Raw genomic sequence first — 144,179 nt, forward strand, 5'->3', positions numbered from 1 at the left:
TGAAATTCATATAGTTTTGTTCCTAAATGTACAATGCCGTGCAATTAATAATAATAAATTACGTTATTACCCAAAGCTTGTGTTATTACGCAGACTTTAGTATATAAACAACAAACGTGGAACATCTGCCACAGAAACGTTTTAAAGACGCAGATCGAGTCTGAATACATATCTAAATAAAAAGGACCCCCCCCCCCAAAGCGCAGCATGATGCGATGGTAGCTTGTCGAACTCTGTCAGCTGGGGACCAATATGGATGCTCTATTGTATTTGACACATGCAGATCGAGAATGGTGGATTGTTTAAACATTTTAGACACAAATTGAAAGTTTATTACTCCTGGCACTTAGGCGTTCGGAAATAGTCTTTCAATAAATTTGCTGAATTTCCTTAATAAACTATGGCTTTCAATAGTTATCCAATAAAATTAACCCGCGAAAAGGTTCACATATTGGCTGTCGCCACGTTTGACCCATATTGGCTGTCGCCACGTTTGACCCATATTCTTCGGAAATGGTAAATATTAGATCAAATTTATCGTTATTCCACTCAAAATCTAAATTAGCGCCACATTTTGGCGAACAAATCATTTGATCCTTTAACGAAATGAAATTACAAACCCTTGAAATTGACGTTTTTACACTGTTACTACTCAGGAACGGTAAGAGAAATCACAGATGTGATTGACAAACGCAGGCAGAAATGATCATGAGGATTGTAATGGAAAAACATCGTCGAAATAGGACCACAAATAAAATAGTTGATTTTTCGGGTGTTGTCCCACTTGGCCCCCTTTACTTTGAAATAGCCCAAGCTATGATAAGAAAATCTGTTGATACATTATTTCGGCAGAGTTTGTAAAGAAGCACAATAAAGGAATAATAATCATGAAAATCTGATAAAAAATATACAATTGTTGAATACAACACCAATGGCCCTTTTCTCTGAAACGGTAAGGAAAATGAATTTCATCTTCGGTGCAATAAACATCGCAGATTGCATTTTCTGTCATCTAACTGTTGTTTTTTCGTTGTTTTCTTTTTAATCATCACGACCTCTTTCTATTTCCAATGCATTCGTGACATTGTTGTTAACTTTGCATAACATCCCAAAACAAAAAGTTAAGGTGACGCTAATACGCTTCCGAGCTTAAATATTAATTAATATTATTGGCGAACATTGTAAATAAAAGCGATAAAACTGTCGACATACTTGAATTATACAGAGTCATTTAAGGACAAATCCTACTACTGTAAATAAATTCCTCGCAATTTTAAAGGCATTATCATTTTAACCGACGATGGGGTCTCCTCATATCTGACCATTGAAAACTGAACAAATTAAATATGTATCCATCCTCTGAAGTTAATTAAGAAAAATAATTCTCTCTATAGTCCTTCTAATAGGCATTCTTTAAATGAAATGTTTTAGGTCCCTGCATTTTCTCTGAAGGAGTTGTCACCCAAGTTTCTACATCATCATCATCACCAGCAACAGCAGCAACATCATCATCATACGCCAACTTAACATCATCATTGTAATCAATATCATCCTCATCTTCTTCCTTCTTTTCATTCATTGTTTCTGTTTTTCCATCATTATTTGCATGAAAACTCCTACGCAGACCTTTTAACTGAGTGGAGATATTGTGGAAATGTGTCTCCCCAGAAAAAGAAAAATGTGAAAATGAAAGACATTAGACAGGAAAGTCTTGATGGTTATTTAAGTTTATAAGCATGTCCTGTGATGTCTACGTTTGACTGTTGCCCATGCACTTGAAAGTAACATTTTGAAATTTAATAAATTAAAATAAATTCTAAATTTTTCGTAAATAAAACTTTCAAATCATTTTAATTTCATTATTTATAAACTGATTACGAAATGAAAACAAATACGTCTATGACAATAATTTCAAAAGAAAACAAAAGTTAAGACTATTACATACAATAATGCATTATTATTATTATTATGATAATGTAATTGGATTAAGATATTCAATTTATTTTATACTCTGAATGAAACAAAATAAATTAATTGATTGGGACCTATGTAATATAAATAACGATAAAATACCTGTTTTTTTCTCATTAGTTCTGGTTTTGGAACTTGCTACAGGGAAGGTGGAACTGGTTCAGGCCGTGCTACTGGCTCAGGTTGAGGTGTAGATTCTGTGCAGTTGATGCAGTGGATTTGCGTAGCTGAGGCCAAATTGAAGTGCAGGCAAAATTACGGCAGGGGGTCTGGGGGCCGCTTAAGTCGAAGCTCCGCGGGAGATAGTGTTTCAGAGCATCATTTATGCCTCTCCTGGATGTATTTTATCTCAAAATTTTGACATTAAATTTGCAAGCATAATGTTGGAAAATATCACTTTTTCATGCATCTAGGTTTATATTTGGAGGAATTCGGGACAAGCATGGTGCTTGATGTATGACCGATATATCTGAAAACGGATCCCATCATATGGGACCCCTAATTAAAGCTGCATACCAACTATCAGAAGACTGCTAGTGATAGTTGCTGAGAATATGTTACAAAAATTTTTGACACTGATAAATGAATAAGTCGGCTCTTTGGACAGGAAGTAAATGACCGACAGTCCCGAAAATGGATCCCACCATATGGGATAACCATGCACTGAGGCTGCATACCGAATATGAAGTGGCTTCGATTGATATACCGGTAATATAGTTGTTGAGAAATCTGTTAAGTTTTTTCCTGCCCGCCCGCCAATTTACCATGTACTATAACTCAATTACACTTCGGTAAAATAATGTTATAAATTAAACACTTTCTCAAGGATATCCTTAATTTCAGTCTGCAAATGACCAGGGATATTATCATAGAATGCAACTTGATTATGTCAATATCCTTAACCCTATATGCATAATCCTATATGTACGTTAGAGACTAGATTAATAATATTTAACATTAAACTGTTAAGGACAACATATCAGCAGTTGACTGAGGGAATATCTAACTAATAACCAAAGTCCATGAAACGACTCTTAGCCGCTACAAATTTCAACGTCAATGTCCATATCCCTATGTACATGGAGAAGAGCTAACGATGACAAACGATCTTCTACCATGGTAGATCTGAGGTATGTTTTCAAGCGTCTTAGCGCACTAAACGAACGTTCAGTGGTAGCTGTGGTTGCTGGCATGGTTATCAGAATTGATAAGATCGTGAAGGATATAATTCCTTGTTCGTAGCTTCAAGCGCCATCTTTAGTGACTTTGGTTTTTCCTGTACATCAGGCAAATCCCAGCGCCGTTTCCATCTATTCATTTCTGAACTGAATGTCTCAAAGTCCAAAGGTACATCATGTTTATATGTATCATGTAGCTTCTGGGTACATTCGACATTCAGATTAACCAAACGAGATAGAATTAGATTTTGGGCTAGAAATCGATCCCTATTTTCTACCAATCTGCCATTCAGTTCAGTGATGAAATGATCCATAAATGGGTTGTAAAGAGACCTCTGCCATTACTGACTTGGAGTGTCTGCTGGTTGGTTGGCACGATGAATTTGTCGACATGCTTTTCGTGGCATGCTTGGCTCGATTTCAAACTTCGCTACCAACCTAACAGCGGAATCGAGAAGAGAATCCCACACTTTCTGATCAAGTTTATCTGCAGATAGCAGGTCGAATACTATTTTACCCTCTCTGACGGCTTCCACCAAATCACAATTTTCATTTTGCAAAAAAAAGTGGACAAGTGTACAATGCTCTTTAATATGTGCTCTGTTGTTATTAAGCCGATAATAAAATCGAATTTCAAGATAGCAGCAACAAACGGGCCAGCCTTGGTGTCACCGTCCTGTTGAAGGTGTTCCAATGCACTTACAATAACGGGAAATGCAACTAGAAACATGTGCAAAGCATCAGCCCGACTTGTCCACCTTGTTTCACAGTGTGCGCAACTTCCTTCTTCCATCCAGTACGTCCTTAGAGGCTTCACCCTCTTCAAGTTTGTTATAAAATGCCTCCATGCGTTTTGCTGAATAGTCAAAACAGAAAGCTATTTCTTGAACTGTTCCCATAATAGTGCGGACACTGGCTTCTTTACAACTATGTACAATGGCTAGATTTAACGAATGGCTCTTACAGTGAATGTACGACGCTTCCGGATATCTCTTACGAATATGAGCTTGCACGCCTTCGTTCTTGCCGGACATGTTGGCCGCACCGTCGTATCCCCGGCCATGCATTTTCACACAATCAACTTCATACTCGTCTAATTTATCCATAAGTAAAGTTGCAAGCGCCCTGCCACGTGTACTTCTAGCGTGCACAAATCCAATGAACTCTTCCCTGATATTTAAAGCACTGTCCGTAGTTTCCAGGAAGCGGACACAAATAGAAACTTGTTCTTTGGTTGAGGTATCGGTTGCTTCGTCAGCAAGAATAGAGAAAAAATTCTCCCCCATTGCAAGCAGAAACAATTTTACTTCTAATTTGCGAAACAATTATAGTCAAGAGTTCGTTCTGGATATCAGGAGAAGTGTATTTTGCCTTTGGATTTGACGGGTTGGATAAATGAAGGGAGAGTACTTCATCTTCAGCAGCAGCATGCTTCAATATCGCCATGAAATTACTACGCTCCTCTGTGTGACCTCTAATCGTTTGAGTTGTTTCGTAGATCTTAACCAATGCAATACTATTGTACTATCAGTCCAAAATATAATTCGATCAAGTTCCAATTTCGATAACACATGTGGAGCTAATCTAACGCCTATGACGGCTCCCATGAGCTCTAACTGTAGCAACGTCAGTACATTTTTAACGGAACAACTCTAGACTTCATAATTATTAAAGAAACGTCGTTTCCTCTTCTTAGGTAGGCTGCAGCGCCATACGCTTTCTGGCTGGCATCTTTAAATATGTGTAGCGTAATCTCGCAGGCTTTCGATTCATCAGTGAAGTGTTATATTGGGAGCGCTAAATGTGATGCCCTCTGAAGGTCACTAACTAAATTGTTCAAGGTTGATTTCAAATTTTACGGTAACTTTTCGTCCCACTCGAATTCTCCTTTCCAGATTCCTGCATTAGGATCATAGCTCTTAGCTCGTTAAGGGCTCATTAATCATCGTGGATGATGACATCCTCAAAATCTCACGCTCTGTAACATTTTCGTGGATATCGATATCCACGGTATTGTTGTAGAAAAAATAAACAAACAAAAATATGTGAACCTTTTTCTGCTCATTTGTTCATGATTTTAATTCTTAAAGGTCATGGGAAATTTTGCCAAAAAAAAAAAAAACTAGCAGGCACGGAGGAAAAAACCCACCGCGGCAAGGACCTGAGTACCTGAATATTTACGGAAAGCTAAAAACATGCATTCCACTCCTCTTTACTTTCACAGGTATTGCATCTATTAATGTATAAATGCTCTACTACCCACAATTAATATTTCCATTAAGTTTCACATTTTATTTTTAGCTTCACGCTAATTACACGGGTCATTTTTGTTTGTATACGAAACAGTGCAACTCAGTCGCATCTGTATAGTGCAAGTTTACATCTCAGTTTCGTAGCAATGCTGCAAGCAGCTAAGAAGAAAGACAGGGTGGAACTTAAGTACCCTTAAACTTTGTTTGCGGTGGTGGAGGGGTTATAATTAAGTGAAATAATCTACACCACCTTTCCCATGAACTAGGGAGTCAGTAACTATTAGATGTCATTATGAATCAAAATAGCGTACTTATGTTCACTTATTATCCTTACCCTAAATCAGATCAAATAAAGACTAGTGAAATTTGGATTTTCATACAATCTTGATAACAAAGCGTCAGTTTCAACTTAATTGCAACCAAGAAGTTGTCTCTTAGCCTCCTTTAAAACACAGTATAGGCCCCAGATAAGGATTGTTCAAACGAGTGAAATCAGCCTATTTCTCAATTTATCGGGTGATAACAGGTTTCGTAATCTTTCACAAAATACGACATGAATCGACTAATTAAAAGTAGGCAGTTCATACAAATCAAGTTTTTCATGTGAAGACTTATGAAACACATTAAAATGCATTTTAACAGTTTAAAGGAACAAAAACAGATGAGTACAGCTCCTGCCAAATATATCATTATTGTTAATTGGATTTCAATTTTTTGCTGTTTGTTTTTAAAACTCTTTTGATGACAAAATAGGGTTTTAGCTCATTTAAATTGGGTAATTACTCAAATACAACCCTAACCTGGATCTCTGTTCTTATATAATGAATTGCTTTTGGAAATTGTTGATGGATTCCAAATGAGCTGGTTTTTTTTTAACCAAGTTGCCTGATCAAGAACCATGAGTAGATCTTGATGATGGGAAAGGCATGCAATAGGTCCATGTTTAGCCCTATCTCGCTTGTTGAAATGATCTATACAGAGTTGCTCTAAAATGAAAGATCACAGTTTACTTTATCTACATCTTCTGATTATTGCTCACTTATTTTTGTGAAAATGAGATTGTTTTTCATAGATTGACAATGCAAGTCAGTAATTGATTCTTTTAGTTTCTTAATCTCCTCAGTGTTTTGCAATTAGGTCATTATTGACCTTTTTTAAGAATGTGTATCTTGATGTATGATGTTAAGTGATCTGTTGCACATTCTTTGTGGAGTTATCAAATGAATCACTTACTCCCCAAATGCAACTTTCACATTCAGACACCTTTAACTGTGATTATTACCCTGCATGATTTGACATCTGATGCAGCAAGTTCAATCTAACTTTTAACTATTATCTAAATTCTATGAATGGTTCAGGAGTTGCAGTAAAAACACAGATGATAGACTAAACAAATCAAGGGACTAAAATACTTTGTAATGCACTTCTAAAAAAATATAAACAAGAAAAATGTGTGTGTGTACAATGACATGTTATTTGTTACTACGAACAAAGTGAGGTACTTGTAATTCTCACCTCAAAATTTTCTAGATTTACAGTTTTTTCATCATGAAACACGGTATGGATGAAATAAATAAATTCATTAACAATGCTTACAAAAAAATTATTATAAGTGTATTTAAAGGACAAATTTAATTTCAAGCAATAGGCCATCTAACTCAATACAAAAATCACAATCTATTAAGATTTATTCAAACAGAAATGCCAAAAAATACTCATTAATTTCTGACAATCTGATTTCACAGTCAACAATAGTTTTATCACTCAGCACTATAAAATAATTTATAAAGTCTTTAGATGTAGATTGAATTATGACTGATCTTCAGCTAGTCTCTCTGCCTTGGCAACAGCCTCTTCAATTGGACCAACCATGTAGAATGCTACTTCCGGTAAATGATCTAATTCACCTGTGATTGGAACAATACTTAGTGTTACAAACTTAACATATATTTTGACTTGGTCTTTTAAGGACAATTTACAGCAATTCTCACAATCTATTGACCATAACAACTCAGCAAGCAATTTGAAAAAAGCAGAGTATGCAAACAGTGCATATGTTCTTTCAATTTTTGTTGTGGACTTTTAAATTATCATCTGATACATGTATATATTCTTTATTATCTTAATTCCATTTGACATCAACTCAATTCAAATATTGCATAACTACCACAGCATTAAAGTTATTATGATAAAACTCGCATCATACAATTTTGAAGATTACCGACATGGGACTTTCTTCAAAATCACATTTGTTTATTTAAAGACGAAATTGCTTTACAGTATGTGATCTAATATTCTAGTTATTAAGCAAAACATAGTTTTAAATGTTTCAACTTTAAAAAATGGAGGTGTTATACCAACTAGGCACAATACTTGAATGCTACAAGAAATTGTGATAGGACAACATTGTCACTAGGTATCTCCCACAAATGGGGGTATAAAAATACCTTTCGACAAGTAAAGACAGACAGATATGGTTGATTTTTTTCTCTCCCTCTCGTCTGAAATTGTGTCCATATGTTTAATTCCAAGATAATTTTAATTTAGTGTGTCTTAAGGTGATTATTCTAGATATCCAGTAGTTTTCTGTCTACAGCACCACAAAAATTGAAAAAATTTCTGAGGTCTGAGAAAATGCTTTAACTGTTTGCAACGTCAGTTGAAAAGTTAAGAAATTTCTTAAACTTAAGCATTTTTTAAAGTTTTGTTTCACTGGACTCAGGCCATTTTCCACAATTATGAGGACTCCCATTTTATTTGTCAAAATCCAATCAATACATTTGCATCTATTCAACTTATTTAAGCCTTAAAAAAAACAAACAAACAAAAAACATGCTAACCTGACAAAATTCTCTGAAAGCCAGCAATTGATTCTTTGAGTGGTACATATTTTCCTTCTGATCCAGTAAAGACCTCAGCAACCTGGAAAGGCTGTGACAAGAATCTCTGGATTTTTCTAGCCCTAGCTACAGTAAGTTTGTCTTCTTCTGACAATTCATCCATACCCAAAATGGCAATGATATCTTGTAATGATTTGTAATTCTGAAAAAAAAAATAATAAAAAAATAATTAAAAAAAAATATGAAAATATTAAAATTTACAAATATACATCATACTTCAAAGATGACTAGGACAGACTTTGTATTAACATTTTTTTTACTTACACTAAAGGTTCATAATTTGAGTCACCCTGTTTTCAAAAGCAATCAAATAAGGAGATTTCCCCTCAAAAGTTCTATTCCACTATTAGGAACATCATACTTTCTACTTCAGTGAACCTCATAAATATACAAGCTTCAAATATCATCAACTTGATCATGTCATTTTCATCTTCATTATGCTAAAAGGAATTGTGAGTATATTTTTCATATGTATGTTGAATAAAAATAATACAAAACTTTGAGAAAATTTTACTTAAATACACCACGATTTCATGTTAAGGCACATGGACAAGTAAATACCAAAATTGATACTTTATTGGATTTTGTAGTTTTAACTTTCACTTCACAACTATCTTGCATTGTTTAATAATTGCAGGTTGAAGTCATATTTACATACATGAATAACTTAAATCACTACATACATGAAAGTGAAGTCAAGTGTGAGCTTATAAATCACAATCAAAAGAAAGAGAGACAAATCTAACATGGTTATCAAAACCACAAGTTAACTACCTGTAAGATTTTCTGTACATTACGGGCAACATCATAATGTTCCTCTCCTACAACAAATGGATCCAGAATACGCGAGTTGGAGTCAAGGGGATCTACAGCTGGGTAGATACCCAACTCGGAAATACCACGAGACAATACAGTGGTAGCGTCCAAGTGAGCAAATGTTGTAGCAGGAGCAGGATCTGTCAAGTCATCAGCAGGCACATAGATAGCCTGGAAAACAATAATATTTTAGTTTTAACAAACTAAGTATTAAACTAATTAAAGATCAAATAAATCAGGAAAAAAAATCACAACTCATCATCACAAATGTGGCCAGAAGTTAGTAAATTAAATAAAACATATGCGGTTGAAATTTTCTATTGCTAGTCCACACCCTATTCTATATCAATGGTCACTGTTGTTTTTCTTTGAATGATTTTTTTTATGTAGCTCACACCATATTTCAAGAGGGATAATCAAGTGGTGGGTTCCTGCCTCTTTCAAACCAAGAAGTCCATGACTAAACTTAACTAGATTTGCCTTCAATATAAGACAGTCAAAAATGGTTCACAACTAAAACCCAACAAAAAAAAAAAATCAAAAAAATCTAAGGTCTGACAGAGATATGCATGGATGCCTAGCTTTTTAAAGTCCCCAAATCAGGTTTTGATATGGGTCAAAAGAAAAAATTATGTAGAGTTCTTTGAGAACACAGCCAAACACGACAGAAACTATGATAACAATAAACATACCTGTACTGATGTGATGGACCCTTTTTTTGTGGTAGTAATTCTTTCCTGCATGGTACCCATGTCAGTGGCCAATGTTGGTTGATAACCTACAGCTGATGGGATACGTCCAAGCAAGGCAGATACTTCCGATCCAGCTTGGGTGAAACGGAAAATATTGTCAATAAAAAGCAACACATCCTGTCCTTCCTGGTCACGGAAATACTCAGCAACAGTCAGACCTGTAAGAGCAACACGGGCACGGGCACCTGGGGGCTCATTCATTTGTCCGTATACAAGGGATACCTGAAAAAAAAAAAAAACAACAGAAATTACATTCAGAAATATTTAAATAATAAGAAATGAATAGAATCTCAAAAACCATTGAATGACCACAACTGGAAAACCACATTTTGGAATTTGCTTAAAATTTTACTTAACCTGTATTTTATAGCACTTAACAACTGTGCAAAGTTAAACAAAAATAAACAGTGATCCTTTCTCCTTATCACCTGGAAACAGTCAGGGGACAGACACACTGACACGAAAATTTTCAGAGGGTAACACATACAGTTTGTATCAAGACAGGGATCAAAATAAGTTTTCAGGAACTGATAGTCAACTGGGCTACAAAATTTGAAAATTTAAAAATGAACTAGCACACAGGAAAAACAAAACAAAACAGGCAGTCCAGACTTTTTCCCATTAAATTATAACTAGGGCAGTCAAAGCGATACTTTCTGATACTTTTCAGCAGTAAATAACCCAAAATATGAATTACCACATTTTCTACATGACAAACTGAAAATAGTAAAGTGGTGGTAAATAAAAAATGTTACGGAAAAGGATAGAATGAAATGCGGCAGACGGGGTAAAACTGTTTCCCTGTTTCCCAAATAGTGTGCCAGTTTCAGTTGTGCAGTGAGCAATTTTATTTAATTTAATCCCTGCAAAAGAAGGGGGGTGGAAGACAGAAATTAAATCTAGGAGTAGCTTTCACTACCAAAAGTGAATAATGAAAAAAAATCTCACCTTGGATGTGTCATCTGTCAAACTGATAACCTTGGATGTGATCATTTCATGGTACAAGTCGTTACCCTCACGGGTTCTCTCACCAACACCAGCGAACACAGAGTAACCACCATGGGCTTTGGCAACGTTGTTAATCAGTTCCATAATCAATACAGTTTTACCTACACCAGCTCCACCAAACAAACCTATAAAGAAACCATTTGCTTGGTCAGAATTATGTATATGTTGTTATAAATGTTCTTCAAATAATTATTATGCTGCTGACTCGTTAACTTTTTGATAATTCAATAATGAAAGCCAGTAAATCAGTCTTCACAACTAACTTCAGGCCCCGAAATACATTTTTCAGAATTTTTTATACAGTGACTGTTGGCCTATAATACTTAATTTTACAGGCCCATCTCCAATTTGACAAGCCTTGAGCCTCACTCTACTGCTTAACCATGAAGACAGGTACATTGGGTACCACTTCATAAAACTGTTTCCAACAGTATGCATAACAGATTACATACCGAGTCCTTTCAAATTTCCACAATATATGTTCGGGTGCTTTCAAAATATATCTTTGATCAACCTTCTTAATCATTTCTTGAATAATTCTTGACATCTTTACAGGACAGAAGTATCTGCTATTCTTTATGCACTTCCATTGCTAGGTAATCCTGATACTTACAGAAGCACACAATTTTTCAGTCTTCTATGCTTACCAATTTTTCCTCCCTTAGCATAAGGAGCCAACAGATCTACAACTTTGATTCCAGTCTCCAGCACTTCTTGCGTTACACTCATTTCAACAAAGTCTGGAGCTTCAGCATGGATAGACAAGAACCTAGTAAAAAAAATTTTTTAAATACATGCAAGACCAAAACATTAAGCAAGAACATAAAATACGCTACAAATGTTTGCGACAATTTCTGGTCATATTAATACAAATGTATACCATTACAAAACGGACTATGTTTATCCATGATCTTTTTCTGGTTTCATTATTAAAATTCAAGTTCTTACTTGGTTACATTGTCTCAAGAAGAATCCTACATACAATAAGTAAACAAAACATTAGTGTTAATATTCACTCTATATTCTATTGCTCACACTACTGGGCAATTCGGCTGAAAGTCGCCATGGGGTCACCCACCTCGCCCTCAGACGACATCAAAAGTGAAATAAAGTCACACTTTCATTTTCAGATAATGCCAATAATCGGGACTGTATTCAGTCTTTTAGCAGTATTTTGGCAGGTTCTATCTTTCTTCTGATAACAATTTGCCTGTTTCAGAATAATAAATTGTAGAAATCTTTAAAACATATCAAATATTCAGTTACAAAAAGGTATTTTAATCAGCTTTATTTAAAAAAAACATTTAAGACAAGAATAATGATAATTGATGTTCTATAATTTATAATTAGTTACGAAACATGCAAATTTGCTAAGCGGTTTCTTGGGTTAAATTAATTCAATTGATAATTTGGTAGAAAACCCAAAGCATTTCAATTGATCTTTTTGTTTCTAATGGAACTGTAAAATTTCCATTTCAACTGAACATTTCTTGTGCTTGAGACAAGTTCATACAGACTGCTATATGTGTCTATCAAGTTTCAGTCTTGATTTACCGGTAATAAATTTTGAACATTATTATTGATACTCTTGATAAACTTAAATCAAGAGTGAATATTTTGAACAAGAAAGCATTATAGATTAAGTGGGACCAGGGAAAAAAAGAAAATGAAAATTCCAGAATGTCACTGCCTGAAATTTCCTAATCCAGTGCTGCTAAAAAAAAAAAAAAAAAATCAATAGGACAAAGCTTTACTCAACCTTATATTAGTTGTGCTGTTATAAATTTGGAAAGGGGTAGAGGTAGAAAAATTCAATCTCATGTACATGTATATATAATAGTCAATCAGTCAGCAGTCATTATGTCCAAATATTTAGTTTCTTACAAACAAAATTTATGTAGTTTAAAGAAAAGGTAACATTTATATCAATAACAGTAAACAAACAAACACAAATGCCTGCTTATATTGGGTGCATGTTCATGTATGTAACATCATATAACACATACAGGGATAAAAATAAGCAGTTGCTTAATAGCCAATAGCTACTAGATCTTGAGCTGGGCTATCACTTTCAGGTAAAACTTAGTTAAACATGTTGGAAATATTAAACAAAAATATGGTCTGGACTACCAGCTTATTTTCCCCAACTTTATCCCTCTACATATAATAAAAAATGTCTTAGTGAATGATGTGCTTTCATGTTCACTTCTACCAGGTGTCTCTCTGAAAGAAAAGTCACTTCTCCCTGTTCTTCTAAAGTAGCTTGACCCCTGTGTTCCTTTAATAATAAAAAATGCTTACTTGTCAGTTTTAACAGGTCCCCTCTCATCAATGGGGTCACCAACAACATTGATAATTCTTCCCAGTGTTGCTGGTCCTACTGGAATTCTGATTGGGTAACCAGTATCAATACAGCTGGTTCCTCTTACAAGACCTTCAGTACCATCCATAGCAATTGTTCTTACTGTGTTCTCTCCTACAATAAAAATTTTAGGCTTCAGAAAGCAATCCAGTGAAATAAAGAACGAAAATGTACAATCACAGATCTACAAATGTGTAGGTAAATAGCTAAGGACATACTGAACTAAATGTCTGACTTAAGAAGGAAAACTTTGCTCGTTGTTATGTCCTTGTGGAATATTTAAAAAACAAAAATAAAATGGATTTTTATATCAGATTTTGTTTAGCTAACACAACTTTTAAAAGAATTTAGTAGTACATAATTTTAATTTGAAAATGACAATTGAACAAAATACTGATTAAATCCTAAATGATAAAAAGAAATTTAAAATTCTGAAATTTTTAATAACAAAAATCCTGCCTCCTACATTGTTTTAATATTCCTCAGTAATGATCAACCTTGAAACAGGTTTTTTTGAAGGTTCAACAAGACTATTGTAAAAGTATTAAAGTTGGAATTGTACTACTTGATGCAAAAAAAAGTAACCACAAAATTTATTTTTAATACCAGAGAGCATTATCATTTTTTTAACCATGAAAATTGATACCTGCGAATAAGTTCACTTGACAGAATCCTTGAAAATTAGCAACCCCAACTTAATATTTATCATTTTTCAATGAAAGACAATTTAATTAATATTTGAAGTTAAAAATACATGAATGCACAACAAAATAAAGAGTTAACGTGTGAAACCATTAACTCCATGCCATGGAAAGGTTGTCCTGTATTGGAATCTACATATAAGATTGTAACTGATAAGATCATGATGCAACAATGGATCATTACCCACTAATTATTTTTGTTTAACTATAATTTGGATTTTGTGCATACCTAAATGCTGTGCTACTTCTAAGATCAATTTTGGTGTTCTGTTTTCTACACTCAAGGCATTAAGAATTGGAGGTAGCTCTTCATCAAACTGGACATCAACAACAGCACCAATGACGGACACCACTCGTCCTTTAGCTGTATTTGGTTGTGTTTGTTCTGCTGCATAATGACCTAAAATTATGATTAAGAAGAAATTACCTTGCTCAAATTATAATTAGTGATTTAATCCTATTTCAAAATTATTTTTATGCACGTTGTTTAGCTTCATTGTCCAACTGTTCACCAAATCGTTTATTTATAGTGAATATAAAAAGAGAAATGGTTCCCTAGCACCAAACATTGGATTTTAAAAGATTTACATGAACATGTCAGATCCTGCAACTCAATGAAACAAACAACTACCTTCTCGATATCACTCATTGCAATAACAAGATTTTTAATACTAGACTCCTTTGAAATCGCCAATCTTAAGTCAATTCTTTGAGAGAGAAAGAATCGCTGCAAATATCAAACAATATTTTTGTCAAGGTCACGAATTCTCCAGCTTTCCAAAATGGCAATAGGTCGCTCACTTGTTCATGCACAAAAAAATGGATTACGTAAGGCCTATATCCCAATCTGCATTTTCATAAATTCAACCAAAATGAAGGCAAATTTTCATTATAACCTCTACCAAAAACATCAAGGGCGAGAATCCCGGTTAGCCGGCGAATAATTTCGGCAAATTTAGAAGATTAATTCGCGATGGCATAACTAAAAACTACGATCTTACGTGTGTTGAAGTATGATGGAAGGGCTTTAGTTGCTGTCGATGGCACAGCAGGGGATGTAAGGCTATGTTTAGTAGCCTTTAACAACCCTACACATGCCCTTCTTGCTGCATGCATCATGGCGACTGTGGACTGTGCAATCACGTGACCAACAAGGCATGTTGGGATACTTACCGAATTTCCCGCGGTTTTTGAAAACTTGTTTAAAATGATTCACGTAGGGTGTATAACACAACCTATGGTAAGGGTGTATAGCCAATGAAGTTTTTACACATTTGTATGGAAGTCTATTTCTGTCATCAAGATAAATAAAGTCGCGAAAAATTATCTCGAAAAGTCGTGATAATTGGTGTATTTGGTCGACATAAATGACAATTTCATCTCGAAAAAAGTCACGATAATTTTTCGTGATAGTTAGGATAATTATGTCGACCGTTCGAGTTAATTATCACGACTTATAGAGAGTCATACCAATATGTAGCTTCGACATACATATTTCCGCAATAGATTTTTACCATTATCACGACATTAGAGCTCATTATTGTGACAAAATGGAGACAAGTTATCTCAACTTGTCGTGAACGTATTGATATCTGTCGACATAAACTATTGCAATTATCCTTACTATCTACGGAAGCGTATAGGTATCATTTTTTGTTGTTATATATTTTAATTAAACGATTTAAATATATCAACATCCTGTGATATAATTCGTCATTTTCAAGTTTTCTTGTCGTATGTTAAAATTATATTGATATATGTAAGTCAATATCTTATTGTTGATAATTTTTGTCGATATTTAAAAATCAACATTTTATATTAAACGATTGTTTTATTGACAACTTATTTTTATATCGAGGTATAATAGGTATTTTGCCATAATTTTGTTACGAAATGTCGACTTTTATAACAACAAAAAATGATGCGTTGTGTCCGTCGTCGTCGCCGGTCGTAGTCGTCGTAAAATTTTTCAAACTTCTCCGAAAACACCGGAACAATTGCAATTGCTAGAGAGACTAGTTCTCTTTCAAAATTGGTTGATGGAGAAAGAGAAGTGGAAATATTGCTCTTCAAAGGCGATGATTCACATTCGAACTAATTTGAAGAAAAAAATACGCCTGTTTATCAAACATTGAGAACGCCTTTTGCATGAAATCTTTATTTTTCACTATTTCTATAACTAAATTTTTTTTATTAATTCTAATACCGTCCCCATCTCCAGTATTCACCACCATGCTGCTACAACCATATTATCTTCTTTTTGTAGTAAATGTGTTCACTTCCTTTTAGGAACAATACAAAACATTGTATACAACTATATAAATATATGCATCATGCATGCATCATTGTATTAACATTCAATGCGAGTAATGTATTAGTAGTTAAGATGTTAGAGTTCCCGAATCCCTTTAGACTTAAATTCTAATAATACCGTTGCAGTTCCTCGACTGTCTTACCCGATGCCATCACGGGTTGTCCTATTGAGTTCCATCATGATTAAATATTTACTTACAAGGAAGTGTCACTCGGTTAACGAAAGCAATTTTTTTATAGACTAGTTGGCCGAGTGGTCTAGTGCATTGGATAACCAAACTTGCATCGCAAATTAGCAACCTCATATCGATCCTAGAATGGGGGATAGCTTAGACTTGATCGATTGTGTGTGTGTATTATACGAATAAATAGGAGTTGTGATATGATTGCCAAATGGGATCAAATGCCAAGTATCGAATAATTAAACTTCTTCCCAATCTCTTACATTGTAAGGTTATCGCTTGCTTAGTAGAGAAGCCATGAACGCGGTATTTAAGGGGATATTATATACTCCTGCAGTGTTTAGCGTTACAGGTTGAGTAGAAATTGAATTGTTCGTTATTTGGAATTCAATGGTGGATGACCATCATGATTATGTGTAACCATTGTAAGGAAAGGACCTGTAATTAAGTTGGATAAACTATGTTTAATCTTAATGTGGTCATAGTTGGTTTTGGTCATTTGGTGTTGTTTTTGTTGTTGTTTTGTTTTTAGCTGCACCAAGTTCCAGTTTCTCTTCAACAAGTTTAATTTGTTGGGTTTTTTTCTTTACCAAACGTCAGTTTTTCTTCTACAAAGCAATGGCATTCAAATATGAAAGATTGGATCAGATGAAACTGTGATTAAAACCATCAGAGAATTTTTAGGTATAAATTCCCATGATACTCTTGGTATTTAAAAAAAATGAAATGTTAAGTAGACGTTTAGGCCCTATTTGTAATTTTGATAAGAAAGCATTAGAAAAAAGGTAAGTACTAATTACCTATGCATTTCTCTGAATTTATAGTAACATTACAACATCGCAACATTTGGTTATATTAGAGTTGTCTCTCTTTGATCGACGTTAAACGGTTAAAAAGCTGTCTGGAACGCCTGGTGATCTCGCTTCGAGCACGCCATGGAGGTGTCGAGTTCGATTCTCGGCCATGTCACACAAAAACTTTCAGATGATGAATGCACAATTACTAATTGTAACAAGTGACGGTAGCCATTTCCTTGCCAAATGACATTGGTAGTCACTGCTTCTCCACCAAGCACGTGTTATATTTAAGGGATATATACACCTACAAGATAGGGAAGTGGCATAAACAAGTCAGAACAGCCTATTAGTAACTGGAGTAAAGTGACAGAGTGACGACTGGTTGACTCAGAATAATGTGTCCGAGTGGGGTGGCATGTCTATACCTGCGGGCTACTGCTTCTGAGAGCTAGCACAATAATCGGTTAAGCATGGTGTACTAGTATACAAAGCAAAGTATGTTCAATTGATCAATTGTTCTCATCATGAAATGCATGAATTATCTGCCATAGGACGTTAAACAATAATCATTCGATCAATCACAAATAAGCTAGAACACCATTCAAATTTAATTTGATCGTTTATTTCCCAACTGGGCAAAATAGGTTATTTTCCATAAACTAATTTGGTAGTGTGACATCATTAAAGTCGATCGCTCAAATAATGCCCAACTAAATAATGATAATTTTAATTTTCATGATACCCAAACCTTTTTTTGCATACCTCTCGTAGCTATGAAGAAACACCACTCAATTTGATGATGATGACACAAGCAAATACATATTAATTCTTTAAAATAATTTCAATTTCAAACGAAATGAATTAGTGTTCATTTCAAAAACCACTTTCAAATTTGCCTATTCATTAATTAAAATTTAAAAAACAAAAAACAACACAACCACTAATAACAATAACAACAACAACAACAAGAAGACGAAGAAAAAAAAAAATACAGTTGATACCCCGATCTTTTTCATTTCGTACAAAGAAAAAAGACTAACAATAATGAAAGATCGAGAGCTTTCTCGATTGAATACAAAAAAATTCCGAAATCATAATGCAAAGAAAAAACAAACAAACAAACAAGGCGAACCACAACAAAAACAGATCAGAACCAAAAAAAAAAACAGACAAACAAACAAACAAACAAAGAAAACAAATAACCATACAAACAAACAAAACAACGAACCACAATAAAAACCAATCAACAAACAAACAAAAGGATTCATAAAAACACCAATAAAACATTAAAATGTGATCGTATGGAACGCCTAAATTGTTTGATGAGATAAACATTTGTTGTCAATTTTACATTACTTGCTATGTTTTTGTAATTACATGTGTTTTTTTTTTTTTGCCTTTTACGGACCGATTTGAAGTTTACACGATCGAAAAGTTCCGGGGTCACACGTCATCATGACATTTTTGTCCACATCACGTAAAGTTGAAACTATGTCACGTAAAGAAGAAATCACAGCACGTAAAGAAAAGAAAATGCACATAAAGTATTTAGAGATCGACCTAACGTAAAGATGAAACAACCTCAAGTTTTAAGAAAACCACTGCACGTAAAAATGAATCCACATAATGTAAATATATGTTGACATAACGTAATCATAAAACGACAGAACGTAAAGACGAAATGACAGAACGTAAAGACGAAATGGCAGAACGTAAAGACAAAACGACATAACGTAAATACAAAATGACCACATGGAATTATAAAACCATAGCAAATAATATAAAATTGACAACACGTAAACACATGTGTATCTCATCAGACAGTTTAGGCGTTCCATATGATCGAGTTACTGAACAACGCGTTGACGGATGGATGCATGCGTGCATAGTGCCGGTATATAAGAATAATTAAACATTCACATTTTTACTGTCAAGCGTATATTCATGGCAAATATACTAGTATTGCTTGTTAACAAATATCAATTCTGGAAAATAATTATAGTCCCGTATTTCCATGAATTAAGGAAAACACTTTACAACAATAAACGCCAGCCAGCCCTGGAGAAAAATACCACATATATTATACATCCTTTTAGATACGGATATAAGGCTCAGAACGCTATATTTAATAAAACCAATGACTAGGCAAATCTAAATCTTTTTTTGTGGAAACCACTTCGGTCTATACTGAGTCTCCCTCTTAAATAAACCCACAATATTTATAAATGTCAATTGGTATCTCTAAACGCGGAGTACAAGTGTTTTTTTTTTTTATTTCCTGAGTTATATCATTTTATTCATATGTATGTCACAGTATAAATATTTATATATATTTTGGTATATTTTTGGTTGTTATATTTAGGTTGTTATACATTTATTTAATACCTAAATATACTGTCGTTTATTATCTTATTTACTTTTGAGTATATTTCTATACATTCCATCTTCATCTCATAAGCATAATCATTGTTATTGTAATCATCATGTGACGGTTGCCTGGACCGCTCTCCGCTAACAGGTTCCCGCTGCACGGACTTTACTTTTCTTTTATTAAATTGTCATTCTGCACTTCGACTTTCATCAGAGTTGATTGTCTTATCGACATCCTTTATTGCAGGTTAGTCAATTGTAATAATCTTTGTAAAATAATTGATATGTGAATTTAACGGCGGAATATTTCATATATTATTCATTGTTTTCATTCCATTTATAATTCGTGTCCTATATTGCAGAATTAAATATCTGACAACTGGCAATTATACTTATTTTCGCCTTGCCCAACATAATCTAATGGTGAGCATAATTTCCGGCGACATATACACGAGGTAGAACTTTTGTGTGTGCAAAAGTAAATAGGAGTTCTTTAATTTGTGTGTTACAGTTTTTCAAGACTTGTCGTTTCGGACTGCAGTAAAGAAACACGAACTTTGTTTCAGAAAAGACAAATCTAACATTAGTATTTTGCAATTTGCCAAAAGGAGCAATTAGTATGACTCTTCGCATAATAATGTAACATGACATAAATCATATTGAATTCAGACTATTGCATTGAAAATTGACAGAAAATATAAAAAGTATATAAATGTCAAAATATCAAGGCTACCTGCATGCATGAAGACACTTAAAAAAACGGTCGAACAAACTTTATTCTCTTTATAAAATTCCTTACTTTTTAAAAAAATATTTTTATGCTTATTTTTAGATATGGCATTGTTCTGGTGTCGAATATTCAATAGCTTCTGGCGGAAACATGTATAAGAACTAAGGCTAGTAGTTTCTTACACCTTAATCAACAGCATTCAACTGCCGGTACTAATCGAAAGAAATGATTTAATGAACTTTGTAAATGAAGGTTTGAAAAAGGTCATTCTCAGTATAGTTCAACATTGGAATCAGGGTAGTCCATCGTCAGTGACCACACGACAGCAGACCACGTAGCAGACAGACCGACCATAAGTAATTGGAGTTTCAACATTTTCTGAAGGGTACTGTAACAGTTGTGATCATTAATACCATTATCATAACTCGCTCCTGCACTGTCGATGTCAATTTCCTTCAACAAACATTCAAATCAGTAGCGATTCTTGATTCTGATCTTATCTTTAGAGTGCGGAAGTTTTCTTTGGAGGAAGTCGCCACAAAAATTTCATATAACAGGATGAAATTTCTGCGAAGTGACCATCAAGGAGAAAACTTAGATATGTCTCAGGAATTAATTACTTTATAGGAAATATTGATCATGTGATTCATTCATTTCTCACGTGGTTTCAGTTTATCGTCTGCTGTTAACGTCATTAATATACAGTCTGCATATTTACCACAGCGCGTGAAAATGTTACACTCAGCAAAAACATTAGTGATATATTATTTCTTAACAAGGATAAATGAATTAGGTAAGTAATATTTACTTGACATTTATTCAGGTATTGTTTTTATTTATGTTTCGTTGGAAAGAAAAAGAAGTAAACCAAAATTTTCCTCTAACATTTATTCTACTTAGATCATTTTAGTTTTAAACTCTCTTTAACCGAATTCCTTTGGTAATTTTAGAGATTTTGAGCAATTTGCCTGGATGTTAATTTGTTAACGGTACAGCTAGGTAATACATGTATCTGTCCAAGGCCAAGGTGGTTGTGGTGGTTAGGTGTTTGGGACGGTAATCTGTAAAAAAATCTAACATATTATCAAGAAATTAAATGTCCAATATATTGCAGTATTGGGCAGGTTATGTGGAACGCCTAGTCCGAGCTTATTCATTCGAACCCTAATTTTTCACCTGCCATTTTTTAAAATAATGTTATTAACTAGTAGATTGTTGTTTTTTGCCTTAGTGAAAATATTCATTTCTAAGTATTCATTTTTTTTTCAATATGAGTTTTATTTTATATAAAAATATATATATGAATATTATTTTTGATAGACCATTAATAAATAAGACATAATATAAATATTTATACTTAGGCAAGTAAAATACTAATGTATGTGCTTCCTGCTACCCTACCTACCCTTTTTACTGTTCCTACCCTGAACATATTATAGCCATTTTGGCTCAAGCACTGTTAAAGTCCTGATGGTTTATTCACTGTAAAATGTTGTAAAATAATTTCTCTACCTACCTATACAATATTTTTGCTTGCTGATAGCAGGAAACACGACTATTATTATTTTTCCCTTATCAAGAACAATATTGAATGCTCTTCGCAACTTCGTCACTTGATGTTAACTATAAAAAAGCGAAAATTACTAAAGCTTGTTTTGGCCAAATATAATGAGTATACCTTCGTTCTTCTGAATCGTAAATGATTACTGCGAAGTTGGTTGATAAAATGCTTTCTATATAACCAATTGTAATTCTAAATTCCTTCAATCAAAAGGAAACTCGCGATTACATTGAACATTATTTTATAGAAAGTAGTCATTTTACTTTTATTTAAATTATCAAAGCAGTCTAAAGCTTTAACTTTAGATGTATATTATTAGAAAAAAATGAAAACTGTCTATAAGCTAAGAAACCTTAAATATGATATAATTTATTTAAACCCATACTAAATCGAACTAAGCCTTATAGATGATTTTAAGTACCAGTTCACGTAAAATTCAGACACTGCCAGAAGTAATGTAATTCATGGTGAAGAAAAACCCACCAAACAAACGATGCTTTTTCAGTCTACATATGCTATACTTTCACATAACTATAACCATTTCTGCATTTTGATCTGCACTTTTAAGAAATCATACATTCATCTCCCAATAAAATAATCCAATTCAAACCAAATCAAGAACAATAACTCTTCAAAATGCCAATTTCATGTACAATCTATATAATTTTATCTCAAAAGCGCAACAACCAAATGAAAAACCAAGACTGGTTATGTGATCAATCACTGTTTCAGAACAAGAAATAAAACTGAATTCTGTGGGTTTTTTGACATACATGAACCCCCCCCCCCGCCCCCTGTGTCTGATATTTAGAAAGATTGATATTTTTAAAACTGTGTAAACCGAACAAACGCCGTTACCAAACAAACCCTTCAGTCTAATTGAGGCTCAGTATAAGGTTTGACTATATTTAAATTAAGAAGTTTATTATTATATTGTATAAATAACGTATGAAGTCGTCACCTGATCAATACATCTAAATGAGTAGTACTACTTCATGTCTAAACAATCATGAATCACAAATATTTCATTCACATTGTATCGATCAAAATGACTCATAGATGAGGCAAGTATGTACTGTACATTCCACGAAATCTTTATGGAGAGGCGAATGTCGTACATTTGTTTTAGCTTGTAAATAAGAATGACAGTATGATTTTGCGCACGAAACATGCAGTTTGGTCTGGAATAGTCGAGGAATGAATGAAGAATACACATATATACATGTATTTGACGTAAGATTTAACATAGGCTGGTGATTAAAACTAGCCGCAAAATTAACTCAGTACATTTTGGTCCCAGATTTGGATATAATGAGAATGTGTAACCATTGAACGAAGCACTGGGCTTACTCATCCGAGAAATACATTGTCAGTTTAACACTGTTGTCGATGATTTGCCATCTCTCGTCGATATCTAAGAAGATGTTATATGTAATTAAGAAGCAGAAGTAGCAAAGTTCATTATTTTAATTCGTATCAGATCTACGGGTTGGGGATCTTCACCGGTTTACAACTATTTTTAATAAAAATATCTCATCGTTTAGCTAATAGGCATTCTTTCGTTAAGACAAATGATTGATAATTAGCCCGATCAGGTTGTCCCTAATTGAAGCGTTGAACTGTAATGTCAAATTTGATTCCGATAGATGTATGATTTATTCCAACATATCAAGTTTCAATCTAAATCTGCTTATTCCGTCTGGAGCCCGTACAAGACAGTTTTTATCTCCAGATGGTGTCTTGCTATTGTGGTCAGCTGCCTTAGTAACATTTATCTTTATCAAGAACGATAACTCTACCATAGGAAACGATAAGGATGTGAGCATAGTTAATTGTTATCAGACATTGATACTGATCTGTCTAATTCATGAAGATTTATGACTGACTCTCACCTCACACAGACAGAGACTGTATCCTGTAATCAGTAATGACCCATAGGATATTAAGATATCAAATATTCTATTTCTATTGAAATTTTCCCAAGCACATAAGAAAACACGGTGTAGACTTTTAGAATCGAATAATGCAAAATGTTCTCACCTTTTCTTGAAGTAAAACAACACAGTTGTCTTTTTAGACCTCAAACTAAAATTTGGGGGCCAATGTACATGAAATGCAGTAGATTTATTGAGAATCATGGTACATTTTATTAACAAACATTTAGTTACGAAGCAAAATTGATAAGTATATTATTGATAAGTATGTTATTATAATTGTAATAAAAAAGACTTCCATCACAAGCCTAATTCGGAGGCATGACAGACAGACACACGTAACAAACCCAGAAGACGCAACATTAAAAGTTCTATATTATTATAAATTCTTGTTTTACTTGACGTACCAGTGTTATCATAAATATCTGCCGTTTGTTTATATACTTAAAAACTAGTTTAAGCAAACCAACACCTGCAATATACAAAAATTGATGTATGCACAAATATTAGTAAACCGAACTTATATCAAAGAATCAGTTGAACAAATTACTTGACAGTATTTTGATAAAATGTTGTATAAATGCATATATTTCATCAATATCAGATACGAGTTCACCCTTTTTAAAACCTGGTAACACCTGTAGCCTTACCCGCAACCACAGGTGTAACCTATCGCATATTCTAAAGCATATCCAAATTCCGCTATTTCTAAGTATACCATTCTTGAGAGTGTTTTGTACCAGTGGTAGAAGGACGAAAGAATTTAAACCGAGGCTAACCACATTAAAGGCGATTAAAGAAGAAAAAAAGGAACAAACAAAAACAAAAGATTAAACAACTGGAAAGAAAGAAACAATAAAAAAAAATTTTGGAGCTAAAATAATACTAAAAGCAGGCCGCGACAGAAAACAAGTAATCAAGGAACCCGGATTTAACCAATGTTTAGATCATGAATCAGATGCATCAGTACGGTAAGAGTTCTCCGCTTTCTAGGAACATATATCGAGTAGCTTAATATAAAATATAATATAATACATGTAAGGCACTTATCGTATCGAGTTTGGGTTGGAACAAATCATAGTTATATCGGGTGTTCCAAGAATGGGCCAGGAATATTTATTATCTTGAAATAACATAGTCACAAAAATTTAGCTTTGCAAGTCATTCTGCAATTAATATAAGCTTGCGGAATTCTACGTATGAAATAGGAAGCGGTTATAGGTCTTTAGAGGGGATTGTTTTTTAACGGAAATGGCATATCCTGAAAAATCGTACGTCCACATGTATAAATAGAAACCATCGTACTTAATGCTTTTCCACGTGATTTTTTTAACGTATTTGTTATTACAGTTGGCAGTATAGTTCAAAGTCTACATATACTATTTTTCAACAAAGTGCAATTTACTGCAACCAGTTGCATGTTTACCCGAATCACAGGGTCTCGCCGTCAAATATACAACCCCATATATATATCGCGATGCCTATTTGATGGTAGGAACAAGCCCCTGTGCGCGAATCAGCGCTACGAATACTATTATCACAAACCACTCGTACGTAAACGAAATCCATTTCTTCTCAAACTAAGGCCTCATTTTGTATAAGTCCTATTGAACCATATTTCGATGCTTAATACATGTATAATAAGTTAAGCAATAATACCGTGTTCCTGTGTAGTGAAATTATATTGAAAAGCACGTTTTTCATTCAAAAACACTCAGCATGTTCCCACATTTTTGGCACGAAAAAATGAAATGAAAACAAAAACCTATTACCATTTTATTATCATTGCGTCAATACTCTGAGCACATTCAACGAACGATAGTTATACAAAGCAGTATTTTACGATTGTCTGGTGATAAAGTCAGTGATAGATGTACTTATAGAAAGTTGATGATTTTTATTTCCAAATTAAAGGGTCCATATGATGCATGGTATACAGTACAAGCATATGATTCATACAAAATACACATAACTTATTGCAACACAAACTACAAGTCACGAAATTTGTAATGATTGTAAGTCCAGATTTGCTAAGGAACAAGGAATAAATCCTGGAAAAGACTGCCCAATTGGCCCGGAACCTCACGCACTCACCCAATATTTGCCTCAAAATCAATACACTAATTTGTTTCTAAAGTACAAGTGGTACCAGGGGACGATGCTCGAGACAGATTTCAATTGTTATTTTATATGAAATTGTGAAGGTTCTCTTTTTAAAGACTTTTGACATCACATGCATATTGACTTTGCACTATGTTTGTAATTGAAGTGTAGTATGCGGTTTGGTTAGTTTGCTAAAATATATGAAAAAATATAACTTGGAAAATGTGTTTATAGACACTGGTCTTTGTTTATGAATGTTTGACCTGTGTTGGAAAAATATACCTAATGATATATAATCTGACTTTACTGTTTACATTCCTTGGCCATCATTGTAAAAACGACGAATTCAGATTTATGCCGAGCTAAGACCACTTTTTAAATAGTTAGAATCCGTGTGAAAGATGTAGTCAGTGGGCATGCCCTCATACCATCTACTTGAATTGATAGTTCCTCTATAAAACGCATTGACTTGCACATTTATGCTGCTTGTTCGGTATCATCATAAAACAATTTCTAATTCTACGTTTTGAGTGTAGGCACCACGTGCATTGCATGTGCCTCTTGCGTTGGTTATTCCTCTATATAAGTGTGATCATAAACTGTCGATTTAGAAGGACAACATAAAGTGGAAGTAAAAAGTTTGTGAAATGAGAAAACCATTAAAACTACAATAAGTTCTTTTGCCCAGTTTGATATTTAGATTGTATTACGTACGGAGAATTCGAAACAAAAATGCATTACCATTCATGCCGGATTTGCATTGATTTGACGCATGTAAATTAAGAAAAATGCTTCGTGGTAAAAAAATAAGTTGTACTGATAACCTAGACTATGCATTATTGCACTTTCTTATGTTAAAAATGATTACAAATAATCTGCTAGTAAAGTTAAAACGTCGGGGGTCGAAGTCCAAATTCAAATGAAACCGATTACGTAGGAAAATTAAATTTGAGCTGAAACATTTTACGTTGTCTACATACTTGTAAAATCATCACAGAACTCCCTTTTCCTGATTGCTTTGCAGGTTCTCATTAAATCTGGTGACCTCTCAAGGGTCTGCACAAATTGATGCATTGGTTACTTCAGAAATCACAGGCAGGAGTTAGTCATAACACTTAATCGAAGGACAAGCCATCGATAGTGTCTCTTTATTCACTCTAAGTGTCTAATGTCGCCGCCAATGTGACCAGGCACAATTGTTGCATCATAGAGAAGAAAGGTTTTGATATTTTATGCAATTATAGATTTAATAGATTTATATTTTGATTGGAAAAGATGCGATTGGGTTTTAGATAGGGTTTTAGCGCCAGACACTCTTAAGACTTACCAGACCTTTTTCTTTCCATTTATTCAAGTGTGTATACATTTCATGGGTTTTCCATGGTTTAGTCTCAGGCTTCATATTTACATGAAAATATAATTGTCTTAATGATTCTAGATTGAACTATTATACATTCTGTCAACCAATTAATTTAAACAGACCATAATTTAAACTGAAAAGAGACAAACTCCTCCACAAACCTACTAACCGCTTCCGGAATCACTACGAGGCACATATCTCTCCGCTATGTAAATGTGAAAGACTTGAATACATATAATGAGATTTATAGAAAGAGGAAAAACAATTTATTTTCTAATTCGCTGTTATGTTTATATTGCCCTTTACCCAAATGAGGTACAAAATCGACTGAAATGAACGTCCCATATTACAGTAAAGAATACAATTCCTTCCAATACTACTGACCCTATTCTGTTCATTCTGTATAGTATCCACATATCAGATTGACTGTCTCGTTTTGTCGTTTTGCAGTTGTTTTGATTTCTGTCTTTATTACGGTAGATTATTCTCGGCTTTCCTCGAATTCTTTTAACCTGTAATGGTGGTCAATACCCGTTTGTGCTGCACGCGCTGAAAGCTATACAGCAGTTGTCAAAGTACTTGCAACCTGAGATCGAATGTCTTATTTAAAGGAAAAGTCGTTATCTTTTAGGTCACCTGTACTAAGGCCAAGAGAGCTATTGCCATCACGAAATTCCGTCGTCTGTCGTCGTTAGCTTATCTTTAAAAAAAAATCTTCGCCTCTGAAACTACTCAGTGTATTATTACCTTATTTAGTCACCAGCATACTTACGTAATGTATGGTATCTGTCGATTATGTAGGTCAAGCTTTAAACATGGCCATTCTTGCTATTTTCAGCTTAAAGAGCTCTAAATAGGCCAAAGTTTCAAACTACTTGGTCTCCTCGTCAGAGTTATTGCCCTTGAAAAGCGAAAAATGATGTTTTTTTGCAGTTTTCGGTCAGTATCTTGAAAACTATAATAGATAAAAAAAACTTTCTTTGGTGAAATTACGTTTATATTAAGACCTAAAAAAAATTCCTATAGGTCAAAATTGGGGAATGACTGCTAGTTAGTGTAATTGTCCTTGAAAGGCCAAAAATGTGGTTTTTGCAGTTTTCGGTCAATATCTTGAAAAGTATAATAGATAAGAAAAAAACTTTCAATTGACGAAATGATCCTTATGATAAGGCCTACAAACGTCTTCATGGATCAAAGTTGTCAGACGACTTCTTGTTGGAGTGTTTGCCCTTGAAGATCAAATATTGAACCAGGTGAGTGATTCGAGGTCCTCGGAGCCTTTAGTTTACATCCCCTTCTAATATTTAAACAATAACTTAGATAATTTATTTCTAGCGATAACTAAGCAAATTCAACTATGCTAATTTAAGTACAGCAAGTGTCGGTGTCATGACTGCCAATTATTACTAATAGGTTAACAGTTTTGCTTTTAGACATCAAAAACATTGAAGGTATTTTTTCACACTGGATAAATAGGAGGTTGCAGAATCTGCGATGGTTCTTAATGTGATATTACTTTGAACGCCATCCTTTGGTACCTTCTAAATCGAATCTTATTTATTTTTGTATGTGTTCCAAATTACCACTTTTCTAATTATGTAGGCATATATTAATGAAGCTAATTAATATGTGGTAAACTTCCAATTCAACGGTGCATGAGGAGGTGAAGATGGTGTAAATAAGGATGATTTGGTTTTCGTACTTTGGGAATAGGGCTTTGAACGGGAATCAAATTGTTAAAAAAAAGTTACAGATTATTTGATTTGAGGAATATTTGTAAATTTTTGGCCTAACGTTTTCTTTTCAGTTTATTTTTTTTTATAACAGGGCGAACTGACCGCTAAGAATTATTCACAACTTTTATCTTTAAGTATCGGTCTAAGCCCCAGCCTAACCAACCTCCATAATATTCTAACGATGTAGCTAATACCCTCAATTTCGCACCGAACGAATTAGATTTGTACTTTAATGCCAAGAAATAAAATAAATTACTGCGAGACAAATGCGGAAACATGTATTTTTTCCTATAAGCACCTTCATATCAAATAATAGCATCGAATATCAATTACTGCGTATATTCCAGTAGTGGAATACTTAAGGATGCCGAGTGGGAAGCGAGTAGCCCCACTTGACCTACAATTTCAAAGCTCGAAGGTCAATTAATTGTCGTTCTTCCTCTGTACATGTAGTTTATTTTCTGATCGGATAATGTGTCGTGGGAATAAAATATGTATTCAAACTTTTCAAATACTTATACTTGCAAGCCGATGTAAAATTATTATTTTTAGTGCCAGACTGGCTTTTTGTAACAAATGTATAAAGATCGACGTTCTTTCGTGTGTTATATATTTAAAGGTGTGATCTGTTTTTAAGCTGTTTTCGATGATTTTATCGGTGTATGATCGTGCCCAACTCACTAACAAACAAAGATAAAGAGCTTCAAGTTTGTGAGGGAGCTGGTGAGTTCATACATTAACGAAATTCTCATTAACAACTTTTTATTCCATAAAATTCAACACTTTTTTAAACATTTTTTTTAATTTGAAGCGGTTTGTTTCAGCCAATCAAAATTGACGGAACATTTACTGCTGGAATTGTTGTACTTTCAACAGCTAAAATCTAGTTCAAGTAGTCCTTAAATGAGCTGTTTTTGTCAACATAATGTCGTTATCTCCCAAGACTTTACAATTACCTACTTAATACATGACACGAACATCCTGCAATTTGTCAGATAGTAGTACAGTTTGAAAACAGATATAAACTGGAATCGAAAAAACGAAAAAAAATATAAGAACAAAGCACTCATGCCATTGATCTACACCAGAAGAAATTGAATAAATTTGTCTTACGAACAAGCATGCATGTATGTACGTTTAAAAAGAGATAATCACGGTATGGCTTTAAAAGGAATTCATTCGATTTGTAACAAGCTTCCCAATTGGTTTGTTCCTTTTGAACAAACCAGGTTATGTTGTGTATAGATCCTGGCTTGGTACTATGACGTTCGATTGGTCTGCACTCCACGACTCAATAATCCCAAAAGAAATTACATTTTTATTACAGGTGTATTCTTTATATTTGATTGGTCTGTTACGCATTAAAAATTAATTTACAAGGAATGTTTCTCATTTTTGAACAAGTTATACTCAATAGCCTTGTTTAGGCCAGTTTACACTAAACTCCCACAAATCCGGGTTATTTCGTGTATATATATAACCTGTTAAAAAATTATAAACATTCCTTAAAAAGAAGTACTTTTTATTTTAGTTCATATCTGCTATGTTTGTAGATTCTGTAGTTGTCATCATTCAAAGGAGCGAAGGTGAACTCAAAACCCTGCCTTGGGAGGATGTCATTCGGTTGTTTAGAAAGTCTTGAGACGTCACATACCAACGTCTTCATTTTATAGGACTAATTAAGTGCATTTTGCATCTATGTATAATCTCGATGCTTAACGATTTATCTGTAAAATAACAGAGACAAATTTTATGTTCGATAAAAATAAATAAATAAATAAACAACGGTGATAAATGTTTTCTAGAAAATGTGATAAAGTTTTATTCAGTGTAATTATGATTATTTGAAATAGAGAGCATTCATCGTTTATCTGTAAATACTCAAAGGGTGAAAAATACAATCTTAATTGACACCTACATTCGGAAAATTTAAATAAATCAAATGCCAGCTCATTATAATGGTTGCATATTCTGTTTGTTAGTTTGTTTTTGTTTTTGTTTTTGGCAAAAATGAGCAAATAATAGCTACCCGGTTGTACAAATTTTAGAATCCCATTTTTTAAATAAATTTCAAGATCCGCTCTCCGATTTCCATTTGAGCTAGACTAATGGTTTCTATGATTCAGGCAGTAATATAATTTACTTATACATTACATATGAAATTATATATTTTTTATGCTACGTGAAGATTTTTACGATTACTATCAGTATATCATCACCAAACTGAATATCAATAAGTATTCTAAAAAAAAATAAAAATGTCGAGGGTCAAAGCAGCAAAGTTTTACTTCACATGAATAGAAATTGCCTTTAGTATCATGGAAACACTAACTAGGTGCTCCTCTCTAGATTCCTGCTAAGTTAAAGTTAAATTATTAAAAATCAAAGCTGATTAACGCAATTGTTTCTTTTAGACTTAGACTGTTAGACGCATAATGAAGAACATTTATGAGCATCTCGATTCTACGTTTACGTCACAAAAGATTTCGCCAGTTTTGGTGACATGTATCTCGGAACTGCAATATTGTTGCTAGATTATTACCGGATTATACTCACTTGCAATGTGGCGGGTGCCACTGTCGGAGCAGGGCAAGCTTACCCTTCTGAACTACCTGATATCACTCCCGTTTTATTGTAGGGGTGTATAATGCTAGTGTTGTAAATAGTTTTTTTGCGTGACGTCTTTCCCTTATCTCAAGTTTTTATGTGCAATCTATCTGTATTCGGTTCGCTACATTGTGTATGTAGATCGTCTCTGCTTCATGCAAAGTTTTGTTTTAGTATTTAGATACGTTCTATGATTAACTATTAACCACTGAGCTCAAAGCCAATAGAGTTATTACATAATTATAAACCTTGTTATATATATATGTTGTATTATATATGAACTTTAAAACTTTGAAAAAAAATATTGTTTAGTCATTTATTCAAGTGATGATTCACTCAAATTACAGCATTAAAAGTTTATTTTGTCAGTAAATGACAGTCAATGTACTTCACTAAAATGTAAGAGAAATATATATTCTCCCTCAGTCTCCAGGGGATTACAAGCTCGTGGGTTAAATCTATCTAAAATATAGGTATCGAGAATGGAGAAATCTTGTAATTACCGAGAGCATTGGAGGAGAATTCGTTTCTCCCATGAAATCTGTAGAAAACTTGGAAATGTAAAATGGTGGGTAAACTTTTGTCGAAATTTAACCACCGTCCAGTGGTTACAAAAGTCATGTGCATTTTGAATCTCCGGCTTAGAATGGAAGAAAAATCTCTATCCTGTCCCTATACCCTGCGACGTGTGTATAACGAAGGATTTTTACACCTCACAACATAATTAAGTATGAAGTAGTAACACCAGGAACTATTAAGTACTACAGTATATAATCATACTATTTAGTCATAATCCGATACAGCAAAATCCAGATTTGCTTTGGGAGGGGGAATAATTTGCAATTTGAATTTGTTATGAATTTAATTGTTGATGATATTAAATTCTTTGTTTTGTCATTTTTTTTTGAACTAACGGTAATTTCAGTTTGTTGTTCCGGTTGATATAAACTCGACCTACAGAGTTGTTCACTATATACTTGTAAAGTCAGAGGTCCGTTAGAACTGATATCAAATCTAATTGTATGTTACCGTTCAAAGCAAAACTGTTTATACAAGACGGAGAGACTGCAGTTCCGTATCTACACTGAAAGAGGTTATGTTTTTATAAATATCTAAAATTTGCAGGTATAGGTATATAAAGATAAATCGCATCCTTTGATATTAAGCATGATTACAATTTTAAGTGGGAACATTTATTATTTTCAGATTACATGATGTTTTTGTCGGTAATTTGTATGATGTGCCAGCTTTTTACGCCCAGTTTTACACAGACGGTTGTATCTATTGCGTTTTTAAAGTTGTTGCACATGTATAAAAACGAAGAGTTATCTTTAGGAAGCAGCCAATCCAAACATTAAATAATCATGAACCATTTGTTATACATTCCAAAAACACTCTTTCATTTTCATGCTTTAGATAACGATACTTTATAACAATGTACAGATAAGATGACATACTCATAACTAGTAGATATACATGCAAATTACACGTAACATCAATATTTATTAGATTTACTCAAATTTAACAGTATAGTGATTGAAAAAGGTGGAGTCTAGAAACAAACAAATACAAAAATGGACTTTTTCTTTCAAAGTAATTGTCTAATGAATTAAATGGACCAGGATTTATTGCTTTTGTCATTATCCTTGTTATTATCTTATGATTTTCCGCCTTTATCATGGCCCGTTGACTCCCTGCATTTGTCATGGCCCTTTGACTCCCTGCCTTTATCATGACCCTTTGATTTCCTGCTTTTGTCATTGTCCTTTGACTCCGTGCCTTTATCATGGCCCTTTTATCATTGCCCTTTGATTCCCTGTCTTTGTCATGGCCCTTTTAATCCTTGCCTTTATCATGGTCCTTTGTTTCCCTGCCTTTGGCATGGCCCTTTGATTCCCTGTCTTTGTCATGGCTCTTTGAATCCTCGCCTTTGTCATGGTCCTTTGATTCCACGCCTTTGTCATGCTTCTTTGTCAGTGTTACTTGAAAGTTTGTCATCTCGTGTTATCGTGAATTCTGAAGATTTCCACTTATGTAAATTGGAACCCTTAACCAATACTGTTTAGTCACAGAATAAAAATTCAATAGAAACGCTCTAACTACATTTATGTTCACATCTTTCCTCCATTTATACGTAAAACCTTTGAAGAGGTGATTTGATTAGAAAGCCAGACAGTCATTACAAAATGTAGGCAAAATATTCTTAATCACTTCTGATCATTACAGGTGATTTAAGCACTAATTCCACTGTTTTAGCATGTAACACGGGGGTTCTGAGAACGAAACATTTTTGAAACCTTATAACATTTACATTTTCTATGGAAATTCATAGAGTATGTTTACAAGTACATGCGCAATATCTCTTACGTATACATAGCTATAAAGAGTATATTTTGCAGCTTTAAAGTGGGCAATTCAATCAAGTATTGTGTGCAAGTACTTTTATTTGTGGGTACCTATTTTCGAGGTTTAGGGAAAACGCCAGTTCATAGATTCTTTAAATCGTTGATTTGTCGTTTTCTTCATACTTATGACAGGAAAATTCCATTTCGCTCGGAACCAAATTTTGTTGCTTGTCAAACTCACGAAAATCACAGAAACTGCTACCACATGGAGAATAATACTTTCAGAATACTCTGATGCTTGGTTTAGAAGTCGCACAAAGCTTAACTGAATCAAATTGGTACGTGTTAACCTGATACAAGTTCTTTCGTGTATTTTTAGTAAGTTCAGTGTCCTTTAAATTTTTATTTTGAGACCATTTGTAGGAAGCATTTTAAAAATCTGTATCAATTCTCATATGTTATAGAATCTTAAAAATTCTCTACGTCGATCTAAGTGTAATGTATACCACAGGGTGTGTTTTGAGTTGGACATTTGATGTCCCTATAGATAAGAACGATTTTGATTTTATTTTTATCCTGATAGTTCTAAATTTAACGAAATAGGTGAATATGTTGGTACACTACATTGCCTTATCCTGTTAACAGCTCCAAATTTTCATTGAGGGGGATATGATTTTTCTAGGTAAAGTATAAGTTTAATGGTTAACTTTAAGGATTTTCTTCTCGTTACATCATAACGTACAATTATATTGCTGCAATTAAGATTATCTTCGAAAACGCTCTACGGCATTTTTTGTTTGATTTGCTGTAGCAGTTATTCTCCTCCAAATGCTTGGATATTTCAATTAATTACAAAATTTAATATATGATTCCTTCAAATTTAAATAAACATGTATATGTTCGAAGATGTCCATGTGTTTATAGGAGTTATTGCCATTGAATTGTGAACATTCGTTCTCCTAGTTTCACTTTTGTTTGTTTTTTTTTGTGTTTTGTTGTATTTGTTTTTGTTTTGTTTTTTTTTTGTTAAATTACTATTGTTGTCGGGGCCTTACAAAGATTTGTTACACTTGTTGAAGACCTTTCGGTGATCTCTGAATGTATTTAATATTTTTGTTTTGTTTTTTGTTTTGTTTTTTTTTGTTTTTGTTTTTGTTTTTTTTTTTTTTTTTGGGGGGGGGGGGTTATACGTTTGTGTATTTATCGAGTTTCACCACATCCGTTTTTTTTCTATTGTGGTGATCAATTCAAACTACAATGGTCCGCTACATTAAAAATGTTAAAAAGCACAAATCTTCGTGACAAAAAGGTGGCTTTAATATGAAACGAGTTACAGAATACGGAGCCATGACAGAGACATAAAAAGAAAAAAAAATGTTTTGTTTGCACAAAATAGATATTGTACACTAAGAGTAGTTATATTATGCGCTCAAAATAGTTACATTGTGAACACAAAGTACTTGTTATTATATTGCGCGCACAAAATATAGAAGGCTCGATTGTATGAAGAAAATGGACCTGAAAGGTGAGCTCTTGACACAGCACGGAGCTTCCAGATTAGGGCAAAATCCAACTGTTAGACTTGGTCTCATTTTTTACATTTGCCTAGCTCCTTCCGCGTATTAGTAAAACGTTCATCTCTACCCGATGTTATCGCTTTGGAAAGAGGCTTTCTCTAGTATATGACTATAGGATCTATAGACTATAGGATTTAGTGTTTCAGTCCCTTATTAACATTACTAGTCTCTAAAGGAAAGCATTGTAGCAAATATCCGTAAAACTTAAGTAGTACTCGGGCTAAGAATCATGCATAAGGTGATTCATTGGTGAAAACCTACATATTTTTATTTTTGATATTTTGTTTGAAATGTCATACTAAACAGAAATTAACAGTCGGTTTTTCATATACACCGTGTTCTTATGAGATAAAAAATTACATAGAATACACGGTAGATTTCAAAATTAAGGGAGATAACTCTGTAAATGACGCTCAAATACAATAGAATCTATTAGATTTTCAATGTTGATTATCTCCTAAGAGCAGGCAGATTCGAAAAAATATTTACACATTTCATAATATAGACCCATAAATCAACTTAATATCAAAAATAAAAATCTGTAGCCTTTTTTAAGGTATATAACATTTTACAGATTTTGCATGATTCTTACAAAGACTACTACTTAAGCTTTTCTTCGGTTCTTGGCTTACTTGAAATATATTTTGACTTGGCAACAGCGGATGGAATGGGTATTTCCCGTACATTTTGACATATTTAAAATGTCCTTTTGTATTTCCGTAATACAACTCCCACTATTTATCATTAAGTGTTACAAGATTACAAAAAGTTTTACTTCCCAAAACACTTTTCGTCAGTAGAAACATATCTGTGTATATTATTCCAAAACAAGCACTCGAAGAACCACGACCAATGTCTCTTTGACCTAGTTCATAGGCGGATCTTTAGGGGCAACTTCTGAAATAGATTTTTTAAATGTTAATTTTTAATGTTACAATATACTAAAAATCTATATACATTGTAATTGTTCAATAAATAGTTTTATTCAGCATTACACTTTTAACACTTAAGTAAATGTGTTGTATATTCTTTTCACGTAGTATTTCCTGTAGGAAAAAAAGGCCCAGGTCTAGCCCCTCTTTTCGAAATATCTCTTGAACTGCTATTTTAATATGAAACAAATTTTGAACGTAATTAGGTCGTCCTTAAAAAGATACCAACATACATATTGTACACAAGTATGAAATATAGGAAATGTACCATATGAACATTGAATAAAATTTGATATCTTAAAACTGAAAATGTAGGTGGCAAAAAGACGAAGGCCTCATTTTGGAACTAATTAACGTTGATTTAAAACTTTTTTACGATTAGTACCTGCCAATGTTTATCAACGAAGAAACTACATCAAAGCCTTGAGATAAGGACTGATAGCTTGTCAGATTTTAATGAATTAATCACCCACCCTGTCGATTATTTGCATATCATTTTAAATAACAGTTTTGAAGAGAGATAAGGTGATAAAAGATGTGAAGCTGTGAATCTTTTGTTTAATTGATGTCCGCCTAGAAAAGTCAGTGCAGGATGGAATCAGAAGCTTATAAAATTGCGGGGAGGGGGGTGTCGATCAAGACATTTATAGAATGGGGATTTCTAAGCTACAAATTGTGCTCATTTTACCCAATTTATTCAAAATGACCTTTTACAGTTTTTGTTCTCAATCATGATTAAAACGTGTATTGTAAGACATTTAGTATGAAAATACAGAAGAAAACACGAAAATGTTTCCTCTTAAGTTTTGAAGACCTTCATTGTGCTATGAAACTTTAAGATCAGAAATAAAGATCAAACTTAGAGGAAACCTTTAGAATATTAAATTTAAATTCTGTCAATTCCACGTTGGGTTTTTCATAAAATATACTTGCAAAATGTAATATGCTTGCACGTTTTTATTGTGTTTTTTAAATTTATTTTTAGTAGTTCAAGTTCTTATCTGAAAGGAAATAAAATCTATTTTCCTGTATGTAATTATTGCTATAGTAATCTCAGATTAGATAAAGCAAGTTGTTTTTCAAATCATAATTACATCATTTGTTAGAAGATTCATACTATTCTATTTCTTGGGAAATTCAATAACTGTTCTAAGAAAAAAATTCTCTGAAAACGTTTATGTCTGATCTGTCATTAGAACTGTTCTTGGACTATTCTTCTCGCATAGTTTCTGACACTTCTTCCATAGATCATCATCACTTTCAAAACAAACTGACATTTTAACTTCTATCAGTTGTACACTAGAACAGTTACTGACAATCTAATATAAGTGTAAGTCTCAGTAAGAATCAGGCAAAATAGAGAAAATTAGAAACATGCATGTCAAAAACCCACTGATCTGACAATGTAATTTTACTCAAGGATGATCTCAATTTTGAAACTGTCACTATCACTGCATTTGTTCAGTTTGTTTTCAATAGAATGTAAGAAAAAAATTCTTTTAATGTTCATTTTCAGTTCATTTTAATGAAATTATAACTCAATTTACCGAAAAGATATGGAAATCGTGTGCTTCTTTCTTTGTTCAGACGGTGCAAGTAGTGAAGTTACACTATCAAAATGGTTTTGTCATAAGGTGTACACCCACTGCCTGATTCTTAGAGACTAAAACTTAAATTATACCTATCTATGGATCTATTCAGTTACTGAATGGAACATTTCAATTAGATTAAGTTACTGACTGTTCTAATCCAGTTTTAGACAGGCAGAGTATGCCCTGGTTTAGTTCTTGAAAGTTCTAGAAGAGAACAGTTTAATTTTTGCATTTCACCTCAAAAATATTTTCCAAGCTGACCCTTAAAGTTCTTGAAGTGACATGAATGACTAGAACATTAGAGAGGATAAAGAGGATATAACAACTGTAATTATATCAAAAGATTAAAACTCGAGAAACTCCTAGATTTGGAAGTTATGTTAGTGAAGTTAATCCAACATTCCAACTTAACGTTTTACCTATTTCTCCAATAGATATAGAGGGGGGAATATGAAGCAGTTATGAAGAAAAATTGAAAAAAAATCAGAATTATTTTCCGGAAGATAAATATAACAGACATAGTTTTGATTATAATCAAAGAATAGCATGCAAAAGTACATGTATTAGAAATTTTAATACAGAAAAAAAAACTTGATACTATTTTCGATTGGCACTTTAAAATTCTTCTGAGAGTTTCACTTTTGATGGAAATCCTATCATTCATCCTTACAACAGGTGGTAACATGAATGTCAGGTAATTCATTTGATTGAATTCTCTTGCATATCTTAAAACAACAAACCTGTTACAGGATTCCATGACTATATCGCCTACATGTACAATAAGTGTTTCGAAACTGCTACATTTAGTATGTGTATTATCTATAAAATGAGTATAACTTGACGTAATTCCGTCGCCCCGTTAAGAGAATCGAGATGCTAACAAGTCCTCTCCATCTTTGTCTATCTCTCGCTGCAGTGGTTGCATCTCTCTTTCTATTGTTCTTCTCCATGTCTCTTTGGATCGTCCTCTCTTTTTTCTTCCTTCGTGTGCAGGGGCGGATACAGGATTTTAGATTGGGGGTGGGGGGGGGGGGCGCACAGTTAAAAAGTAAACAAATGTTTTTGGTTTAAATTTTTGAAATATTCTTCTAGAGTGGGTGCTATGTAGATATCGTTTGCGGTAAAATTAGTGAGAAATGAAAGTTTCAACCTAAAACCGCCTAAATTTACCCCTGACAATCCATGCTTTGCAAATTTTAGGGAGGGGGCACGCCCGCCACGCCCCCGCCTGAATCCACCCCTGATGTGTCCATGACATAGCTAGTTTTACATGCTTGGTGTTTTCCATTCTTAGCACATGACCTAACCATTTCCATCTTCTTCGTTTAATTTGAGCGCTAATCGATTCCATTCCAGCTCTTCTCCTGACCTCCCCTATTGTCATTTTCTTTAAATCTATACAATATTGAACATTATTTTTCTTATCCGAAATCTACATATAAGTCAGACACTCGTTTAATGCAGTTAAAGCAGTCCTTGATGTTTCTTGATAGAAACACTGCCATAAACTTAGTTGTAAAAAATTTATTGACTTTTAGTGAAGTATTTAAGACAAGAATATGGTTGTGGTGGAACTTATAACTTCATTGAAAAATTAAAACCCGCCTAACAGCTTAACTATTCGTTTTAGTGAAGTGTATTGTAGAGTCAATATTAACATTGAAATAAAAAAAAAAACAGGTAGTGGGGATTATTTCATAAATCAACTGTCGAATTTATTACCAGTAATTTTTTTTTCTTAGCTCCCCCTTTCGAGCCGAATTTTTTGGAAGGGTTACTGTTCTTATTTCTAGTGATATCTAACTAAAATTTTAGTGCCGTTTGGTGTGGGCAGTACTTGTACAGTTCCATTATGAAGACATTTACGTCCATGAATGTTTCAGACTCGCATGTACATGTATAGGGATAAGATGATAAGATTTCTTCAGGGATCGTTTCAAGTCATTTGATGCCAGACAGAGGATACAATGGTAGACAAAATGAATTAACTGAAATACACTTGATAAACTTTGGCAGGGTTACACCCGATGTATTTTTGGAAAGTTCAATGGATTCTTAAGTAAGCTGTTTTGTATTTAATTAGATTCATGCTTTGAGAACAGTCGTCGAAAACATTTTAACAATGCGTGCTGACCTTGTTATCAACGGTGTTACGTTAGGTGTATTGATCCTCCGTCCGTCCGTCTGTTATGTAGTCTTTCAATAATACACGAGGACACTCTTGTACTAATTTTCACAAAACTTAATAACGAAATAATTCCTTCTGGGATAACTTCTATCCTGTTCATTTTTTCAAGACAAAGTCAAGATTGGGCATATAATTGATATTACAGTCATCTTTACAAGACCTAGGGACTGCACGCTTTGTGTTGCTCTTGCTGAAACATTGTTAAATAATCTTCGTTGAGAAATTGTACTGCATTACAACTTCTTGTTAAAACTCATGATACAGTGAGGAACCAGTATAATGCAGTCCTGTGTGCTCAAGGCAAAAATCAAGGCTCTTCAATTTGCCCAACCTTGATCCTCTCGTAGTTTTTCAACATGTTTACTCCATCATTCAGGGGAGGGGGTCCAAGGCGTGGCACCCCTTTAGTTTGGAAAAAAGAACATGTGTTAACCTGGGGACCCTTTTTTCTTATCATTAGATAACTTTAACCATCATTTTGTGAAAGTGTTGTTAATGCACAAGTTCGTATGTACTTGTTTTTCATTCATGCGCGTGTAAACAAGTAAAACATTTAACGAATGAACACTCAACGTCAATGATTACCAGGGCATGTAATGCAGAATCGATAAGCGAAGTATAATGATTATTTTAATTTTGATACAAATTTAAAAAAAACAATTACTATCGTCTGGTTAAAAAAAAAACTATTAAAATAGCTTATCAGACCATGTGCAAGTTGGAAATTCATTTATTATTTAATTAACCAAAGTTTTTCACGGAACTTGTCGAATTTGGCACACGTATGTTACCATAAAAGATATGGGACAACGCAGCTTTATATAAATAAAATATTCAGTTTCAGGACAAAGTTAAAAAGACAATTGTTGAGATTGGAATTCTCAAATTTTCGTGTGTCACTGCATGCGAAAAATCCTGTCTATCTACACCGATTCTGGTAATCCGAACAAATTAAAGCTTTCTCGCTATTTTGTGACGTTTTGCTTTCGCGAGAGGTTGGTTTCCTTCAGTGATATATGAGATCGTGAATGAAAATAAATCAACGATGTCATGGTACAAAAAAATATTGACCATCTTCTCGCTGTATCTGCTGAAGAAAACTCGTGTGTAATATACTAGTACGTTATAAACAAAATCCCTGTACCATTCAAACTAATCGTTACCCGCGGAATAAAAACTCTCAAAAAAAACAAAAACAAAACAAAACAAAACAAAAAAAACGTAAAATCCCAATCTGATTCCGTTTATGCAGGATCCTTATTTTTTCAGACATTTTTACTTCAGCATAACTTTGTTTCAACAACATCGGAGAGCTTGTAGATATCATATCTGACAACAGAACTAGTCTCAATGCCAAACGTGCAATAAATGCCAATTTGTGACAAGCGGGTTATAATTGAAATAACGTAACAATGACGTACTTGCCAAACTATGTCCAGCAATTACACTAATGCCATTGTTTTGTCATCAGTAAATATTGTATATTACAACATTATTACCCTCCTTGTACTTGAATTATTTGTGAAAGCTATATCTGTCAACTACATTCTTAGTATATACATTGGTAAATTTAACCTCTGTATCGGAAGTGCTTTCAGGTTCTTGTCAGTTCGTATAAAAGGCCCATGCTCCCTTTAATCTCAATCAGTGTCAGTTTTGCTTGCTCACAAAAAGTACAAAAGTCTGGCTGCTTTTACCAGTAAATAATTGGTTTCAAACAGTAAACTGAATTTTGTGTATAATTTGCTGATTTCATATTGTGTATTTATACTATTTTCAGTGGAAGGTAATATATGTGGTGTTACAATATGCGTTCGATACAACACGGGCAATGAAAAAATTTTATGCGACAAGGGGAGAATCCTGATAGAGAATGTAACAGAGAGTAATAGAGTCACAGAAAACAGTTGGGCGCTTAAAAGTTTACAACGCATCTGTAATGGTAGAACAACGAAATGTGATGCCTATCAGATCTGTCAGAATCGAAAGAATCAGAATCTTAGAGTCACCTACACATGCAGTTATCGTAAGTTACAATAGAAGGATTTAATCCCGCATAATTATGAGTATTTAAAATGTCAAAAACCACATCTTTTTGTTATAACTAGAAAATCGTAAAATATAGAAGATTACTGTTGAAATTACCCTGGTGACAAGGCCCTATATCGTCCAAGTTGTGTGAAGAATCCTTATTAAAATTATTGTCTTTGAAAGGCCAAAATTGCATTTCACAAACGTCTTCGCATAACTTTTGATATTTATGGTATATACCAGATGCCTGCCACTGATTCAGGTGCACTGTATGTCTTAAAACAATTGAAATAGTCAGATATCAAAACGAATTCTGCATAAAGACTGTCAGACATGTGTTCGGCATTACCTGAGTTTAATTAGATCGACTTTGATCTTGAGATATTACATCTTATAAATGACAACAATACCATGTATGTCAGGTGCATTGTAGTTGTCTACGGCGAGACATAAAAGTCCTAAACACATCTGGATAACTGAAAGAAAATAGTATGTCCGGATCCCAGCAAACGCGGTTGAAAAAGTTAATTAAGTTCTTTGAAAATGCCTTTGCCTTGCGTTGTATTTAACGCATGCATGCTTGTAGATATATTATAAGGCGTAACATGCGTAGAGCATTTTCTTCTCGGAAGGTAGGGGAGTGGGGTGGTGGTGCTGGGATTGCGTGTTTATTTAGAATTTATTTACGCACAAGCGCAATAATAATTTTCTTTCAGCAGCAGCCGGTGTTACAAAAATGTCGTGTAAAATTTACATTGTTAAAATATATTTTGAATATATATTTGAATCATTTTTTTCTGTCCATGGCTGTGATTGAAAAAAGAGTTGTTTTTCTTCAAAGAGTAATTAAGGGAACCAAGGTTCTAGCAGTAATCAAAAGAACGTAATCCAGGGACAAAAAACAGACATGGAAAACAGACATACACAACAAAAAATTTGAAGAACTAAAACAATAAAAACAAAGCAACAAAGGCAAATGAGCAACTCGGACTCCACTGAAAACTGGAAGCATGGACAGGGGCGGAGCTGCCTATTCGCAAATACGCAGTTGCGTACTTTCGGAAAAAGTAACAAAAATAAAAACACACATTTCAAGGATGAAATAAAGGTTTTATGCAATGACTCACTGGGGGCCTTGAGCGACCCCCCCCCAAGACCCCTCCCCGTAATTTTGCGTACAAATAAAACAGGCCCAGCTACGCCCCTGATGGACCAGGTGCACAGGTAGGGTAAGCGTCCTGCGCTTTTCTAGAAAACCCACCGAGTTGTTTCCGAAAGACGATAGAGGAAAGGAAAACTAGGACACGTTGAACAAATCAGTTTTCATGGCACAGGTGGATACGACCCACGAGTTCATGATGACGACCATATCACTTCTGTAGTGATAACTTCAATCTTGTAGCAACATAACCCTGTTCCAGAAGCATACTTGTTAGAAGCCTAGCGCGATACAAAAAGTCTGCGTAGTTTCTGCAAGCTCTGGCATAACGTAAGAGTTATGATATGAACACTCGGTATGCAGGTGCTGAAGGGATGTTGCTACAGATAAAAGGAAAGTTGACAATTCTGAATTAAAAGTCATCATGTTTGTCGTAAAGTTTGGTCAATTTTTTTTCCATCGATTTCTAAGTGTAGATCAAGATATGAGGCTGACTTCACAGTGTTTGTAGTATTCTTTATCTCAATGTTTTTGGGGGTAGATGTGATGTATTTAATACCCGAAATTAGGATTGTTTAAAGATAATACGTCATCTATATAGGGGAAACTGAGATTGAAGTATCTACATGTAGCTAAACGATATACTTTCTTTCGGATCAGATCAGCTATAAAGTCAGCCTCATAAGAGTGAAGGAATAGGTCAAATAATCCCAGGGCCCCTCAGTATAAAAATGGTCAATGCTTAATCTTTGAATGAAATTGGCTACCAAGAGTTTCTATAGCCTCTCTTGTCATAGGAATTGGTTTTTTTTTAAGGCAAACTGATCGAGTCCGTAAAAACTACTTATTAAAGTTCTTCAATTACAATTATGTACTAAAATTGTTTCTAACATGCATGTAAAAGTAACTACACTTTTAAGTATTCGATGAACGTATACTGTTATATAGACACTACTGACCATTATCGAAATGGATTTGTCTTTAAAATACATTTTCCGATGCAGTCGATATAGTTTTGCTTTTTACCCTCTGACCTTAAGACGCAGTTCCATGAAAACGCAAGTCACTTGATCCCTATTCTGTTTTCAGATTGGCCAAATGGCGTCGGAAAAAACTATCGAAAATTGAAATTGCGTGCCATGCGTTATTTCCTGAATGAAATGTAGAAAGTTTTTATTAAAAGAACAAAATTTTACTGCGTCAGCTAACTTTTTTTAAAGACAGTACTTGTTACCAATGAACTATAAACAAATTCATCAAAATCTTTAATTTAATAATGTTTTTTTTTTATTTTTCTTTCATAGTTCCAGACTCAGAACCAGATAAAACGTGTACGAATGACATTAAAATATTAAACAAAGAACATGGATTCGTATTTAGCCCAAGATACCCTGGTATAATTGCTATGTCTTGTTCGTGGGTGATCCATGTACCGGAGGGACATTTTGCTGTTCTGGAAGTCCATGACTTTGCCAAGGCGACCTCCGATGGAAAAAGTGGTTTGCAGATCAGGACAAACCGACCGTGTCCTTCCGTACGCAGTCCTAACAGTATAATTTATGATTTAAAAGAGGAAATCACTATGCTGGCGTGTGGAAATGTCGATATAGACCTTGTCACCAATGGTATTTCTGGACTACGATTTTGGATTACGTACAGAGGTACTAGTATTTCGAAAGGCTAAACATATTTTAGTAGTTGCTATTAGTGCATAACGTACTGTGCATGTTTCTTAATAAGTAAAATGTTAAAAAGCTATTGACACAACAAAAGGCTCATGCTGTAGCCAATATTTTTACCAGATGACTGGCAACTACTTTATATCCCTTTTGAATATCTGCATGGTCGGAACAAAGGTTCTAGCGCTAAGCAAAAGAACGCAGTCTATGGACGAAGACCGGATAGAGAAAACAGACACACACACAACAAAGAACATGAAATAACCTAAGTAGTGCGTACGAAGAAACTTAAGTAAATGAGAAACTCGGAGTACACTAAAATTGGAATCAAGTAACAATAGGTTGATCTAGTTTTATACTTACGATTAATGAAGCACACAAATTTTAGGAAGTAGTAATCCGTAAAACATGATTGAGATAATACCACCTGGATATCATACTAGGAACCAAGATTGTTTGTACATGCAATCCATATTTCATGCAAATCAAACATGTACATTTTAAATGAATTATTTTAACACAGTTGAAAAGATCTAAATGCTAGTAGACGCTATATGTGATGCGCTGCCAAATACCTGGAAAACTCCATTTATTTATTCTAGCATTCTAAATAAACTTTTTATTGTTTTATTATTTCTTTCAGTTTTGCCTCTGACTCGAGCATTCCAACCAGAATATCCTGTCATGTATTCATGCCCGACAGGCGCCGAAACGGAACAGGTAGTGTTCCATGCTTTAATAGAGCCACCTGGTATTCCGCCACATAAAATAAATATTATGAATATAAGTAAGTTATTTCTCCAGATGAAAACACCTCTCCCTTATGAAAACGGGAGAGATATATATAAAGATGTATGCTTTGTTTACATTTGAAGGTGTAACTTTCTTATTTCATGGTCATAATAGTTTTTTTTGTGCCCAAAAGTCATACATAATCGGAAGGGATAGTCAAATCTGGCTGTAAGCCATTCCCTACACACTTAAAATAAATTGAATTTTAATAGAGCTACGAATATAATATAAACTTAACACAATAATTCACAAAAAGAACATAGTTACACGGAATGGTCGAAATATGCATGCTGTGTACATCTTTTTATTTGTAACAGATACTTGGGAGACCAATATTAGCCGAACGACATGTATGAATAAGTGGTAAACCTGTCAATAGAGGCATCATTGAAATCCATTTATATTTGAAGTACATTTGTCAACGCCTTATAACTCGTATGAACCGTTCATATGTCTGAGGTAGTTCATAAAAGGTTCAGTTTATACCGGTATTATTGTACTTCCTTCCATAAAGTGAAGGATCATTGTAAGTTTACTTATACACTTTACCGTCGTTTGTTTTTACAGCAAGTAGAATAGATAATGAAACTTATGTTGACCAGGTTGGGAATAAAGGCGATGATAATATCAACTCAGCAGAGAGAATGAGTATGTTATTTCGTTAAAATACTGTTTTAAAAGTGCAACGTTGTAGAAGCCGAAATCATAGTGGCAAATCCAGAGAATCACCTAAAAAATCCTTGATAAATACATGGACGCATTTATACACAAAAATACGCTATTTTCATCTTTTTTTTTCAAATTGATTAGGGGCCCCGTGGATCCGTCTATGAAGGAGGTCAAATTGAATATTTCATAATGTGTAATCCATAATACATGTAGTTTAAGTCTATTGTACATAAAGAAAAACAAAATACGTTTTATATAAAAATAAAATTATCGCTTTCCCTACCAGTGCAACTAATCCATGCTTCATTATTAAGATGCAAGCCTGGGTACAAATGACATTATCTTTAATTCGTTAATTAAATATTGTTTGTGACTTCTTGCACTCGTAATTTCTGTACTTTACATTAATTTGCATATGATATATTACAACACCACATTGAGCTGCTGATCGTCAATTCTAGCTTCATACGAAATCAAAATATACCTTTTGAATATCATGCATATGTGTTCTAGGTGTTTTTTTTTGCTTGTATGGTAACGGGAAGATTACATTAAAAAATGAAATGATCGGTTAGCATTAAAATTGAAGCATTGGATTAACGTAATATTACCCAGTTTCCGATTCAGACACAGAGGCTATTTACAATTGACTGCATAGGCCATAAACATTATCAGGGCCTGATAATGTTTCTGACCTACAAAATGTATATACATGTAGTCATTGCCAATTTTTTAATCTGGTTGATAATCTGGTTTCCTGATCAATATCATAAGCGACCCAAAGATTGCTTAAACTTTGAATGAAACTTTTTGAAAGAAAACATTATCCGCACTTCCTGATTATCAGTTGTTTTTTTTATTGAGAAACATTCGGGTATCATGGTTTCGAAAGAGTAATCATATCAAGGGAACCAAGATTCTAGCGGAAGTCACCCAATTTTAGAGCATATCGCATTCGTGCCATTTAGGATGTTGAAAGCAAATCAAAATCAGTGGCAAAGAATATTTGACGATTAGCAACTTTGAAAACTTCAGTCTTTGATTTATTTATGTTTTTGTGTTCGTGTGTGTATTCTTTTCCTTGCATATCCTACAATTGACTCTTAATTTCACTTAGTAATATATGTACATTCAGTGTTTCAATGTGCCTGTCAAATTTTCTATTTCAGTATTTTACGTAGCAATAGGATTGGCATTCCTTAGTATTCAAGCGTTGATCATTGTGATCGTCATCTGTATAAGGTAACACTTTTTCTATAATAGTTTATACTTTTTTTGTAAATTAATAAGCTAAAATAGGAGGAACATGTTGAAACAGCAGATCAAAATACATTTGGCCAATTTAAGAAATGCAATGCAGATTGAGTGATAGTGTCTGCTGTTCACATGGTTACAGATGTGATACTATTCTATCAAACTAGCCTGCGCATTTAGGGATATACAGGGAATATAACAATTATCTTTAACTAACGCAAAAGATGACATCAGAACCAAATACTTACTCCTGCATTGATGATCAGAATTGAAAAAACACGCGCTGAAAAATTGTATCCCACTTTCAGCTTTCGTATTTTTCTTGGCAACCATATCTACCTTTATACCTTAAAATGAAATATTGTAAAAGATGAAAAATAGATATTCATGTTTTACAGACGACAGCGACATCTAAAAGCACATGGTCCAATCATTGATCATTCCAAAATACCTGCAGCATATCCATCACTGTCTAGCAGACCACTTCCGCCTGTTCAGTCTTCACATGCGCAGCTTACTAATTCTCCATCTTTGATGGAAGGATATGGAGTGGTTGCGGATGAGATCGGAGAAGGATGCTATGAACAAAGTGTTGATACATGTGCCTATGCTGAAGTTGACGACACATTTCCGTACAGGCCTCCTGTGCACCAATATGGCATTGAAAAAGCAAAACCACACGAGGCGATAGAAAATGTTTATTCCGAATTAAAAGACTGTGATAGGGGAGGTTACTGTGAAATAGCAGACACAACATGGCACAGTCCAGTTTCTCAGCACGACCAAGCGAAGCTTATTAAGGGTGAAAATAAAGCGAGACGGAGTCAGTTGTCGAATTATAGTGGAAGATCGCGAAAATCGTCATTCGATGGACCGTTTTCTATAGAACATCGGCGTTCCCAAAACACGGAACAGTCGGACTCTGAAGACAGTTTATTTGGAAATGAACAATATGATTATATTGACACAGCACATGTTTGATGTCTTTAATATTTTTTGTTTTCAGTTGTTATATTGTTTGTTTAATAAATGTTTTACGAGAAAACACCAATTGATGTTTTACACGAACGTCGTTTTCCACTTGTATTTTGACCGTCAAGTTTTCCTTTGTTTTTATAAAGATGGGGTTATTCTGACTTTTAGTTGATATCTATATAGTGGTGTTTATTTGATGGAATAAAGGGAAGCGTACGAAAAATAACTGACCAACTACAGAAACACACACACACGCACATACATACATACATACACAGAAGCCAATCTGAAAATGCTCAGCAGATGTATCAATAACGAGAAAATATGAAAGATCAACGACAGGGTAAAAAACCTCGAATATGCAAAAATTCTAAAGACTAATACACTAAGAATTAATGTGGTCATATTCCGACATTGTATTCCAGCAAAACTCGATACCAATGCCTTTCGAAATAAGTTACATTTGTTTAATTTGATAAGCGTCTGTCTTACATTGAACTGCAACCTATTGTATGTTTATTTTATTTCCTGGATATTTTGATATTCATTGTTGGATTAAAACCGAGTTTCTAGTATCTTTCAAATAATTTTCTGTATCATTAATTTTCTCTGCACAGGAAGTATTTTATTGATGTTATTCCTTCTGTAATGTTCAATGTACTAATAAAACAGTTACATTTACCTCTCTTTTAATTAAGTCGCTATTATTGTTAGCGTAACTTCTTGCACTCGTAATTTCAGTACTTTATATTCGCATATGATTTGCATAATTATATATTACTACTGCACATTATGCTGCTGGTGGTGCCGTGTGTACCGTCACAGCTTCCTAGTTCTAGCTTCGTACGAGATCAAATTAAATGTACCTCTTAAATATCATAAACATGTGTGCTACATTTTTTTATGAGAAAAGGGAAGTTTACATCAAAAGATGAAATGATCAGTTAGCATTGGACTTGATGTAGTATAACCCATATTCCGATTCAGACACAGGGACTCGTTATTATTGACTATATAGGTCATATATGTTATCAGGGCTCCGATATATTTAAGAAGCCTTTGCCAGTTGATTAATCTTGTTCCTAATCTGGTTCCCTTATTAATAAGCGACCCAAAGATCGCTTAAACTTTGAGAGAAAACATGAAACGCATTTCCTGGTAACCCAGTTGTTTTGATTGAAAAACGTTCGTGTCATGTTTACGAAAGAGCAATCGTATCAAGAAAACCAAGATTCCAACGGAAGCCACGCGATTTTATAGCCTATCACATTCGTGCCATTTCGGATATTGAAAGTAGGCCGAAGTCAGTGGCATAGAATATTTAACAATTATTAGTGAATAGCTCCTGCACCCTTAGTAATGGTACTGGAAAGGTGAGGTGAAACATGCACATAGCATGGTTTATATTTTCCAAACGAGGCCCTATACCTAAAAATATGGATTAATTTAGTTTTTCGCGAAAGAAGCATTACGCTTTTTTTTTACCTAATTGATTGTTGTACTCTGCACACGAACATTTCGCAGACAAAGAAAGCGATTATACCAGCTGATATTGTACCCTTGTACCCCTCATTGGTAGGATTTTTGTTGTTTCATATTTTTTCTAATGCAAAGCCTTTTTACTACAGGAAAAACAATACAATTAAAAGGCAAACAACGAAACATCGTGTGTATAAAGGTTTAAGTTTTTAGAACTCTTCATGTGTAGTATATGTTGTTATATGATATTTTTTGTTATATTTGTGTTGATTTCAGTGATTTATTATGTGACTGTGACCAGGACTGTATGACATGAATTTCCATTTAATCTGGGCTTCAGTACTTTGATTTTGGATGTATCTTACATGTACCTGTATTTCTACATGTATATTCCCTGGTGTTATTTCTATCTGTCTTTTGATTGGTCAGGGTTTGTGAGTACTTTTTAAGTTAGTAAGGTTTATTAGATTTTTGTGAACGGGAAGATATAACGTTAGTTGAATTTTGGTCCAGTTCATTTAGATATATTTATATGGTCTCTACTGTTTGGATTCTATTCAGGTTATTTTCTGTTACATTTTCATTTACTTTGGTTCATATTCAATTTCAGATTATTCACATTCTATTTTATTGGGTTTAAGAGTTATGAAAGAGTTATGGATTTTTGAATGAATGAGTAGACTAAGTGCTATACTTTTTATGAGTCTTGCTATTCAGATTTATAACTCATGTTTATATCTATTTGGTATTTACTTTGAAAATTTCACATGGGTTTGTGATTGTTATATTTTATTTTGTTCAGATAATCAGGCGCGGATCCAAAGACTGGCGTACCGGGCGTACGCCCGCCCCCTAAATCGGTAAGAAAAGTTTTTTTTACCACAAGTTTCACACCATAATATTTTTGCCTTGCTTTGCACTACATTGAATAATTCAATTCAATTAACGCCCCTGAATTAATGAGCATGCAGTCAGTCGGTCCTGACATATACAGTTTTTTAGTAAAACCTTTTTATTATATACGAGGTAAAGTTCTATGTGTCTTTCGCATGTGTATTCATTTTGTACGCATTTTAAGTTTATTGCTAAATGAGTTTGCTTATTTCGAGTTCGCTTTTGCATTGTGTCTTAATTGTCTATTTTATTGGTTCCATCAGATGATTTTATCGTATATTGCTAGTATTTCTTATGCATAAGTTTGTAGCCAGATTGAGTTACTTATTTCAAAATTATTATATTTATTTATCATTTTTGTCAAGGAAGGCTATTTATAGCCTGAACTTGACTTAGAGATAGTCGGCAAGTGGGATTCAACCGGAAGTTGATATTGCCACATGGAACTCCCTAAATATTCCGCGATCTGTTCTCTTTACCCTCCCCCTTTTCCACCTTGCAAATTTACGTTAGTATATCGCTCCGCCACCGCGATCAGTATGTGATGCCTTATTTTTCGTAAGAGATGGAAGTATTATGACATCAAAGCTTTTGTAATATTTGTTGAATTGCAATATTTCTATTATCTGCTTATCTTAAACTATTTTAATTTTGTCTTAGCGAGCAGGATTTTTTTTTCTAATTGACCTGACGCAGGTCAAACACGGTACCCCCAATACCCGAAAACAATATGGCGTCAGAAGGACAAGTGACTAATTTCAAAATACTGACGCCGTATTGATTATTACAGACTTTTGTTAGGTATCTAGCAAGTGTATTTAAATAACATAGTGAGCAATTATACCACTCAAAAACGTGTTTTATTGAGGTTTTCGGTTAACACCGAGGTTTTTGGTTATTCGAGCAACCCGGTCAAACATTCACAAGAAAATGTCGGAAGTTTTTAATGACAGATTTTTTTTTACCTGCAATGTACACTCTTTGAGTTGTTAGTTAACGTCTACCATTACAAGATAGGTCCTGTAGGTTTGAAAGTGTTAATTGTTTGGTGGCATTCCTCCCTTTTATGGGAAATTTATAATTTTCATGTGTAAAATTGACAAAAATGGCAAATAATGTCTTAGCACCCCCTTTTTCTGAGGAACCCAAGCTGCCACCCCTCATTTTCAAAGTGTGTGGATCCTCCTCTGCCAGATAGGTCCTGAAGGTTTGAGAAAGTGTTCTAGTGTTTGTAAATTACAGATATTTTTGTGAACAATTTTGATAAAAAATATTTTTACATATGCTAAGAGTTTTCAAGTTATTCTATATTTTATACACATTGTACTGTTAAATACATGTAATTCCTATATACAAATGTGTATCATGGGTGTTTGATTTGATCCCAGGAATTTAAAATGCAAGCAGTGTGTACATGTACATGAATAAACATACAAATGTACATGTAGCAAACAATATGTTTGTTTGTTTGTTTGTTTGTTGGGGTTTAACGTCCGAGCTGCAAACAATATGAAGTATTTAAACTAGAAAATAAACACTTGAATCATGGAATTGTTAAATTAATATTATTTCGATTGCAGAAACATGAACAATGTCTGTTTCAAAGGTAAGAATGAAAGGCAATGTACATGTAATTAAAATTAGATCTTAATTGCTCCCCCTTTTTTTAAGTCACATGAAGTCATGCGACAAAGGAAGAAGTGGGAGCAATTAAAATCCAATCTGAATTAGATTGGGATGAAATGAAGCCATGTGGCATATTTATCACATTGAGTAGTTGGTCTTGATCTATCAAAAAGAGGGATATCTTAGACTAGTAAAAATTAGGTATTTATATGTAGCCAAACAAACTTTTAGAGCATAAAGAGTCCCCGCTTATGACATTACTGCTGAAAATTTTACTAAATACGTTAAAAACGATTTGATTACATTTTATTACACCCCTAGACCTAAATGGCATACTGTGTATCACACCCTTAGACCTACATGTATATCGCATACACTATATCACACCGCTGGTCTATATCGCACCCTTAGTCATACATAATATGCACATCATATACTGCATATCGCTCCCCTAGACCTACACATATATAGCATAATCTATATCACACCCCTAGACCTATATTGCATAGCAGATATACCACACCCTTAGACCTACCGGGTATATGGCATACCCTTTATCACACCCCTAGACCTACATTGCATACCTTTATCACACCCCTAGACCTATATTGCATACTCTATATCACACCCCTAGACCTATATTGCATACCTTATATCACACCCTAGACCTATATTGCATACTCTATATCACACCCCTAGACCTATATTGCATACCTTATTTCACACCCTAGACCTATATTGCATACCCTTTATCACATCTCTAGACCTATATTGCATACTCTATATCACATCGCTAGACATATATTGCATACCCTTTATCACACCCCTAGACCTACATTGCATACCCTTTATCACACTCCTAGACCTACATTGCATACCCTTTATCACACCCCTAGACCTATATTGCATACTCTATATCACACCCCTAGACCTACATTGCATACCCTATATCACACCCCTAGACCTATATTGCATACTATATATCACATCTCTAGACATATATTGCATACTCTATATCACATCTCTAGACCTATATTGCATACTCTATATCACATCTCTAGACATATTGCATACTCTATATCACATCTCTAGACCTATATTGCATACCCTTTATCACACCCCTAGACCTACATTGCATACCTTATATCACATCTCTAGACCTATATTGCATACCCTTTATCACACCCCTAGACCTACATTGCATACCTTATATCACATCTCTAGACCTACATTGCATACCTTATATCACAACCCTAGACCTACATTGCATACCTTATATCACATCTCTAGACCTACATTGCATACCTTATATCACACCCCTAGACCTATATTGCATACCTTATATCACACCCTACACAGAACACACTTGAAGTATAACTTAAATACATGTTTTGATGAACATGACAAAATCTGTATCTGATGGGGTACCAATCCTCGACCTATATCACCCCGCGACCAATAGCCCTTAGTGGGTTGACATAGGAATCTTGTGCTGATACCGCATGTGATACAGATTTTGGCATGTAATATTCAGTATGGAATGTACTTGTGTATTATATCCATATACATGTAAGTCATAATTGATTATCAATATGCTTCTTTTTAGTGCATTGTCAAGATATACAGTTAGATACAGGATTTTTAATGACACATGAAGGACACAGTCAATTAGGTTAGAAATTCTATGTCCATGAAAGTGGATTGAAAATATGATGGATATCAAGGCACCCAAAAGTAGACCTTTCCTAAGAGCTGATTTTCAGGGACATTTATACATGTACAATGTATTAGGTAAGTGAAGGTATACATAAGTTTGTTCATATACTTCCAATGTACACAATGATTTAAAATTTCCAGAACTGGTGATAGGTCTACCGTAAACATTGCTAGTGTAGAACAGTTGTCATATGTCTTAGCAAAATTTGCAGTTTACATTTGTATGTCTGTGAACAGGAAATTTATACTGAAAACTTCAAAAATGCATGTGCATGTACTCTAACTATGGTTACTGGCATATGCAGTACAGTATTAATTAAAGATTTCATACATGAAATTATATTTGTAATATAATAATACATGTATCAATTTTCTTATTAACTTTACAGTGTGACATTAATTGCTCACAAGTAAATCAACATACAGGGATGGATCCAGATATATTGAAAGGGGGGTCTGGACATCATTATAAATCATTAGGTAACTAGAAACCATACATGGGAGAAGCCCTAAAGCAATATCATTAGTAAACTTTCCAGTTTCTGTATTTAGAAGTTTTGTCTAGTACATGAAATGGCTTTAATTTATTGTTTTAAACTCACCACTTCAAACCACTTTAATGATCTTCCTGGTTATGAGGGGATGTTGTTTTAACAATGACCACCTGTCAGCCAGGTGAAAAGTAACCTATTCTACTCTCACTTATGTTACCTGTTATTAACAGTTAATGAAACAAAGATGTGCTCATGACGTACACTGCACTACATTTTTGTAGTTTGTTATGTTTTATTTAAGATAAATTTGAATTATTTTAGAGAAAGAAATGTTTATTTTTTCTTAATTAAGACAGCTGATAGCGATATTTTAAGAATAACATTTCAGAACACTAAAATATAATATATATTTATTGTATTAACTTTTTATAATGTAGGACAGAAATTATAATGCTACAGAAATACTGTTTGCAAAATTTCAATCAACCAGTACTGACTAGGTGGCTTAAAACCAGTAAAAACCTGGGACAATGATAACCACCCAACCTCTATTTTCGCCTGATTTTGCACACAATTATATGTTCATGTAAGAATATTTCTCATCAAGAGAAGGTTTCTGTCTTTCCATATGATGTGGGTAAAATACATGTATATTTTCATGCATTTACATAATGTAACATTTTTCAATTATCAAAGGCACTGTTATTATTTTTTCCTTGATTTCTTTTCAGTGGTAATCCCTTTTAAAGTTTCACTAGATGTAGCGAGAAGAAAGCAAAAGCAAAATGAACTATTTCTGGGACACTATTTAGGCATGAAACAAAGTTCATGATTCTCAAGTGCTGGTACATGTCAACATCTCTTAATAAAAACTACAAATATGAAGTCTGATTTCGTAGCACTTATTTGTTGGCAAAACATAAGAGTTACTTGTATTATAATATAATACATAGCGGTGAAACAATCATGCAGAAAAAAAAATGAAAGAAATGGACGTACATTATTGAAGGCAGACAAGTATAAAACACTCTGCTCAAGCGCAATAATGATTCATCATAAAAAGTGGTACTCATGGGGTATGGGTTCACTAGTAACCTTTTTGTTTTGGAAAGTAGAAAAGATGGATTTATATTCAAAGTGCATTTGTCATAAAGAAAGACAAAATATTTCCTGTATTCACTACATCTCTTTATTCTTGAATTGCTAAAATATATGAGGTACAACCAAAGTTTTTTTTTAGTTTAAAGATTTTTAAACTGCATAGTAGTTTTGATAACAAGAGTTTGTATCCTTGTTTGAATTGAAAAAATCCGAGAGAAAGGTAATTATTTATTGTAAAAAAGTGTATAGTTTTGACATTTTCAACTTGGGGCCTAATCTAGACAACAATGATAAGGACAAGCTTTAGTAAATTCTGTTTGAAAACTAACAATATTGACATATCTGTTCATTTAATCTATTACAAATCACTGTCAAAGAGAGCACAAACAAGGAGAAGTTTTTTTGCTCATTTCTCCCTTTAGATTAGGTCCTTGGTCAACCTAACTCCCCTAGTCCACAGGGTTCATTTCTACTTCATGCATTTCCAACACGAAATTTAAAAGTGTGGATTTTTCCTTAATTTGAAAATCCGTATGATATTGATAGTCAGTGATTCACAGTGGAGATAATATTTTTTGAAGAAATGCTAGTTTAGGTGTAAAGTGTCAAGAAATTTGAGGACAAAAACGTACACAGCCAGAAATACCAAAAACAATAAAAGAAAAGAAGATCCATAAATGCATTAATAAACAAGCAGTATTGATATGTATTTCATTACAATGAATAAGTTTTTTATCGTTTTTTTTTCAGCTTGCAAATTGGTTACATGAATATTTATGAGGTCTTCCTTGACTCAGTGCCTCAGCACTTTGATTAACATTGCGATACCTCGCATCGAAGTGCGTAAACTTTAATTTTAGAATTGGAGAAGATAAGATAGAGTTTTCTTTCTTTGTATGTGTTTCTTATTAATTTTGTTACAGATATGCAACAAAAAAACTAAGAACACTAGATTGTTTTTATTTAAAAGTTTGGTGGTTTCTACACATGAAACAAAATTACACATGACGTTAAAAAAGTGTTGCCAAATAGTTCTTTGATCTCATTACCACAATGTTCAATCAAGCTGCGCTGATGCACTATGCTGTTTATACAATGCTGGCAAAAAGACCACAATAGACTTAATGAAAGATATAAGCGTAAATTTGTCCACTGCTCGACCGACTCTTATAGGGAACTATAATATGATTGTTAGTCTTTTAAGTTTATATGGGTATCGGATCGTCCATTCTTAACGATGCAGCACAAACATAAAAATCATTTAAGTCTAAAGGATTACACTACGATACCGATAAAGATGTTAACACACTATAATGAAATATATAATGGGCAAAATTTCAGTGAACAAATGACCTTCTTCAGTGCTTTAAATAAACTGAGTGTGTATGAAAGTAAATGGTCTGTGAACACAACTCGCTACCTAATCAAGTGAATACCTGTGACGTATAAAATTTTATCGACAGTAACAAAGATCTTGAACATTGTGTATTAGACACACGTTGTGTGTAGATCTTGAATACTGAACTATAAAACTAAAATTATTTACAAACACTGTTATAAGAAACTATACAGTGGGTGTAAAACGCGGAGTTCTTTTATCCAAAATCCCTCCCGCTTCACTCTCTGTAGATCGCTCCAGGTCGTGTTTTGTTCCACGATGAAGATTTTCATTTTGTTGAAATCATGGAGGCAGTGGTTAGGTAATCTGAATTGTTGACTCACTGGGAGTAAAGGCTTTTTTGTTAGGTCGCTCCTGTGTCCGTTCAAGCGCTTGTAATAAGGCTGTTTAGATTCACCAACATATTGAAGGCCACAGATGGGACAGTGGAGCAAATATATTACAATAGCACTCTTGCAGTGCACGTTGCAAAATATTTTGTAGCGTTTCCCCGTGACTGTGCTGGTGAATGATGACGAGTGGTGAATTTGGTTGCAACATTTACACCTTTTGTCACTACAGGAGCGACTCTCGCTTGGAGTCAAGTTGGGCTTAGATATTTCAGCCCTCACAAGTAGACTACGCAAACTGTCTGGCTGTCTGAGAGCAATCATATGTGGTTCTGGAAAGACTTTGGATAATGTTGAGTTTCTCTCGACAGAGGCCCAGTGCTCACGAATGGTGTTGTGGCTGTTTTTAAGGCAGGGGTGGTATGTTGGAACACAAAGGGTTCTTTTACATTTTTTCTTTACCTTGTATTGGAACAGAATACTTCTTGGGATATTGTGAATTTTTTAGAACCCTTCCTTGATGGTCTTGTATCTATATCCCCTTCTTCTTAAATTGTTCTTCAGTTTTTTTTAAGGATTCGTCATTTGAACAAATGCGTCTTAGCCTAAGAGCTTGACTAAATTGTATACTATTTCTCCACGGACCTTACTCAAAACCAACTGACACACATCAGTATCTTATGCCTAAGAACTGTCATCCATGTTAGATGTTAGTAGCAGATGTTTCGTGAGTGAACTTAAATGAAAGATGTTGATTGTTGGCACGAGCGATAAAATTGTTTAGTTCTTCTTCGTCATGTGTCCACTTCATATCCACGTCGTTAATAAACCTATACCAGGACAGAGGTTTTTCTATAGAGGATTCAAGTGACGAATATTTTAAGAAATTAAGGATAATTAAACAGAAGCAATTGAGAACTATATATCAAAAGAAAAAAAGCTAGGGCCTATATTTTCTCTAAATCAAAAGACAAGACAGAGAATTTGATCCTATCCCCCAAATATAAATCAAATAAATTGCTTCCTTAAGAATTACTCTCTGTCTACAAGCAAACCCAGCAGTGCTCCTTCGCATTCCTCTCACGGTAAATGTTTGATCACCGAATTACATATTTTGAAGTGTATCACCGAATTTTGTCAATGTGAGTACACACTTCAAGGACGCTTCATCGTTTCGGTTTCACCAACAGCGGAACAAAATGTACTTAAGTCTAATTGTTTATCATAAGTATTTTGTATGTTTAGTTTACATGTAATCTGTTAAGATAATGCTTCATGCTTTCTTCGGGTACAAAATCAAAATTAGCTGAATTAACTTGAATTTGATAAACTTTAACAAATATGAAGGTAATAGTTATCAACTGGAGTTATCCAAAGAATGTTTCACGTGCACAACAAACTCACAATAAGTGCACTTTTCTTTTCATAAAGTATAGACCACACCATTTAAACAAATCAAAATTAATTATGTTTCGATATATCACGGCAATAACCCAATCCCTCGCCAATCCCACACTATATTCTTCGAATGCCAACAAACCTATTTCTATAGACAATGTCGATGTTTTGAAAACTACTAACCTTCACAGTTATGACCTATACGTGGAATTTATTTGTACGTACTTATCTCCTCTATCTCAGCAAATAATTAAGCATGAAATGGAGTCTTTTGGCGTGAAGAAACACCGCTTATTTATTCGCTTTTTCTTAGTTTCTGATTTTTCCATAGTTTCACAAGAGGAGCAACCTCTCCAAAGAAATGCTCGTTGAAAATAAAGTGATAACTTCTCGAGTTTTGAATTAGTAAAATACCATTCCCACTTTAAGGGGGGGGGTCTCAAGAGTGAACCACCGTGAGATGACGGTTTTTAAAGGAAGTTATGGTTTATTTGAACTCTTCGATTAAGAGTCTTTTTAGCTTGGCATGCTACCCTGACTGTGTCACATTGAACGACCCCCGTGACAACGTCAAGCAACAGATATGAATGCGAACGGATCTTACAATCTTATTTAAATTCGACCTATCAAGTTTTTCATTCAGTAACTGCATGTAGGATCTCAATAAACTCCATTCAGTCAAAAACGAGATTAAAGTCTTATACTTTGTGCTTGGTTCAATAACTGCTGTTGTATGGACAATAAAATATGGTGAAACCAAACTGTACGGAATTAAATTGGAAAAACAAATATAATATTTTCATTGTGAAGATAGTAAACATATTCTTTAAATTTTGAAAAAAAAATTATTCCAATAGGAAAACTTCATTTCCAATTGGAATATCAACTTTCCAATTGGAAAACCAGTTTTCCCATTGGAAAGTCACATTTTTCCATTGGAGAACAAGTGCTCCCATAGGAAGAATTTCTTCCAATTGGAGAAAATTACTTTTTAAGCTTATGTGTCTGTTGTAGTTACACACTAAATCAAGCAAATGATTCACGTAAATTTCTTGTTCACAGACATACAAATGTAAACTGCAAATTTTGCTAAGAAATATGAATACACTGTTTTACACTAGCAATAAAAGCTGTATTCCTATCACCATTTTAAATAACTGTGTACATACAAAGTATATGAATAAATAATGTATACCTTCAACACTTACCTAGTACATTGTATATGTAAGAATGTCCATGAAAATCAACTCTTAGAAAAGGTCTACTTTAGGTTAGTCTTGATAATTCCAACACATTTTCAATGCACTTTCATGGACACAGAATTACTAACATAACTGTGTCTTCCTTGTGTCATGAAAATCCTGTTTCTTACTTTATGATCTGCTTTCTAAATAAAAGTATCTGGTATATCTGGAAAATGTACTAAAAAGAACCATATTGATAATAAGTTATGACTTGCATGGATATAATGCACATGTACATTGTATTACTATTTCTTTAAATTCCATACTGAATAGTGCATGCCAAAATCTGTATCACATGCAGTATCAACAGGAGACTCCTATATTAACTCAAGAACCACTGGCCCGCGGGGTGATATAGGTTGAGGGTTGATACTGCATATGAAACAGATTTTCATGTCATGTGCATTCTTTTTTATATTTTATCTATACAAAATGTACTTCAATTGTGTTCTATGCAAGGTGTGATATGCAATATATGTCTATGGGTGTGATATAGGGTATGCCATATAGATCTATGGGTGTGATTTAGAGAATGCGATATAGGTCCATGGGTGTGATATACAGTATGTGACATAGGTCTAAGCGTGTGATATAAGGTATGCAGTATATGTCTGGGTGATATATAGGGTACTTGAAATGGGTTTAGGGGTGTGATATACGGTATGCAATATACCAGTAGGTCTAGGGGTGTGTGATATACTGGAGGCAATAAAGGTCTAGGGGTGTGATATAGAATGCAATATATGTCTAGAGATGTGATATACGGTATGCAATAATATACGTCTAGGGGTGTGATAGACAGTATGAGATATGTCTGGGTGTGATATACAGTATGTGATACAGGTCTAGGGATGCGATATAGGTCTGTGGTCGGTGTGGAAGTTTGGATTTTAGGAACATGTACAAGTGTATGTGTAATGTCATGGCTCATGTGTCCACTCGCGTCGCAAGGACATTACTTTACTTCACTGGATATCCCTCCTTTTTGACAGTTCAAAATTACCTACTGAATGTGATGAATATGCCACATGATCTTCTTTCATCCTTACCGTTGAAACAGAGACATTGTTATGTCTCTGCTTTGAAATCATAATAATTTAACAATTCTGTTTATTTTCTATTTTAAATACGTCATTGTTTGCTACATGTATGTACATGTGTGTTTACCATTTTATTTATGTACATGTACAAGTAGTAATTAACATATATGTACATAGTGCTTGCATTTTATGTACCGAAGTTAAATTCCTGGGATCAAATTAATCACACGTGAAATTTCCCAATAAATAGGAGGGGTGTCAACCCCATGCACCCTTCCCTGGATCCGCCACTGTAATCTATACTTACTACACAAAAAGTGTACATTGCAGCTCCGAAAATCCGTCATTAGAAGCTCCCAACATCTTCATCAAAAGGGTCAGATCGAGAGAAAAAATGGCAAATTTCGATTGAGCTTTCCTCCCTGCGAGTGCGAATGTTCGGGTCAATTTGACAAAATAGTCCAGCTATCTGCGTCAAAATTTAAATAATTAATATCATATAATCATTGAAATTTTACAGTTCTACATATATTAAATAGCCTTGATATCGTTATACACCCTTATTGTACCTAAAGTAAACATCACATATTTGACATGGAGTATGATCGGCGGCGAACCGACATCTAAATGCAAACTTTGCAAGGAGAATAACCCGCGGAGTGTCATTTTATTAGTTATATATTAAAATGTCTACCCTGGTTAGGTAATTTGGTTGCCGACGATCTCTAAGTCAAGTTCAGTCTATAAATAGACTTCATTGACAAAAAATATTATGTTCACCTATTTTAGTGGCGGATCTAGAAGGGGATGCAGAGGGTGCAAGATGAGGGCATCCCTCATTTTTATTGAAAAAATTGTCATTTGTATGCGTGGAATTGTCAAATCAGCACCTTTTTTTCTGAGGAACCCGGCTGGCACCCCTCCTTTTTTCAAAGGGTCTGGACCGGCCCCTGAAAATTGAAATAATTTCATTCAGATTTTGTTACTGACTACCATTGTTTAGGACCTTTAAGTTACGAAGAGGATAGGTGAGATAAGTGAGGTAAGGCCATTTGGTTAGAAATTGAATCTTCTACATATTAAAATATTTACTCATGTAAGCAGAAAAGTATTACGAAGATACATGTACAATTAATATGGTAACCAAAGCACATCTTGTGGCCATTTCTGGGGGTTTTGATCTGATATTGTATAAGGCTTAGTTCGAGGTAGTTCATATGGTTTAAATCCTCTTTTCTCCATGAAAGATTTAATAAAGTTCCCAGACTTCCGATTTTTGTGCCATATCCATTCCATTATAACACCTGCAACGTGCATCTTATCAAAGAAATTGACACCTCCTTGTAAAACTTTGTCTTCGTGTCCTTCCACGTCCATTTTAACCAATACTCTTTGAAAACGATTTATAAAAGGGAGGTCGAGAAAACTGTCTAGAGCCACTGCGTCATGTCGGACCGTTTTTCTATTCCAATAAACCTCTGGAATTTGAATCATCTTTTTATCATGAATATCATCTAACTCTACAAATGTACTTCCGAAATCCTTATTGCTGGCGCTGTATCGTACCGTTCTCTCACCTTTAGTATTCGACATGATATTATCTATCATAATTATTTTATTAGTCATGTTCAAATATTGCACTGAGGCACACAAATGCTCTAAAGTTCCCTTTGAACCGTCGATGGCCAAAGATTCCCGACCTATAAGAGCTGCAGCTACACAATGTTGGCCTATGTTAGTACCTATATCGATAAGGTTCAATCGACTGTCTTTTTTCAGTTCGTGCAATACCCTATTGATAGTTCCAACTTCGAACGCACCCGTTTTAATTATCTGCGAAGAAATAAAGTCGCCTGAGTCATAAGTAAATAGTTTAACTGTTCCAGCATCAGTCCTAAAGTCATGAAGCTGAAAGTCCTTTCTGTTATTATAATCTTTGTAATGTGTACAAAGTTTTTCGCGCATCCATTGATTATCGTGAAAAGTAAGAACAAGTGGAGCATCCATTGAACGATTGGTATTTATGATGTCATTACTACTTTGAATGGTGGAATCTCTATTTTGGAAAACGTATTCCTTTTTGCTAGGTTCGTTTTCTGTAAAAAAAATTATTTTACACTGACTGACTGTTCCATAGAAAATAAAACCTAAACAGGCTATCGTCAATATGATAAATACCAGATGTCCATTAAATCTGAAGACCATGCTCTAAAATAGACATAAATTAAAAACATTCATATTATTAATGCAGTACATACATGCTGAAAAAAAATGTTAATATATATAGATAATATAACGTTAAAAGTATCTGATTAGAATGTGATGCATTTAAACATTAATAATTACTCATGGATTGTAAAATAACATGTGAATTATGAGTAGACAGCGAAGACAAAACCAAAACCAAAACAAAGCCTTCTATCTGCCTACATTTTCAGGACACTATATATTTAGACAAAAAAAGAAACAATTGAAAAAAAAGTTTATAGAAACACAAATTAGTGAAAAAAGCAAATAAAGAAAAACATAACTGCAAAGAAATACTTGAAAATGTATTTAATAAGTTTAAAGGTATGTAACAACGAAAACTCTGCAAAACATTAAACAATAGCGCACGCACGATTTACTACAGTAAGGGCCTGATGGGGGGGGGGGGAGGGTGTCCATGGGCTGGGAGGGTCCACCGTGTACCCCAACTCATCAACTTCATGGTGATTTTTGGGTACCTTTATACAATGTACCTCCCATTACCGAATCAATTTGTCGCCAAAGAATACTCTCGGATTCTTTGTCAGTATAAGCCTTTATATGTACCCCACTGGGTAAAAAGCCAAGATTTTTGTGACTCAATTGTTTGAGCGTCTTAGCCTTCCTAGGATAGCATGTGTAAACTAATTCAACAAATTGAGGAATCATTGTATAGCTCAATGTCTCAGCTTTACAATGATACCAAAACAGTTGCGGTAACACTTGCGGTTTTTGAAAATCTTTTTTTTGAAATATAGTTTTTCGTGGTTTATTTATGTAGAAAAGTAAATTATCTATCGAATGATGCCAAATTTGAGACGTTTTAGTGCAGCAATAACTTGTAAAGTCGAATTTGTGTGACTTTTGACCGAAAAATCGAAAATCCCATTTTTAGCTTTTTTTTTTCATAAATTCTGACTACGAAAATCGCCAAAAAATCATCAAAAGAACCCCTGAAGTATAAATTGTGATAATATTAAACAGAAAATACCAAATAAGCCATTTTTCACTGAAGCATAAATATTCTAGTAGGGGTTCTGAAGTTGAAAAATATGTCAATTTAAGTGATTTTTCGGTGGGGTAGGGGTATATTTTTTTCATTTTACTACAAAACCCTAAGTATTACCGCAATTATGATACTATTGTAAAGTTGAGACATTTGGCTACATGATGATACGTACATATGTCAGTTTGCTACGTTCTGTAGAAAGTAGAAGTTCGTAGAAGCAAATAACTTTAAATATAGATTTTTTTTCAACGAGGTATAAAAAGTAGCCAAAAAATACAAAAATGCCTGAGTTTATTTTTAAAGATTCGTAAATGGGAGGTATAAGGGTACCTGAAAATCATGTTTTGGTTGATGAGTGGGGGTGCACAAAAAAAGTAACAAAAATAAAAATACACATTTTAAAGATGAAATATGGGTTTTATGCAATGACTCACTGGGGGCCTTGAGCGACCCCCCCCCCCCAAGACCCCTCGCCGTAATTTTGCGTACAAATAAAACAGGCCTAGCTACGCCCCTGTTTGTGTTGTAGATTGGTTCAATTAAGGTACAATCACATTATTGGATCATTACTTGTTTACGTGTTGTCTGTTGAATGCTCTCTGCTCTCAGCCGTCGGGGGTGCCATGTTTGCACTTAAAAATAACCTAATTGCACTTTTAAAACTATCGCCACCAACTTTTTTAAGCAAGAAAGACAACTCAATGGAACTCTCTATTTCCGTAATGAAAAATAATCACGTGAATGAAAACGATTCACGAGCAATGCTTTCATTACGAATCATGAAAAATAAATCTGTAGAAAAACGGATCACGATAGCGAAAATGCGCCGATCACGAAGAACGGAAATAACCCATCAGGCCCCTGTACAGTGCCGATCACTTCTAACCTCTCTTTGAATCTGACAGAACAATTCTAAACTAGACCCATGACACATCTTGTCATTTATACCTATTCTGTTTGACGTCATTCTGAAGAGTTTCTACCAAGAACAGTTCCTGACAGGTTATGATACTACTCTTCTAAATTACGTCATTTTTACGTCAATTTTACGATTATTTTGGTTCATTTTCATTTTTACATAAAAATGTTTTTTTTCTTATCGGATTTTCTATTTCTAAATTATGTCACGCATAAAAGATTTAATGGTCTAATCTTGTATTTTGAATAGTTTTCCTTTTTAATTAATCGAACTTCCTGTTTTAAATGACGTAGTAGTATGACAGAGTAGTGTCAGAAACTGTCCAGGGGTATGTCAGTTTAGAACAGCTTATAGTATTTCTTTGTCACGACCCAGGACATCCTCTGTCAAACCATATCAAGATTTGTCCAGATTTCTGTTCTGTCTTCTGTTCTGATAGATTCTAACAGAATTTAAGAGATGCTAAAAGTGATCGCAACTGTAACTGAAACGCGCGAGCCTGCACAAGTTATAAAATCGTAAGCAATTTATGGGCACAATTTGTAATTCAATTTTTTTCATGTGACTCCACAGCTTCCGTAGTACAGTATTATACTACAAACTGAATGGTTTACTGCATCACATGCATGACTTTTGATAAAACTGGTATTCTTCTAAACAAGTTACATCTACTGACCAAGAGCCAACATGCGGACATAGTATGACCATAGGCATGAGGAAGGGGTATGTTGTCTATATAAATCACATGTACCCAATTAAGTTTCTGAAAGTAACCTTAAGTCTATTTTGTTTGAGCAATTAACTGTTCTACATTTTGCACGGAAACATTTTCAATACTCAATTTGCTCAAACGTTATCCGTTTTGAATAGTCTAGCATGTATCTTACTATCCTTACAAGTAAGTTAGAGTTATCTTTCTTCGTTCACATCTGGCAGTTATTATGACTCGTCAAGTTTTTTGTGAAGTCGTACAGACCATTAAACTGTGCCTGCTTGTTTTTTTTTGGGTATTTAATTGGAAGATTTTATTTAAAATTACATTCATGTAATCAATGTACAGAAACTGACACGGCAAGACATATTTTTAATTAATATCTAATTTACTTATTCTTCTTTTGATTTCCCAAGACAAGAAAAGATACAGCCCTCCCAATACCCAAAACAAAAGACGTACTTATGATAGGTTCCTGTTTATCTTTTGGATAATAATATAGTTTAATACAATAATAGATGTGGTGCGATTGCCGATGAAACAGTCATCCACCAAAAGTCAATCAAAGAACAATTAAACGTCTACATGTCACCCTATGGAATTCAATGATGGGTAAAACCCATACCATAAAGAAAGCTGTAAAAGGCCCCAAAATAAATGAAGTGAATCTATTCATAAAAGAAAAAACCCGACCTTATCTATAGAAAAAAAAACGTAAAACAAATAACAATTAACATTAAAAAAACAATGACAACCACTTGACTACAGGTTTCTGGCTTGGGACAGGCACATGAAGTATGTGTCGAGGTTTAATATATAAAGTAAGCATTCACCCTCTAATCTGGGACAGTGGAAGGAAAATACAACAATAAAAAGAACCATAGAAATTCGGATTTAACTCTTGAGATCGATACAGAATACAAACACTTTAACAAATTAAATAGGACAAAAGACAATAAGCTGTACCTACCACGTAAGAGTACTCACTGTTTCTGTCAGGGAGTTCAAAATCCAAAGAAACTATATAATAAGTATACCTGGTTCTATTGTATTTCTTAAATATAGTACTTTTTAAAGTACTAATTAATTCAATTGAGCGTACAGTTGTCTGTATGTTAAGTTTTTGCTACAATTAAAATATAGGACATTAATTGTCAAGATGATTTTAATCAAGATATTAAGAATGCAATTATTATGTTCCTAAAACTTTGCTTAACACTTCTTAATACAGTATTCCACATTTCTGCATGTTTCCTTCCTTCAGAAAACATGTTATTACAGCCATATTTTCCTTATAGCAAATTTTAAAAGTGTAAACATCAAATTTAAAATAAATGTACAGATTTACTTGAACATGTTTTTGTAATAAAATGGCAATATGCTGTAGCCTAGATATCTAGTGCAGTGCAAGCTAACAATAATTTGAATTACAGATTTGAATGACAATTTGGATATTTTATGTTTATTGGTGTTGGTATTTAGTAGGATCATGGCTCAAAATATCTCAATTTATCTAAATTTTAAGAAATTGCAATTTTTCAAGAAAATAAAAGCTATATATGTAACTTACATTCTATAATACATGTACATAGGCATAAAACATGTACACGTAAGAAAAGGACTATATCAATTTCAGACTTCAAATCTAGTTTTTGACAGCTATAGATTTATTCTAAAATATGTTGTATACACGTTCGTTGTATTGTTATATAGGAGTTATAAATCATTTTTTCCAAAGTTTGACTTCCGCTCGGATATGACATACAAATACTAAGGCATTTAACAATGTTTCACCTCTAAATTTAATAAATCATTAAAACTATGAATGAAAACATTCATGTCATAAATATTGACTTTAGCTGAACTTTAACCAACAGTATTTATTGAAAACATAAAATGTCTAAGTGAAACGAAATCTTTGTGCAAATGCCAAGATAAAAAGTAATGGCAGGTAATAGGACGAAATGTACACATGTAATATAGTTGAGTTACTATATCATTTAATTTATTGACAAGAGAGTCATTGTTAGAACAAAAATAAAAACATAGCAAAGATACGATGAAGATAACCCTTACGGAGAAGTTTATTCAAATATTTTTCAAGACAAAAAGGATTCTGTTTAAACTTTCGAGCTTTATTCATTTCATTGCCATAAAAACTAGGGGGAGATGATGAATTGAGCGACATTTTGCATTTTTTTAATTTGAGCGACATGATCTTTTCAGCGACAAAACACATATAAATTGAGCGACTTTTTATTTTTTAAATTCAGCGACATTTACCTGAGAAAAATACTTATTACCTCTTCCGTTAGTCAGTGTCCCCTGCTCACCACGGGGAGGTGGAAGTAGGAACTCATAGGATATGGAATAAATTTACATGACACAAAACCATTATATATGTTTAATAATAAGATAAGCAATGGAACAACAATTTTGTTGTTTTCTTCATTTTTAGTAATCATGATCATATTAAAATACTTTTATTGAACATACCTTACTCTATAAACAGCTTGTCTTATCAGGCCAACATCTTCTGGGACTAAACTAGCGTTCTCTGTTTTCCCAACTTCATGTACTATTAGCTTGTGTGGCCGTTCTGTTATGCTGTCTTCAGCTATTCTTTGCAAGCTTGTCTGATGTTGTGTCTCTGTATCTTTCTTTCTTCTTCCTTTTCATGGTTATGCTCATTACGTCCGTCCAATATCATCAAATCCGTTAAATCTGTCTTGCATTGGGCTTTGCATTTGGCTTTTAGACATCTCCAAAGATGTGTGGCACTATATGATTTGTCAAGCCTATACTTAAATCCATCAACAACTATACCTTCTTTCCCTCGATTCGTTGTGTACTTCTCAATCTCCATTTTAAATGTATTTCACTAATATATTTTTGTCTTTATTTATTGTCGTTTAATCTTTTGAGTGATATTCAGAAGGGAAAAAGTACTGGTCGATTCACTGAAGTTGAACTAATACATTCGAGAAAGGGCTAGTTTTGACCAGTGCGAACTGGTGGACCGTTTATGTGAATTTTATGTACATCTGTATTTAATCAATTAAAAAATATGTCGCTGAATTTATATGCCGTTTTTATATTTTGTATTGATTTGATGTCGCTCAAATGATATACGCAATTACTCAAAAAGCGTCGCTCAAAAGATAGTCGCTGAAAAGACAATGTCGCTCAATTTACACGCACCCAAACTAGGATGTAAAATCCCATTTTTTGATTAAGTTACGACAAGTACAATCAAACGTCAGCATCAAATCTTTAAATTTATGGAAGAATGAAGCAAAACTCTTATTTAGGGTAACGAAAACCTTGACTCAACAATTTACAGGTAATACAGAGATTTCATTCATTAAAATCTAAAACATCCCTACACTGATATATCGTACTAGTTGAGAAATATATACACGGATATGAAAGAGCCAAATGAACGTTCCCGTATATGAAGAGAAAATTAACGAAATTGGAATAGAAAAATTTTCCCTCTTGTCGTTAATTTTAGTTTCGAGTTAACGTTGCGAAATGAAAACATCCTGATCCAGAAAACATTTTTGCCTGATATAGCTCGGAATCGATAATTATTTTGCAGTAAAAATAGCAATTTTTTATGGACTCACATTGTACTCGAACATGAATAAGAATCAAATCAAAATAATAGGGCATTTTTGCTTACATGTACAACTTTAATCGATTACAATAAACAAGAGGCTCCCAGGAGCCTGAATCGCTCACCTGGTTAATTTTTAGCATTTCAAGAGCAATAACTCTGACAAAGAGTTGTCCGACAATCCTGACATCCTGAAGACTTTGGGAGAATTTATCATAAGGACCATTTCGTCAACTGAAAGTTTCATTCTATCTATTATAGTTTTCAAGATATTGGCAGAAAACTGCCAAAAAACATATAATTTTTCTCCTGTCAAGGGCAATAAGTTGTCGCCCGGCAACTTTGATCCTTGGAGACTTTTGTAGGCCTTATAATAAGGATCATTTCAGCAATTGAAAGATGTTAGCTAAACCTAAAAATTTTGGAGATATATGCACAAAACTACTGTCCGACCCCCTATGTTCTATTTGTATTAACGACGACCAAGTTTTTTTTAACAGATCAAAAATCCAACGGTCATTTTGTTTAGGATACATTCAAAATACAAAAATACTAACTTTCACTGAATTCTGTATAGTAGTTTTTGGGAAGAAGTCCAAAAAGGTCTCCCACATGGGTCAACAGATTTTCACCAAAATTTGACCACAGATAGATCTCATGATAAATACTTTTAACCATGTCAGAATTTAGCTAAACCAAACGTTTTTGGAGATACATGTATATGCAAAAATCTGCTGTCAGACCCCTATGTTCTATTTTTAGTAACGGCGGCCATGTTTTTTAACCGATCAAAAATCCAAATTGCCATTTTGTGCAGGATATTCTAAGGAACAATCATTATAAGTTTCATGCAAATCTATACAGTAGTTTCAGAATTGAAGATGTTCGAAGAAATTGTTAACAACGACGACGACGACGACGACGACGGACGCCAAGTGATGGCAAGAGCTAAAAAGAGATATCTAAACTCATACGACGGTTGGTTGTTCTGTCGTGAACTCCTGGTTTTTCCCATCCCAGAACTCCCCATGAAACTTCAACTGGCATTAATTTATTCTTCACAGAAATATATTATTAAATAATTACTTTTAGAGTCCTCTAACAGATGGTGGAATACATGCAATTACAAGAAAACTTCAATAACATGGTTCAATAATAGGATCTGACAAACCATGATTATTTTCCGAGCAAATAAATTCTAGATTGAAAGAACCTTCAGCATTTCTTTAAATACACGTGTACTTATTGTCGGCTTTGGACACTCTTTCCATGCACGTTATCAATGTTTCGACAACATCAACAATATCACACTTTATACAAACCCGGACAAAGCGTACAAAACACTTTTATAAACTAAAAGGGAAGAAAATAGTATGTGTGTATCGACATTTACATACATCAACTATTTGTAAAATATGTTTGTACATATAAGCATGACAGTGCGAGCATTGTCTGTTACAGAATGTGCATACTTTCATCACGTGACTATCATTTCGTTTAACATAATTAAGTATGACAGACATTAGATTGGAATAACAATATAAAAAATTCTCATGTCAAAAACAAAAAAAGACATCGTAAGCAAATACATACTATACATTTACATTTATTTACCTGTTAAAGTCAAAATATGTGAAAACAAGTTAAATGTTCTTTATATTAAAATCACTTGAATATACGAATTAAACTTCCTTATTTCAAACCCCCTTCAAAATCAAAATATGTAGAAGCTCTTATAATAACTGCATAAAATGTAAACCAATACTCACATTTCTAATGATCCGACCAATATGCATACATATGTTTTAATTATCAAGAAGTCCTATATTCATTCCAGATCTAAATTTGACGTCACACAAGTCACATTTTACAACTTTAATGTGTAAGTGAATGATATATATATATAAGACATGATGTCACAGACATTGAGCTACATGTAAGCATGTACATTTTAACATCTAAGTTTAATACTGAGAATAAAAAAAACACAAGTATGGCGTACACTTCAATGGCCAGTGGAGGCCTAAAATATGTATAATATTGTTTGTATTGCAATATAAACGACAAAAAAAGTACAACTTGTCCGTATTAATCATTGACCGTTCGTCTTTTGTATAGAAATAATCAACATGCAAAGAAGAAAGTTTGTCCCACGATGTGCAATAAGTGTTTTTTTTTACTTATTCCTATCTTACTATCTCCCAATTAAGCCCTTTTGCTAGATTTTATCTTATTTTGTGGTGGTATCAGTCAAGTGCACATCGTTTGTAGGCCTCTTTCACATTCACCCTTTTCGTCGAATCTTTGGGGAATCTTGATTTACTGATTTATACTACTTGACATTTAAAAGAATTATATAGATGAAATACTTCCCCGAACATAAAATACCTTAAATGCTTAAACACTTTTATAAAAAAAAAATGTATCATTAAAAAATTCTTTGTGGTAAGAAAAATATAGTTTCTGTTCCATTGGACCCCATTGCAATGTCTCCGATCTTATTTTTGTTTTTCCCAGTTGACCTTGATATAAACGATCTCTTCTGGAACGGAAAAGTAGTTAACCTGTTACTGATGTTTTTTTCTGTTATTTGACTACCAAGGATTGTTTATATTACGAGTTAACATGATTTAAGGCACGGATATAACGCCTTTGCCTACAATGGACGGATATAACGCCTTTGCCTATGATGGACGGATATCACGCCTTTGCCTATGATGGACGTATATAACGCCTTTGCCTATGATGGACGGATATAACGCCTTTTCTGGTGATTCAGCACCATGATGTTGTGGGTAATGCAGATTTGCTACAAGTTTCTCTTTTTCAATATAAGAATAAATGAAAAAGTCTGCTGATTGCTCAATTGTTTCTCTCTGATATCAAATCGCCCCGTGCGGGTCCGGACGTCAAAAGAATAGGCCCGCAACAGTGCTAACATTGTCGTAAAAGGCGATAAAAAGTGCTCAGAGCCTTTTCCAGGGACGAGGGTACTCTACCCACAAAACAACTGGATTGTTTCCCCAAGGTGGTTGAATAGGATTAACCTGGCATGCTGGGGTCGTCAGGTCATAATACGGAAAACCTAAAAGCAAACTATAGGATGTATCGTGTTGACACATTCCTTGCAAGTTAAAGAACCTTGCTGTGGTATTTGCCCGACCCTACCCACCTCTTACAATTTCCATTAGCAATCGAAACTCGTCGATCCTAAAAAATGCGTCCCATCCCAATTTTTATTTCATCCTTATTTCGTGTTCATTTGATCATCCACTTTATGTTCATCGCCCAGATACAGCTGTAATATAGCTGCATGAGCGTTAAACACCAACAATCAATCATCATTATGATATCAAATATAGTAGTTATTGCGGGAGAGTTTCTATAAGTTTCTGTTCAAAACCTTTATTTAAAGTTGGTACAAATAAAAACATTGCAACACAAGCTCATTAGGCCCTCTTTCACTATAAGTAATTGAACGAACTGCAAACGAATAGTCACTATGTCCAACACCTGTCAGACGAAAAGATGATGTTTTGAACAAGCTTAAGACGATTATACAACAAGTAAATCGCATTCAGAATTATTTTTAACGAATGAAAAACGAACACGTAAGCGAATACAGAACGAGTCCCAACATTCCGTATACGTATCGCTAACGAAAACGGCTGGTTAACGAATTTAACGAACGCTTTGGAAAGGCATGACGAACAAAATTATATTCTGTGTTTGAAATATATAAAAAACCAATACATTATACTATAAAAATGAGACAATATAACGGAACGGAATCAGCAAGACCAGTGGCGTAGCTAGAGATAATTAATGTGTGCACCTATTTTACCGGGGTGGTCTTTGGCCGCTTACGGCCCCCAGCGGGTCGAGCAGCGAAGATCCCGGAAGCTCCTGGTATTTATGACACATAGACGATATTTGTAATTGAAAAAATACCCCAAAAAGCATGGAATCATCGCAGTAAAGATCTTTAAAAATAATCACAGGAAGTTGAAATTTTACAATTTTGATGATTCTTATATGTTTGCCAGAGGGAGTATTGTCTTATTGTTTCTATGTTGTTTTGTGTCATTTTCGTGTATCCTTTCATTATCCATGATTTGCTGAGCAAGATAAGTTGTAATTCATTGAATAGCGAAATGTTTAAGTTTGTATATTATAGATTACAATGTAACTACAGGTATCAACTATTAGTATCAAAACATGCAAATGAAATAAAATATCAATCAACCTCTTTACTGGTTTCAGATGAGTTTACAGTTCTAGTCAGTTTAAATTAATAAGAATCAGCTTCTTAGTTTTGCGTGATGCAAAACTGTCAATTATTTTCTCTACATTTATAGGAACTTCCCGGTGAATGTGCATCAACCCTAATGATGGCAGTCGCCCCTGATGCATCGTTGTTCGCAAGAATGTTTTCATCCGACGTAGTACATTAAATGATCTTTCATCTGTTGCTTTTGCTACAGGCATCGTGAGGAGCACAGTGAGCACATTCCACATACATGAATACAACTCCTTAGTGGTCATACTTAAAGTATCAAATAAAGTGGAAGGTTTTTGCTTCGCCAAGCTCCAGCGCAAGATCCAACGATCAAATTCCGTTTTCAAGAAATCAAATCTCCAGGAATATCCGTTTTGCAGGCATTGAAAATTTCAGCAAGTTTGTCTTCTTCTACTTGATGTCTTGTAACTTTGACAGGCAGCAAAAAGTTAGCAAGAAATCTTAGGCTCAGAAACAATAAGTCTGTCTGCGGTCGTCTAAAAGGCAGTTCAGAAATACATACTTAAGAGCCCTTTGCCAATAATCAGATGAATTGTTTACAGGAACATTCGCATGGTGCTGTTGGCGACCAGCCCTTCGTGGAAACGATGACTCATTGTCATGTTTATCAGCAATATCTGTTTCCTCCATAAAGAGAAATTCCCAGACCGCATCATTCTTTCTCTTTCGCTCTAGTTAAGGTATTACTACTCGACACTCATCTATTGCAGATAACAGATCACAACTTGAATCTTGTAGAAAGCCTGCTAAAGGCACCACATCGTGGAGAATGTGTTTACAAACGATCAACCCATTATTAAAATCAAATCCGGGCTTATCATCATGATTGTGCTGAAGGTGTTCCAAGGTATCGACTACTACATTAAAAGCCAGATTAAATACTGTCAACGCATCGGATCGACTAAACAATCTGGTTTCGCAAAGTCTTTTTTTCAGTTTTGTTTTCTCTCCACAGCATCTTCTGCAGCTTCATTTCGGTCCACAATATATTGCATCTTTAGCGGTAGAATATCGTCTCCATGGGTTTTCTTTGAACCATGATGCATTTAAATACCTCAACTCGCCACCAATTAATCTACAAGAAAGATGTTTCTGCATGTTTTAAAGCTGAAATTAGAACTTATCCTTTGTTATATAGTACTAAACAATTGTGCAAAGTTTCAGAAATCCATTCGTTCATCCGTTATAGTTATCATCTGGAAAGCGTCCGGGGGGGGCAAGGACGAGCAGACAGACAGACGGACACTCAACTGATTTTGTTTTCTGGGGGGGCATCACGCAATACTAGTACCTCGATACTACGTGTGGTTGGGTATAAAAATTCAAAAGTTCCGTAAAACACGAAGTTATCAGAGGGTAACAAAACATATAAGGCCGATCATAAAACATTTTTTTATTTGCTGTTTATCGACCGACTTATTTAAAACCCTTCCTACTTAAATGTTATTTTCGTCTTTTCCAAGATAATTTTTTCATTCTATTTTTGGTACATTTCATTTTAAAAATATGCACTTTTTAACTTTTTCAGAAAAAAAAAAAGATTCACCTACCTACCTACTTACATGCAAAATTTTGAGTGGATAAACAACAAACCAACATTTTTAAGGATGGCCTCGGCCATACACAGGAAGCTGCATACAAAAATTTTAAATTAATCCGTTCAGTGGGAGCTAAGATAATTGTGACTGAAATTTCGAATTAACGGAACTGATGACGGACGAACAGGTATTTTCAAATATACCTTATAGAAGTTGAGTGTGGTATAAAATTGAGTATATGAGACACGGGTTTATACAATAAGAACGAAATGGAAATAAGAATTACTAGTATTCAAAGAGAAAACAACTCAACCATTAAGTAAAAACTATCAAAGGCTACCGAAGAGTCATCTAGCAGGGAACGGTGAGGAATGCCCCAACCCCGGATGCTGCCAGCCTGTGATTTACATAATATCTAAAATAGCATTGTAATTGAAATATTTATATTACAAATTCAATATAGACTGGCTTTATAAATATTACATTTCCTAACAAGTATCAAAGTCATAGCATTTTGTTGACCTTAAAGTGAACCCTCACCATTAAATTAAACGCAAACAGAAATTATAAGTCAAGGCGAACTTAATCTTGCCGATTCTTTAACGTTATATCGTCTCATTTTCTCAAATAATGTATTGCTTTTTTATATTTCAAACACAGAATATAATTCTATTCGTCATGCCTTCGCAATGCGTTCGTTAGCTTCGTTTACGTCAAATCGCCCGGGTGTACATATTAAAAAGACCTATAAAATGCAACAAACATACGTACAAAATAAGTATCTGCAATGTCTGCGATACATTAGTCTCCCTATTGGTACTGATATCTTGTGAGGGTTACACCTTTCTGGGTCTAAATCGTTGTCGTTGCGGCATGTTTTTCTCTGTTATTGTTCCCGAAAGTTGTGTTCAAAATGAAGAAGATTGATGATTATTTTAAACGGAGTCTCACTTCACTGAACAGTTATTGTTTCCAACCATAATCCTTTCTCTCCGGGCCGTCAACCACCGTTCCTTACCCCTTCTATCGACGTCTCGACCATTCAAACCACCGAGTGTCATAAGTATGACCACTTAATTATCCTATCGATATAAACTTGTTATTGTATGGGTCAGATATTCTAACAGTTGACGAAAATATTTATGTATTTAAACTTGTTCAGAAGTACATTGTTCAGCGCAAACGCTTCTGTTGAACTGCATTTCAATACTCCTTTCATTCTTCCCAACATGATTACATACATAATTATTATTTTTTTTAAGTTTAATTTCTTTTCATTATCAATATCTATTCCCGACTTGCGGACCAACATTTTGTCAACATTTATCTCCCTTTGGAGCAGATGTCTATTCGGAACACGTAAGGTTTTCCATCCGATATCGACGATACTTTAGAAAATCTCGAAAGTCAAAATAGAATTTGTCGTTCTACTGACCCAGACATACATTTTCTTTACCCGGGATACGAATGAAAATCATCCTTATGTAACCTACCAAGAAAATGAAACACCCTGTAAATTTTAGAAACACCGTTGTGTTTATCTGCTGGGGATTCCATTTTCATTCGAGTTACCTCTTTTTTCTGTACCCGAATCCGAACATCGATTAGAGAGACTTCGAAATTATACCTGCTCTTACGGGAGGTAACTGCAAAAACAGGATAAAATATGGCTGCATCCCGAGCTCCGCAAGTAGGGAATATTGCATTACATAGTAGTACATGTACATGATGTTTCTTATTTCCTAAGCATGCTGTTGTATGTTTAAATGTATAAATTGACAGTATTGATAAGGAGACGGATTACTAAAAGCTTAGTGCCTGTTTCCGAATCCTGTTTGTCAAACTTTGATCTATTTTGTATAGATGTTTGATATTAATCAACAAACTTTAGTTTCAACTAAACCACCGAATCCCGACTATTAACCCAAGTCCTTCGGGATCCTGTTCCGGGGGTCACCCTCCCATTACAGAAGTTTATGTCACATTTTTCTCTTTGTTCGGATCCTTCAGATAAATTGGAAAATGGTGTCACTGTGTATTTGACTTTATCACTTGAAAATTAACTCCATGAATAATATATTATATACATTTATACACACGTAGCCCAAACTCTAGTCTACTCAATTTAAGTCAGTATGAACTTCCATTGAGTCTCATTAGTATTGAGACTGCAATATCATCTCAAATAAACGCAATGTTTACATCACATTTTACTTATGTATGCCCTGATCAGACACGATTGTGGAAGGGACATATAAATTTACTCTGGTCCGTCCATCTCCATGATCTTGGTTAAAGGTTTGCGTAAAGGTCCTTATCTCAGCATAGCATTGATACTTCACATGTGGATTTGTCTAGGTATTCAATATTCAATATAGAATAAGTTCAGGGTATCTCGTAGCTCATAGACACAATAACTAGTTTTATTTCATGCTTATTTACCATCGGGTTAAGATCTATGGCTACCTAAAATCACTATTTCGCAGGAACTAGATAATAATTAACATGATTGAATTTACTATGAATAACTCTGATACGATGTTTTGTGTACAGTGCTCGGTATAAATTTGATTTCTTTAGTTTAAAACGATCGCCTCCGGTTTCGCATGATAAAAACTGAAAAAAAATTAGAATGACACGGTTTTATTTTTTACGTTGAGATTAATGCCTCATGATATGCGTATTTTAGTTCAAAGTCATCAAGAAGTCAGTGACCTGACAAATCATTACTTTCCAAGGTCATATGGTAACTAAACAACATGTAAAGGTTTGTACAACTTTTTTGTGCTATCCTTCCCTATTGATTTATACTTCTCCACAAATGCACATATTCCATACGCTCATGCAGTTACGACAAAATGGAAGTAAACCTTAACAGGACTCGACTCGATACAAATCCGCTACCGCAGCTTTTAGGTATATTCCTCATTTCAAAACTTATCAATCGAATAGCGATTTCATTTGAAGGCACTTTTTTAATCCTACCTACCGGACTTGAATGATAGAGATTTTTTGAAAAGAAACGATGTTCATATCTTAAGGACTAATTCTGACAGATCGGAAGGTTGTGCGAGTGCTTGTTTAATTGGATTCCTTTCGCATTCTATGCATCCAGATTCTACAGAACGTTCAAAAAGTTTATTATCTCATTTCAATGAATCTATCTTAATGCATGAATAAGGTGTGGTAAATCGCTGGCTACCCGTCTTCCTATCCATAGGGGCGGATCCAGGATTTCAGGTTAGGAGGGTGGCAAATAGGTTTAAATGTCGAGCGAATTTTTGGAGGTGAAAAATAGTGAAAAATCAAGATTTCATGCAAAAACATTTTTTTCTCGTAATATTGGAGGGGGCGCGCCGGGTGCGACCTCGCTTAATTGAATCTGTGGCTGAAAAACGAAATTAAAAACTGTAAGATTGTACAAAGGAACGAGGCTTCCTTTTGCTTTCAATTGTTTTGTGAATTTTTCGTTTCAGATAAAGTAATGTATAAGCATGGAATGAAAAGAATCATCAATAACTTTTCTATACTATAGTTCCAATCAGTCTCTATTCCTTTATGATCTTTACTACATCTAAAAAATGTTTACCGGTGTACTTACATTTTTCGTATATATCCATAGAGTTCGGTTTTTCATGCGTGTCTAGAATTGTGTAAAGATGAAAAGAATATCATTTGTAAGGTAAGGTAAATGTTTTTAGTGTAAGTGTTGGTAAGAATCAGGCAAAATGGGAAAATCAGAAACATGCATATCAAAATCCCACTGATCTGAAAATGTAATATAACTCCAGGAAGCTTTTACTGTCTGAAAAGACCATTATTTGATCTCTGCCCTTGAAATGTCAATTTTCAGTACATTTCAATGAAATTATAACTAAATGCACCAACATTATAAGGAAAATGTTTTTTTTTTATTCTGATGGTGCATACAGTCAAAAAACACTATATAAATAATGGGTTTTTTCATACCATGTTTCACCCTCTGCCTGATCAGTCGAATTTTCATCTAGATTCTACAGAAGCACAAAGAGGACAAAAACATATATCGTTAACTGTGAAATTTTTATATGCATCTTGTTTTGCAGTTCTTATCGCGAAAACAAAATCTTATTTCGGCTTCATCCTTTTCAGAGATAGTCATAATAATCTTATTCTCTGCATCTAGATCCTACGGAATCCCATAAAGGACAAAAACATAAACTATGTCGTCACCTCGATGTATTATTTCCTCTATATTTACGGAATATCCATTTAAATGTACTAGAGTTGACTGCGAAATTTTCGTATGCATTTGTCTTGCAGTTCTTATCGTGAAAACAAAACTATCTTGAACACTTCTTTCGATTTCGTACTACTTCTTTTTAGAGATAGTCATAATAATAACATTCTTCTAGTTTTATCGTTTTATTTTACTACTAGGGTCATTTTTCATGCTATTAAGGCAAGGACACTACATCAAAATGAATACTAACATTTATTACTCTGGTCAGTTATGTTAATGCCGCATCGATGCACCAAGTCAATGCAGTAGAACATTTTCAGTACGTCTCAAAACTTTTTTTTTATTATTTTATAATCAGTGCTAACATATGCAAAGAAGGAGAAGTTACGGTACATACATTTTATAAACTGAAACATAGCTAGCCATTTAAAGTAATTAAATTTTCCCGATCTCAACCAATAGCAGCGTGACGTGGTACTAAACATTGTAAGGATGTGTGTGTCTCGTCACATGACCCCCGAGTTCTCAAGTACTGGTCATCAACCCCTGGCCATTAAAAAGAATAAGAAATGGTTGTTCTGTGAGGTGTGAAAATACATCTTTGTCAATGAAAACATCTAATGCGTAATTACAACAAGAGTCTCCCAGGAGCTGGAATCGCTCACCTGGGTGTATTTTGCCTTTCATGGGCAATAAATTAAACAAGAAGTTGTCCAAACATTTTGACTCTGGAAAACTTTGATAGGACTTATCATAAGGATCATTTCAGTAAATGAAAGTCTAAATCTATCATAGTTTTCAAGACATTGGCAAACCTGTCATTTTCACCTGTCAAGGGCAATAACTTTTATAAGAAGGCGTCTAACAAATTTTATGCCGGAAGACTTTTGTAGTCCTAAAAATAAGGATCATTTCAGCCGTTTTCGTTGTGTTTCTATGACACACAGTCCATGATAGACAGATGCACACAACCGTGTCTGTCATTGGTAAAACAACCAATCGCAGGCGCAAAGTAAAAGTAGTTCAATAAAGTTCAGGGGGTCAATGAATAAATAAATCGAACTCTTTGTACGTAGGTCCACATATTTGTATGGCAAAGTATGCTGATAATTATATTAAAACTATACAAAAAAGTAGGAATTAATGAAGGCATGCTTTTTTTTAAATATATTTTTCGGCATACGAAGTAATAACCTTGACCACTTGTTTACACTCAATAACCTGGGTAGCAGATATTTTCAAGTGTGCACCTCGGGCATTGAGACCGAATAGATATAATATCCCTTCCTTATAATTTAATTTTGATATCAAAATTCAGAGGCGTAGTATAGAGTACTAATGGTGTAAAACATCTCCATATCTACAGTAACTGATTTGAACGTTTGTAACGAATTTATCCCCGATTGTTATTTGAACTGCATCACTGGATAAGCTCAGAGATTTTTCAATAAAATGTTAGAAAAGTTAGAATTTTAACAGAGTTATCTAGCCTTAAAATGTTCAGTGCTATTCAGTGAAATTATACCTCAATTTTCCAAAATGATAAGTAAAACCTAGTCTCAATTCATTGATTCTGATGGTGTAAATAGTCAAATAAAATTTACAAATCGTGTTTTCTTTCATACCATGTTTCATCCGCTGCCTGATTCTTACAGGGACAGACACATAACACTTTAAGTTTTCAGACGGATAATTTATTTCTTAAAGGTAATTTATTAAAGTCTCACCTATGAAAACGGTTATTCAAGACATAAAATTTATATCAAAAAACCAACTCTCGTATATTATGATGAGGGTGTGAGTAAATTTAAGTGTCACCGACTATTTGTTATCATCTTTATGCTTATTCTCATTTTAATGTGAGTTTGAAATCAAGGATTTTCTTCCAATTTTTTAAGATGTATATACTGAACTACAATTTTCATTTATAATACACTTTACAATTCATAATCACATCACAGTGATAACGTATGGCGAGATGTATCGACAACAACAAGCCGGAGATCATTAACCACACCACAGTGATAACGTATGGCGAGATGTATCGACAACAACAAGCCGGAGATCATTATAACCACACCATAGTGATAACGTATGGCGAGATGTATCGACAACAACAAGCCGGAGATCATTATAACCACACCATAGTGATAACGTATGGCGAGATGTATCGACAACAACAAGCCGGAGATCATTAACCACACCACAGTGATAACGTATGGCGAGATGTATCGACAACAACAAGCCGGAGATCATTGTAATCACATCACAGTGATAACGTATGGCGAGATGTATCGACGACCACAAGCCGGATATTATTATCACCACACCACAGTGATAACGTATAGAGGGATGTATCGACGACAAGAAGCCGGAGAACATTTTAGAATTGAAGATGTCTAGAAGACGTTAAACCAGTGAAATGACTTATAGATGAATAAGATATAACATTACATTTACCTACAAATAAACTCAATTGCGAGAATGAATCAGCTGTATAAAGAATCACTGTAGTGTAAAAAAAAAAGGTAACTTAGTGCTGTCTATTTTAGTTGGTGTACAGAAGATCATCTAATGACTTCTATTTCAAGTGAAAATAAATTACGACAAACCTATACTAGTACCCTTGAAATAATCTAGCTGCTGTTCAATTATAATCATTTATGTAGGGCTTGGGCATCGAATACACCATCTCTTCAATTATTAATATATGATTTAGTTTACTTAAATTTCACTATCTGATATACATACAGTACACATAGATTATAATACAATAATATATATATTAATGCTATTCTTAAAAGAATTATGAGACGATTAAAAACTGGAATAGAACTCATTAAAGATTTTCCTTTCAAAAAAATAAGAAAAAGCAGTGTCGATACCACAAAAGTCAATGAAGAAATAAGTCACGGAAACTCCATTTTACCATTGTTTTACCACGGCCTGGCCATTTAAGTCCTTTATTACTAGCGAGGGGTTAAATAACGACATAAATGGCCAGCCCGCGGTAAAACAAAGATAAAATGAAGCTTCCATGATTTCCATTATTTCGATTCTAATAGGACTAGTTTCTTCATATTTTTGAAAAGACGCAACCTATGTGTTGTACGAAATGTTTGTATTTTTTACCATGGCTGTGGTCTAAAGAGCTTTGAAGCGCGTCATATTAGAATCTACAATACACCACTGGTTATATAATAGTCCATTGTAAACGTTGAAATCTATCTAAAATAAACTCATCATTCCTCATTACCAATATCTTGTAAGGCTATAATTATAAATAGAAAACAGAAATGTTTTATTCATGAATTGTCTAGTACCACATTACTTGAAGTGTACCAGATTTTTAAATAGGAATAAAACATGAATATAGCAGATCTCAAAATATGATAATTAACATGTTCAAACCTGATAACCTCTGATATACAAGACGGTGTTTCTGCATGTGTGTTTGATACATTCATTCTGAAATGATTTTCATTCTATTAATCATGTTGAACTCCCGGGTTTGGATTCGGGAGGGTGGGATTGCTCTTATTCATTTTCCTCGAATAATTTCGATTTCATTTCACACGTTTATAACGTCTTCAAAAAATCTTCAATTATACATGGGAAAACTGGTAAGATATAGCACGTTTAAAGCGAATATACATAATTATATTTGATTATCTAAATTCACACCCAACAATGTCACCTAATAACTACCATCTTCTCCGTTTCTGCTGGGTTTATATAATAAAAGCGTTTAAAATTTGGGAAATTTGTCATATTAGCCATTTTTAATATTTCTACTATAGAAACACCTTGTTGCTTGGCTTTACTAGTTAATGAGCCCGTGTAGAATGGATTTGTATCAATACCTGCATTTTTCCCGATATATTTGATCCAATTTGCTATGAAATTAGCAAATGCCCTTTTAGGGAGAGAAGGGTTTTCAAGTAAAATACCAAAAAAAAAAAAAAAAATCTTAACCATGTAGGTTTGACGGACTGGTTGGCCATCGATATGGGATGAAATAGATGAAAGAGTCGACCTATGCACATTGACTATTCTACACTGAAAACCTTTGTGAAACATTCAGCCGAGGCCAAAAATTCAAGGATAGCAGTTAGGAATGCCGATAATGCATCAATATACCTCCCCACACACGCGCTGACCCACTTACGAACTTACGAACTTCGTTTGTAAACAAATCGTCCCGTAGAAACCAACATGGCGGATATTAGTATGGGATTTTACCGTAAGGAATAACGCATGGTTTAAGCTAATAAGTGACTCGTTGGTACTAACACGTCATGCATATATGCGAACTATCTTCAGAGACAACTCTAGCGGTAAGTCCCGACGGTTTAAAAAGTAGAGCTTCAATGCGAAAATGTGTTGTATGTGACGTCGAGTATAGTGTCGATAATATAAATGAATGCATCTACATGTAAACATTTTCTGGTAGTGTGCACAGAGGGCTGAATCAGAAAATGAATTACAATTAGTATTATCATGTCTATACTCAAACGACGAAGAATAATGTTTTTCAGTGAAAGGAAATATAAGATGAGAACGCCCATAAATTGTACGGAATAGAAGTAAAAACTATAGATTGTTAATCTTATTTAGGATTTTCGTAGCTTTTGCGCTGGGAAAATATAATTGATCAAGCAAACACAACTACGTATGCATTAAGGAGGTAGACCTAGGGTAAGGGACATAACTCATGAAGTCAGTGATATGTTTGTATCATATTCAATTTCACCAAAGGCTATCAAGCTTTCATTTGACACAGAATGAAATCAGTCAAAGTCAAATGCTTACATGACATTGATGTTAAATGCTGAATACAAACGTTCCAATGATTTGTAAGGGTTGTGTCCCTTACCCAAGTTTTACCTCCTTAAACCATAAGTTGCACAATATTGATATACAATTGAAACTTTTCGATGTTTTGATAGCATTAATTAATTATGTAAGTATTAACTTCAGTTTAGTTACTCGAATGAAGTCTTGGGATTTGAAAACAAAGAGGTGGTAGAAAAACTGCACTTGCAGTTTTGATGATCAATAATAATTCCAATTAAAATTTTTAATAATCATGGTTCCTCGGGGCATTTACATTCAACATTTATATCAGATGACATTACACCGAACTATATGGTTTATATAGAGAACTTGGATGTTTTCCAATGAAAATTGTTATCAAGCTAAGAATGTGTACTTTTGGAATAGCCTGGTTGAACATGAGAAATCTTGCTTAATTTTTATACTTAATATGCTTAAACTTGGACAGAGTAATCAAGAAAAAATTCAATTGGCTGTCATATGTAAAACCTATCTTTTCTGAATCTGGTCCCGTATTTTTACGACAAATCTTTACGATACGACATGTCTTTAGTGAATACGGGGCCAGATTTAAACTTTATAATTGATTGGCGTTCTTCATGTCCTCTAAAAGATGGAGATTTACAAAACAAGAAAAAAAAATACGAATAGAATACAATAGTCTCGTGACAAAAAAAAAAAGAAAAAAAGAAAAAAGAAAATAAATAGTATTACACTGACACATATATACACTAACTGATGTAATACTTTTTATACCACGTAAATAATACTGTATTAGAAAAGCAGATAATACAAAATTGTAGGTAATGTAGCATATGTAGGGTATGATACACTTACATGTTATTGAATGTTAAATACTAGTATTGAATCTTAACTCAAAATAACTTTCCTGAAGTTAGTGTATAATTTATGTATGGAACCTGCGACGCATAACATTAGCTGGTACCATATATTAGAGTCCAGTTCAATAGCATGCCACCAATTAATGTTATAAGAAAGACAAAGCGTGCGAATTATCAAAATCAACGAAACTAGGTAAATTTTGATAATTTCGAAAGAAACCCTTGCTTTGTCCTTGTTTGCAGTGCTGCTTTAATTATTGAAAAAGTAACAAAATTGAACTGAAGAGCTCACGATCATTAACTTCCTCCATTCACGATCAAGCTGTACTACTTGAATTAGATAACTATATAATCGATCAGTTCACGTTCATTCCTCTCGCTTGACAGTTTGGGCCTTCGATTCAACTATTCAACTCGGGATTTCACGTGATAGAAGAAATTTTCAATGGACAGATAAATGTCAGTGAGAGTTTGTTGGATACAAGAACGCAATTATTCATAATGAATATCCGTATTGGGGGTCCTCACTTCAACTAAAATCTAAAAATAGATCCGGGTGAAATTTCTCTAATCTAACGCTAAAATACACCCATATAGCTTTTAAATTTTGAAATAAAAACCACCATGTCATGCGGCCTTTCCGCCCGTAAATTAAGGATCAAAAAGGGGGATACTTTTTCAAACATCAATTTTTCAGTAGCCGCTCAAGCCTTAAGTGTTCCATAAAATACACATATATGGTCTGCTAGCTTTCACATTCGATACTTTTGGTTCTTTACTGTTCGTACATAAGCCCCGTGCGGGTTAGGGTGTCAAAAGAATAGGTACACAACAGCGCAAAGCTGGTCGTAAAAGGCGACTATGTAGTGCTAAGAATCCTGGCGCTGTGAGCTAGGGCGTTCTGCCCTTAGATAAACTGGGTTATATGCCCAAGGTGGTTGAATGAGGTATCCCTTGCATATTACATGCTGGGGTCGTCAGGCTATAATACCGGAAATCTGACCGCAAACCATAGTGCTGCAATGTGTTGGGAAAGATGCCACGTTCCTCGCACGTTAAAGAACCCTTCTGTGGTATTCTCCCGGAGTAGGAACCATTTGTCTCCGCCACAGACGACTAAATTGCCCGACCCTACCCACCTCTCCCTATTTCCAATGCCAATCAAAGTTTGTCGACCCCATTATCTTTGTGTCCCGTCCTATTTTTCATTTTATCATCATTTCATGTTGTTTTTATCATCCATTTATATTCATCGCCTGAACATAGCTGAAATATTGCTGCTCGGGCGTTAAACCCCAACAATCAATCATCTAAACAGTATAATTATTTAGACAGGGTTTTATATAACCCCATGTTATTTTAGGAGATAGCGTTTTCGATTGGTTTTCTGCCATTTTGAGATTCTCGATACTCAAAACTCATTAAAATGAAGCATTCTACTTTGTATCTTTTTTCTTGAAATTTGTAAGCACGTCCAAAATACACTTGTAAAACCTATCATTTCTATGTAACTGCATTTACGTATTTATGCACAACAGACAGTGGTAGGAGGACTGCCTCATATCTTCACCTCCTATTTAGAGATCGACGAAGAAGGAAGATTTATAGCAAGTGCGATGGCTTTTCATTAAACAATTGTCAATTTTCTAGCTTTATTTGTAGGTGGTAATTTTCTACCAGTCCCTGCGTATTGCGTTTTTTTTTAATTACAGCTTGAAACTTCCCAGATGTTTTGAACTTCGTTTACAAAAAGAAAATGTTGCAGCAAAACTAAAGTCATTACTCAGAGACGCTCATATTACCGATTCACCTAGCTCATACTCTCAGGTTTTAGTAGAGTTTTGGTTATTCATGTAGTATGTAGTTTCTTTATACTTTCTTTTCTTTCTTCCTTTACCCCGTGCAGGTCCGGGTGTCAAAAGAATAGGCACACAGCAGCGCTAAGCTTGTCGTAAAAGGCGATTAAATAGTGCTCAGAACCCTGGACGGGGACTAGGCAGCTCTGCACTCAAAGCAACGAGGTTGTGTGCCCCAGAAGGTGGAATGGAATACCCCTGATATGTTTTATGTTGGGATCGTCAAGCCATTATACGGAAAACCTGACCGGAAACCATAGTGGTGCAACGTGTTGGGAAAGATGCTACGATCCTCGCATGTTAAAGAACCATAGAGCTCCGCCACAGGAGGCTAAATTGTCCAAACCTACCCACCTCTCCCAATTTCCAGTGGCAATCAAAATTTGTCTACCTCATTATCCTTGTGTCCCATCCAATGTTTCATTTCATTTTCATTTTGTCACCTAATTCATATTCAACGCCTGAACATAGCTGAAATATTGCTGCTCGGGCGTTAAACCCCAACAATCAATCAATCAATCGCTCTTTCTTTTGTTTTGTTTTTTTTTCTTGGGGGGAGGGGGAGGGGGGAGGGTATTTATAGTGTTTTGATTGTTTTCTTGATTGTTTTCTTGATGTAGTCTTTGTCGTCGGATTATAAATACCCCGGTCCCCCTTCACATCGTTTTACTCCTTTCACTTCTGTACTTAAACATTGGACTTGGGTTCGTACAGGAATTTTTGTGTTGCGCTTTATTGAGAGTTGTTATGATACTTGCACTTTAAGTTAGTCATTCAGAAAAAAATGATTATCTAAAATCCTCTCTTGCGCAGAGGTATATTCGCTATTTCAAATAATTGACACCTCTACTACACTCGGTTCGTTTTAATTAGTACAAGGCAATGAAAACAGTTGTATTGTATATAATTATAATAGTGATCGTGCCTTGAAAACATTTTCATTTGATCATATTTCACAACAAAGAAGAAATGTGAACAGTCGAGCGGACGGATTGACGGACGGACGGGCTAGCAGACAGATAGACAGACACACAGAGTGCTTCATATATAACCTTAAATTATCTTTTGTGGAAGGGTTACAACACAGTAAGTGGTAATACATAGTGGTGAATCAAAAAACCGTTACAATATTGATATGAGTACATGCATCAGACTTACTGAACTCCTTTTTAGAATATTAAAAATTCAAACAAAACAGAACAATACAATACAATACAAAAAAAAAAACCACAAAAAAACATACAAAACAAAGACAATCTATAATATGTAACAGAAACCCAGGATGCACATGCAAAAAAATCGACATTCAGTACCAGACGGGGATCAATCCGAAAATCTTGCACAAAGCAGTACTTAACGGAAATGTAGTATTTCGGTTTTCGAGAGGAAGCCATAACTACATTGTACACATGCATATGTTCTTTGTTTGTATATACAATTACTTATTATTTCTTCATTTAGTTTCAAAACAACAATTTAGTTAATTTAATACCGCAGCTCGCGATGCCGACATCGGAACGGCGGGATGAAATCGGCACCAAGTGAAATTATTTTGATTCTAATACAAAGCCGTATCCAGGGGGTGCGACGGGTGTGATGGAACCCCTTTTAGAAAAAAATCTTTCATTGACATATTAGCCTGTAATTGAATAGAAATCATACTAGATAACCAAGTAAAATTGCATGTAAGTGATCAGTTCGCACCCCAAACCTCCATTAAGAAAACCTGGCTACAGCACTGTAATAGAACTAGTTCCTTCATATTTTCGAATAGACGCAGCCTATGTGAAATATAGGTCTTATGTCAATAATTTTGTTTTACCATGACTGTAGTCTTTGAAGCACGTCGTATTAGAATCGTTGAAGGTACATGTGCATCAGGCGCGAGCAGTTCTTAATCAGCAGAGAACGTTGACCATTAATATCTATTTGAAATAAAATTATCTTTAAAATATTTGAATTATATACATTGTATATGAATGTGTTTGAACTACATATGCATTTCAGTTTTCAGGAACCCTACATCTGAAAAAATAGGATTTTCACCTTAGAAACCACTATTTCTTGTGCAGGTTAAGGTGCACTGAGTAAGAAAATGTAGTTTGTGTTAAGAAATATTATTGTTTAGTGCAAATAAGTCCATAGCAACCAAATTTTCTGTTGTTTCATCATTTCAAATGCGACGTCATAGAAAATATACTTGTATCTTCTTGCGATATGTACTATTCTAACCACTTTTGAGTAAAAAATGTTACTTCTTTAGCTTATAATAAATAAAATGGATAACGAACAAACTTTTTCTGTGCAAATAAGTATTGCAATTCAGAAAAGAAAGTCAAAACAAGCCTTCTAGTACCAGTCTTAAGAAAACTCCATGATTTTCTATACTTTCATCCTCATCAGCTATTTTTGGGGTATGAAAACCAATGATGAGATAAAAAATCAAATAAATACTGTTTTCAGTGCCCAGAGTGTGAAAAAATCTGTGTCTGAATATGTTTTCCCATTTTTGCCATGTATACAGCCTTTTTTCATTATATGTATGCAGACAGCAGAACACAAAACAGAATTATCCCCAATCTGGGGGAGCAGACCAAGTACTAGATTTGCTCTAGAATCAATATCCTATGTTCAATTTAACAAATCTGATATTTTTTTAATTCCATACAAATAGAGCTTTCCAAAAATTACAAGACAGACACAACTTAAAAAGTCCCCTTCTTCTTAAGGGTGCACTTTACAGTTACATTAAGGTGCACTGTTTCTTAAACTTAAAAATTTGAAATTTAGTGGATATATTGTTTAAATGTTGTTAAGCATTTATACACAGACAGATGTAATATATGTGATGGTAATTCAAATAAAGAATGGTATCTGGAACGTTTCAGTCCCCTGCCGTATTAGGTTCTCTCCTCAGCATCAGATGGCTGATTTTCAAAATACCTTATTTCGCACAAACTTTTGGAACTAAAATTGTGAGAGAATGAATCGAAAAGGGTCTTATTATTTTTACCCTTTTTCCACCTACTCCATGCATGCTTTCATCCTGTGGTAGTGTCTAAGTGCCTGATATTTTATAAAACATAGTATTTGGCTGTTAGTTTTGAAAAGGCACCCTTGACTTGCACAAAAACTCAGTATTATTTTTTTCAGTATGTAACCATGGCTACTGGATTTTATAACAATAATCACTAAACTACTTATAAATGACTTGAACATCCACACACGAAGGATTTCAAAAATATGCACTTTTTTATGACAAAACACAAGAAATTTCTGTGCGGACTGCCTGAAAACAGCTTTATTTCAACAAAATGAGACCAAATTTTCAGAAATGACCTAACTATTGTACTACCTTAGTTTTTAAAACAATATTTGGGGACACTTATTGTTATTTTACATTATCTCCGCGACTTTTCACTTCCGGACGAAGATTATTTGTTCTCATAATTCTGCACCCGCTAACTTGCACGTGCATATTACTTTAGAACTCTCTGCTCTCGACGCGGCTTCGTCACAGCTTAATTGAGCTTAATATCACTGTCCCCGGGACTATGTTTAGTCACACACTCTCATATTAGTACATGTGTAACATACTGAATATTGCGTCGGGAACCAGTCTAAATTGAGCTGTGCTCGCTGAAAAAAAAGTAGACGTGTGTGAAACATTTACGCGCATCAAGCGTTTTCTGCCTGAACGTTGTTGTTTTTCCCTTCACTCAGCTTTCGCCGCAGATATACACTAATGTGGTACGTTGATATGTGTTCAGCTTAAAAAAAATACCATATACCCAACCGATATTTATTGAAAAAAAATTATTTAACTGGTAACCAAAGAACATCTTGTGGCCATGTATTAGGGTCTCTATAAGATATATCAATCTCATTTTGATGAATAGAACGATGGATTTCATATGGTTTAAACTTGAATGCTTTCATTAAAGAAATGATTAAATTTGCAGTTTGGCGGTTTTTGTGCCACGCCCACTCCATAATTATACCGGATATATGTATTGTCTTAAAGAATTTCATTCCTCCTTGTAATACTCTGTGTTCATGCCCTTCTACATCAAGCTTAATAAATACTCTTTTAAAACGCTCCATTTGCGGCAAGCTAAGCATATCATCCAAAGATACTGCATCTTCTTCGACTGTTTTATCACTAAAGAATCCCTTTTTGTATGCAGACATCATTTTCTTTCCTATACCGTCCGATTCCACATATGTATTTCCGAAATGATCATTATTTGGACTGTAACGCACTTGTCTCTTTTCATTTGTGTCTGAAATGATGTTATAGACCATAGTTATCTTTTCATTAAAGTTTAAATACTGCACAGTTGCACACAAGTGTTCGATATTTGCTTTTGCACAATCCATTGCCATTGCCTCTCGACCAATAAGGGCAGCTGCTATGCTATGTTGCCCGACATTTGTTCCAATATCAATAAGATTTAATCGACTGTCTTTCTGCAACTCGTAAATAATTCTATTTATAGTACCGACTTCGAACGCACCTGTACGTTTGATTATCGATGAAATTCCGTCTGCAGCTACTGAGTGGACGTAAATTCTCGTTGTTCCAGCTTGGGAAGAAAATCTAACTAATGGAAAATCAGTCCTATTTTGGTATATCCTATATGGTTTACATATATCTGCTTTCTGCCACAAATTATCGCGATAAGTAAAAACTTGTGGCAAAGTTTCGACCTTTTTCGATGCTTTCTCGTCTAAAAATGAAGCAGATATTGTTTTTTGTTTTTCCGCATTCTTAAGCTTTTGGTATATTGTAGTTTTTGTAAAACTTTTGCGATCTTGAAAAGTTATCTCTCTGCTTGGTGATATGTTCTCAAATAATGGAAAGAAATGTGAATTATCCGATTCTTTTTTTCCAATTATCTCATAAGGATTGATAATTGGCTTGCGCCACATAGTCATGATTCCAAACACAATAACACAAAGTAACCCAAAACTGGCTATTACCTGTAATCCCTTAATTTTCAAAGCCATTTTTTTCTGAAATAAAACGGTATATGAGCATAAATTAAAAAGGAAGACGAATGCATTTTTTATTTCAGATATTAAACTATTCATGTACGGTTTAAAAAGAGCTCCTTGTAAAGCAAGCCCACTAACCCTGAGGAATAAAGTCTACGAAAAGACGACAAAGTATTCATTGATCCAGTGGGAGGGTTTTGAGGTTGGGACTTCCCTTCTTACTGGAAACATATTGTTGATTTTTATGGACAAAATTGAAATGTCATAGCTTGGACTTCCATTTTTATGTTCTGGATCGGAACTCTTCTTTCACAAATTTCTTAATCCGCCCCTTGTTTCTACAAGACAAAACATCTATATCCGATATTAGCATAACAATATGCATATTTAGACTTGCTGAATTCAACGATCGTGAATGTAGAGGTATGAATACATAAATATTAAGCTTGTAAAAAGTAATAAAAAGACTCAACTTAGTGTATTTAGGGTCATTTACATTTTTTGATTGACAAGCTAAGTAATGGTATGCTATATTGAATGACATTTCTTTTTCACCTAATGTAATAAAAGATGTGTCGTCTCATGTGTTATATTTGTAAGTGTACATTGATGAAACTTTTTTTATCCCCCCCCTAAAAACACACGACAGTATAATGCCTAATTTTGTTAGACACAAAGTAAGATTGCACATGTATTTTGTACTATGTTTCTAAAACACCATTTAATTAATTACACAATAAATTTCATTAGCATACTTACATACGTATGGAATTTCCAAAGACTCCCAACTTAACGCGTATATCCACTCAACTGGAAATGTTGCATTATCATGTACGTACGATCAAACACGGGTGCATTAACCATGACAAGGATGTGAAAAAAAGGAAACACTTTTAAAAAACCAAGTTCCGATTATCATTTTGTTTTGTGGCCCCTTAATCTGTTCTGACATGCATATAGGTCGAATAATACATCATAACTTTTGTTCAGGTGAAATCGTACATCATGCGTGAAAAATTGTAAAATGTATCCGAATTAAGCACTGACTTTCCCCCAATGTGTCTTGCTTGATCTAAATAAAGAGAATAATATATAAAATATCTACGACGACCATAAAATGAAAATTTAAGCGACACATGAAATTCGTTATCGAGTTACGTCTTTAATAATAACAATGACAAACACTAATAATAGTGTTATGTATATGTAGAATCTATTGTCCTGATTTCATATTCATGATCAATACAAAGAAGCTTCATTTATCATCGCATTATATTTAAAACACATAAATAAAAGGTAGTCTCCCACAAATAGGATTGTGTGCACAAGTGGAGTAAAAACTGAAATACATTTTATATGTTCAATCAAAACTGTAAAAATCGTAAATCGATAATTTTATAATTAGTTCGTATGACATATGGATATCAACTTGATATATCTACCTGAATATCTAAGTATACATAGTGCTTTTAGCTTACTAATGTTAAAACATGTTTAAATACAAGAGAAGCAGTATTTTATAGAACCTTACTTGAAAGCGTATCGTGTGACTTATTACCTACCCCAGTATGACTAGGCTTGACACATTTGATTTCTCATTTCAACCATTGTAGAATTCGGGTAAACAACCAGCTATTTGTTCATGTATGCTTGATTTGTAGCGAGTTTCAATGACATCCAACTTTGATTAAAACGTTATTATAATCATTCTTAATTCCTTAGTTCAGGTGGCACAAATAGCAAATTAACATGGTCAATGCAGTACTTCATTTCCTCCTTATCTGGCTTTCACAAAATTGGTACTGATTTTGCAAAACAAAATGCACATGGAATGAATTGTAATTCGATTGATTGTATTGGGAGATGAATTTATGGTTCTCTTTTTAAAAAAAAAAATCGTATCTGGATACAGAAAGGACTATCATTTACGTAAAACATACCTTATGTAGACAGAAAAGCATCGTTTGTTATGCCAGAACTTGCCGAAACTACGCAGACTTTTTGTATCGCGCTAGAACTCTAACAAATAGGCTTCTGGAACAGGGTTATGTTGCTACAAGATTGAAGTCATCACTACAGAAGTTTTATGGTCGTCATCATGAACTCGTGGATCGCTTCGGTGTATCCATCTGCGCCATGAAAACTGATTTGTTCAACGGGTCATAGTTTTCCTTTCCTCGTTTGTCTACCCCGGACTTGACTTTTTATGAGCAACTCGGCGGGTGTTTCTAGAAAAGCAGAGGACGCTTACCCTACCGGTGCACCTGGTCCATGCTCCCAGTTTTTAGTGGCTCATTTACTTTTGTTACTTTGTATGTATAATTTTATTTACTTTATGTTCTTTGTTGTGTATGTCTGTTTTTCATGTCTGGTCTTTGTCCCTGGATTACATTCTTTTGATTACCGCTATAACCTTGGTTCCCTTGAATACTCTTTGATAGGCTTGAATTCATGAATTCGAATCACCCCAACCAAAGACAGTTTTGAATTTTTTTATGGACAGGTACTTAAAACGAGACATCCATTTTCGAAAATTTCTATGTGAAGCACGTTCGTTTTCTTACCCAATTAACAAGATGTAGTTATAAAAATCCAAAACGTACGACAGTCAGGTCACACTTCAAACACACGTAAAGTACTGTATTTTAAAATGTTCCAATTCCATTCATATTAAATTCAGACTCTGCAAATGATAAAGTTGATTCATGGAGTAAGAAAACCCACCGAACAAATGATGTTTGATTTGTTATGTCATTAGGCTATATGTTTGTGCAACGATAGTCCTTTCTGTATTCAGATCTGTATTTTTAAGGGAAATCATGCATTCATTTTTCCAATCAAAGCAACTAAATCAAGAACAATAATTCTTACAAAGTGCCCATTTCGAATCACTTACCCTACCGGTGCACCTGGTCCTTGCTCCCAGTTTTTAGTGGAGTCCGAGTTGCTCATTTACTTTTGTTACTTTGTATATATAATTTTATTTACTTTATGTTCTTTGTTGTGTATGTCTGTTTTCCATGTCTGGTCTTTGTCCCTGGATTACATTCTTTTGATTACCGCTATAACCTTGGTTCCCTTGAGATTACTCTATCATACACAATTTATATATATGATTTTCTTATCCAAAAGTGAAACAATCGAATGACAAACTAAGTCTGGTCATGTGGTCTGTAACTGTTCCTAAATTAGAAATTAACAGTGAAATTTGCGGTTTTTTTTACATAATGAGCCACCCCTGTCTGATTGTAATTAAGACTATTACTTAAAAGAATACTCCAACAACTACTTTAAATGATAGCAGTCATACAAGAAAACTCTTTGATCTACTCAATATATTCCCTCTTTACAAGTTATAGTTTTGTTAGTCTTTCTAAATAAATAAAAAAAAATTAGTTGGATTTATTTACAAAATAGTTGCAACAGCTTTCAATAATAACCGATATATGGAAATAAGATCTATTATGTATTACAAATACCATATATAATGTCATTAAGTATTTTGGTAACATATTGTCAATTTTAAGGATTTTGATTATGTTACTTTGTATGTATGATTTTAGTTACTTTATGTTCTTTGTTGTGTTCGTCTGTTTTCCATGTCTGGTCTTTGTCCCTGGATTACATTCTTTTGATTGTTGCGATAACCTTGGTTCCCTTGATTACACTTTAACTACGAGCATTAATTTATCGGAATCTCCTCTTGTCTACAGTAGTACTATATATGGAACAAATTTGCTTTTTAACACAGTTTGACAACTTGCTCGGAGTAAGAAAAGTGTGTCCTATTTGGCTGGCCTGTCATACTTGGGGATGTCGCTTCTGTGAATTAATATCATCTGCTTAATATTAAATAATAACCGACTCAGTGTGTCGGACTAGTACAAAGCAGGATATGTTTGATTAGTTAATCGTACTCGTGCTAAAATGCATGGAATATATATCAAAGGACTTTAAACCATAATCATTATCAATCAATCAATCAATCAATCTTTCTTTGCTTGTATGTTTTTTATTTCTGCTATATCATGAAAACATTCCGTTGGTTTGTTTAATTGTAAATGCGATTCAATTTTCGTTTTCTAATTATAAATGTTACTTATTATAATCATATGCATGTAGTGGAAACCCAAAATACATTCAGATCAAAATCTTATATAGAATGAGCACTTATTGAAATTTTGATGAATATTATTTGGATGTTTCATTAAATTTCTGTCAGTGGTGTAGTAGGAGGAACAGATAGGAGAATGGTACATGTACCCTACATGTACCCTATATATTCATTATTGCCAAAATTCATGTTTTACTGATGATAACCCATCAAAAACATTCAGACCAAAATCTGAAAATAATAGGCACAAATCTTTTTTTCATACCCTATATTCATCAATAGCTAAGTCAAATGAAAACATTCAAATCAAAGTCTTATGACATGCAGGTGAACGAGCATTTTCACGGTCTGATGAATAATTTGTGATATTTTCTTAAATTTCATTCAGTGGTGTGGGAAGTGGATGTGGAGAAATGATGATTACTCGATTAACATCAAAGGAAAAAAACATTTGTTGCTGTGACCTGATCACCGCCCCCCCCCCAAAAAAAAAAAGCAAAAAAAATAAGTATAAAATCTTAAATAACAGATGTGCATCTTCACATCTACACTTAGAAATTGATGGTAAAGGAAGACTATTGACCAAACGTTACGACAAACGTGATGACTTTCATTCAGAATTGTCAATTTTCCTTACATCTGTGGCAACATCCCTTCCGCCCTTGCATATGGAGTGTTCATATCACAACTCGTACGTTATGCCAGAGCTTGTCGAAACTACGCAGACTTTTGTATCGCGCTAGAATTCTAACAAATAGGCTTCTGGAACAGGGTTATGTTGCTACAAGATTGAAATCATCACTACAGAATTTTTATGGTCGTCATCATGAACTCGTGGATCGTTAGGGTGTATCCATCTGCGCCATGAAAACTGATTTGTTCAACGTGTAATAGTTTTCCTTTCCTCTTTCGTCTACTCTGGACCTGATTCAGCGGGTGTTTCTAGAAAAGCAGAGGACGCTTACCCTACCAGTGCACCCAGTAGTCCATGTTCCCAGTTTTCAGTGTAGTCCGAGTTGCTCATTTGATTTTGTTACTTTGTATGCATGGTCTTTGTATTCATGTTCTTTGTTGTGCATGTCTGTTCTCCATGTCTGGTCTTTGTCCCAGGTGATTACCGCTATAACCTTGGTTCCCTTGATTACTCTTTCAATGGTTTGTTAATATTCTGTGAGTTTCATTTTAGTGGTGAAGAGAAGTATGGAATAAGGGGAGGATAAATTTGTTCTATCGATTTTCGCCAAAAAAAATGTCTGGCCGCATGAAACTTTGATTTGAAACTGAAAATGATCGTATCTTATTCTGTTGAGTGCCCTTACTCTTGTGCATTGTGTTCATTGAAGCAGTGGTTACGAATTCGTTCAATAAGTTTCTGAATGAACATCGTAGGTCCAAAACAAACCTGTCTTTTCTATTAGAAAACCACGGTGGTTGACCTGTACATGTCATGTACAATTAATTACACCTAAATATGTTTCAGGAAATTCATATTTTGAATTGATTCCGATTCTGCGATCGTTTTGTTTGTGCTTTAGTGTTTTCCATGCAACTTAAACCTTATTCGTTATATATATTATAGATAAAAAAAAACCCTTTTATGGGATGTTAACGTAAATTTTAGCTTCGTTTTTAGTTTTGAATAAAAAGTGCTGACTGGAGTATGATCTTTTGCCTATTGATCACTTTGTCGAACGACTGGCTGATCATGGTATTATGTCATGTTGAACGACTGGCTGATCATGGTATTAAGTCATATTGAACGACTGGCTGATCATGGTATTAAGTCATGTTGAACGACTGGCAGATCATGGTATTTTGTCATGTTGAACGACTGGCTGATCATGGTATTAAGTCATGTTGAACGACTGGCTGATCATGGTATTTTGTCAAGTTGAACGACTGGCTGATCATGGTATTTTGTCAAGTTGAACGACTGGCTGATCATGGTATTTTGTCATGTTGAACGACTGGCTGATCATGGTATTAAGTCATGTTGAACGACTGGCTGATCATGGTATTTTGTCATGTTGAACGACTGGCTGATCATGGTACTTTGTCATGTTGAACGACTGGCTGATCATGGTATTATGTCATGTTGAACGACTGGCTGATCATGGTATTTTGTCATGTTGAACGACTGGCTGATCATGGTACTTTGTCATGTTGAATGACTGGCTGATCATGGTATTATGTCATGTTGAACGACTGGCTGATCATGGTATTTTGTCATGTTGAACGACTGGCTGATCATGGTACTTTGTCATGTTGAATGACTGGCTGATCATGGTATTATGTCATGTTGAACGACTGGCTGATCATGGTATTTTGTCATGTTGAACGACTGGCTGATCATGGTATTAAGTTTTTCTCAATCGTGATATTGATTGATGTACTGCAATACAATTACTACTGACAAACATTCGTAACAATGTATAACGATTTTATCACATTAAAACACCGAAAACACTAGGTTTAATCATGTTTTAATTGCGGATCTATTCCTTTTGTTTAAAATCATAGCGTGGATAAAGTAACGTTTTCAAACCAAAAACAAGGAGACTGATGGGAGTTCAATGTAAACATAACAATGTTTTGATGTTTAATTTAAACTTCGACAGCAAAAAAATATCATCAAATCGATTGAAAACTAGATTCAATTTTTTTATACAAATATAGAAATTTTAAAGTATTCTGAAATGTTTAAGTGATCGTATAATTGTGACACATCCCTGTGCGAGTTTATTCTGTAAGCAACACCAGATAGCTTGGCCTGAGTATTTCTATACAATATTGCGTGGTTTGGCTTAAGATAGAATATTAGTCACTTACAAGTCGAATTGATTTGTGTACGGAAACAAGGTCAGATAGATAGCCCCTTATGGAAACTACATAGTTGAATATTTAAGAATTTGTTCAAACGACATGAAAAGAACACATCGATAAACAAAAAATGACAAATACAAACACTGCGTATAGGCTTGTCGTTTGAGAATTCTTCGAATTTCTTTTTCAAATTGAAAATCTACACATTATCAAGTAACCGAATTGAAATACAAAATGTAACGCCATATCTTATTTCAATAAAGAAAATGTTTACAAGATGCTTTTATGAGTCGATATTTTCAATCAGCTCAACAATAATTTGAAAATAAGCTTTCTTTGTAAAAGAAAAATACTTACATATAAAATGTTTCTCTGACTAATAAACGTTTATGTCATATTAGAATGAATACGAAGGAATAGTTACATGTGGCAAGTAACCAGAAGGCGCGTTAAACATATGCAAGTGTTCCGACTTCGTATGGGTTTTGCCGAAAGAGTGTACAGACGATAGTGTTACAAATGTCAATGTGATTTTAATATTAGGGAAGAAAAGCTACAATCTTGCGAGTTATCTTTCTTACCTGTCATGTCTTGGGTATTTGGAATATGATGCTTCATTTATGAATTGTTTAATCAGCAATCATATTAGGCTATACTTATGCATTAAAATCGAATTATTTCTTTATGAACAATACATTCAGTGTCGCACATAAATTAGATCTCAATAAAGCTATACTTTTTGTTTGTTTTAAAAAAAATATTATCCGATTTCATGATAAATTGTTTAACCTCTAGTATCCCTTTTTAATTTTAGCACAAAGCACAATTAGTAATAATTAAGAATAATAAATAAGTGAACACTCGCCACATTTAAAATGTTAAAGGAAATTAACTATAAATAACATACCAATAAAACGCATAAAATCCGATGAATCTAGGCCAAAATTCTCCGCATAACGGCCTTTGTCAGGGGGCACAAAGTTATAAATGTGAAGACTGTCAACCACGAGTGTAATATTATTTAGCTTTGATTTGTAACAAGCTTTCTGGTTGGTTAGTTCTCATTTAGCAAGTCAGGTTATTTATTTATTTTTTGATTCTGTGACGTCACTATCGTCGATTCGTCCGAGATCCACAATTGAAATAAACCTAAACATTTGAAGATGAATTTTAAGGGTTTTTCTAATCTTTAAGCAGGTTATTTAAGATTATCTTGTTGGCAACAATTAACTCTTATAAGAATAATCAAGGGGGTAATAAACCACAAAAAAATGTTGAATGTCCTTTCAAACATATGACACAGCCTTGCGACACAGCCGTTTCATTCTTTTGTGTGTGTGTGTGTTTTGTCAGTAAACCGTGTTTATAAGTATTTTTTTGTATATCATTTACTACCTCAACATTCCATTGAATAAGAATAAACTTTTACAAGTTTCTTTGTTTAGTAACACCTGTTCACTTAAAACCAGATTTACAGTTCGACCAAAATAAGATTTCTAAACGGACAAATGCATTTCCATTACACGTGGAACTACATTTATACATAAAATATTAATTCATGTGTCCATAAATGCGTTTTTCATTTCTTCTCGATTTCGCAAATGATACCTCTCCCTAACAGATAATAACTGCTTTACACATAGACATAAGTGAAATCTATTTATTCTGAAAAAGCCATAGTCCTCAAAATCTGTTTTGATTTCAATATCAAATTTTCACTAAATTTTGTGATGATAGACAAAGTATGATCTTCGTATTTACTATATGGAATTATAAAAGTAATTACTAGTTATCGTTGGGTAATTAATAGGAAAGGGTGAATATCCAAAATGTGATCACGAGGGCAAACGGACGCAATGAAAAAAAAACAAACAAAAACTCTAAAAAAGTTATATGTGGCTATACATATCGATAGCCAAAGTTATTCTATATCTATTGAACAATCAGAACAGGGATGGACACAATTACAGGTAACAGTAATCAGTTATCAATCGATCATATGGTTGCTTTCCTGTACTAGTGATTATTATTAATCGATTACATTTTCTACATTAACAAGGATTTTGATGGTTGACTTCAGAGATCTTGACATGCATAAGTTTATAAAGAAAAGGAAAATAATGGACATACTTTAATGATTTTATTGTTATCTATATCAACCTAGTTCAATTATGTTACTGTCGTTCAAATCTTTTCCAGGATAAAATAGCATTCATTCACAGAAATAATTTTTAACCCATACTTGAATAGTTTACTTTAGGAACTTAATAGAAGATTTCAAATAAGAATTTTGAAATGCTTAACAGAAACAATAATAATACAAAATTAACCAATACTCATTTTGCATGGGTATTCAATAGTTCGGTAGAGCTTAGAATAAAATAAAATTCAAAAACCAAGTACACACATTGCTCCATATGCCTTAATTTCAATTGTTGTTATTATAATTGTATATTTGTCATGTTTCTAATGTGGTAGGACTATAATAAAATTTTGAATCTGAATCTATATTTTAAAATTCTTTTATTTTAATTATAAAATAGACTGCAACACTTCCATGGTCAGTGACTCCTTTTGTCTATTTGTTTCTTTCAACCGTTTAGTTAAAAAAACTTAAAGTGTGAACAATATTATTAAGCTTTTACATTGATGCATTGACTATTTTATTTAAATAGCAGTTACAATGTTGAGTTTTGTCATTGAATAGTTATCAATAATTTCAGGCATTTGTAAAGCTGTCACCGATTAAGCTGCGATTAGGAACAATTAAATTTTATGTCGATAACAGATTAATTTCAATTACACACTTTTTTATAATGGATTACAATCAATTACGATTATACAGTACGATTATCAGAATGGTATATTGCGGTTATTCTGACAGAACGTCTACCCTACTTGTCCTAAATGTCGAAGGTGTTCAGGTTAAAGGGCCATTCTGTACACTGCAAAAAAAACCACACTATATCATTCTCACTGGTCAATAATAACACGTGATGTAAAAGTCAGAACTGCTTCTCAATAGTTGTTGTGACGTCAATCTATTGTTCCAACATGGCTTATTTTTTTTACGAATCAACGATGGCAAAACAATGAACTTCACTTTGGAAAATCTGCTTGATGCAACAAAAGACCTCTAATTGCATGTATATGTTTACAAATTAGCCTTAGGCCGCTTGCTTCACTGATAAGGCAAAAACTAAAGCTCACTGTTCTGTGTACTGCAATTCAAATGGAAACAAAGATACAAAACACAGTTTTACTTAATATTTACTGATGTTACCATTTACGTTAATATTAACGTCAAGTTCACACTCGTCGATGCACACCATTTTGCAAGTTGAAGGTTTGGTATCATCTGAAACTCCGCCCCTGATAATTCCAGATACATTGCGGTGCATTACGTCGTTCGTGCGTTTGTAGCCTCTAACTGCATCTCTGCGATAACCTGTAATTTCAACAAGTGGCTGTTCGTCTACACCATTTTCATACAGTCGTGTTGCCGCTGTTGCTCTTTGTGAGTGATTCGATCGGAAACCATCTAGATCTGCCTCTTTACACATTCTACCTACTGTTTGATTGATTGATTGATTGTTGGGGTTTAAAGCCCGAGCAGCAATATTTCAGGCGATGAACATGAAATGGATGATAAAATGAACATGTAATTATGATGATGAAATGATAAATGGGATGGGACACAAGGATAATAGGGCCGACGAATTTTGATTGCCACCAGAAATAGGGAGGGATAGGTAGGGTCGGGCAATTTAGCCTCAGTGGCGGAGCGCAAAGGTTTCTATACTCATCGAATACCACAGCATGGTTCTTTTACATGCGAGGAAGGTGGCATGTAACATCCCAGGGTTACCCCATTCCGCCACATGGGGCACAAAATCCAGTTACTCTATAGGCAGAGCGCTCTATCCCCCGGCTAGGGTCCTGAGCACTATTTAGTCGCCTTTGACGACAAGCTTAGCGCTCTGCGGCCCTATTCTTTTGACACCCAGACCCGCATGGGGGACCTACCATTTGCGATTTATTCCAATCGTTTGTGCAGCGTACCATATATTGGATGCTCCGCTATCGGGAGTGGTCTTTGATAAAATGTATTAATTCAATTGTCTTTTTGTTTGTTCCGGGCTGAAAAGAAGATAATTTAATTTAAATTAAAAAAGTAAAGGCATAATATAACTCTTCGCTAAATCTGTACTAATAGGATCATTATTGTTTTTTGTTTGTTGATTTTGGTTAATTTTGAATTGTTTCATTTTCGTTAGTATCATTACGTCCATCAATATAATTTGAATAATGCTTATATATTTGTATTTCATGTAGACAAACTAACAAACCAACTACCAACATTTAAAGCCTACGTGTTAATTTTTATATACATCTTTACCATTCTTTATATGGTCAAATGCCTACTCAAGAACAAGAAACATGCATTACAGTTAAAACTTTCCAATGTTCAACGTATTTCTTAAGCAAACGGACGATGCATTTTTCTGTGCGTTTCAGGTCTTGATAAGCATAGACTTCCTTCTGTTGGGTTTGTCTTGTTTTTAAGCCTTCTTGGTTGGACTTGGATACATCATCTCGGTACCGGAGTCACTGTTCGCCATTCCTGTCTAACAGAGTCACTTGTAATTGGTTCATTCATATATTACGATGCTCTTTTCTAGCTCTAAGTGCATTGAAACTTAGATGGACTGCCTTTGCCTAGAATACATCTCTGCCATAACAGTTCTTCGTCTTCTAAAGTGATGGTATCTGCCTTTCGTTTTTTAGTCCTAAACCAACGGCAGACCCCAGCTTCATTGTGTGGTCATGTGTATTTTTAATTTGAAGAAAAGACTCTTCATTCAAAATCTTGAAGCATTTTCCCCGCTTTTCTAAATGCATTTGTGTATTTATCACACGATCTTAGAGAGGCTGACCAGGATAATATTCACCGTTTTCCTTGACAATTTCACATATGAATCGTGAAGTAGAATAGCACTACTCATCTTTAGTCATATCTTCTAGTTCTGGGTTTATTACACTTATGTTTTTTCACGGATGGCAATTTCATTCCTTTGCAACTTCCATTTCTTGATAAAAATACATTCCCGGCACTTCCAATTTTCTTCTTATCGTTATAAACCACACCGACACAAAATTATAACAAAATAAATTAATTTGAGATAAATACTGTAATCTGATTGGTCAAAATAATTTTGTTTCTATCTCAATGGATAAAACATATTGACACACCCCTATTCAGTTAAATTAAGAGCTTTTTTTCTCATGTTTAAAGGTAAAAATATGTTTTAAAATTAATTTATAGGAATTGGCTATGATAAATATTTTTTCTATAGAAAAATAACATAAATTTTCCATGTGCATATTGTTTATTGCGCGAAGTGATAATAAGTTTTAAAAGTGTTTGTGTGTAAGAAATACATTATCAGAAAAACAGAGAGTGAGATACATTTACGGGTAAAATTGGCCCTATGTTTTTTTTATTGTTACACTTGTAATAGGTATTCATGTTAATAGGTAACATTTTCTGCTACATGTAGAAGTGCGTGTATTTGTAGTGAAAACAGGCAAATTTATGCATTTACTTATCGAAAACCTATCTTTCAAAGGCTATTAAAATTAAATTGTATAACAAGTTCAGTATTTTCTCTCAAAATATGGACTCAGAATAAACAATAGAAGTTTGGAAACAAACCTCTTAACTGCCATGGAATCAACTTAATCGTCAGTAAGAGTAACCAACGAGGGAACCAAGATTCTAGCGGAAATCAAAAGAATGTAATCCAGAAACAAAGACCAAACATGGAAAACAGACAAACACAACAAAGGACATACAGTAACTAAACTAAAACAATACATACAAAGTAACATAAGTAAATGAGAGACTCAGACTCCACCAAAAACTGGGAGCATGGACGAGGTGCACCGGTAGGGTAAGCGGCCTTTGCTTTTCTAGAAACGCCCGCCGAGTTGTTCATACCGATCATTTGTTGAAAAACGCGTCCACTACACTGGACAAATATGTTGTCGATCAAAAATTTTGAAAACATCTTCTGTATATTTAGAAGATGATTTGGAATTATTTTTTACAAAGTATGAGGCAAAGAATCTCTACCAAGAAATATATATTTGTATCTAGGTTTACCATCTTTTTTGGAAAAACAACGATGTATAATGTTTTAAGTCGGGATTTTAACTAAGTATGGGCAATAGAAGTATACTGTGTTGAACAATCATAGGTTTTAATGCTATTAGATTCTGATAATAATCTTGAACTGATGGTCTTCAGAAAATCTTTCGAATTTTGCAGGATTTACATTTAATGAATACCACTACGGGAGTAAAAAGTGTTGTGGTAGGATGGGAGACCCTCGTTGACAGCTGTGGGTATAGAAGTTAAAAGTTTTGAAAAAGGTTTGGTGGTACACTATTTTCTTTATCCTGCTGGTTTGAGAACTAGAGAAGGGTGCTGCACCAATGACTACTTCTTGACTCTCTACTTGTTCAGCCCATTCATCAATAGCTACACCGTTTTCGGTTTTGTTATTTATCGCACCAAATTCAGCACCAATGTTATCGTCGGATCCCTGTGCATATTGTTCTTTAGACATGAAACTGCTTTGGGTAAAAAAAGACAGTTTTGTGAATCTTTCGGAAGTCATTTGATAAAAGATGCGTACTGAGTAAAACAAATGAGGGCGGGGCAAAAATGAAATGAGCCATTTATGTATCGTGTCTATCCATGCTCTTTTCTAGAAAGTCTTTCCCTATTTTCGGACCCCATTGTACAGAATGCAAATGATCATAATGTGTGTACTTTTTTCATTGTTGAAATAATTAGACAAAATGTAAATGTTTGGCGGTATTACCAGATAGAATTCGAGAAAAGAAAAATAATAACGGAAAAAATTAAACCGTCCTTACCAAAATTAAATACGTTTTACACTTTTATATAAGAAGTTCTATTTATAATCTATCAGGCTAAGAAAATTTGTCAAGTTAGTTCGTAAGTAAAGGTTATAAAGAACACGAAATGTGGAATGACGGACGGACAGACGGATGGGATTATTTCTATTTACCACAAAACTATTTGCAGAGGTATAATGAAACTAATGCTTTCTGCAAAGAACAGCAGAAATGTTTTATATATAGATGAAGTATTGAGGAATTATTCCTGTTAATAATGTAGGCATTTTTTTTCGTTTAAATACAGATTGACTTATTTTTACCCGCAGTAACTCATTTCTTCTATTCAAAGAAAAGCTGTTTGAATTTATATATCTGTGTTTTGAAAATAATATATGTATCGTTTTAGATGTACTCTATAACTGTGCATTTACTAGTTTTGTGTTCATTTTAAATTCATCCATATTGGTTATTAGAGTATTAGTTTCGACAACAAAAGGACAAATTAATAACAAAATCTATGAGACAAACATTATTAGTTTAAGTAACAGAAACAATGTAATGTCTTGATTCGTAAAAAAGAAAGCACTTGTCGTTCTGGTTCGTGGTTTCCATTTTACGAATCAACGGTATTTCATTGTGCCTCTATTACCTGATATTTTGTTCCTCGCGGTGTCAAAACTAGTACAACAGAAAAGAATCGCTCTCTGTGATGTTGTAGTCCGCCTATATGAAGGATTCATTCCCACAGATGACGGAAAATGGCATTACCCTTCTCCAAACATTTGAAATTTAAAGTATAGAATAAGGGTCCACAAATATAGAAAGAAAACTGCATATAACTTTACGACAATTTGTTTAGACACTTAAACAAGCAAATCCAACGAAATTGCAGTATTATTGTTAGAAAAACAATAAAAAGTGTACCTTTTTTCTGCTTATTTGTTCATGATTTTAATTCTTAAAGTTGGTGAGAAATTTTGCATTTTTTGAACAAAAAACCAAAAAAACAAAAAAAAACAAAAAAAAAAAAAAAAAAAGTTGGTGCAGGGAAGAGAACCCAATCCGACGAGGACCCGAATCTTTTTGGATTACTTAAAGCATGCATTTTGCACCTCTTTACCTTCACAAGTAATGCATCTGTTTATGTAAGAATGTTGTACTACCCATAATCAATATTTCCATCAAGTTTCACCTTTTATTTTTTACGTTTTACAATATAAGACTGGGTCAATTTTGTGTACGAAACAGTGCACTTAATCTCATCTGTACATGTATAGTGCAACCTAAGCATGGCAACCATCAATTCAAAATATATATTTTATGTACGGATCCAGAAATATCTAAAATGTTGTTAGAAAACAGGGGATGTAGGAAATCATTTTGGTCATTTTAGCTCTACTTTAAAGCAAAATCCTCAAATTTTGCAACAAAATGTAGAGGGTTCCAACCCCCTGAATGACCCCTGAAAAAAAAACATCCTGGATTCTGAGCTGTATGTGGAGAAGTTCCAATTGTATAAATTTTGCAGAAAAGAGTTTTGGTGGAAACAGCCGGCAAACATGACGTCATAACTGTCGTTACTCATGGTATCGGGCTAGATTCACAGATATTTTATTGTCTTATTACTATTTGTATAAATTTCAGTCAACAAGTCGTTTACATTTAAAAAGAGAATTTTACAAAAAAAACTTTTTTCTTTAATGGTCTTTTCGCTACTTAATATTTAATTTTGTGAGTGTCAAGCGGTTGCATTTATTTTGAACAGCAGTGAAATATTTTATTGCAGAAGAATGTGATTGAAATGATAACGGCAAAAAAAAATATTTATATGAATACGATTGAATCAAAAAGAGTGACAAATATTTGATAAATAATGCTGTGATCGCCATTATCTCATATAACTTCCTATTGACCAGATAACGTGCATGGAAGTTATTGAACTCCAATCCATTGCATTATCAAGATTATATCATGGGTAACTTCAAAGAAAATATGACCGCATCATATGTTAACTTCAAATAGCATTCTTTTCAACGGATTGATATTACAAATATGAAATCAGTGACGTTATTTGTTATGTTACAAGAGAAAAGTGCTGTGTTTGACGTTTTTGCACATTTCGGTATGCTATAATCGTAAGATGTTTACAAAATGCTGGAATTTTTAATCGACAACATATTTGACGTGTTTGTCAACAAACGGTCGGCATTCCAATGGGAACAAATGTGCTCCTTTACTTGCTGACATATTCCTTTAGTCTTATGAGGCTGACTTTATAGCTGATCTGATTAGAAAGAAAGAATATCGTTTGGCTAGATCCTTCAATCTCAGTTTCCGCTATATAGATGACGTATTATCTTTAAACAATCCTAATTTCGGGGATTTGATACATCGCATTTACCCAAAAGAACTTGAGATAAAGGATACTACAGACACTGTGAAGTCAGCCTCATATCTTGACCTACACTTAGAAATCGATGATAAAAGTCACAGCGGCAACCAAACGAACGCAATCCAGGGACAAAGACCAGACATGGAAAACAGACATACACAACAAAGAACACCCGCCGAGTTGCTCATAAAAAGTCAAGTCCGGGGTAGACAAACGAGGAAAGGAAAACTATGACCCGTTGAATACATCAGTTTTCATGGTGCTGATGGATACACCACAACGATCCACGAGTTCATGATGACGACCATAAAACTTCTGTAGTGATGACTTCAATCTTGTAGCAACATAACCCTGTTCCAGAAGCCTATTTGTTAGATTTCTAGCGCGATACAAAAAGTCTGCGTAGTTTCGGCAAGCTCTGGCATAACGTATGAGTTGTGATATGAACACTCCATACGCAGGAGCCGAAGGGATGTTGCCACAGATGAAAGGAAATTTAAAAATTCTGAATGAAAAGTCATCACGTTTGTCGTAAAGTTTGGTCAATAGTTTTCCTTTACCATCCATTTCTAAGTGTAGGTCAAGATATGAGGCTGACTTCACAGTGTCTGTAGTATCCTTAATCTCAAGTTCTTTTCGGTAGATGTGATGTATCAAATCCCCCGAAATTAGGATTGTTTTAAATATTGAACACTTCCTGTTTATAGAATTTGAATATTGCCGTGTCATTGGCAAGGACATAGAGAAATTAACTGATTTAAAAACTGTATTTTGCTTCTGATAAGGTAGGTGTGATTAGAATTATTTTTGTAGATACATAAATTATGTTTTTTCACAGTTTCACTAGATTAAATTTTCAGAGTTTGTATCATTTACGACTGAATTTCTAAAATATGAATCATCCTGAGGATTAAACAAAGTGCATACATTAAGAAATGACTTGTTATTTTTAAGGGAAGTATGAACAACTACAATAACATTTAACAAATTTATGGCGCGGCTGATGGGGACCTGACACTACATAGAGAAATTATACTTATCTAAATGTATTGGAATATTTATAATGGATGTCTAAAACTTTGAAATGGACACCCACAATGTACTGATATGATTAGTGATCATACGTGTTTTGTCTGTTCTCATCCTAGTCTGTTTAATATATATTACTTGTGTACAAATTTAATTCCCCTTACAAATGAAAAGCAACGTGAATATAAAGACCTACATAATTTGGCTTAAGATAATTCTGCAGTGTAAGTTCAAAGTTCGTATAAAACGTCATGATACCGTATACAGTCCATTACGATTGTACAACAACAGACTTGATTAAAGACCAGGTAAAATAGCTGTTGTGGGACGAAACAGATTCTATTGTAAATTTTCACAGTCTTAGATCAGCTTAACAAGAAGATGAAAACTAGCAATTCAAATATTTAAGGTAAGCACACATAACCGCTAAACATGTTTGACACTGTTAATCATAATGTCTTACTGTATAAACTTATGTCATTTGGAAAACGTAAAAATAATGATGATTGGTATAAATAGTACTTGAGCAACAAATAACAGTGTGTTGGTTGGAAAGGGGAATTATCTAAACCATAAAAAAGTGTCTATTGGTGTAACCCCAAGGTTTTATACTTGGGCCTTTGTTTTTTGTTTAAATTTTTTATTCTTTTTGTAAATGGTAATCTATCGTGTCTTTAATATTGTCATTCAATTATAAATGCAAACGACACCTCTACTGATGAATTTGACAAATCTTTACAAATTCTCAAGGAATTTAACTGAAGATTTACTTAATTCTATAACCTAGATGAATAAATATAAATTAACTAAAAACTCAATATATTCTTAAAACAAGCCAACAATTGGCAAAGGTTTAATAATATTTGTATTAGAGTCAATGCTCTTGAATTAGAAAATGTTACCTCAGCCAAATTATTGGGTGTTGACATAGATGCATGTTTAACTTTGACGTCACGTCTCAAGTCACGTCTTAATATACCTTTAAAGAAAATAAGACTTAGGCCATTAATGCCAAATGAAGCTTTACTTAAAGTTTGTAACAGTATGATACTTCCACATTTTAACTATTGTTGTACTGTATAATGCAACACAAAATACTGAAAACTAAATGTAATATTGACGTAATTTTTAAGTTACAATAGGCAGCTGCTCGCATTATACTTAATATCAGAAATATTATGACTCCATCACAAAACTTTTCTGTACTAGATGGATGCCAATACCTGACTATTTAGTATTCAGAAAGGTTTTTTTTTTTAGTTTTTAAAGTACTTCACAATTCAACACACACACATATATTAAAGTATCAGTCCACATAAAATTCTTAAACTGCCAACAATATAGTGATTCATGGTGTAGAAAACCCAAACAAACAATGCTTTTTTTACACTACGACAATTATTTCTTTATTCAGATCTACACTTTTTAGAAAATCATACATTCATCTCCCACTGAAATCAACAAAATCAAACAAAATCAAGAGCGATAACTCTTGCAGTGTCTTTTTTATCTCAAAATGTGCAACAACCAAATGAAAAACTAAGACTGTATATGTGATCAGTAACTGTTTCTAAATAAAAATTAAAACTAATTTTGGTGGGTTTTTGACATGCATGAATTATGTCATGTCTGATTTGTATAAAGACAGCATTTAATTATGTACATGAAATTAGTTCTAGAAGAACAAGACAGAGTGTTAATAATTTGTTATTTACTCCAAGATCTCGTACTGAATATTATAGACGTTCGCTGATAATGTCTAGATCTGGTACCAGTCTATGGAACAATTCACCTGGAATCGTCAGAAATATTTAGAGGAGTATTTTTTCTACATAAAGTTATTGATGTCAATTTATATGTTTAAATAAAAACCCTTGAACTTGTTTTTATTGTATTTGTATGATGTATATATGTATTATAATGCAGGACCATTACGTGAACTCGTTTAAGGTACTTATAGAGATTTCCATTAAATTGACGGGCGTACTGATATTGATCGTCTGTTTTGTTGTGTGGAATGACTACAATTACAGTAGAAACTAAGCTCAAACTAAGGCTTAACTCATTTCGATTTCATTGAAATTATAATCAAAATTAATGTAATGCCTCTACAAACTGTGCGTTTTATTTATAAACTGGAAATCGAGTTCTAATAGCATACGTACCGTTCGTACGATTACGGAAGAAAGTTTAGTTTAGTTTCAGTATAAATTTATTATATTTGAAAATAAACAAATTTGGATTAGACACGAGTTATTCCAACTCACATGGTCTTCTCCATGCATAGAATAAAATACATTAAATTGTTGAACAAATAACGACAAGTATAATGTACAGAAATTAATAATTTAACCTGTTACAACAGTAGGTCCAAGTCACAAAAAGGAACAAAATATTCACAAAAAAAATAAGAAAAAATGCCAAATGGTATTTAATAAGAAATACGTATCGCTGGGGTTATGGAAGAAACTATAAAATGTTATTGTCATCCATTATTTGTTGGCTTTATTTAATTTTCATATAGTGTTTTTTTTAATATTCTTCCATTTTATTATATAACCAGAATGAAAATGTATTTTGAAATTTTAAAATGTAAATTGTTATTTCTTCGTAAATTATTTGCAAAAGCCTACACATCATTTAAATATTATTATAAAAGCAATGTGTGGAATCATATACATTGTATACAAGTACAGAATGTTAGTTTTTCAGACGTGGCAGGTGGGGTCTAGGAGTGGACAAGAGCGTCAACACAGCATCCAGTCGCTAGGAAATACTTTGTCTTAGTTCTTCGGTCAGGTATTCAGGCTGAGTTCCACCACCAACACCAGTTGGTACTACTGGCCACTAATATCGACCATAATAGGCCTGCATTGGTATTCAAGGTAGCTAACAAAATCCATCAACAATTTCTCTTTCAGTTACAGATGTTTAATAGACGTTGACTAACGCTTATTCATCTGCACTAATCATAAATAATTTCTCCCGCCCTTCACGGTTCTGTTAGGGCGATTGTCGTTGAGTTACGTTCGTTTACGGCGAGTTACTGTCAAATTAATGGAAATCTCTTTTATGTGTTTATCCTGTTTAAATAAAGGCTATTATTATTATTATTATTATTATTATTATTAAGGCTTAACGTGTTCTGAAGTAAAACGTATGTTCTTAACCTTAACATTGAATTTCATTGGAACATGCTTATGGGTAAAAATGTTTCGAAGAGACGACAAATATGATATTTAGGATTCTGTCTAGAATCATTGTTTAACGCATTTTCACAGTGATATGGGTTGATAATTTTATTGTTGCTAAATACCTGAGATATGATTGATATTGAATTCTTTGTTCATATTGAAATGACAAAGGTTGTAAATTTATAATCAAAATTTCTTTTCTAGTTTGTAGGTAACCAAAGTACATCCTGAGGCCATTTGTTGGGGTTTTGACTTGATATATCTACTTCAGATCGAGGTCGGAATGGTGGAATTGAAAAGGGTTGAAACCCTTTGTCTTTCATGAATGATCTTATGGTGTCTCCAGTAGTGCGATTGACATGCCATGCCCATTCCATAATGATACCCGCTATATGAATGTTTTTGAAAAACTTAGTCCCTCCTTGCAAGACTCTATGTTCGTGTCCTTCTACGTCAAGCTTAATAAAAACTTTTTTAAAGCGATGCATTTTTGGAAGGTCCAGTAAATCATCCAATGTCATTGATTGTTGTTCAATTGTATTATTACTAAAAGAGGACTTTTTATATTTAGACACCATTTTATTGTAAATGCCGTCTGATTCAACGAAAGTAGTTCCGAAATCGTCATTTTTGGCGCTGTATCGCACGTGCCTTTTTCCACGACTGTCTGATACAATATTATGTATAATAGTAATTTTCTTTGTGATGTTTAAATATTGTATCGAGGCGCATAAGTGTACAATATTCGATTTTGCACCATCAATCGCTATCGAGTCTCGACCAATCAAGGCAGCGGCTATACTGTGTTGTCCAATATTAGTTCCGATATCGATAAGGTTCAATCTGCTGTCCTTCTGTAACTCAAAAAGTATTCGATTTATCGTTCCTACTTCAAACGCACCCGTTCTATTGATAATTGAAGATATCCCATCACTTAGAGCGTGGGTAAATATTTTTGCTTTCCCAGCATTCGATACAAAGTTAAGAAGTGGAAAATCAGTTCTATTGAGATATACCTCGTAAGGTTTGCAAAATTTTGCAAGTTTCCAATTTTCATTTTGGTACGTGAATACATGTGGCAAAGTTTCAGATTGCTTCGTTATCCTTTTCTTATGGGAATTCGTCGATATTTGTTTATAATTAGAATCATGATTGATCGATCGAACATAAATCTCTGTACCATCGTTCAAAATTGATTCATTATCTGCTAAGATCGACCCCTGCCACAATTTAACACACACACATACAACACATATACATCCCAAAGTTTTTGTTACATCTCTGCATTTCATTTTTAAAACAATCCTCTGAAAGAGATTAAAAGAATAACACAAAATTGTATCCATCATACAATTCACAATGTAAAACGTGGTTTACGTTTCCGTAATTTCAAATCTCTTCTTGCCTTTCACATCTTCTTTACCTCTGCTTGTATATGGTATGATAATAAGTTTTATATCATAAACTTATCTTTATAAATTATTAGATTAAACAGGAGGAATATAACTGGTTTTATTTTTGCACAAATAGTTTGTTTCGTCAATTTTAATTTTCATTCTTTGGTGAAAGCTTTCCTTGAACGCTTGAATATAATTGTGGATCGACGTCTCATATCCTATGGCATGGTACTTAAAAGAGCTTGCACATATACTTTGTTACATGTGCATGCATGTGTAATGTAACATATGATTTAATGCTAATCTTTGGAGTTATAAAGCTTCTAACACTTCACAATTTGAGATTTGAAGACAACAAAGGATACAACTTTTTACACTACATTTTGTTTATCCAATATAATGATTACAAATTTAGATAGGGATTAATTTCCTAAAATAAAATTACTGACGTAGGGAAAGGCCTGAGATTTTTAATTTACCATAGTTTTTTTTTAATTAATAAATGGCACTTACCAATGAAGATCTGAAAACGAATATTTTAAACCATTAAAATATCAATGATTTCTGTTCAAGTCAATATAAAATCTTGGAACTTCATGTCATCAAAAACAATGGAATATTACATGTATCTGTAATTATGAAGCATAAGGCACCGATCCAGGCCTTGTAATTAAAAAAATGTATATTCCAGCAGTCTAGGATGTATGCACAGTTCCTACCAAAAATACATGTTTGCGTACCTTCAGTTTTAAGATCAGTAACATAGTCCTTAAAATATTTATAGCCCACGAAAATTCGTTAATCCGTCTGAAATGCAAATAAGCGCCCTAATTACTTATGTCTGACCATACCTATTTCTTTATCAATACTTACACTTCAAATTTTTATCTAACAATATAAAATCGTGTCCATTTATTATCACTATGTAGTAGTGATTTCGATTTTTCTACAGTAGTGACCCCTATTGAGAACTTTAACCTACTACATTTCAGTCACGATAAATGTGAAGGGTTCTTTTTTGAAGATTACATATAGTTTCATTCAATGATTTAATGGTTGTGCAATCGCGTTAGGTCTCAGTCTTGTATTCTTTGCCCCATAGGCTTCAATAGTATACCTTAAATTTTCATGATTTTTTTAAGAAATACACAAGGAGTTTCCATCTAACTTTTAACCATGTTTTTCAATCAGGGAAATGTCAAAAATAATTTTTAGGTCCATTTTAGAAAAAAAGGCACAAACTTTGGTACACCAGGACAGGTCAAACTAAAAATAGACTTTTTCTACTTTCACTTTTACCTTGAGTTCATAAAATAAACCCCTTTTCTGAAGCATTATTTTTCATGAAAGTACTGCTTTTCCTCAAAAACAAGTTTATTGTGTCATAGCGTGATATTTACACTGTACTTCTGATGAAAAATGATAGCCATTTGCCAAGAAACAAAAACAGGAAAAAGGCAAAAAGGAAGCGCACTACATTTTTAGCCTCCATGTTTTGACGTATACCTGCTCATGAATATGTAATACAAGACTGATATCATTACATACACACCATGCATTGTTGATTGACATAGTGAAAAATCAATGCAAGTTTCTTGTTTTGTTGTGTCATTTATGCCAAGGGGTAAAATAAAATAATTACCTCTATGACAAATTCATAACAGCAATACAATGTGCATTTCCACCAATTTTGTGTCAATCTTAATCCAGGGTTATCTGTCAGTGGTAGAGTGGGTTGATAATAGTGTATTTATCAATAGACCATTTTCGAAATCTTATCCGTATACATTGTGATCCATTAGTGATATGTCACGCTGATACAAACTGGAATACATTTGTAATGACCTGTATAGGTACATGCATTATTCCGAGCAACAAAAAGTAGACAACAACCAATATATTGCCGAGGTGAAAATGGGGGGGAATAAAATACTTTGGCATAATATATATATATGTATACTATATATTTCTGGAAAGAAAATCAGAAGCCCCATTCAGTTTAAAATAATGCAGTATGGGCCTTATAGCACTTGGTAATGGAACATGAAGTTCTGTTCATGCACAAATAGTTCGTTACATATAGAAAATTCGCTGATTTTTTTATAACACGAAACCTTATCGCCTTGTACCCTCACGCTTTTGAGTACGTTTCAGTCAAAATGCTTTTACAAAATCACTTACAGTCCTTACACACAACAAAATAAGGGTATTCACAATGCATTTCTCTCCCAAAAGTATTTAAAAAATATTTTCAATATTTGTATAGGAGAGCGGTTGTCGGAATGTTCGAATATTTCTTTACTACATGTATCTATCGTCAGTCGATATCAATGAAAAATTACCAGAATAAGTCTTTTCATCATTGTATCTGTCCCTGGATTAACGACTAAGTCTATGTTTTATAAATGTAATATAAAAGATCGACTTATACTCCTCATTTTCTAATAAATATTGGTTTCAATACTATAGTCTTACATAACCAGAGAATAATTATCGAAAATATTAATAAATAATGGATATTTGACGTGCCCTAAAATCCCTCGGCATTTCTAATTGTAAGGTCTCTTGTCTTTGTAGCTCTGTCATGGTATTATACACATGTACAATACTGGTGTCACTCTACAGCGTCATAATGTCAATGTTGTAATAGGTACATCATGATTTGTTCAACCTATTAAATATTTTCAGTGGTCATGTATTATTGCATGTCTTTTTGGCTAAAAAAAATGCTTAAAACTTTTTAATTAATATTTTAAAACGACTCTCTAATTCTTTGGGATTCTGGTGTATAAAAGTTTGAACGCGTTTTGTATAAGGAAAATGTATTTCGTTTGTTTTAGTTGTGCGTAATTTATTTATTTTCCTGCCCACGTCCTTAAAAGCTTTATTCAAAAGAGTTAATAAAGATAATTATTTAGAAATTTATTTTTCCCCAGACTTGAAACATTTAAACATGCCAATTTTCAAAAAAATAATATTTAGATATATCACATTTAAATGAACAGAGATGTTTTATATAATCTGTAAATAAGATAAAGAATGTTTCATAACCTCTCAATTTTAGTGTTCTTCCCGGCCAATTCTATTCACTTCTGATAAAGGTCGTAAGTTTGGCCTTTCTTAGTTTTATAAGTATGAGAACGGGGCTTTAGTCAAGACTATGCATGAGAGAAAATAATTATAGAAATGCACAATTTCTGATGTACAGATGTAAATGTATACAGATAAGAACTAAAATTGTGGTTATGTATACATAAAATTCCTTCATAAAAATACTTTGAAAGCGAAGTGTTCTAGGAAGTTAGCTTGTGAATTAATTCGATTAATTCTGGAATTCTTATTTACCTTCAATGCAGGTAGCATTTTTAATGGTGCCATGCGTTTGCGCCAATTTTTGAAATATTAACGACTTCATTTGCGCCAAAGACTTATCATTATACCACATACTAATTAAAATCCCAACTCAAAAACACTATACATCAAAACGTTTTTACTCCATAAAAAAAGACGGTGCGCCTAGATACATATACGTAGTTGTTGGTAAAAATTCTTTATTCGTGATAAAAAACGATTCCAAATACAGCGAAGAAGTTTTCAAAATATTAAAATTGTTTATCGACAACATATTTTTCCAGTGTGGTGGCCTCGTTTTCCAACGAACTATCGGCATTCCAGTGGAAATAACGTGTGCTCTTCTACTCGCTGACCTATTCCTTCACTTTTATGAGGCTGACTTAATAACTGATCTTATCCAAAGGAAGAAACATCGTATAGCCAGATAAAAAGTCAAGGCCAAGGTAGATGAAAGAGGAATGGAAAAATCTAACTCGTTGAATAAATCAGTTTTCATGGTTCAGATCGATAAACCGTAGTGGTTCATGATGACGATCATAAAATTTTGTAGTGATGACTTCAATCTTGTAGCAACATAACCCTGTTCCAGAAGCCTATTTGTTAGAGTTCTAGCGCGATACAAAAAGTCTGCGTAGTTTTGGCAAGCTCTGGCATAACGTATGAGCTGTGATATGAACACTCCATACGCAGGAGCCGAAGGGATGTTGCCACAGATGAAAGGAAAGTTGACAATTCTGAATAAAAAGTCATCACGTTTGTCGTAAAGTTTGGTCAATAGTTTTCCTTTACCATAGATTTCTAAGTGTAGGTCAAGATATGAGGCTGACTTCATAGTATCTGTAGTATCCTTTTATCTCAAGTTCCTTTGGGTAGATGCGATGTATCAAATCCCCGACATTGGGATTGTTTAAAGATAATATGTAATCTATATAGCGGAAACTGAGATTAATAAATACATTTTTTTAAATTCAATTTCAGATTAGGAGCTTACTTTCCAGACTACATAATTGTTATTTAAATACTGTATAATTTTTCTATAAAAAACATATACGTGATAATTTAAAAAAAAATAAATTGCAGGAGTGTAATGTTTTTGATCCGTTTTTCCGTCCGTTCGTCAGTCATAAATTCTTGTCCCCCAGGTAGAGCCTCCATTTGTTAAAGATTGGATGGTCAGCGATGATTTAGGTTTGTTGCCTGGTCAGTGCTGATTAAGGTTTGTTGCTTGGTCAGCGCTGATTTAGGTTTGTTGTCTGGGCAGCGCTGATTTAGGTTTGTCGCTTGGTCAGCGCAGATTAAGGCTTGTTGCCTGGATAGCTCCTCCATTTTGACCGATGTCCTTTCGTTAGTCGTGAAAATCTTGGATGGGATTAAGTATGGTCAAGAGGGCCACCTTTATTGGGACCGGGACATATGATGAGTCTAGTTTACTAATTTAAGAAGGCGGTGATTAAAACGCTCCCACCAAACAGGAAGATTTTAATTTTTTTTAAATGAATGTTTAACCCAGGAATTGAAACTCCTTGATATTAATAAAGAAATGGAAATGATAACCAAAGCAAATTATACTATAAAGTACTGGAATGTTTTGCAATAATACATTTTTACAACACATGGTATTTTCAATGTATAGTGATTGTTGAAGTCCTATTTTTTTTTCGTTTTGTTTTATGTATCTGTGAATGGCCATTCCTTATTTAACGGAAGGGGCTTGGACGATGATCTATTTTCTCAAAGTTAACGGTTAAAGTATTCATTTTCAAAGTGCGCATACATCGAATCAAATTATTTTTTTATTTCCGTTTATGTACTAGCATAATGTTTGGATCAAATGTAGTTAAAGGTACAAAAAAAAAATTCAGAAAGGTCTGAGCAAAATATTTATCTAAAAAGTCCTCGACACAACCCCCACCACCCCACCACCCATCAAATAGTCGTCCCCTAGTTTTTTTTCAGTGAACTAACATTTATGTGACATGACACTGTATAATACATTCTCCTCTTTTAAGTCAATTTGGTAATTTAAAATGCACGTGGCTTTTTAACTACAGGTGGTGATTAAATTTCTTCGAGTTTTCTACAGATTTAATGGGAGAAACCCATTCCCTTCAGTCTATTCTCGTTTTAAATTATTTCTTCTCTGTGGTAAAATTAATATTTTATCATGCACACTACAGCTCGCATGATGAAAATTTTAATTTTACCATCTCGAGTGGAGAAATAACTTAAACTACTCATAACTGAAGGAGAGTCTGTATTTCCAAATGAAATGTTTAGACAAATTGGATGAAGTAAAATGGCGGGAAACCTGTCTCAGATATTTATTACCCCTGGTGGTTAAAAAGCCACGTGCACTATTATTAACCTTTACAATTTATTGCAAATAAACTGCTACTTCACTGGTAACCAAAGAACATCTTGTGGCCATTTATTTGGGTCTCGATCTGAAAAAATACCAATTTGATTTTGAGGTTTGGAACGAGGGATTTCATACGGTTTAAATTTGAATGTCTGCATTAAGGAAATTATCAAATTTGCTGTTTAGCGAATTTTGTGCTACGCCCAGTCCATAATTTTACCGGATATATGTACTGTCTTTAAGAATTTCATTCCTCCTTGTAATACTCTGTGATCATGTCCTTCTACATCAAGCTTAATAAATACTTTTTTAAAACGATCCATTTTTGGCAAGCATAACATATCATCCAAAGAAACTGCATCTTCCTCAACTGTTTTATTACTGAAGAATCCTTTTTTGAATGATGACAACATTTTTTTCCCAAATACCGTCTGTCACCACATATGTATTTCCAAAATGGTCGTTATTTGGGCTATAACGCACTTGTCTTTTTTGATGTGTGTCAGAAATGTTGTAGACCATTGTGATCTTATCACTGAAATTTGAATATTGTACAGTTGCACATACATATTCGATGTTTCTGGTCGATTTTCGTTGAGTTACGTTCGTTTACAGCGAGTTCCTGTCAAATTAATGGGAATCTCTTTGATGTGTTTATCCTGTTTAAATAAAGGCTATTTTTATTATTATTATTATTATTATTATTAAGGCTTAGTGTGTTCTGAAGTAGAACGTATGTTCTTAACCTTAACATTGAAATTCATTGGAACATGCTTATGGGTAAAAATGTTTCGAAGAGACGACAAATATGATATTTAGGATTCTGTCTAGAATCATTGTTTAACGCATTTTCACAGTGATATGGGTTGATAATTTTATTGTTGCTAAATACCTGAGATATGATTGATATTGAATTCTTTGTTCATATTGAAATGACAAAGGTTGTAAATTTATAATCAAAATTTCTTTTCTAGTTTGTAGGTAACCAAAGTACATCCTGAGGCCATTTGTTGGGGTTTTGACTTGATATATCTACTTCAGATCGAGGTCGGAATGGTGGAATTGAAAAGGGTTGAAACCCTTTGTCTTTCATGAATGATCTTATGGTGTCTCCAGTAGTGCGATTAACATGCCATGCCCATTCCATAATGATACCCGCTATATGAATGTTTTTGAAAAACTTAGTCCCTCCTTGCAAGACTCTATGTTCGTGTCCTTCTACGTCAAGCTTAATAAAAACTTTTTTAAAGCGATGCATTTTTGGAAGGTCCAGTAAATCATCCAATGTCATTGATTGTTGTTCAATTGTATTATTACTAAAAGAGGACTTCTTATATTTAGACACCATTTTATTGTAAATGCCGTCTGATTCAACGAAAGTAGTTCCGAAATCGTCATTTTTGGCGCTGTATCGCACGTGCCTTTTTCCACGACTGTCTGATACAATATTATGTATAATAGTAATTTTCTTTGTGATGTTTAAATATTGTATCGAGGCGCATAAGTGTACAATATTCAATTTTGCACCATCAATCGCTATCGAGTCTCGACCAATCAAGGCAGCGGCTATACTATGTTGTCCAATATTAGTTCCGATATCGATAAGGTTCAATCTGCTGTCCTTCTGTAATTCGAAAAGTATTCGATTTATCGTTCCTACTTCAAAAGCACCCGTTCTATTGATAATTGAAGATATCCCATCACTTAGAGCGTGGGTAAATATTTTTGCTTTCCCAGCATTCGATACAAAGTTAAGCAGTGGAAAATCAGTTCTATTGAGATATACCTTGTAAGGTTTGCAAAATTTTGCAAGTTTCCAATTTTCATTTTGGTACGTGAATACATGTGGCAAAGTTTCAGATTGCTTCGTTATCCTTTTCTTATGGGAATTCGTCGATATTTGTTTATAATTAGAATCATGATTGATCGATCGAACATAAATGTCCATACCATCGTTCAAAATTGATTCATTATCTGCTAAGATCGGCCACTGCCACAATTTAACACACACACATACAACACATATGCATCCCACAGTTTTTATTACATCTCTGCATTTCAATTTCAAAACCATCCTCTGAACGAGATTAAAAGAATAACACAAAATTGCATCCATCATACAATTCACAATGTAAATCGTGGTTTACGCTTCTGTAATTTCAAATCTCCTCTTGCCTTTAACATCTTCTTTATCTCTGATTGCATATGGTATGACAATAAGTTTTACCTCATAAACCTATCTTTATAAATTATTAGATTAAACAGGAGACTATAACTGTTTTTTTTTTGCACAAATAGTTTGTTTCGTCAATTCTTTTGTGATACCTTTCCATGAATGCTTGACTATAAATGTGGATCGACGCCTCATATTCTATGGTATGGTACTTAAAAGAACTTGCACATATACTTTGTTACTTGTGTATGCATGTGCAAAGTAATATATGATATAATGCTAATCATTAGAGTTATAAAACTTCTAACACTTCACAATTTGAGATTTGAAGACGACCAAGGATAAAACTTTTCACTACATGTATTTCATCCAACATAATGATTGCAAATTTAGATAGGGATTAATTCCCTAAAACATAAGTACTGAAGGTGGGCAAGGCCGGAAATTTTTAATTGCACCGAGCCAGCCATTGGAATTAAAAAAAATGTATATTCCTGCAATGTATGATTTATGCACAGTTCCTAAAAAATTTATACATGTCTGCCAACCGTCAGTTTAAGATCAATAACATTGTCCTTAAAATATTTATAGCCCACGAAAATTCGTTAATCCGTCTCAAATGCAAATAATCGCCCTAATTACTTAAGTCTGACCATATCTATTTCTTTATCAATACTTACATTTCGAATTTTTATCTAACAATATAAAATCATGTCCATTTATTATCACTATATAGTATTGATTTTGATTTTTCTACATTAGTCCCCCTATTGTGAACTTTAACCTACTACATTTCAGTCACGATAACTTTAAAGGGGTCTTTTTTGAAGATTACATATAAATTCATTCAATGATTTAATGGTAGTGCAATCGCATTACATACACACCATACATTGAAAATTGTCATAGTGAAAATCATTGCAAGTTTTTTGTTTTGTTGTTTCGTTCATTCCAATGAAAATAACACAATTACCCCTATGACAAATGCATGACAGCAATACAATGTGCGTGTCCACCAATTTTGTGACAATCTTAATGCAGGGTTATCTGTCAGTGGTAGAGTGGGTTGATAATAGTGTATTTATCAATAAACCAATTTCTTTATCTTATCCGTATACAATGTGATCTGTTAGTGATATGTCACCCTGATACATACTGGAATACATTTGTAATGACCTCTACATGTATAGGTACATGCACTATTCAGAGCAAAAAAAAGAAAAAAAACCCAATATATTGCCGAGGTGAAAATGGGGGGAATAAAGTACTTTGGCATAATACATATATGTATACTATATATTTCTGGAAAGAAAATCAGAGGCCCCATTCAGTTTAAAATAATGCAGTATTGGCCTTATAGCACTTGGTAATGGAACATGAAGTTCTGTTCATGCACAAATAGTTCGTTACATATAGAAAATTCGCTGATTTTTTTATAACACGAAACCTTTTCGCCTTGTACCCTCACGCTTTTGAGTACGTTTAAGTCAAAATGCTTTTACAAAATCACTTACAGTGTTTACACACAACAAAATAAGGGTATTCACAATGCATTTCTCTCCCAAAAGTATTTAAAAAAATATTTTGAACATTTGTATAGGAGAGCGGTTGTCGGAATGTTCGAATATTTCTTTACCTACATGTATCTATCGTCAGTCGATATCAATGAAAAAGGTAACACATAAAACTTAAGATAAGGGAAACAATACGTCACACAAAAAATTAAACCACTAGCAACATTTTATTAAACATTTATTTACTGAATCAGTAAACATGATCTTTGAATTTTATGCTCAGAAATTGCATTATCAGATAGAAAAATACAGTTCTTAGGACATTCTTACCAGAATAAGTCTTTTCATCATTGTATCTGTCCCAGGGTTATCTACCAAGTCTATATTTTATATATGTAATATAAAAGATCGACTTATACTCCTCATTGTCTGATAAATATTGAGCATCCTTTTAACAAATTGGTTTTAATACTGTTGTCTTGCATAACCAGAGAATAATTATCAAAACTATTAATGAATAATTGATATTTGACGTGCCCTAAAATCCCTCGGCACTTCTAATTGTAAGGTATCTAGTCTTTGTAGCTCTGTTATGGTACTATACACATATACAATACTGGTGTCACTCTACATCATACTGTCATTGTTGTAATAGGTACATCATGATTTGTTCAACCTATTAAATGTTTTCAGTGGTCATATATTATTGCATGTCTTTTTGGCTATATACAAAAATGCTTAAAACTTTTTAATTAATATTTTAATTCTTTGAGATTCTGGTGTATAAAAGTTTTAATGCGTTTTGTATGAGGAAAATGTATTTCTTTTGTTTTAATTGTGCGTAATTTATTTATGTTCCTGCCCACGTCCTTAAAAGCTTTATTCAAAAGAATTAATAAAGATAATTATTTAGAAATTTTTTTCCCGCAGACTTAAAATATTAAAAGATGCCAATTTTCAAAAAATAATATTTATATATATCACATTTAAATGAACAGAGATGTTTTATATAATCTGTAAATAAGATAAAGGATTTTTCATAACCTCTCAACTTTAGTGTTCTTCCCGGCCAATTCTATTCACTTCCGATAAAGGTCGTAAGTTTGGCCTTTCTTAGTTTTATCACGTTTCATTTGTAAATTATTTGTATTAAGTCCCTTTTCATCTTTTGCAGCTATTTTTTACTTATGTATTAATCACTTTGTAATAACTCTCTCTGAAATTACTTAAATCGTATGGATGTATTGATGCATATTAAAAAGATTGGCATTATCATCCAGTTATTCGAAATATAATTCCTTCACTCAAATTGTTTCCAAGTGCCTCTTTTATTAACTAATATGCTATATTCACAAGTTTAAATAGCCGTATACTTTATTCCCTTTTTGCAGAATGCTTACGTTATTTCTTTAATTGGTGGAATTTGCATTCCTGTTTAAATTTACGGATTTTCAAATAAATTTGCCCATTCGAAAAATATAAGTATGAGAACGGGGCTTTAGACAAGACTATGCATGAGAGAACATTATTATAGAAATGCACAATTACTGATGTACAGATGTAAATGTATACAGATAAGAACTAAAATTGTGGTTATGTATACATAAAATTCCTTCATAAAAATACTTTGAAAGCGAAGTGTTCTAGGAAGTTAGCTTGTGAATTAATTCGATTAATTCTGGAATTCTTATTTACCTTCAATGCAGGTAGCATTTTTAATGGCGCCATGCGTTTGCGCCAATTTTTGAAATGTTAACGACTTCATTTTCACCAAAGACTTATCATTATACCCCATACTAATTAAAATTCCAACTCAAAAACACTATACATCAAAACGTTTTTACTCCACAAAAAAAGACGGTGCGCCTAGATACATATACGTAGTTGTTGGTAAAAATTCTTTATTCTTGATAAAAAATGATTCCAAATACAGCGAAGATGTTTTCAAAATATTAAAATTGTTTATCGACAACATATTTTTCCAGTGTGGTGGCCTCGTTTTCCAACGAACTATCGGCATTCCAGTGGAAATAACGTGTGCTCTTCTACTCGCTGACCTATTCCTTCACACTTTTATGAGGCTGACTTAATAACTGATCTTATCCAAAGGAAGAAACATCGTATAGCCAGATAATTTGATCTCAGTTTCCGCTATACAGATGACGTGATATCGTTAAACAATCATAGTGTCGCAAATTTTATACATCGCATTATTCCCAAAGAACTTGAGAAATATGATACTACAGATATTGTGGCGACAGCTTCTGAATCATATCTTGACCTGCACTTAGAGATCGATGGGAAAGGAAAACTAGCGAGGCAACTATAAGACAAACGCGATTACATTTCATTCCGTATTGTCAATTTTCCTTTCATCTAAGGCAACATACGTTATGCCAGAGCTTGCCATAATTATGCAAACTTTTTGTACCGCGCTAGACTTCTTATAATAAGGCTTCTGGAACAGGGTTATGTTGCTACAAGATTGAAGTAATCACTACAAAAGTTTTATGATTGTCATCATGAACCATTACGGTTTATCGATCTGAACCATGAGAACCGATTTATTCAACGAGTCAGGTTTTTCCATTCCTCTTTCATCTACCTTGGCCTTGACTTTTTAAAAGCAGCTCGGTGGGTGTTTTTAGAATAGCAGGGGACGCTTACCCTACTAGTGCACCTGGTCCATATTCCTATTTTTAGTGGATTGCTCATTTACTTTTGTTGCTTAGTATGGATTATGTTGGTTTTTTTACGTTCTGTGTGTCGGTTTTCCATGCCTGGTATTTTACTTGGATTGCATTCTTTTGATTCCCGCTAGAATCTTGGTTCCTTTGATTATTCTTTCGTTTGGGATATTTTCCAGGTATATTTAACCGTTAGTTAAAGGAAGATAACTGAAGTTTTAACGATTTGTACTTATACAAAACTGTAAGCATTGGGTGTAGTGTCAAGATCTGAGACAAATAGAGGGAATATACGGCCTCACGTATAAATTGTTAAATGTTTTGCAAAATGATAAGAAATCGTATTTATGACGATTTAAGGGTGACAATGCTTTAAATGCAGTTTCAATCGGAACAGTCATGTTCAAAATTAGGATTGGTTTTAAATATTCAAAACAGGGATATAGGTTACAGACCACCAATTCAACCAATGAGCATTTGGAACGTACGCAAAAATAGTCCTACGCAGAAATTACCCCTGTTCCTCTTAGTGCTGTGAAAAAAGTTCTCATCTTATTTTAAAAATTTAAAGAGTTTCTGAAAGGAAAAACATTTCTGTACATTTTATAGGTGCATTTTGCTTCTTGTGATGTGAAGCCTAATCTCCATAATGAATTTTAAATATACCCCTATCTTGTGAAAACACTGGGATTTCCCATGCTATTTATAGACCCTTCACTTCCGGTGACCAGTACTGCACTGCAAGTCTGCTAACCCCACATGCCATTCTGAGGATTGTGAGCTGACATATGTAGAATCATGCTGATATATAGTCATCTGCAGGTTAAAGTTAAGGTAAAGTCCAGAGAAGCCATTGAATATTGTGAAATTAGCATAGAAGCCTATGGGAAGTTGAATTAGTGGTTTTTAGCCTTAAGTTGAAGCCATGGCAAAATGAAAAGTTTCTTGAAATAGCTTTAAACTACTTGAAGATCTTGTTAACTTTGCCATGAGAGGAATACACTACAAACATCCTTCAAAATATGCATTTTTTTAAGTTATAGGTCCAAATTATGGAAAATTGGTCTTTTTGGCTGATTTTTATGTCCTATCTTGTAAAAAGTGTAGAAAATTTAGTAAAAATATCAAATATTAAACTTTGAGGGCTATATTTACCTAAATATGGTAGTAATAAGCACTTGAAATCAAGTTTTGTGTAGATTTGAGCAAAAATTAGGTTAGAAATGAGGAAAAACTCACTTTCATTACTGCGGTTAAGGCCATATAAGCATTCCCCTATGGCAACATGGAAAATCCATTATTGAGCACTTTTTTTGCTTTAGGTGCCCTTTACTGGTCATGTTTTAATGTAAAAACACTGTATTTACAAATTTAAAGCCAAATATATCACCTTTTGTGAAAGTTTAAAGATTTAGGATTTTTGACATGTGATCAAGAAAAAGGGGGAGGCAAGTCAGAAATAAATTTTTAAAAATAGACCAATTTCTCAGAAAATGATTACTTTTAAAACTATTTCTTCATTAATATTGTTAAAAAACAAGTTGTGATTGATATTTTTTATTTGAAAAGTCAGAAAAAGTTCTTTGCAAATATTTAATGCATTTCAGTATGGTAGAATATTTTCACTTTTTTGCTCGCACAACTTGGTTACCCTATATTTAAAAATCAAATATTTAAAAAAGTGCTTGTCACATTTCACTGAAACTTTGCAAATGCATTCAGTATGTGTGTAGGAAGATACCTGTATAGTTATTTATTTTTTCTAAGACAAAAAGTGACTCTTTAGGTTACAGACCACCAATTCAACCAATGAGCATTTGGAACGTACGCAAAAATAGTCCTACGCAGAAATTACCCCTGTTCCTCTTAGTGCTGTGAAAAAAGTTCTCATCTTATTTTAAAAATTTAAAGAGTTTCTGAAAGGAAAAACATTTCTGTACATTTTATAGGTGCATTTTGCTTCTTGTGATGTGAAGCCTAATCTCCATAATGAATTTTAAATATACCCCTATCTTGTGAAAACACTGGGATTTCCCATGCTATTTATAGACCCTTCACTTCCGGTGACCAGTACTGCACTGCAAGTCTGCTAACCCCACATGCCATTCTGAGGATTGTGAGCTGACATATGTAGAATCATGCTGATATATAGTCATCTGCAGGTTAAAGTTAAGGTAAAGTCCAGAGAAGCCATTGAATATTGTGAAATTAGCATAGAAGCCTATGGGAAGTTGAATTAGTGGTTTTTAGCCTATATCAAAAATAATAAATTTTCAAAATAACGACCTTTCGAGAAAGAAAAATACATGTACTGGTAAATGAAGAGTAAACTCAAATTTCAAATTACTTAATATGTACCTACATCACATCATATATTTAGGCATACTGTAAAAGAAATACATTTTTTCAAATTCAATTTCAAGATTAGGAGCTTACTTTCCAGACTTCATAGTTGTTATTTAAATACGGTTTATTTTTTTTATATAAAAACATATACATTATAATTTTTTCATCAAAGTTGCTGGAGTATAATGTTTTTGATCCGTCTGTCCCTCCGTTCATCAGTCATAACTTCCTGTCGCCTAGGTAGAGCCTCCATGTTTTAATTGATTGGATGTGAATGATTTTCAAAGAAATTGGTAAAAGGAACCACTTTTTTCGACGAGGGACTTCGTAGAAAGTCAATGATTTAGATTTGTCGTCTGGTCAGCCCTGATTTAAGCTTGTCGCCTGGTCAGCGCTGATTTATGTTTGTTGTCTGGTCAGTGGTGATTTAGATTTGTCATCTGGGCAGCGCTGATTTAGGTTTGTCGCCTGGTCAGCGCTGATTTAAGCATTTTGCTTGGTCAGCGCTGATGTAGGTTTGTTGCCTGGTCAGCGCTGATTTAGGTTTGTCGCCTGGTCAGCGCTGATTAAGGCTTGTTGCCTAGATAGCTCCTCCATTTTGACCGATTTCTTTTCAACTATGGCGAATTGGTAGTAGTAAAAATATCTTGGATGGGATTGATTTTCATAGAATGTGGTCAAGGGGGCCACCTTTTTTTGGACCGGAACTTATAATGAATCTAGTTTACTAATTTAAGAAGGCGGTGTTTAAAATGCGCCCACCAAACAGGAAGATTTTTTTCAGGTTTTCTAGATGGCTGTTTAGCCCGGGAATTGAGAACTTGAAACCCCCTGATATTAATAAATGGAAATGATAACCAAGGGAAATTATACTATAAGGTACTGGAATTTTTTGCAATAATACATTTTTACAACACATGGTATATTACAATGTATAATGATTGTTGAACCCCTATTTGTTTTCTTTTTGTTTTTTATGTATCTGTGAATGGCCATTTGGTATTGAACGGAAGTGTCTTGGAAGATGGGTTCTTCGTATCAAAATATCTTATTTCTCCAAGTTAACGGTTAAAATATTCATTTTGCGCATACATCGAATCAAATTATTTTATTTCCGTTTATGTAAAAACTTAATGTTTGGATCAAATGTAGTTTGAAGTATAATTTTTTTTTCACAAAGGTCTGAGCAAAATATTTATCTAAAATGTCTTCGACACCATCCCCACCACCCATCAAATATTCGTCCTCTAATTTTGCTTTGTTTTAGTCAATTAACATTGATGTGACACTGTACAAAAAAATCACCCCTTCTAAGTCGATTCGGTAATTAAAAATACACGTGACTTTTTCACCACGGGTGGTGATTAAATTTCTTCGAGTTTTCTACAGATTTAATGGGAGAGACCCATTCTCCTTCAGCCTATTCTCGTTTTAGATTATTTTTCCACTCCCTGTGGTAAAATTAATATTTTATCATGTACGCTACAGCCCGCATGATGAAAATTTTAATTTTACCATCTCGAGTGGAGAAATAACTTAAATCACTCATCACTGAAGGAGAATCTGTATTTCCCAATGAAATATTTAGACAACTTATGTAAAATGGTGGGAAACCTGTCTCAGAAATTTATTACCCTTGGTGGTTAAAAAGCCACGTACACTATTATTAACCATTACATTTTATTGCAAATAAACTGCTACTTCACTGGTAACCAAAGAACATCTTGTGGCCATTTATTTGGGTCTCGATCTGAAATATCAATTTGATTTTGAGGTTTAGAACGAGGGATTTCATATGGTTTAAATTTGAATGTCTGCATTAAGGAAATTATCAAATTTGCTGTTTTGCGATTCTTGTGCCACGCCCACTCCATAATTATACCGGATATGTGTACTGTCTTGAAGAATTGCATTCCTCCTTGTAATACTCTGTGTTCATGTCCTTCTACATCAAGCTTAATAAATACTTTTTTAAAACGATCCATTTGTGGCAAGCGTAACATATCATCCAAAGAAACTGCATCTTCCTCAACTGTTTTATTACTGAAGAATCCTTTTTTGAATGATGACAACATTTTTGCCCCAATACCGTCTGACTCCACATATGTATTTCCAAAATGGTCGTTATTTGGGCTGTAACGCACTTGTCTTTTTTCATGTGTGTCAGAAATAATGTTGTAGACCATTGTGATCTTATCACTAAAATTAGAATATTGTACAGTTGCACATACATGTTCGATGTTTGATTTTGCGCAATCGATAGCCAGTGCCTCTCGACCAATCAGAGCAGCCGCTATGCTATGCTGTCCGACATTTGTTCCAATATCGATCAGATTCAATTGGTTGTCTTTTTGCAGCTCATAAACAATTCTGTTTATAGTTTCCACTTCAAACGCACCGTAGCGCTTGATCAACGACGAAATTCCGTCTATAGCAATTGAATGGGTAAAAATTTTAGTTACACCAGCTAGGGAAGAAAACTTTACCAGTGGAAAGTCGGTTCTGTTTAGGTATACTGTATATGGCTTGCAAATATCCGCTATTTGCCAAGAATTATTTCGATATGTAAAAACATGTGGCAAAGTTTCGACCCTTTTCGATTCCTTTTCTTTAAATGATGAAGCCGCTGTTGTTTTTCGTTTTTCCACTGTTAGAAGCTTCTGGTATTTTATCGCAGTTGTAAATTGACTGCGATAAGTAAAATCGCGTTGCCATGTTACAACTTTGTTTAAGGCATTTTTGTGTTGTGATTGAACAGTAAATGAACGTCCTGATGCCAAGTTAAAAAAAATCTGGTCATTTGTAGTATGCGAGAATTGCTGAAGACACACGATGCCAAAAACAAATACACAAACGATTACAAGTGTCGCTGTTATCTCGTTCCTCTTATATCTCACAACCATCGTATCTAAAACAGGGAAAAAATTGGAATAAACTTGCGGACAAGCAAACGGCAATTCACGTTTTACAATTAAGATTGTTTTTTTTCTCTTCAGAATTGTAAAGATATGTAAAATCAGACTACTCAATTACAAGGGAAGTGCCAGGTTTATGATGAAATGGTTCGATTTTAAAGATCGATGAGTTCAGAAAAAAACCGTGTTTATCCTCATAAATCTAATCACAAGAATTCTATAAATGCATTTATTGTTTTACTAGGAGACCATCATTTAGAAGAGTAAATGGTGACATCCAAGTTGGTCCAACCGTCCATGTAAATTAATATCCAACGTAAACGAGGCTACTGCTTAGCATGTTCATGAGACACTGGGTTAATATTTAGAAGTGTTTTCTATTGTGGGTTTGAAACTCGTCGCTTTTTCATTCCAAAATTCGAAAGATTTTGTGGAAACCCTCAATTCAAAATTATTATCAGAATACAATAGCATTAAAACCTATGATTTTCAACTCATAAACGCCTATAAACTCAATTAAAATCACGACTCAAAAACATTATACATCGTTGTTAATCCAAAAAAGACGGTAAATCCAGATACAAATATGTAGTTTATAGGGATTACTCAGACTTTGTAAAAAAAAAAATTCCAGATCATCTTCCAAATATTCCAAAGAAGAAGTTTTTAAAATGCAGGAACATATTTTTGGTGTGGTGGAAGCGTTTTTCAACTAACTAACCAATGGGAACAATTTGTGCTCCTTTACTTGCTAAACTATTCCTTCAATTTTATGAAGCTGACTTTATATCTGATCTGATCCAAAAGAAGAAACGTCATTTCTTAGAAGCTAGTTCCTTTAATATCAGTTTTCGCTATATAGATGACGTATTATCGTTAAACAATCCTAGTTTCATGGATTTGATACCTCGCATCTACCTCAAAGAACTTGAGAATAAGGATACTACAGACACTGTGAAGTCAGCCTCATATCTTGACCTACACTTAGAGATCGACGGTAAAGGAAAACTGTTGACCAAACTATACGACAAACGCGATGACTTCATTTCGTATTGTCAATTTCCCTTTCATTCTGGCAAAGGCTATAATACGGAAAACCTGACCCCAAACCATAGTGGTGCACCGTGTTAGGAAAGATGCCACGTTCCTCGCACGTTAAAGAACCCTACTGTGGTATTCTCTCGGAGTAGGAACCATAGGGCTCCGCCACAGGAGGCTAAATTGCCCGACCCTACCAATCCCTCCCTTTTTCTTGTGGCAATCAAAATTTGTCGACCCTATTATCCGTGTGTCCCATCCCATTTTTCATTTCATCATCACTTCATGTTCATTTTATCATCCATTTCATGTTCATCGTCTGAATATAGCTGAAATATTGCTGCTCGGACGTTAAACCCCAATAAACAAACAAACATCATTCTGGCAACATCCCTTCAGCACCTGCGTATGGAGTTTTCATACCGCAATTCATACGATATACCAGAGCTTAAATTGCCGCAACTACGCATACTTTTGTATCGCGCTAGACTTCTTACAATTTGGTTTCTGGAACAGGGTTATGTTGCTGCAAGATTGAAGTCATCACTACAGAAGTTTATGGTCGTCATCATGAAGTCGTGGATCGTTAAGGTGTATCTGCATCATGAGAACTAATATGTTCAACGTGTCATAGTTTTTCTTTCCTCTTTTGTCTATCCTGGACTTGACTTTTTATCAGCAACTCGGCGGGTGTTTCTAGAAAAGCAGGGAACGCTTACCCTACCGGTGCACCTAGTCCATGCTCAGTTTTTAGTAGAGTCTAAGTTGCTCATTTGCTTTTGTTACTTGGTATTTATTTTACTTGATTATTTATGTTCTTTGTTGTGTGCGTCTGTTTTCCATGCCTAGCCTTTGTTACTGGATTACATTTTTTTGATTTCCGCTAGAATCTTGGTTACCTTGATAATTTTTCATTTTATTTGTCTCGTACATGGTATTTAACACAAGGAAAATAGATTATTTAGGCAATGGTGATGCTTGTAACTATATATGTGTAGTTCTGGTACAAGTAAGTTAAGATTCAGAAGGAAGGAGGGTCGTTTGCTGACCTGAAATCGAAAAGAAAACGTACATTAATTGCATAAAAGTCTGATTTTTCTTTGACAGAAAGTCGAGACTCGCTAAAATAGTGTCTACGCCACCATTACCACACCTGAAATATTTGAATCGCCCTCATCTTAAATTAAAATTTGGAAGACAGTTTTACCGTTTTTTTTTAATTTTTACTTAAAAAACCCAGAAAATTTTGACCTAAAATTTAGATTTGATAGTCACTTTTGAGGTAGATTAAGGGTGTTTAAAAATAGATGTCGATTTGACAAATGTAAGAACCGGTTTGCTAATAAAACTTTTCTATGTTGGGGCCAAAATAAATAGATGTTTTAACTTACGATAACTCCGATAAACAGACTTGGGACTAAAATATAACCTAAGACCATCCCAAGACTTGTCTTACTCTTAATACACCTTCGTTAAAGCAGGTCACAAGTCACAGCACACAAAATTTGATTCTATCCCCTCCCTTATATTCAACGTTACACATTCAGATCAAATCTGACAATATAACTGGACTACATTTAGTTTTATGAAATGTCTTCCTTGTATTCTACCTCCTTTTTTATTTTATGTGTATCGATTCAAACATTCGATATAAATTGATTCAGTTCATGAGTGCTTTGATTTCAATATTGTAGAGAGTAAATAAAATGGCCTTACCTTACATGAAATAGTACAAAACTCCGTGATCCTTTAGTTCAAAGTGATGATGACCCTTTTCTACTTAGAACGGGTCAACATTATCTACTTTAAAGAATCAACTAGTACATAACGACTCTATCCCTCCCCATTATGACGATCCTGCTGCACACAATGTCATAATACACTTAATGTTATGTTTAAATTATTCAAAAAACGATTAATTTTACACCGCCATTTTAATATTCATGTTTTTTAACAAAAGTGAGACCTACATATTTAACCAGGTAGAAAGCATTGATAAACACTGTACACAGTATTGAAAATACAATTATAATTTAAAACTTCTACAACATGCTGCATTACTTTGTCAAAAAGATTTAAATGTAAATCGGTCTAATAGTAGATGTAAATACGGTGTTTTGATTCAAGTGCATATGGGAACTAATATGTACAAATCAGATAGATCATATGATATAGGTGGCCTGTGGTAAAATTTATCTCACGGATTTTTTTATTTTTTTTATTTTATTTATTTATTTATTTATTTTTTTTTGGTTCCAATGTAATGTTTATACATAATTATGTCCAATAGTACATGTACATATACTTTATTGCGAATATTGCTTAGTTTTTTTTTTAAGTTTGCGCGAGTCCTCGACAGTAAACCATAGTAAGATTATCATATATCAAAATATTTGGTATGTTGCATAGATTAACATTTTCATACCTACAAAATGGCACATTATGATACTGAAATCGGATTCTGACACGAAATTGTCACCAAAATCATCAAAAATTACTGTAGACGCGTAACCAAAATATTGCATACAGAACGGATATAGTGTTTTAACAAAAAACCGAAATGCAATATACCTTCCATAATTTTACAGGAAGCGACGCGAAATTCTGCGAATTTCTCATATGTTAGAAACCATGGCAGTGATAGTTGTTTTTCATTCTGCATGGTCACTTTCCATATAGAGTAAGTGATGTAGACGCTGAACATCATCGGAGAATAAACGGTAACCTACCAATAACAATGACTTTTTTATACACAGAAAAAGAAGAAATGAAAATATGAAGAATTTGCATCTAATATAGAACAGAGAACAAGAACAATCAGAGAAATATAAACTACATGATAAAAATTCTACCATTTTTACGAATTCTAAACAAAATGTCCACCTCTATATTTCAACCAATGCGAGCATGGTCTTCATGTACTTCATGCCTTAAATATCTTTAATGAATATAATTACACACTCTCAACAGATATATTTGAAATTTTGCAGAAATATATCACATATATACAGTATTTTGCGATTTCTAAACAAACTGTCCACATGGTTATTTGACGTAATTAGAGTGCATGCGACGTTGAGTGGAGAGAAAAAAAAAACATCCGCGACGTTTTTAGTGTAAAATCTTTTTCTTCAATACCCGGTCTAGCGATGATCAAACAACAAACAATGCGTTGATTATGAACCAAGCAAAATATAGATTGTCAATCTTCTGTTCAGAGCGAATCAAAATAAACAAGTCAGCAAAAGATGAAAAATAACGAGGAACAAAGAATAAATGGTATAAGGAAATGTTAAAAATGAAAGAAACGATGCTAAGAAATTGATATTAATGGTAAGTGGACGTAATTTGTTTGTAAAATACATGTATGTAATAAGTAACCGTTACCAGTATATCGATTAAGGGAATTTCCCGATTTAAACATGCTAGACCAGTCGATGTCTGGACCTGCGTGCGCACTATAGCTGTGATTTATAGGTGCTGGGGAAAGTGCAACTAAAAAAGTGCTACGGATGTGCATGTGTATACGGAACTACGGAACGTACAAATTTAAGTCCCATATACATAAATTAGAGAATCAAAATTTCCTGACAGTGTGCACTACATATGTATTCTTCCAACATACCAAGTTTCAGGAATTTCTGTTGGAAATCTTCAGAGGAGTTGCAAGGACAGTCTGCGCTATTACAGACGGACAGAGTATTCCAACTCCTAGGCCTGCTTTCGCCTTTGGCGACGGAGGTAAAAAGGATACCGGTATAAAAAGCCTTGCGACCAATTGGACAGAGAATGAAACAAAATGCAAAGTTTATTACAATATTCATGTTTAATCGATGCACATGTTTGTCCAATAAAAGGGCGGGCGGATACATGTATGTGAAGTTTGAAAAAGTAAAGGTGTGTAAGAGTTATTTCTTTTGTCAATGTTTTTCTCATTATGCGTTTGAAAATATAACGCATGTATATCTGATCGTTATTTTTATTCTATTCATTGGACTTTACTTTGAAAAGCAACTCATTGTTTTTGTATATATGTTCGTCGACTTGATATTTAACTTTTCGTCCAACTGTTTATGTTATACCACCAGTACTCTTGACCCCGACAGTGTATTACCCGGTAAATTTGCACGTAGACACGAATCAAAAGATTTTTAGGGAGTGCATTTTCATGCAAAAAATCCCACACCACGCCTCGTTTTCGGAAAATCAAATTGCCTTTGTTTAAACCGTAAAAAAACAAAACTCGAACAGCGAACAAATTTAAATATGCTGTTGTTTTTTTCTCCAATCAATTGTTTTGATTCATCGTTGCATCGAAAATATTATTTCATTTCGTGACTTTTTGTAAAAAAAAATAATATATCTTTCTAGATGTAGGCATACATGTACATGTGATGATGTTTTTCAGAATTTTTTTTTTCGCGCAAAAAGAAGTGTCTAAATAATGTACATACTTGCTATGTGAATGCCAAGGATTGATGTACAATAAGGGTCGTACTTCAGAAGTCCAATTCGGGGATACATCGAGATTAAGAGCAAACAAATGTTGTTTCATGGACCCCCCCCTCACAAAAAAAAAAAAATACAAAAAAACGAAAAACGAAAAACGAAAAACAAACAAATAAAAAACGAACAAACAAAAGACAATAGACAACAACAAAACAACAACAACAACAAACCCCCCTCCCTAAAAAAAACCCAAAAAAAAAACAAAAACAAAAAAACAGTAATTATTATTGAATAGCATGGATAAGCATGGATGGATTTTTAAATGACTTAATTAAGTCATTTGTTCGTAGATTCGAAGTGATTTAATTTACGCAAAAAAAATATCGGTGCTTTATTTTCAAATGCATTTGAAGCTACGCTCGATATTTGAACTCAAGTTCAGCAGGATTTTAATATCAAAGCAAAAACACACCGTTAACACAGTCTTTTTTTTTCGAAGAAACGTCATGTGTCTTCTTGACGTTACACTTTACGCATTCTCCCAAGTCAGGGTTTTGAGTCCACCCTCGCTCCCTCAAACCCCTGACATCACTCATTCATATTTAGGGGGTATCGTCCAGCCAATTCCGATTGGTTGCTTCTCCGGGTGAGAAGCACCAATGAAAATCGATTTATCATAAAATGTCTGTGGAAAGGTAAACAATAATTCGAGGTAATGGACGATCCGATATAGTAACTGAAAGTTGTATGATGTTACAAATGATGCAACATGAGCAAAAATGATATCTGTTTAGAGTCTTTACTAATAAAATGACGTTATGTATAGCCACTTTGTAAGTTATATCGAAGAGTTTCTATTACGAGTGATTTGATTGGATTTTGGAACTGGGTTAAACTTAAGTAACTCACTAGATGGCGCTGGACGATACCCGCTAAAAATGAATGCTTGATGTCAGGGGTTTGACGGAGCGAGGGTGGACTCAAAACTCTGACTTGGGAGGATGCGCTTTGCGGTATTAAAACCGTGCGCAAGGTCATAAAAGATTTTTTAAAACGACAATGGGTGGCTCAGAAAAAGATTTTACAATTCCCTAAGAAAGCTACCAGCTTTTGCACAAATTGAAAGAGTTATCTCCCTTTTACAACGGAATTTTAATGCTTTCTATGTAGTTCATTTTTCTTTCAATTAAAGTTAATCGAAAACCAACGTTCGACTTTGAGAAAAGATGCATCTGCGGTACGAAATGGATACAAAAAATTTTGAAAACAAAATTGGTCATGTGCCACACACTGTCTGGTTTTTGATTGGACACCCACTTAAGTTGGCTAGGATCATACTTGGACTATACAGTACCTTACTTGTGTCCGCATGACCAGCGTGATAACCTACATTTCGGTGTTCAAGTTTAAACCGGTCTTGTATTCATGGGGTCTGGTGGTGATAAACGTGATCTTTGTTGAAAAATGTTAATTATATACAAAATCTTGGCAGAAATTGGCAATTAATAACCCCGAAACCCTCCACTTCATAAATCACTCGATGCTTTATTTTTCATACATTTCTGAATCAACCTCTGTAAAAAAAGTAGTCTACTAAAATGACAATATGAAATAAAAAAGGGAGTGTTAATGCATTAACCCCCTGCAACCCTCTGGATCCGCCACTGAAATTAAAAGTAGTACTATCGTGCTAATGTGGTGAAGAGCAATGAGACACCGAACATATCGTACAAAGATATGATAGTACACATATTGACAAACTATCACGTGAAGTTTTATGGCGCCATCTGAGAACTGAGGAACTCTGGCCTATCTGCAAACTTAAATGATTAATTAAGGTGTTCAATGTGGATTTGACTCGTTTTGTCGGTGGAAATTTGAACATTTCTTATATTCTGTGTTAATTCAATTCATCCGGACATGACAAAAGGAAAAAAGAGGAAAAACCAAGGACATTCAGGGTTGACCCACCTTGTAAAACGACAACAATAATGGCGGGTACACCTCAACCGCAACCTCAAGCCCAAACCCAGCCCATGTCTTCACCAAGCATTCGAGTCCTACCTTAGTCCACAGGCTTTACTCAACGGATCGCTTAGTCAGTATCCCAACAATCTGACTTTTCCTGTTTACAACGGCTACAACAGGATGCCCCGCCCGGGTCTTCAATTTCGAGTTAATCAAAGTACTCCATAGGCATCTGTTGGGATACAACCACAACTTGAAAAATACCTTATAAGACTTCCAAAACCCAGTAGAATTTGGATAACTAAATTACGTACGTGAAATCTACATCTCCCAATAGAAACTGGTTTAATGTGCCAAGACAAGAAAGATAGTGTTACAGTACTTTGTGTAAGAATGGAATAGGGGATGAATATCATATTTTATTTATATGCAATAGTAGTGTAGTAACAGAATTCAGAAGCAAACTTATTCCTAACTATTGTATATAGTAATCCAATTGATTGATTACAAAAAAACTAGCTCTTTTTATAAGAAAAATCAGTCAAATATTTTAGTACGTGCATTGTTCGGACAATAGAAATACCAACAAAATACCCAAGAATACCTAGAAATACCCCTAAAATACCCAAGAATACCTAGAAATACCCCTAAAATACCCATGAATACCCAGAATACCCTAGAATAACCAAGAATATCTCAAAATATACATTTAAACCTTCAAATTGATTTAAATATGTTTTTATTTGATGAAGGATAATGTTTTTATTTAGTTTTTTTTTGGTATATTTTTTTTTCGAACACCCGGAATTTATCAATGTGACCAGTTATATATAATGCTTATTTAACATGATAATCGATTTACTCTCTTTGATGTATGTTGACACAGTTTTGTATCAATTAATCGAAGTATTCATGATTACGTTTTGCAATTTAAATAAATAGAAGTTCAGCGCTGGCTACGCGCTGCATTATCTTTAATTTGATGTCATGGACAGATCTACCGGGCATCGTCCTTTTGCGCCAATTGGATAAAAAATCGTAGTTAAATTGCGCAAAAATGTTTTTCCCGTATAGCCCTTTTCCGCCAAATACAAATAAGGAAAATAAAACAAAAGTAAAAATCTAACGTGAAACGATCATAAAATAAAAAAAATGAGTTAGAAATGAATAAATTAAAGATAAGAAACATAATTAAATGTTTGTTTGTTGGGGTTTAACGTCCGAGCAGCAATATTTCAGCTATATTCAGACGATGAACATGAAATGGATGATAAAATGAACATGAAATGAAAAAAAAGGATGGGACACAAGGATAATAGGGTCGAGAAATTTTGATTGCCACCAGAAAAAGGGAGGGATGGGTAAGATCGGGCAATTTAGCCTCCTGTGGCGGAGTGCAAAGGTTCCTACTCCTATCGAATACCACAGCAGGGTTCTTTAACGTGCGAGGAACGTAGCATATTTCCCAATACGGTGCACCAGTGTGGTTTGCGGTCCGATTTTCCGTATTATAGCCTGACAACCCCAGCATGTAACATGCCAGGGGTACCCCCATTCCACCACCTGGGGCACACATCCCAGTTGCTCTATGGGCAGAGCGGCTAGCCCCCGTCTAGGTTTCTGAGCACTATTTATTGCCCGACCTTACCCATCCCTCCCTATTTCTAGTGGCAATCAAAATTTGTTGACCCTACTGTCTTTGTGTCCCATCATATTTTTCGTTTCATCATCATTTCATGTTCATTTTATCATCCATTTCATGTTCATCGTCTGAATATAGCTGAAATATTGCTGCTCGGACGTTAAACCCCAACAAACAAACAAACAAATCAATAGTACAGTATATTTCCAAAAAGTTTGTTTGCAATAGAAATACAATTGCTTTAATATTAGTGATGATTTTTTTTTAAAAATTGGTAGCATCAATCTTGAATATTAGATAAATTTGCACATATACTGAACCTCATGGTATGCATTTAAAGAGATCTTGACGGATCCAGTGTCAGAGTGGGTAAAGGTTGCGAGTTCTTTAATGTTGAAAGAGTAATTAAAGGAACCAAGATTCTAGCCGAAACAAGAACAAACGTAATCCAGGAACAAAAACCAGACATGGAAAACGGGCAAAACTACAACAAAGAACATAAATAACCAAAAAATAATACATAGAAAATAACAAGAGAAAATGAGCAATTCGGACTGCACTAAAAACTGGGTACATGGACCAGATGCACCAGTAGGGTAAGCGTCCTCTGTTTTTCTAGATACACCCGCCGAGTTGTTCATAAAAAAGTAAAGTCCGGGGTAGACGAAAGATGGGAAGGAAAGCTATGACACGTTGAAAAAAATCCGTCTTCATGCTGCACATGGATACAACGTAACGATCCGCGAGTTCATGATGACGACTATAAAACTTCTGTAGTGATGACTTCAATCTTGAAGCAACATAATCCTATTCCTGTTCCATATATGTGTAGTTCTGGTACATGTAATTTAAAATTCAGAAGGAAAGGAGGGTCTTTTCCTTCTATTGAAATCGAAAAGAAAACGTATATTAATTACATAAACGCTTGAGTTTTTCCCTCAAATGATAAGACAGAAAGTCGACTCGCTTAAATAGTGTTTACGCCACCATCACCACACCTGAAATCCATGAATTGGACTTGCCCTCATCTTAAGTTAAAATTTGGAAGCAATTCAGAAAATGTTTACCTAAAATTCAGATTTGATAGTAGTTTTTGAGGTAGATTTAAGGTTTAAAAGTCAATCTCAATTTGACAAATGTTAGAACCGAAAAAGCTAGTTTTAGCTTTGAAATTTCAGGATATTCAGAATAATCTTGCTGGCCTGATAAACAAGTAAAACTGCTTGAATATGACACAAACTGATGCATCAAAATTATACTTCTGCTTCCACTTATATTTTGCCTACAATGTTTCATGCGGAAAAGACAGAAGCCATGTTTGTTCAATAAATCTGATCATGAAATTTTCTAAAGTTGAGGCCAAAATAAATAGATGTTTTAACTTACAACATCTTCGATAAACAGACTTGCCACTAAGATATAACCTAAGACCATCCCAAGACATGTCTTAGTCTTAAGACACCTTCGTTAAAGTAGGTCACAGGTCACAAAAATTGGTTCTATCCCCTCCCTTATATTTAATATTACACATTCACATCAAAGTTGCCAATGTAACTTGACTACTTTTAGATTTATTCGAAATTGTCTTCCTTGTATTCTACCTCGATCCTTTTTTATTTTATGTGTATCGATTCAAACATTCGATATAAATTGATTCACTTCACGAGTGCTTTGATTTCAATATTGTAGAGAGTAAATAAAAATGGCCTTACCTTACATGAAATAGTACAAAACCCCGCGATCCTTTAGTTCAAAGTGATGGTGACCTTTTCTACTTAGAACGGGTCAACATTATCTACTTTAAAGAATCAACTAGAACAAAGCGACTCTACCCCTCCCCATTATGACGATCCTGCTGCACACAATGTAATAATACACTTAATATTTTTTGTCATATTGATTTGACATCAATTAATCAACGAACTTATGCAAAATAATTATATTTTAAAAACGCATGCTTACATATAAGTAGATCTGTTCTTAAAAATCTAAACGAATCTAGCGTCACGCATGTTCGCCCAACTTGAACTTTTAAAATACATTTGTGAATAGTTAAAAAGACACAGTAAAGCCTAGTTAATTATACATTAATGTTCAGGTTCATCGTATCAGTAGTGCAACTATTTAACAATATTATCTGGGTTGAAGATTGACAGATTTCGAAAAGGGGGTTTCCACTATTTACTCATTTTTGCCCGGATTTTGCATGAAATGACAAAATTTTATCGGAAACGGGCGTTCACGCCCCTCATTTGGAATTGCCACTGCCTATTCAGATATCAATAGAAAAAAAAATATTGAGGGCCATAGGCCCAGTGCAAATTTACATGTAGCACAGTTATAATTATAATTGTTTTTTTGTCATGCGCTTTTAATATTCACGTTTAAGCTGGACCAGTTGTATGTTTCAATAATTCATAAAACGATAGATATTACATCACATTTTAATATTCAACAACATTTATCCAAGTAGAAAGCACTGATGAACACTGTACCCAGTATTGAAAATGTAAATATGATTTTAAAGTTTTACAACATGCTGAATTACTTTATCAAAAAGGTTTAAGTGTAAATCGATATAAAAATATTCATACAGGGTAGTAACATATGTGTGGCATCCGGTGGTAACGGTGTTTTGATTTTTGTTCATATGGAAACTAGTATTTGCACTTTAAGAGGCGGTCCATGTAAAAATCAGGCAGATCATATGGCACGTAGTAAATTTTATCCCACGGATTTTTTGTTCCAGTGTAATATTTATATTATATTTATGTCCAATAGTACAAAGATTTTTTTTTCAAAACAACAATGGATGGCTCAGGTAACGATTTTACAGTACCTTACGAAAGCAACCAAATTTTACACAGAATGAAAGAGTTATCTCCCGTTTACAATGAAATTTTAATGCTTTCTATGTAATCCATTTCTCCTTAACCGTTGCAGTAAATCAAAAACCAACAACCAACTTTGAGAAAGGATGCATATATGATATGAAATGGATACAAACGATTTTGAAAACGAAATTGGTCATGTGCCACTCACTGCTTGGTTTTTGCGTGAACTCCCTCTTAAGTAGGCAAGGACCATAATTGGAGCACAAATGACAAAAACGTTCATCTCGTGGTACCCAAAGCAATCTACCAGTCTCTACCGGTATTTTTACGTTAGAACATCTGAGTTTACAGATCAATTTTCTGAAGAAATTTGGAAG

General features: G+C 34.0%; 7 protein-coding genes, 1 long non-coding RNA gene and 1 pseudogene across 23 annotated transcripts; 2 read left to right on the plus strand and 7 right to left on the minus strand.

The window, feature by feature from the left end:
• Positions 1-7,071: 7,071 nt before the first annotated feature.
• On the minus strand, positions 7,072-15,075 carry LOC148603653 (ATP synthase subunit beta, mitochondrial-like). The gene is made up of 9 exons (XM_088551832.1): positions 14,942-15,075; positions 14,170-14,340; positions 13,179-13,353; positions 11,525-11,646; positions 10,818-11,002; positions 9,810-10,091; positions 9,076-9,288; positions 8,242-8,443; positions 7,072-7,308 (listed from the first exon to the last, which is right to left on the minus strand). The coding sequence occupies exons 1-9, from the start codon at positions 15,057-15,059 to the stop codon at positions 7,211-7,213; spliced, it is 1,566 nt and encodes a 521-aa protein (XP_088407958.1). The 5' UTR covers positions 15,060-15,075; the 3' UTR covers positions 7,072-7,210.
• Positions 15,076-19,717: 4,642 nt separating this feature from the next.
• LOC148603654 (uncharacterized) lies at positions 19,718-48,902 on the plus strand. 2 transcript variants are annotated; one of them, XM_088552581.1, is made up of 8 exons: positions 19,718-19,849; positions 20,435-21,125; positions 42,048-42,293; positions 44,762-45,118; positions 45,780-45,923; positions 46,496-46,576; positions 47,767-47,839; positions 48,250-48,902. In XM_088552581.1, exons 2-8 carry the CDS (start codon positions 21,065-21,067, stop codon positions 48,830-48,832), a joined length of 1,545 nt encoding a protein of 514 aa, XP_088408707.1. In that variant the 5' UTR covers positions 19,718-19,849; positions 20,435-21,064; the 3' UTR covers positions 48,833-48,902. The 2 variants fall into 2 exon arrangements, with proteins under 2 accessions (XP_088408707.1, XP_088408708.1); XM_088552582.1 differs by lacking the exons at positions 19,718-19,849; positions 20,435-21,125 and adding an exon at positions 34,568-34,660.
• Positions 48,903-54,470: 5,568 nt separating this feature from the next.
• Positions 54,471-55,920, plus strand: LOC148603655 (uncharacterized). Its single transcript, XR_015916638.1, has 2 exons — positions 54,471-54,616; positions 55,767-55,920. It is a non-coding gene; the product is annotated as an uncharacterized LOC148603655 (long non-coding RNA).
• A 6,696-nt stretch (positions 55,921-62,616) lies between these two features.
• Positions 62,617-89,693, minus strand: LOC148603656 (uncharacterized). 7 transcript variants are annotated; one of them, XM_088553223.1, is made up of 2 exons: positions 89,469-89,693; positions 62,617-63,754 (listed from the first exon to the last, which is right to left on the minus strand). In XM_088553223.1, the coding sequence occupies exons 1-2, from the start codon at positions 89,469-89,471 to the stop codon at positions 62,678-62,680; spliced, it is 1,080 nt and encodes a 359-aa protein (XP_088409349.1). In that variant the 5' UTR covers positions 89,472-89,693; the 3' UTR covers positions 62,617-62,677. The 7 variants fall into 7 exon arrangements, with proteins under 7 accessions (XP_088409349.1, XP_088409354.1, XP_088409347.1 ...); XM_088553228.1 differs by lacking the exon at positions 89,469-89,693 and adding an exon at positions 79,492-79,531 and having other exon boundaries at positions 62,617-63,642; XM_088553221.1 differs by lacking the exon at positions 89,469-89,693 and adding an exon at positions 79,492-79,530.
• Positions 89,694-91,434: 1,741 nt separating this feature from the next.
• Positions 91,435-100,596, minus strand: LOC148603657 (uncharacterized). Of its 2 annotated transcripts, none has more exons than XM_088553212.1 (3): positions 100,489-100,596; positions 93,404-93,716; positions 91,435-92,662 (listed from the first exon to the last, which is right to left on the minus strand). In XM_088553212.1, the coding sequence occupies exon 3, from the start codon at positions 92,654-92,656 to the stop codon at positions 91,463-91,465; it is 1,194 nt and encodes a 397-aa protein (XP_088409338.1). In that variant the 5' UTR covers positions 92,657-92,662; positions 93,404-93,716; positions 100,489-100,596; the 3' UTR covers positions 91,435-91,462. The 2 variants fall into 2 exon arrangements, with proteins under 2 accessions (XP_088409338.1, XP_088409339.1); XM_088553213.1 differs by lacking the exon at positions 100,489-100,596 and adding an exon at positions 94,207-94,403.
• A 3,410-nt stretch (positions 100,597-104,006) lies between these two features.
• LOC148603658 (uncharacterized) lies at positions 104,007-105,111 on the minus strand (annotated as a pseudogene).
• A 7,765-nt stretch (positions 105,112-112,876) lies between these two features.
• Positions 112,877-116,321, minus strand: LOC148603659 (uncharacterized). Of its 5 annotated transcripts, none has more exons than XR_015916747.1 (2): positions 115,037-115,252; positions 112,877-113,015 (listed from the first exon to the last, which is right to left on the minus strand). XR_015916747.1 is itself a non-coding variant. In XM_088553219.1 (2 exons), exon 2 carries the CDS (start codon positions 114,416-114,418, stop codon positions 113,327-113,329), a length of 1,092 nt encoding a protein of 363 aa, XP_088409345.1. In that variant the 5' UTR covers positions 114,419-114,433; positions 116,166-116,292; the 3' UTR covers positions 113,205-113,326. The 5 variants fall into 5 exon arrangements, 3 of the variants coding, with proteins under 3 accessions (XP_088409345.1, XP_088409343.1, XP_088409346.1); XR_015916746.1 differs by lacking the exon at positions 115,037-115,252 and adding an exon at positions 116,166-116,321 and having other exon boundaries at positions 112,879-113,015; XM_088553219.1 differs by lacking the exons at positions 112,877-113,015; positions 115,037-115,252 and adding exons at positions 113,205-114,433; positions 116,166-116,292.
• A 1,781-nt stretch (positions 116,322-118,102) lies between these two features.
• Positions 118,103-124,353, minus strand: LOC148603660 (uncharacterized). Of its 4 annotated transcripts, none has more exons than XR_015916745.1 (2): positions 123,090-123,368; positions 118,103-120,895 (listed from the first exon to the last, which is right to left on the minus strand). XR_015916745.1 is itself a non-coding variant. In XM_088553214.1 (2 exons), exons 1-2 carry the CDS (start codon positions 124,272-124,274, stop codon positions 121,207-121,209), a joined length of 1,128 nt encoding a protein of 375 aa, XP_088409340.1. In that variant the 5' UTR covers positions 124,275-124,353; the 3' UTR covers positions 121,085-121,206. The 4 variants fall into 4 exon arrangements, 3 of the variants coding, with proteins under 3 accessions (XP_088409340.1, XP_088409342.1, XP_088409341.1); XM_088553214.1 differs by lacking the exons at positions 118,103-120,895; positions 123,090-123,368 and adding exons at positions 121,085-122,313; positions 124,254-124,353; XM_088553216.1 differs by lacking the exons at positions 118,103-120,895; positions 123,090-123,368 and adding exons at positions 121,085-122,313; positions 123,383-123,491.
• Positions 124,354-129,911: 5,558 nt separating this feature from the next.
• On the minus strand, positions 129,912-142,996 carry LOC148603661 (uncharacterized). Its single transcript, XM_088553211.1, has 2 exons — positions 142,931-142,996; positions 129,912-131,864 (listed from the first exon to the last, which is right to left on the minus strand). Exon 2 carries the CDS (start codon positions 131,857-131,859, stop codon positions 130,654-130,656), a length of 1,206 nt encoding a protein of 401 aa, XP_088409337.1. The 5' UTR covers positions 131,860-131,864; positions 142,931-142,996; the 3' UTR covers positions 129,912-130,653.
• Positions 142,997-144,179: the final 1,183 nt, after the last annotated feature.

Source organism: Perna viridis, chromosome 11, assembly GCF_037379345.1.
Source record: "Perna viridis isolate PV_CMFRI_1.1 ecotype Kerala chromosome 11, ASM3737934v1, whole genome shotgun sequence".
Lineage (NCBI taxonomy): Eukaryota > Metazoa > Mollusca > Bivalvia > Mytilida > Mytilidae > Perna > Perna viridis.

What these genes read in the sequence shown, in the direction of transcription:
- LOC148603653 (XM_088551832.1), bottom strand. Translation starts at nt 15,059, where the DNA reads ATGATGCATGCAGCAAGAAGGGCATGTGTAGGGTTGTTAAAGGCTACT. An exon ending in GGTCCATCACATCAGTACAG is followed by an intron (nt 9,289 to 9,809) that starts GTATGTTTATTG and finishes ATTGTTTTCCAG; the next exon opens with GCTATCTATGTGCCTGCTGA. An exon ending in ATGTACAGAAAATCTTACAG is followed by an intron (nt 8,444 to 9,075) that starts GTAGTTAACTTG and finishes TTTTTTTTTCAG; the next exon opens with AATTACAAATCATTACAAGA.
- LOC148603654 (XM_088552581.1), top strand. Translation starts at nt 21,065, where the DNA reads ATGTTACACTCAGCAAAAACATTAGTGATATATTATTTCTTAACAAGG. An exon ending in CACCTACACATGCAGTTATC is followed by an intron (nt 42,294 to 44,761) that starts GTAAGTTACAAT and finishes TTTCTTTCATAG; the next exon opens with TTCCAGACTCAGAACCAGAT. An exon ending in AATAAATATTATGAATATAA is followed by an intron (nt 45,924 to 46,495) that starts GTAAGTTATTTC and finishes TTGTTTTTACAG; the next exon opens with CAAGTAGAATAGATAATGAA.
- LOC148603656 (XM_088553221.1), bottom strand. Translation starts at nt 79,527, where the DNA reads ATGAAAAACCGAACTCTATGGATATATACGAAAAAT. An exon ending in TATGGATATATACGAAAAAT is followed by an intron (nt 63,755 to 79,491) that starts GTAAGTACACCG and finishes TGTCTATTTTAG; the next exon opens with AGCATGGTCTTCAGATTTAA.
- LOC148603657 (XM_088553212.1), bottom strand. Translation starts at nt 92,656, where the DNA reads ATGGCTTTGAAAATTAAGGGATTACAGGTAATAGCCAGTTTTGGGTTA.
- LOC148603659 (XM_088553217.1), bottom strand. Translation starts at nt 115,287, where the DNA reads ATGTTACTGATCTTAAAACTGAAG. An exon ending in TACTGATCTTAAAACTGAAG is followed by an intron (nt 114,434 to 115,263) that starts GTACGCAAACAT and finishes AATCTCTTTCAG; the next exon opens with AGGATTGTTTTAAAAATGAA.
- LOC148603660 (XM_088553214.1), bottom strand. Translation starts at nt 124,274, where the DNA reads ATGATGAAAAGACTTATTCTG. An exon ending in TGATGAAAAGACTTATTCTG is followed by an intron (nt 122,314 to 124,253) that starts GTAAGAATGTCC and finishes AATCTCGTTCAG; the next exon opens with AGGATGGTTTTGAAATTGAA.
- LOC148603661 (XM_088553211.1), bottom strand. Translation starts at nt 131,859, where the DNA reads ATGGTTGTGAGATATAAGAGGAACGAGATAACAGCGACACTTGTAATC.